The sequence below is a fragment of the Pollachius pollachius genome (assembly GCF_949987615.1).
Source record: "Pollachius pollachius genome assembly, chromosome: 1".
Taxonomy (NCBI): Eukaryota; Metazoa; Chordata; class Actinopteri; order Gadiformes; family Gadidae; genus Pollachius; species Pollachius pollachius.
In genome coordinates, this window is record NC_136934.1 from 18680864 (window position 1) to 18824296 (window position 143433).

The 143433-nt window shown below is 47.4% G+C and overlaps 6 protein-coding genes and 1 long non-coding RNA gene across 10 annotated transcripts in view; 3 read left to right on the top strand and 4 right to left on the bottom strand.

Moving 5' to 3' along the window:
• acsl2 (acyl-CoA synthetase long chain family member 2) overlaps window positions 1-4865 on the bottom strand; it is a 14161-nt gene extending 9296 nt beyond the window's left edge. The window contains exon 1 of the mRNA XM_079743729.1: window positions 4790-4865. The gene's annotated coding sequence lies outside the window, so the exon portion shown is untranslated. The remainder of the gene's footprint in view (window positions 1-4789) is intronic.
• Window positions 4866-11392: 6527 nt separating this feature from the next.
• On the top strand, window positions 11393-13452 carry ubl4a (ubiquitin like 4A). Its single transcript, XM_079745269.1, has 4 exons — window positions 11393-11564; window positions 12016-12121; window positions 12239-12450; window positions 12857-13452. The coding sequence occupies exons 1-4, from the start codon at window positions 11517-11519 to the stop codon at window positions 12962-12964; spliced, it is 474 nt and encodes a 157-aa protein (XP_079601395.1). The 5' UTR covers window positions 11393-11516; the 3' UTR covers window positions 12965-13452.
• Window positions 13453-13771: 319 nt separating this feature from the next.
• LOC307089806 (dynamin-1-like protein) lies at window positions 13772-26574 on the top strand. The gene is made up of 17 exons (XM_079756236.1): window positions 13772-13894; window positions 14372-14482; window positions 14773-14914; window positions 15681-15727; window positions 15808-15879; window positions 16432-16518; window positions 17275-17437; window positions 17725-17845; window positions 19481-19819; window positions 21213-21333; window positions 22586-22741; window positions 24006-24095; window positions 24237-24335; window positions 24762-24878; window positions 24978-25087; window positions 26189-26348; window positions 26490-26574. Exons 2-17 carry the CDS (start codon window positions 14381-14383, stop codon window positions 26544-26546), a joined length of 1983 nt encoding a protein of 660 aa, XP_079612362.1. The 5' UTR covers window positions 13772-13894; window positions 14372-14380; the 3' UTR covers window positions 26547-26574.
• Window positions 26575-35256: 8682 nt separating this feature from the next.
• On the top strand, window positions 35257-49908 carry disp3 (dispatched RND transporter family member 3; the record flags this gene model as incomplete). The annotated part of the gene is made up of 20 exons (XM_079754156.1): window positions 35257-36319; window positions 37004-37223; window positions 38004-38140; window positions 38681-38815; window positions 39006-39166; window positions 39382-39521; window positions 39818-39909; window positions 40001-40165; window positions 40622-40783; window positions 41255-41392; window positions 45506-45642; window positions 46012-46181; window positions 46839-46969; window positions 47075-47262; window positions 47363-47489; window positions 47798-47943; window positions 48395-48554; window positions 48658-48771; window positions 49188-49360; window positions 49552-49908. The coding sequence occupies 20 exons, from the start codon at window positions 35257-35259 to the stop codon at window positions 49906-49908; spliced, it is 4116 nt and encodes a 1371-aa protein (XP_079610282.1).
• Window positions 49909-53447: 3539 nt separating this feature from the next.
• bmp1a (bone morphogenetic protein 1a) lies at window positions 53448-82517 on the bottom strand. Its single transcript, XM_079728729.1, has 20 exons — window positions 82349-82517; window positions 74493-74600; window positions 73701-73820; window positions 73381-73498; window positions 71590-71768; window positions 70945-71050; window positions 65575-65699; window positions 63322-63437; window positions 62976-63078; window positions 62168-62284; window positions 61599-61744; window positions 60870-61065; window positions 60461-60586; window positions 58839-58999; window positions 58172-58352; window positions 57811-57936; window positions 57483-57610; window positions 56656-56869; window positions 55893-56143; window positions 53448-53848 (listed from the first exon to the last, which is right to left on the bottom strand). Exons 1-20 carry the CDS (start codon window positions 82491-82493, stop codon window positions 53714-53716), a joined length of 2901 nt encoding a protein of 966 aa, XP_079584855.1. The 5' UTR covers window positions 82494-82517; the 3' UTR covers window positions 53448-53713.
• Window positions 82518-85444: 2927 nt separating this feature from the next.
• kansl3 (KAT8 regulatory NSL complex subunit 3) lies at window positions 85445-95784 on the bottom strand. 3 transcript variants are annotated; one of them, XM_079734515.1, is made up of 20 exons: window positions 95626-95784; window positions 94882-95157; window positions 94572-94742; window positions 94369-94459; window positions 94035-94220; window positions 93766-93897; window positions 92244-92360; window positions 92061-92159; window positions 91738-91809; window positions 91562-91636; window positions 91306-91463; window positions 90994-91057; window positions 90703-90891; window positions 89051-89207; window positions 88524-88601; window positions 87852-88031; window positions 87370-87457; window positions 87017-87144; window positions 86588-86694; window positions 85445-86330 (listed from the first exon to the last, which is right to left on the bottom strand). In XM_079734515.1, exons 2-20 carry the CDS (start codon window positions 95094-95096, stop codon window positions 86097-86099), a joined length of 2541 nt encoding a protein of 846 aa, XP_079590641.1. In that variant the 5' UTR covers window positions 95097-95157; window positions 95626-95784; the 3' UTR covers window positions 85445-86096. The 3 variants fall into 3 exon arrangements, with proteins under 3 accessions (XP_079590641.1, XP_079590643.1, XP_079590642.1); XM_079734517.1 differs by lacking the exon at window positions 87017-87144 and having other exon boundaries at window positions 86194-86330; window positions 87894-88031; XM_079734516.1 differs by lacking the exon at window positions 87017-87144 and having other exon boundaries at window positions 86194-86330.
• Window positions 95785-117938: 22154 nt separating this feature from the next.
• On the bottom strand, window positions 117939-120233 carry LOC307075703. 2 transcript variants are annotated; one of them, XR_013811864.1, is made up of 4 exons: window positions 119592-120233; window positions 118901-119013; window positions 118674-118795; window positions 117939-118033 (listed from the first exon to the last, which is right to left on the bottom strand). It is a non-coding gene; the product is annotated as an uncharacterized lncRNA (long non-coding RNA). The 2 variants fall into 2 exon arrangements; XR_013811865.1 differs by having other exon boundaries at window positions 118674-118798.
• Between the last annotated feature and the right edge of the window lie 23200 nt (window positions 120234-143433).

Here is a 143433-nt window from a genome sequence, read left to right on the forward strand (position 1 = left end):
ATAATTGCCGAAATTGAGTGATAGGTTATGCAGTTAAGAAAAAACAACGGTGGGCCTCTTCATCACTAATTTATATATTTTTTTAATTCAATAATGTAATAATTACTTTTATTTTATTTATTTTTTTTACAAACCATAATTTTTGGTGCCCCCCCCAGGTACTGTGCCCTACGCACTCTGCGTACTCTGCGTATAGGGAGCGGCGGGCCTGGTGCCAAGCACACGTGTTTGCAGCTTTTACCATCTCCGGCACCGAATCTGTTGGAGTGTTGGCCTTTGGTCAAGTTGTGGTCACTGCACTTTATTGAAATGGTCTGAACCTATGGGTTGCCATTTGAAAGTTGTTTATCATGATAAATGGTGCATTTTTAAGTTTCATGCATATTGCACCTTTGTAGTGGTAATGGCAGCCTGATGAAATGCTGAACTTCCAGGCCTTGTTATAGCAACACCTATGTGTTATTCTAGCCCATATTTTGATTCCCTTACTCATTTTACGAGTTCTACAAGCCAATTTTTATAACTTTTGAGCCAAAAAGTCAGGTTAAAAATAATAATAACGAATACAATAGGGTTCCTACATTTTTCGTAGGACCCCTAATAATAATAACGAATGCAATAGGGATCCTATGTTTTTCGTAGGAACCCTTGTAACAATAATAAAAGGAATATATTACAAAAGAATAATTTTAAACAATGATGAATGAATGAAGTACGGATATATGGATGGATGAAGGGAAACAGACAACAGCCTGCTGGGATGCCATGCAGTGGGAGTCGTCTACATTGTACACTTCACAGACCGTCCAAAGTTGCAGAAGATTACAACACAAAGTCTCTTTTGTGCTGCAGGGGGAATGTGCCTCACAGGCCAGGACCGACGGGGAGCACTGATACCGAATCCGATCAGCGCTTCTGACAACAGGCCTTCATGAACTCATCCTCACCAAGAATCATGTGCAGTGCCACTACACATGTCCCATTATATCTGACTTAATGTCACTGGAACAACATTTCATGCTACAACACATTCCCCAAAAGAAGCGGTTTGCCCCTGAACCAAACGGCAGGGGCCCTTGGAGTTTGTTTCCACACGAAACAGCACAGTGCAGTGAAACCAGTTAGTTTACCCGTAAACCACCCCGATTAGTCCAGCACACATCGCTAAAGAGCAAAGGAACCCCAACCAGCAACCCAGTGTTTCCTTCTGCTAAAGCCCCTGTACATAATGTGGGTCTACAGGCGGCAGGGAACGGAGGGAGACAGACACCAGGAAGTCATCAGAACAAACAACGCAGTGTGTGTGTGTGTGTGTGTGTGTGTGTGTGTGTGTGTGTGTGTGTGTGTGTGTGTGTGTGTGTGTGTGTGTGTGTGTGTGTGTGTGTGTGTGTGTGAGTCTCTCTCTCTCTGGTCCCTAATTGTGTTACTGTCCGTCAGGATGGTAATTGTTTTTTAATTGTGGCGACTGTGTGATCGAAAACAGTGGGTTCTTACAAAGAAAATGCACATTCATCACAAAGCTAAACAAATCTAAATTAAAAAAAGGGCTTAATGTGTATTTATTATTCTTACCATATGCCCCAAAGCTGGCACATAAATTATATCAACCCCCCCCCCCCCCCAAAGTCCTCGAACCCTCACCTACTTTTTCTGCAACCCCCCCCCCCCACACACACACACACAAACAGGAGCAGGGAATAAAGAGTGATGTCACCCTCCCCCAGGTTCCACCTCCTCCTCCTCCTGCTGCTGCTGCTACTCCTGGTACTTCTCCACCTCCTGTGCCACTATATTCCTGCTCCACCTTCTCTCTTCCCTTCCTTCACCCAGTGTTCTTGAACACAATCATCTTTAACCGCCTGCTTACGTCACAACCACACCACAGCTGTGGGGTTTCTACTTTACAGATCACACTTTCTTATTTACAGATCCAACACTTTCTACTTTACACCTGCTGGAATCACAAAGTTTTGGTTTTTACTTTACACCTCGTGAAAACTCAGTGGTTGGCTTTCTACTATCACTGGATGAAATCACCTCACTTTCTATTTAACACCTGCTGAAATCCCCTCACTTTCTACTTGACACCTGCTGAAATCATATAATTACTTTTTCTACTTTACATCTGCAAAATCACAACACTTTCTACTTTACACCAGCAGAATCACAACAATTTCTACTTTACATCTGCAGAATCACAACACTTTATACTTTACACCAACAAAATCACAACACATTCTACTTTACAACTGCAGAATCACAACACATTCTACTTTACAACTGCAGAATCACAACACTTTATACTTTACACCTGCAGAATCACAACACTTTCTACTTTACATCTGCAGAATCACAACACTTTCTACTTTACACCTGCAGAATCACAACACTTTCTACTTTACACCTGCAGAATCACAACACTTTCTACTTTATACCTGCAGAATCACAACACTTTCTACTTTACACCTGCAGAATCACAACACTTTCTACTGGACACCTGCTGAAATCACTTAATTTGGTTTTCTACTTTAGATCTGCAGAATCACAACAATTTATACTTGTTCTGCAGAATCACAACACTTTATACTTTACACCTGCAGAATCCCAACAATTTCTACACCTACTGGAGTCTCAGAGCTTTAGTTTCTACCAACATCCCAGCATGCTAGAATCCTGTTGATGATGGCGATGTCAGGACTGTTTCTCGGGGTAAATAAACAGATGCCAATGTGGGGCTCAGAGAGACGACCGCAGGATGATGAAGATGGTTCACACGGTGACAAGACCGCCCCACACCGTCCTCCCTGGTTCACATCCATTATGTCTATTGTCGAAGGCTGGACAAGGATCATTGTGTTGCTGCACATCCCTCACTCCGACAGAGACGAGACACAACAGGAGCACTCAGTCATCGGAGAATTAATGGCTTGAAACCAAGGAAGAAAAAAACACGAACTTTTATAGAACGAGTTGCCAAAGCAGCTTGAGGAAGCAACCCAAACACAAGCAGCAAAATACTCGTGATAGGAAGTGATTGCAGAACAAGTTACTGGCGGTGTGAGAGATTTGTTTTTACAACCTACTTGACCACCTCCGTTGGTCCGAGAATCGACCAAACAATAACACTGCTCAGACTGGTTCCGGGTGTAAATTTAGGTCGCAGGATGTAAAGGATTGTAAAGAACAAAAGGGGGACTGTTGTCCCGTCAGCTTGGGCCTTGATACCAAAGGAGTGTGGGGAACTAGATGAGATGACAGACAGTTATGAAACGACCTGGGGGCGGTTTGCACGTCCTGCTCATCCAGCCCCCGCTTCTCCTGACAAAACACTTCCAGAAGAATGAAACTATGACTTTCCGCCAGGACGGTGTCTGAGCACTAAAAACAACCTTAACTTTTAGCAAAAAAGCTCAAATCGAATCAACGACAGAAGGACATGGAATGTGTCAATATGGGACAACAAGGCAACGTGTCGCTGACAGATTCTCTCTGCCAGGACAAGCTAGAGCAAGGCAGCGCAAGATATGTGGATCAGAGCCTGGTAGATCCTGTTTGAACACAGAACTCAAACACTGCAGGCTTTCCTTCAGCAGCAGAACTGAATGGACTGGTGGTGGTGGCGGTGGGAGGTGAAGGGGAGGGAGGGTGCGTGAGAGGAACACAGAGGGACACGTGAGGTTGCTGAGGGAGCGGGCTATGAATGAGCAAAGGAGGGAGACAATGAAGGCACATGAAAAGTGTTCTCTGGTAGAGCGCTGTGTCCTGAATGCAAGGCTAAACCACGCGAACGTGCCTCTCAGAACAGTCTCTTTTAAAGTCATATGGCAGGCAATCTTCTGAACGAAAAAAAACGTTTGACATGCAGCCTACTTGCACCAAAAACAAGTTGGGGTCCAAGTGGGGTTCTGCATTCTGTTGACACCACTTGTGAATCAGAGAGTGATTTGTGAACCCAAACACTGGATTCTCCAAACGCGGGCCTGGCATACAGAGGCTCCAGGCTTCAGAGACCTTGGAGCGACTCGGGAGGCTTCCAACTGCGCTGCTAGTCGAGTCTCCGTTCCGAAGAACCACATTCCATCTACTGTCTGTGACTACCTGGTTTTAACACGCCTGCATCTATGCACCACCCATCCGCCCAAACCCCATCCAGCCTAAGACACAAGCAGGAGCAACGATAACGGCATTTTTAAATGGATGCAGGCCTATTCGTTTCATGTCTTGACAGGGTCTGGGTCACTTCATTCTTAACTTTGCATACTTGTGCTAGACTGGCGCAAATCCATGGTTTCCGAACGCAGCAATCATCTATGGTACGCCTGGCGCACAGAGGGACAGGAAATAAGTACAGTAACTTAACTCCCTCACCACTGAAGTTCATGGGCATGCATCCACAATAACATGCATCTAACTAACGATGTGCATTATTATCCTTTTGCATAAACCGATTGTCATCTTGAAATCCTTTTAAGTAGAATTGTTGTATCACTATAAAAACAACACTGGTGACGTGAATACAGTGCAGACAAATGCACAAAGTCTACTCAACAGGATGCATTCAAATAAGCACTCGGCTTCTTTCTCCCCAAACCTAAACGCAGCTTGGAGTCTCCCGAGACTGCTACAGTAGCAAAGTAGAGCTCATTTTCCAAACCACTGGTTTGAGTGATTTGCTGTCTAAAGTTTGTTTGTGGACTTTCCGTTGCAGCCTCAGTCCAACACTTACTTCTGAACCTCATCCGAATCTTTAAATGAAAGCCTTACATTGTATGAAAACAGCGGAACTTACCTGAATGGGATCTAGGTCAAATTCTTTTTTTTCTTCGACCGCGCTCCTAAATTGAAAGCTCCATCGAACCTCCGCCCGACACCACGTGACAAGGCTCCGCTCTGCAGAACAGACGGCTCCACTTCGGCCTGACGTCACTTGTGCTGAGGAGCCGGGGGAGGAGTGTTCAGCACATTGATTAAAAAAATGTGTTTTTAGAAAGTATGTAGTTAGGCTACATTGCCAATTCACAATTGTTGTTCCCAGAAATGTGCATATCAGATGAGACATTCGAATGTTTTCGTTGTGGATTAGGTAGGCCTATGGGCATATTGTATATGGTTACTTTGTATAGGGGCAGAGGGAATGAGCCGCCTATGTTGTACGTGGTCTATCAAGGCCCCCCGCCCGTCTGATCAGTGAATGATGTCCGGATAGGTGCTGAGCGCTCTACTTGCCGGAGAGGCCAAACAATGTGAGCTGCGATGCATTCTCTGTCCGCCTCTTAACTGTCTGGGACAGTGTCTTTATAACTTTTGGTGCTAGAAATGGTTTCAGAGAAGAGGGCTAGCTCGATGCCAGACAGCCGTGGTGATGATTGTTTCCACGGGTCAGGCCAGATAAATTGGAGACTGAAGCAACAAACAAAACAATAAAACAGAATTGCATCCTATTCTGGGAAGGTATGTGTGGGAACTTCAGATCACCGCTGTGGAAAAAGCCGCCCTAAAAACCCTCAGGTACATCCATCAAGAAACCTGCTAATATTATCCTGCTGAAGATATCACCGCAGATTATAGCATAAATAGTGAAATATTCGCCTTGCCTGAATGGCCATCAACATGGTAATAGATAAATTAAGCTCTGTCTCTGTTTAATAACCTTAAAAGCCCCCTGATAAAATTATATATAGGCTATATATATTTATCTTTAACTAACTGTGAATGGAAAATTTAAATGTCATTTTCTGTGGAAGGAGTAATCTGTTAGTTTCTAATCGTTTAGTTTGAAATTGTTTCGGAGCTTCTAACAAGAGCAGCTACTTACAAGGTTTTCATAACCAGAATCCTAAAATTGGCGTAGGAGAAAAAAATAAATGGTTTTCATGAAAAGGAGGATTCATGAAAAAACACTTGAGATTGGCCCTGAGTATACAACATTATCCTTCTGTGGGTTCCAGAGGGAAGAGAGGTGAGCATGACATACAGTAGGATCAGGCTGCAGCAGGGCCTCATTGGCCAGGGATAACAATTCACACCTGAATTACAAGCTGTTCTCACTGGCCTCCCTCCCTGTTCCGCACTGATAGCATTATGGCTCAGCCCACACAGCATGGGGTCCAAGGAGGTCGTCCCCTTGAACATCATTTTGTTTTTATTGTTCGTAAAAGCAAAACTGTAATCATTTCTAAATGGCCCACTGCTAGGGTCCTCCTAAAGACCATCGCTAGGGTCTCCTAAAGATGGCCCATTACTAGGGACCTCCTAAAGACCGTCGCTAGGGTCCTCCTAAAGACCATCGCTAGGGTCTCCTAAAGATGGCCCATTACTAGGGTCCTCCTAAAGACCGTCTCTAGGGTCCTCCTAAAGACCGTCGCTAGGGTCCTCCTAAAAATGGCCCATTACTAGGGTCCTCCTAAAGACCGTCGCTAGGGTCCTCCTAAAGACCGTCGCTAGGGTCCTCCTAAAGACCGTCGCTATGGTCCTCCTAAAGATGGCCCATTACTAGGGTCCTCCTAAAGACCGTCGCTAGGGTCCTCCTAAAGACCGTCGCTAGGGTCCTCCTAAAGACCGTCGCTATGGTCCTCCTAAAGATGGCCCATTACTAGGGTCCTCCTAAAGACCGTCGCTAGGGTCCTCCTAAATACCGTCGCTAGGGTCCTCCTAAAGACCGTCGCTATGGTCCTCCTAAAGATGGCCCATTAGGGACCTCCTAAAGACTGTCGCTAGGGTCCAAGACCGTCGCTAGAGACCTCCTAAAGACCTTCGCTAGGGTCCAAGACCATCGCTAGGGTCCTCCTAAAGATGGAGGGATGGAGATGATTTGCCCTGAGAACGTTGGCCCAGGGTACCATCCCTGTTTGTGCGCAGTCCAAGGGCGATGTGATAAAATTATCCCTATTTATGAGTTTTTTTAAATACATTTATTCTATGGAATAATCCGGTGGTTTCTAATCGTTTCGTTGGAAATCGTGTGCCCAGTCCAAGGGGCCATGACCCTGGTATTGTTTTTTTTATTTACTTTATGAATTCAAGGTTGCTTCCTGGAAAGTAAATGACACCAACATCACCTATGTGTAACATACAGTGGGGCAAAAAAGTATTTAGTCAGCCACCAATTGTGTAAGTTCTCCCACTTAAAAAGACGAGAGAGGCCTGTAATTTACATCATAGGTAAACCTCAGCTATGAAAGACAAAATGAAAAAGAAATCCAGAAAATCACATTGTCTGATTTTTTAAGAATTTATTTGCAAATTATGGTGGAAAATAAGTATTTGGTCACCTACAAACCAGCAAGATTTCTGGCTGTCACAGACCTGTAACTTCTTCTTCTTTAAGAGGCTGTTTACCTGTATTAATGGCACATGTTTGAACTCCTTATCAGTATAAAAGACACCTGTCCACAACCTCAAACAGTCACACTCCAAACTCCACTATAGCCAAGAACAAAGAGCTGTCAAAGGACACCAGAAACACAATTGTAGACCTGCACCAGGCTGGGAAGTCTGAATCTGCAATAGGTAAGCAGCTTGGTGTGAAGAAATCAACTGTGGGAGCAATTATTAGGAAATGGAATACATACAAGACCACTGATAATCTCCCTCGATCTGGGGCTCCACGCAAGATCTCATCCTGTGGGGTCAAAATGATCACAAGAACGGTGAACAAAAATCCCAGAACCACACAGGGGAACCTAGTGAATGACCTCCAGAGAGCTGGGACCAAAGTAACAAAGGCTACCATCACTAACACACTACGCCGCCAGGGACTCAAATCCTGCAGTGCCAGACGTGTCCCCCTGCTAAAGCCAGTGCATGTCCGGGCCCATTTGAAGTTTGCTAGAGAGCATTTGGATGATCCAGAACAGGATTGGGAGAATGTCATATGGTCAGATGAAACCAAAATAGAACTTTTTGGTAAAAACTCAACTCATCGTGTTTGGAGGAGAAAGAATGCTGAGTTGCATCCAAAGAACACCATACCTACAGTGAAGCATGGGGGTGGAAACATCATGCTTTGGGGCTGTTTTTCTGCCAAGGGACCAGGACGTCTGATCCGTGTGACGCAAAGAATGAATTGGGCCATGTATCGTGAGATTTTGAGTGAAAACCTCCTTCCATCAGCAAGGGCACTGAAGATGAAACGTGACTGGGTCTTTCAGCATGACAATGACCCCAAACACACCGCCCGGGCAGCGAAGGAGTGGCTTCGTAAGAAGCATTTCAAGGTCGTGGAGTGGCCTAGCCAGTCTCCAGATCTCAACCCCATAGAAAATCTTTGGAGGGAGTTGAGTCTGTGTTGCCCAGCGAAGGCCCAAAAACATCACTGCTCTAGAGGAGATCTGCATGGAGGAATGGGCCAAAATACCAGCAGCAGTGTGTGAGAACCTTGTAAAGACTTACAGAAAACTTTTGACCGCTGTCATTGCCAACAAAGGGCATGTAACAAAGTATTGAGATGACCTTTTGTTATTGACCAAATACTTATTTTCCACCATAATTTGCAAATAAATTCTTTAAAAATCAGACAATGTGATTTTCTAGATTTTTTATTTCATTTTGTCTCTCATAGCTGAGGTATACCTATGATGAAAATTACAGGCCTCTCTCATCTTTTCAAGTGGGAGAACTTGCACAATTGGTGGCTGACTAAATACTTTTTTGCCCCACTGTATTTCTAAGCAGCAAAATCTTTTGTCCAGCCATAGTCCCTGAATACCAGCAGCATAATGAGTCATAGCTGTAATATCTGGAACTAGTGTTATAAATATATAATGTTGGAACAACTAAACCGCTAAAACGTTTGTATTATTAATGCCCTGATTTGCTCCCACCCTTGTATTTCCAAAGTGCCAAACGAAGAGAAAGTACACACCCTTAAATACACACACCCCGAGGAAACCATAAAAAAAAGCAATAGATTTGAATAAGAGCGAACTTAATTTTCTTAACCATGTCTTTTTTTTTTACTATATTCAAAGGATTCATCTTGGCACACTGTCCCCTGGGGGGGAGGGGCATTCTAGCCTGAACGCTGCTATTGAATGCTCTTGCGTACATGAGCGAAAACCTCCACATTAACGACCTAGCTTACTTCTCCAAAAAAGCCTTTAAAAGCTGAACACAAAGACAGAAAGACAGGAAGACAAGAAGACGGGAAGACAGGCAGAAAGAGACAAAGGAGGAAAAGGAGAGCAAGTCTTGGTTGCATAATGTTGAATGTTGAACTCCTAATTGATGCAGGATCAATGGAACCACCATCCAATCACGTTGTGTTGTGCTGGTTGATACTTCCTACCAATGGATGAATGCAGGCTGCCTTTGAATTCACACCAATATACACAAAGAAATATGAAACAATGACTTCAAAGGAAGTGTTTATTGTTACACTGTGGGAAATGTGCCCTGTTCTATTTTATAAGTGCACAGGTGACTGAACACATATAGGAGGAGACTCTGTATTCACACCATTTACATTGTTGCTGTTGAAAATGGGACAGCAATTTTAAAAGGATGTGACAAAACAAATGTAAATATAGTATGCTGTGACTCAAAAAAAGAAGACAAAGACACGTTTGGGTGCAAGCCCAGGAATATTTAGCAGGTCCGATATCAGAGGAAAAGGGAACTCATCTGGATTTCACTCCTAAGGAACTCCATGGAGCTTCAGCAGACTTCTGTGAAGAATCATGTGGTAAAGAGAACAAACAAACAGAATTGTGAAGAAGCCCTCGCAAAAACATAGCATTATATTTGAACACTGATAGAATAAGAGACAGCAGTTCCAATGTTTCTATCAGATCAAACACACCAGACAGGTGTCCAAAAGCTAGAAGAAGAGATATCCATTACACCAGCGCACTAGACACCACTATGGTTGTAGTTGACAGATTTTGCCATGTTAACCGAAAGTACCTTCTGCCATTTGTTCAAAGCTAAAGTCAGTGTTGACGGTGTCGTGATGTTTCACAACCTTCTATAAAGTCACTCAAGGACTTAAACCTTTCAAAATAATAATAGATAATTTACATTCACTCTTAATCAGTGACCAGATGCTTCTATCAGAAGCGACAGTAAAATAATACAATCACAATTGTAATCACATAAAAAAAACATTGGCAATATAATCAGAACACAAGGCTAGATTGTATTGTGCAAAATAAGAAAAAAACTAAATCAGGAAACGATTTTGCCGAACTTGTCCTTATTCTTAAAAATCAAAAGATCTCAAGAGAGAAAAACCTGAGCATAAAATAACCTTTTGTGTGGCAGCCGATTAATGGCTGGGACAGTCATGACTGGCAGAGAGGAACGAGGGGCTGAGGGGGGAGATAACATCGCTGGAGGTAATGGATGAAGAGGTTCAACGACAGAAAAGGCCTAGGAGGATACACTATACTGGGCTATCAACAGAGGAGAGACAGAGAGACAGAGAGACAGAGAGAGAGAGAGAGAGAGAGAGAGAGAGAGAGGGAGAGAGCAAAAGAATGACAGAGAGAGACTGAGGGCATGCAAGAGACAAGCCTTCAGAGATGTACGGCAGCAGGGTTTTGGCTAATCTGTAGGGTTTAAAAAAAAAATAAGAAGGAAATTCAGATGTACTCAGAGATCATTTAACTCCAACACGGAGGAGGAATAATATTGAGAATTCTAACCTCATTTGGGGCAAAGGCTCAAATATATTTACTTGGAATGAGAACTTGGAGCAAGGCTGGGTGCTTTTTGAGCTTGGGTTTCACTGGTCAGTCGAGTTGTGTATATATTAGAGAGCTTGTACCTTAATCCATTGCCTTTGATGTGGATCTGGGTGTTTCTATCCAAAAAAAGGTATCTGTTTTAAACAAACGCACACACACACACACACACACACACACACACACACACACACATATATATATGTATGTGTGTATCTATATATATATGTATGTGTGTATCTATATATATATATGTGTGTGTGTGTGTGTGTGTGTGTGTGTGTGTGTGTGTGTGTGTGTGTGTGTGTGTGTGTGTGTGTGTGCGTGTGCGTGTGTGTGTGTGTGTGTGTTCAAAACAGATACCTTGTTTTGGTTACATCCACTTAATATAGAACACCCAACGCTGCAGAAGTTAAGAGATTTTGCCTGAATTTACTGAAGGTTGACATTGAGTAGGCCTTACATTTAAAGTCCTACAATCCAAGACACTGTGAAGCAAGGAGATTCTACCATTTCAATTCCAATATAAATGTTCTGATACATTATTTAAAATAAATTATTGAAAATATATCTACAATTTTTTATTAACGATTCTGTTCGGGTTGACAATAGCATGCGAGGTGGCTGCGAGTGACTGCAGTACCATGCAGTTACATACTCCGATGTTTAGGGGGCGCACAGCGTCCTCTCACAGGTATCGGTCACCCTGGGCTGCGGTAGAAGAAGATGGCTCTTTGCCTTGTAGTTGTTCTGTTGTAATAAAGAAGTACGGTGTTCTGGTCAACCTGATCACTTATCGTTATTGATCGTCTGTTTATTTAGAAATAGGGGAAAATGATCCTAACAGTAAAACCGCTTCAAGGGAAAGAATGCAACGTACAGGTACGTTAAGGTCTTAAGTCATGCTATAGGAAGCTAAGCTAAGAGCAGCCAGCCTCCCTGCTGGAGGCCAGCTGGCGTTCACACGTCAACCAGTGTATAAGGTTTACCTTGTGGTCACATCATACTATAGGGTCTGAATCTACAATCTACACTGTCAACAGTTTAAACATGCTCTTACACAACTATTAATCCTTTATGATGGGATGAGGTATGGACGGTTATACTTCTACATTGTTCGATTTCTGGACCCACTCCATCTTTATGTGCTACCACAAGTATTAGTATAGCAAACAGAAATGCCGCACAGCCGTTAATACTCGGACTCTGGTCATGGATGACCGTTATAAAGGCGTTATTAAGTAAATGAATGTTCACTGTAAAGAGAAGACAGTATAAACAATGTTGAGCTTAATGTCAATGCTTAACATGCTTGTTCATAACATCTTGCCAGGTGACTGAAGACGACAAGGTCTCCACAGTGAAGGAACTGGTTTCAGAACGGCTCAACATTCCTGCTAACCAGCAGAGGTTGCTCTACAAAGGGAAAGCTCTCGCAGGTAAATGTTGCTTATCGTCCACACTCACATTAAGTGTTGAATGTGTCTATCCTTTATTATAGGCATAAATGTGATGCGTGCTACCTGTAGACTGATGCAAAGCACTGTTCTCTGCAGACGAACATAGTCTGAGTGACTACGCCATTGGCCCGGACGCTAAGCTGAACCTGGTGGTGCGTCCGGTGGGGGAGCGGACCTCCACTGCGGGGATGGCCGGCAGCAGCGGCAGCAGCAGTCCACAGGGCGGAGTGTGGCAGACGCTGTCCACCGTCCTGGCGAAGCACTTTAGCCCTGCGGACGCAGCCAAGGTCCACGAGCAGCTCATCAAGGTGAGGCAGTAGAACACAGAGCCACCACTTGAGCCGTTCTTCAGACCCTGAAAGGGAAACGCCACCAAAACCCTTTTCCAGCCCTGATATCTAGAAAAGGTTTGAACGCGCGTTCCTATGATGGGACTAAATTCCATAAATGTGTAGCAATCCTGGATCCAATCAAGCTCATCAGCTTTACCAGTTTTAATCAAGGCTTTGAGGGTAGCAGTCAATAATTAAGTAGTTATCATTAAGGTGTGGCGTATACAAATTAGAATTTTCTCTCTGCCCACCCAAAGTCACCATCTATGATGAATAAGGTACTTATCTTAGTGCCTAATGACTCTCTTTGTATTTTACATATGTTGCATGCGAAATAAACAGAAAATCAGTGACTGGATGACTGGATCTTGGCTTTCTCTAGGATTATGAGCGTTCAGTGCGACAACTCAGCCTTGACGACATCGAGCGCCTGGCTGGCCGACTGCTCCACCCGGACAGCGAAGGCATGGACACCTCCTACCTGGACTGAGAGGAGAACAGCGCTCCTGTCCTATGTCAGTGGGGAGGTGCTCGGTGATGGGGTGGGGTTGCAGGGGAACAGCCGTCAGACAGGCATGCAGATGCTGTGGCTGCAGAGAGACTGCAGAAAGTGTGGCACAATCGACTTGATTAGATCGTTCATCACATCACAGACAGAGCGTTTATGTTCAAGTCTAAATTACTTTAGAAAACATGCCATCCTTATGTGATCTGTTGTATTTCTTTGATCTGCTTTGAGGATTCAATGAAGAAAACCAAAAACATGCAACGTGTTTCTCTTCAACCTTTTCCCTTTAGTTCAGAGGGGACAGCCTCGTGTTGTAGGATATTTATTTGTTTTTTCTGTGTTGGATTATTTTACGTGAACACTGTTTGAGAGGGTGATGGTCTGCTTCTATTTGTTTATTAACTGGTGACATTGTATTAATTGTAAATATCATGTTTATACGCAAACATTAAAACAATAGAATAATCGCTGATATGTTACCTGCTTTACTGTTGAACCACATTTTAAAACCAATTAAGAGGACATTAAACTGGTGCAATGTTGCATTATTCATTAAATGTTTTCCGTACATTGATTACCGTCTTTGAGGTAAACCTCTGCTTCCAGTAATGTGCATTATGCTTAAGGATTTATTTTTCCTACAGCCAGGATGTGTGAAGCAGGGCGCCAAAAAGCAATAAATAACTTTAGTCGCAACCAATCAGTACAACCCAAGAGAATCTTCAAATAGCACAGCCAATCACAGTTCAGGGACCACCTCCTCCAATGACGCCCACAGCTGCTGGTGGTCTTCCTTGTTTATGAATCAGACATTGTCTTGCGATAATACAATCTGTTCGGCACTAGTTTCCTTTTGGAAATATGATATCACAGGTGGCTGAATAAGGAGGAACTCGTCAACCCCATTGACCGGTAAGAGGAAGATGGGACACCATTATACACTAGCTTAAGCTTGTAGCATCCATTATTTTTACTTAAGCTAAGCTAGAGATCGTTAGCTGACGATACACCCAGATTGTGATTCTTATCGGATATGAAGACATTGCACCGAGCTGATGCATGGACTAACGTTGACAGGGTTTGACTCTACCTGCTTTAGTATTCAGTCGGCCGCGGTAAGGATACAGTATTTCCTAACGGTGCTGTGCTGGTTAAACTGGGCGTTACTCTCATCAGGACCACTCGTCCCATTGAAAATCTTAGCTTGTCGCCAAGGAGTGCTTCAAGATGCATTTCTTGCTGTCCGATTGCTTTATGGATTATAAAAACAGGATCAAATGCGTAATCATCTAACAAGTGTTAATGTTTCTGTTGCATATTTATCACGTCTTACTGTTCACAACAGCCTGTATAATTGCTATTTTTATCATTTTCAAACAAAACCTATAGAGTGAAACTATGGAGACCCTTATCCCCATCATCAACCGGCTGCAAGAGGTCTTCCTGACAGTCGGCGCTGATGTCATTCAGCTCCCTCAGATAGTGGTGGTGGGATCACAGGTCAATTCTCTACAATGCTTCACTTTCTCTCCATTATCAGTGTTCATGTAAACCTAACCTCTATATATCACACATCGTGTGACATCATCACGTAAACAGCAGAGTAAACCATAAGAACTATTGTGATTGTAGAATGACAAGGATACAAAAATAGTAGTAAAACCGTTAACTGGAACGTTAATCTAGAGTGTCCATTAGGGTCAGGTCACTGAACCACGACTGAGTGCATTACTTCTGCATCCTAACGCTCTCTGTACTGTACTGCTGTGTTTGTACGTCTGTGAGAACAGAGCAGTGGAAAGAGCTCTGTGTTGGAGAGCCTGGTCGGTAGGGACTTCCTGCCCCGGGGGTCCGGGATCGTGACGAGGCGGCCCCTGGTGCTGCAGCTGATTAACGTGGCCCCGCTGGAGCAGAGGAGGCAGGCTGAGCACGGTATGATGGGAGAGGAGATCATTAGAGATGGATGCTAGTTTCTAATTTGTGTATAATCCAGTTTTATAAAATCATATTCATAATATCAATATTATAATATTTTCTGTAGGAAGAATCATGTGTTCTTCTGATGACTCATCCATGGTCAAGTCAATTATTATATAAAGAAAAAGCAAACAACTTAAAGAGAATGTTTCTTTGACTTTCTAAAATGGCCTCCGTCCTCCCTCCCCTCCTTGCGCCCTTTCAGAAAATGGGATTAAACAAAGTTCTCAGGACAGCTATCCAGGTCTCTTGTTCTTCAATATGCATGTGTTGTCGTCCTGCACATTATTTATTTTTTTCCCTATTGGCATAGACTTTTTTAATTGTATTTTATTGTCTGCTCCTTTTTAAAAACATCACACTGGTTTTATTTGACTGCATTCGAACATAGATTCTCCCTGTGAATGTAACATGGATGTCCTCATCGAGCCATTCTTTTGTTCCTCAGAGAATCTTCTCACACATTTTTAACCCTAACGTTGGTTTGTGTTGCTCACAAAGGGGATATCGGACTGTGAAAACATGCACCCCTAATGGCACTGTGCAAATGCTTTTTTAAGACAGATATTCATAATTGTATTAACATAGAAGCAGACTGGTCCTTAAAATCTGTTACTCCCACTCGTTTCTATCTGGCAATTCGGTTATATTTTATCTGTGATTCATAATACCTCATTTTAATGTTAACCAATTACTGACACGCAGTCTCTTGGTTGTGTAGGTGTCAAGGCTGAGGAATGGGGAACATTCCTGCACTGCAAGGGCCAGGTGTGTTTATGTCAGGAATACAAAACAAACTCTATCCACTGTTGTGCTCCAATATAATGATTTGTTGTCGTCTTTTAAAGGTCTTTGCAGATTTCGCCGAAATTCGTAGCGAAATTGAAAAGGAGACTGAACGAAGCTCAGGTGACAATAAGGTAACGTTCAGATGTGCAAGTAAGTATTTCTCAAATTTTGGTTCAAAATGGCAATCACTTTTTTTTTGTATTAATTCACATTGTGTGCTAATGGCAAGAAAATCAAAAAGGATTGTTTTCGTTGTGTAGGGCCGGCAAGTGCTAAAAACAGAGAACTTATGCAGTCATACGGGCCGTGCATAACGCGTTTGGATCCTAAGGGGTAAACCTAAGCAGGCACCATGACACAAAGCAGCAGGGGGCTGACCCGGCCTTGTCTGAGAAGATGTCACTCTGCGAGAGGTCATCAATCAGCATGCTTCAAGAAGCGCTGGCGTGTCACGTGTTGTATGCCCCTTGTGATGCGTTAGTGTCAAATTCAGTATGTTGGTGTGCGTGCACGTTGTGTTTCTAAAATGAGTCTAGCTGGGATATCTGAGCTTCAACATGAAATCTTCCCATCGATTTGCCTCATACGTTCCCCGTGTTAATTAATCAGGATTCCAACCTGCCAGATGCTTTAATCATTTAACAATCGCAATGTAACAGATGTTCTCCTTGTTTGTCCTTCAGGGAATCAGTCCTGAACCCATCCATTTGAAAATCTTCTCGCCCAAAGTCCTGAATCTAACGTTGGTGGATTTACCCGGTATAACTAAGGTACACTTATCCTACCTGCATTCATATTACAGCCCAAAGCATCCAATATGTGTTGTACATATATGTCCATTGGGTATCCTCTTTCGGCAAGAAATATAGACTTAAGGGCTCCTCCTGACCAAACAGACATTGCGGTGAGTCTGCTGCGGACATGTAGGAGTGTCCCTTAATGACCCGTCTCTCTGAAGTCCTGTTGAGCACTTAAACCAGGGCTGTACAGCTGTAGAGAGGAGGCACGGGGTGACCAGTCTCTCTCCCAGCTCCACAGTTGCTCGCTAAACAGCCGTATGCTACAGTGCTAAAACGCTGCATGATAAACACTGTTCTACTTCATGTGGTCGTCGGCCACCCATTCCGGTCTGACCACCGGCTAATGTGATTGGCCATCGCAGCGTGACGTCAGGTAGCGTTTCTCCAAAAGTTTTTAACTTTTTGCCTGACTTGGACTGAATGAGCCCAGAGACATTATTTACATAAACTCCTTGAGATTTCCACTGTAACAACCAAACCTGAAACCAGTTGACCATGCAGCTTGAAAGTCCTTACTGTATGACCGTAGAAACACAACTCTTTACTGTATGACCACAGACACACAACTCTTTACTGTATGAACACAGACACAACTCTTTACTGTGTGATGGACAACAGACACACGACTCTGTGCTGTGTCGTGGACCGCAGAGCACCTTGATCAAACCAGACCGCAGTCTGCTAGGTGATGTAACAGACATTAAAAGGTTCCCCCCTCCTCCCTAGGTCCCTGTAGGAGACCAGCCAGAGGACATTGAAGCTCAGGTGTACGAGATGATCCAGTCCTTCATCTCCAACCCCAACTCCCTCATCCTGGCCGTGTCGCCCGCCAACTCTGACCTGGCCACGTCGGAGGCCCTGAAGCTGGCCCGCGACGTGGACCCAGAAGGTAGGCGTGGCTCTACGCTGACCGGCTGACTGGCCTCTCTCTGATTGGCGCTCGTTGACACACCATCTTAACGGGTCTGTAATGGAGAGCTAACGCTGAAGGATGATGGGCTTAATGGCTACGCCTGCCAGTCTCGATGGGTCCATCGGCACGGTTATTATGCCCTGATGGGGCAGTTTAATTTGTAAAGAAAAGTGTTGCATCTGGCAGTGATTATGCAGACTATTAGCTAAGGGACCCCTGGGGGTCCCGTGTACTGATCACGCCGCTGCGTCCCTGTGTCTCAGGCCGCCGGACGCTGCTGGTGGTCAGCAAGCTGGACCTGATGGACGCCGGGACGGACGCCCTGGAGGTCCTGCTGGGGCGGGTCATCCCCGTCAGGCTGGGCATCATCGGGGTCGTAAACAGGTCGGTCGCCGGGGGAAACCGTTAGCGCAGCAGCCGCTGTGGTAAATCTAGATGTGATTACACTGATGGCTGTGTCGGGGTGTCAGGGCTAATGGGGTGGAAGTCATTCACGCCGCTGTATGTTGTCTCGTTTATTTCATTAGATGGGGTGATAAGTCTGATGTTTCATACATCAAACATGTCATTATAGACCAGGCTCTCCTCAGTCCACCCCAGAGCTCAGTTCATCAGTAGAATCAGACTCTCTCAGCAGCATAGTTTCTGTGATCTATGGAGTCGGGGTCGCCAGTCGCTAGAAAACTGCAATTGCAATTATTGACAGGTTGCTCCAAAGGCTGTTTCCCGCTCCAGTGCCCCATGTTGCAGTGCGCCTTCTCGACAAATGTTGATTAATCCATCCAATACTATTCAATCTGCTTGCAGAAGCTGCTGCAAATAATATGCTGCACGTAAGATTTCAAAAACTTTCCATCTGAGAATGCTATGGCCGACACCAAAGTCACCTTACATCAACCCCTTCGTACCCTACATATTGGTGCATTCTCGCTTCTCATTAAGAACTTTACTGCAAGGTAGACAAAACAACATTCTGGTCGAAACGTCAAGTATATGTCAAATGGAAAATGAGATGCTGTCAAGATTAAACTATACAACTTGAAGCAAGTAAACAAATATAGGCCTACGCACAATATATTTGATATTTAAAAAGTCAACTTTCATCAGCTCGCCTTGCGTCAGAAGTTCCCGCTCGCCACTGAAGTGCAGAATTCATTTTTTCATTGCGTGGTGCTATAAATCATAGAGTATATACTGTATATCCAAATGGTAACAGCTTCTCTTGAATGCTGATAGGATATTTAGTATGATTATGTAGATATTGCAGTTCTGTGATTATGCGATACGGTATTACGATTCGTTTTGCGCGATTTTTAGTCTTTTGTGTGTTTAACGTTTGGGTTTAACGTTGGGGTTTGGGTTCTACAGGAATGTCATTGTTTTTAAATTAAGACCAGAATGTGATTGATACACCTTAGTGTATAGTACTGCCCTCTGAAGGAGGATGTCATACACCTTAGTGTATAGTCCCGCCCTCTGAAGGAGGATGTCATACACCTGAGTGTATAGTACCGCCCTCTGAAGGAGGATGTCATACACCTGAGTGTATAGTCCCGCCCTCTGAAGGAGGATGTCATACACCTTAGTGTATAGTACAGCCCTCTGAAGGAGGATGTCATACACCTTAGTGTATAGTCCCGCCCTCTGAAGGAGGATGTCATACACCTTAGTGTATGGTTCCGCCCTCTGAAGGAGGATGTCATACACCTTAATGTATAGTACCGCCCTCTGAAGGAGGATGTCATACACATTAGTGTATAGTACCGCCCTCTGAAGGAGGATGTCATACACCTTAGAGTATAGTCCCACCCTCTGAAGGAGGATGTCATACACCTTAGTGTATAGTACCGCCCTCTGAAGGAGGATGTCATACACCTTAGAGTATAGTTCTGCCAGTAAGATTTCCACTAAGGTATAAACGTTTGATTCGACCTGACGATATGAGAATCGGAGAAGAAAAGTATCCAGATAATCGACTATCCTCTCTAACCTCCATCCCTCTCACACCCCCCCTGCCAGGAGCCAACATGACATCAACACCCAGAAGAGCCTGGAGGACTCCCTGCGGGGCGAGCAGGCCTTCCTGCAGCGCCACTACCCCTCGCTGGCCGCCCGCTGCGGCTCGCGCTACCTGGCCCGCACGCTGAGCCGGCTGCTGATGCACCACATCCGCGATTGCCTGCCGGAGCTGAAGGGCCGCGTGACGGCGCTGAGCGGGCAGTACCAGGCGCGGCTCAGCGGCTACGGCCAGCCGGTGGAGGACCACAGCGCCACCCTGCTGCAGATCGTCACCAAGTTCGCCAGTGACTACTGCAACACCATCGAGGGCACGCCGCGCTACATCCAGACCACCGAGCTGTGAGTTCACGGGCTCGAGCCCCAATTTAAAATGTTTTGCCTGTGCGTGTCTATGTATGTCAATTATGGCACCCATTGCTCTCCTGATCATCCCTGGAAGGCGGGATCCCCCACTCTGCGTTCCATCTCAAGATTTCTTCCTTGCTAATCAAGGGAGTTGTTCTTGCTAGGGTCAGGGGGTTTAATAAATATATGGCCTGTTAAGCCCTTTGAGACTGTACCTGTGATCAAGGGCTATACAAATACAATTTTATTGAATTGAGGGACTAGAGATGTTCCGATACCATTTTTCCCTTCCCGATACCGATTCCTGAACTTGAGTATCCAGAATATACCGATACAGCATCTAGCATTGTTACTACTAATAGCACTTGTTCTTATTGAAGGGTTCTCTTATGATGACAGCAATGTATAGTCACTTACTGTCAACAATCTTTTAGAATTATAATAATACATTTGCCTAAGTATCCATGTTTTATCCCGACCTGGTAGCTCGAAGGTTGGAGATGAAGCACTTCCCATTTTCCATACTTTCCGCTTCCAACCGTTAGCGAAAGCGGCATAACACTGCCCGTGTTTGTGATGTTCTCTGCCTGTGTAGTGAATGAGCTAGTCACGTGATGGTATCGGATCGGCGCATAGACTTCCGTACTCGCCGATACCGCCTAGATACTGCCTTTTAAGCAGTATCAGAGAAATTAACGATGCTGGTATCGGTATCAAAACAACTCTACTCAGGACGCAGTGCAGTGGTGACGTGAACCTCAGAGAGTGGAACACATCCTGTAGTAATAATTAGCTGCAGATATCATAATAGCCCTCATCAATCTGATCCGCTCCCTCTGATGGAATTGGATCGTCTGGGACCCTGAACTTAAATGTTTAATGATGTTGTTGTGGTTACATGTGGAAGGTACGGTGCATGGCTAATAGAAGCTTCCCTTCCTGACTCATTTGTTCCCACAGTTAGTGTAACAGCAGGCCATTGATCCTGATCGGTAAACCCATGGAATGCTTCATATATATATTATTTATATGAATATAGAATATGATATCCAGGGCGTTTGCTATCCGTGGCTATTGGTCGATCGAGCTGCCCGTTCTTACATTAACATTTAGGGCATTTAGCAGATGCTTTTATCCAAAGCAACTTACAACCATTCACACACAGACAGCGGAGTCAACATTGCAAGGCGCTGCCAGCTCGTCGGGAGCAGTTAGGGTGAGGTGCTCTTGCTCAGAGACACCTCAACACTCCGGTGATCGAACTACCAACCTTCGGGTGAAAACTAACCCGCTCCACCTCCTTAGCTAAGCCGACCCGTTCCTTCCTTTGCCCTTCAACTGTTCGACCGCCCACAACTCGAATGATGCTCTCCTCCTCTCCTCACAGCTGTGGGGGGGCTCGCATCTGCTACATCTTCCATGAGACCTTCGGCCGGACGCTGCAGTCAATCGACCCCCTTGGGGGCTTGACTGAGCTGGATATCCTCACCGCCATCCGCAACGCCACCGTAAGCTCCGCCCCCTCCCTGCACCCCTCACCTAACTTCTAACGCGATGTAGGGTTGGCTGATTATTTTTATTTATTAAATTGTTTATGTCTCATTATAAGCGCTTGTTTAATTCTTTACACACACATTTCTCTAATTGCCGCTTATCTGGGGTCTGCTCACTGAACACTGCTGTCATCTGAGGCCAGAGAATTTGATCTGACATAAGCCAATCAGTGGGCGGCACTTGAGCACGAGGCATGAGCCTATGATGGTGAAGGTGACTAAATATCACCGCCATGGAGCTAGCCAAACACAAAATGCCACAGCCCCTGTCTGGGAACAATCAAAGTCAGATTGCAGGCATTCAGAGTAGATAAAGATGAAGGTGAAACACACGGAACAAGATGGATGCATCCTGCATGTGTCTAATGTGTTTAATATGTTCATTCGGAATCATCAATTGAATGCAAGATCCCCTTGCAAGTAGTTTCCTACTTTTTAATCAGTGCTACCTTTATGTCTTTGAGTCGAACCGGCATAAAGTTATGCTCCATAAATCTTGATGAAAGCGAGGTATAAAGTGCTGCAATTTCTTTCTTATTCAACGACCTTAAAAGCTGTTAAGATGAGTGTGACAGTAAAACGATGTCTCAAACTTTATCGCCATACATACAGATAATGAAAAACAAAACATGAAAAATGTAGTTATTACTGTTCTGAAGCTGGAGCTCCAATCCATCTCCCGGGCAAACCGTGACAATCCACCGTTTGAGGCAGCGCTGGTGTAATGCTGATTTGATGATTCCTCTCGGCTCACAGGCCCAGCATGCTAACACAACGTTATGAATGGCTTACGAAGGTCACACTGGTAATTCATCGCTAGTCGATCCCTCAAACATGCCTAGTAGCCGCATACTGGGTCTGGAAATGTCTTTATTATATATGAAACACGAAGGAGGAACGTGGTGCCGTCACCCTGTGATGGAGAGCGAGTGGAGGAGCGCATTGGAAATAGACCTTGAGCAGATGCGCTGTGGCTTAATTTTACACGTCGGGTTTCTTTAGGGTACTGTATGGGGAGAGGTTTTATCGGTTTTTAAAAATGAATATTGCCCAGCCATCACCATGAATGTTCCTGGATTCTGTGTGTGTGTGTGTGTGTGTGTGTGTGTGTGTGTGTGTGTGTGTGTGTGTGTGTGTGTGTGTGTGTGTGTGTGTGTGTGTGTGTGTGTGTGTGTGTGTGTGTGTGTGTGTGTGTGGTCACTCACAGGGTCCGCGGCCAGCACTCTTCGTGCCTGAGATCTCCTTTGAGCTGCTGGTGAAGCGACAGATCAAGAGGCTGGAGGAGCCCAGCCTGCGCTGCGTGGAGCTGGTCCACGAGGAGCTGCAGAGGATCATCCAGCACTGCTCCTCATACAGCACACAGGTCAGAGGTCACCTCCACCTGCAGCACACAGGTCAGAGGTCACCCTGCTCCTCCTACAGCACACAGGTCAGAGGTCACCTCCACCTGCAGCACACAGGTCAGAGGTCACCTCCACCTGCAGCAAACAGGTCAGAGGTCACACTGCTCCTCCTACAGCACACTGGTCAGAGGTCACCTCAACCTGCAGCACACAGGTCAGAGGTCACCCTGCTCCTCCTACAGCACCAGGTCAGAGGTCACCTCCACCTGCAGCACACAGGTCAGAGGTCACACTGCTCCTCCTACAGCACACAGGTCAGAGGTCACCCTGCTCCTTCTACAGCACACAGGTCAGAGGTCACCCTGCTCCTCCTACAGCACACAGGTCAGAGGTCACCTCCACCTGCAGCACACAGGTCAGAGGTCACACTGCTCCTCCTACAGCACACAGGTCAGAGGTCACCTCCACCTGCAGCACACAGGTCAGAGGTCACACTGCTCCTCCTACAGCACACAGGTTAGAGGTCACCCTGCTCCAACTGCAGCACACAGGTCAGAGGTCATACGGCTCCTCCTATAGCACAAAGGTCATAGGTCATACAGCTACTCCCACAGCACACAGGTGTGAAGACTGCCAGTGTCCTCTCACTCGTAGTTTAACAGAAGCGTCGTGCCATTTTTGTTCTCCTCGATCCGACCGAGCTAGCCTAAGTGAGCCAAAATCAATGAACGCAGATGAGAGCGATTAGCTCCCTCAATGACGTGAGGATGAATACTTCATTGCCAGCTCCTCCAAAGTAAGGTCAATCTTAAAACTACAAAAAGTCCTCTAGCTTGTTTTGGAGTTGCTGGTCAACAAGAGATGAGTGAGGAGAATCTAGAAAGGTGTATCTTACCTTTACTGATGGAGCTAATCGGCCTCATCTACCTCTATTGATTTTGGCTAACTCTTGTAAAGGCTAACCCAGTTTTATCGAGCTGTTGGCAAACAGAGAAAAGAAAATGGGTATTTCCTCTCATCTGAATTTGGGTAATTGGAAAATAATCAAGTGGATCCTTTGAAAATGTGGCAATTATAATAATGATGACGATGTGCTACTTACAGCTAATATCTGGTTTATTTTCTATTTCACATCACAATAAAATAAACTTATTATTTTCAAATTAAATCATTGCCCTTGGCTCTGGTAACGTGTTATGGGTATTAATTCCCCGTTATGCGTGACATTCTGTGCTCTGATCCTGGGTCTGACTGTTAGTTGAGATGTTGTCTTCTGGTCATCAGGAGCTGCTGCGTTTCCCCAAGCTGCACGACTCCATCGTGGAGGTGGTGACGGCGCTGCTGAGGAAGCGCCTGCCCGTCACTAATGAAATGGTAATGGACGGCCGCTGGGGCGCCGACTGTCTGCCTCTCGTCTCGCACCGCTAGCATCTGCTGCACCACCACGCTCGTGTTTGTGTCCTCTGCCCCGCTGACGGTGCTGACAGAAACCCTGTTGTTGTTGTTGTTTTCCAGGTCCATCACTTGGTTGCCATAGAGCTTGCGTACATCAACACCAAGCACCCGGACTTCAGCGACGCCGCGCAGGTCTCCGCCTCCGTCAACAGTCAGCAGGTGGTCCTCCCCTCTGTTCACCTTCAGATCTCTCTGGCCTGCACAGTGCAGCTCTCTGGTGTTCTATACTTTTATGCAGTTCTGGCCGTCAACTGACTTTTGTTCAAAACGTTGTTTCGGAAGCAGCCCATGATTCTGTTGACCTTCTCAACATCCTCCTCAAGTTAAAGTGCGAGTCCAAGTTCCACTTTATTCTCCCCGTAGGGCAAATAATAGACAACAACGCAAGAAGAACAACAATATGAGTCACACCTGGCAGCACATGTAAAAAGTAAAACTCGGCTGAACAAGGAACATCATAAACAAGGCTCGATAACACAATCCATCAGCACAGTCCATGCGACAAATGTAATTGATGGAGCACTATTGGCTATCTTTCTCAAATTAATTAGTTTCATGGCTCTCCTCCTCCTCCTCCTTCACCAGGCGGAGGGTCTTGACGGAGGCAAGCGCTGGAAGAACGACCGGGCGGTGGAGGAGAGAGCCCCCTCCTCCGGGTTTGGCAGCCCAAGTAAGGGCCAAGCTATTAACCTCCTAGACACGGTGAGCACGCATCCCCCCGGCAGAGCTCTGCTACCTGGCCCATAATCTATCACCGCTGCCCAAACACTTACCCTGTCCCCCCCCCCACCAACCCAACAGGCCCTGCCTCCCTCCCGCAGGCTGACCACCAGGGAGCAGAGGGACTGTGAGGTCATCCAGCGATTGATCAAGTCCTACTTCCTCATCGTGCGCAAAAGCATCCAAGACAGGTCGGCCGCAACCGCACTCACACCCTGAATCCACCTCCCCTGTAACTGCTTCCACATTGGAGCCAACATGACAGTGGAAACACAAATGTGACTCGAAGAGGAATAAAGATGTATCTCGTTATGTCACTCACATTTTCAGTATTTGAGTATTGAAAACCCCTTCTGATATTATGTGTCCAAAGGCATATATACATAACTTTTGGTGGATGCCTCGAAAGCATCTTATAACATCACAAGCACATGAACGTAGCCCAGTGATACCATCAGAGATTCACTTTGCGTTTAATAATGAATTTCAGTCTGGCCTTGGCTGGGTAGCAATTGATTTCCAAATATTCCTTTTCGTTGCACAAAAACCCCCAGCAAATCAGAATGCCTCCCTTGAGTTTGCAGAATTGGGTTGGAAGTAAAGCAAAAACATATTGTCATCCAAGGAAAGGCTTCCGTGCAGTTTTCTGTTCATCTTTCAAAACGGTTTCAGGATAAAAGCGGTTGTGATTGCTCCGTAGATTGCTCCACTTTCTGCGGCTACGGCCGCTGGTTCTTAATGTGGCCAACTGCGGCGCTGCCCCCCCCCCCAGCCTGCCATTGGTCCGGAAGATTTGTCTTCATGGATAAGGCTTTCAGGGGGAGGCCATTCACTAGCATTAACCCCCACGGCCTCACAAAGCTAACCTTCTCTAGGATCATCCCCCCATAGCCTCACGAGGCTAGCCTTCGCTAGCATCAACCCCCCCCATGGCCTCACGAGACTAGCCTTCACTAGCATTAACCCCCATGGCCTCACAAGGCTAGCCTTCACTAGCATTAACCCCCATGGCCTCACAAGGCTAGCCTTCACTAGCATTAACCCCCATGGCCTCACGAGGCTAGCCTTCACTAGCATTAACCCCCATGGCCTCACGAGGCTAGCCTTCACTAGCATTAACCCCCATGGCCTCACAAGGCTAGCCTTCACTAGCATTAACCCCCATGGCCTCACGAGGCTAGCCTTCACTAGCATTAACCCCCATGGCCTCACGAGGCTAGCCTTCACTAGCATTAACCCCCCGCCCCAGGAGGGACCACAGGGCCAGTCTGACCCTGTGTTCCCCCCTGCAGCGTGCCCAAGGCGGTGATGCACTTTCTGGTGAACTTTGTGAAGGAGCGTCTGCAGAGCGAGCTGGTGGGACAGCTCTACAAGCAGACCCTGCTGCACCAGCTGCTGGTGGAGTCCGCCGACACGGCCCAGCAACGGGACGAGGTGGCCCACATGCTGGAGGTAGGGCCCCCCTAGACCCCCGCCCAGGACTCAGCCCCTCCGTGCCGCTCCGCGCTCCCATCCTGCTTTCTGACTTTGTTGTCTGTGTCCTCTTTCTGACTTGTTGTTTTTCTCTTCCTTTTGTTTTGTTTTTTACCTCAGGCGCTTCAAAAAGCCAACAACATCATCTCTGAAATCCGGGAGACACATCTGTGGTAGCCCTCAGGAGGAGTGTGTGTGTGTGTGTGTGTGTGTGTGTGTGTGTGTGTGTGTGTGTGTGTGTGTGTGTGTGTGTGTGTGTGTGTGTGTGTGTGTGTGTGTGTGTGTGTGTGTGTGTGTGTGTGTGTGTATCTGTATGTTCTGTCATGGACTAATGACCGATGTGCGCACAGAGTTTATGTTTCCCTCCTGCCAGCTGTTGCCGGGTCCTCTTGTCACACGGTGGATTCCTTGTTGTCATGGAGACCATCAGTAGTGAGGCCCTGCCGCGTGACGCTGCTCTTGTTCTGAGGAGTCTTTCATTGTGCTGCCAAATTTGTGCGTTCCGAGGATGACCCTCTGAGGACGTCGCTAACGATGTTGCGTTAATTACGGAGTGGAGGAATCATCCCTCTGTCGGGTCGGAGGAGATCAGTGTCAGAAAGAGTGTGCGGCTAAATGTTTCTTTATTTGAGGTGCTTGGGATCATGATCTATTCTGGACGGTGACTTGGGGAGAAGGCCCCCGAGAGAGAGCAGCGAACGCTCAGCCACCGCTCCAGAGAGAGCAGCGGGCTACAAGCCACTCCACGGGGCACTGGAAGGAAGACCGCCGCAATCGATTTTTGTCATCGGTTTTCCGCCAAGGAGCGACCCAGCGAGAGACTCTCTGAGCCCTGTCATTACAACCCAAATCAGGTTTCTTCTTCCACACGTGTCTGAATATCCTCCGTCTCTGGTCCGCCAGTGTCGCATTGTCCTCGCAGATTAGTGCACAGCCTAATATTTGAACGAGGTGATTAAACTCGCCCACAGGGGTAACTCATCTGTGTGTGTGTGTGTGTGTGTGTGTGTGTGTGTGCGTGTGTGTATGTGTGTCTGTGTGTGCCTGCCATTCTGCTCACAAGCAGGAATTAAAAGTGGTATGATGATATTGGGTAACTTGCATATAAAATGCAATTCTATTACAGGAGTGATACTCGGGTGTGTGTGTGCGTGTGCGTGTGTGTGTGTGTGTGTGCTCTCAGCCAACGTCCCGGACTTCAGTGAACACATTATTTTCCGGTTCCATTACCCGACCTTTCCTCCCTCGCCCCTTGCCTGCTCTCTCACCGTGTCCTGCCTGGACCCCGGGGGGGCTGGGGGATACGCTCCTGTGATTGACTGTTCCAGCGGCCCTGACCGGCAGAGAGACTCTGTCCCCGATCCACCTCCTGCACGTCTCCACCTCCACTCCCCTCTCATGGCGGTCCTAACCTTTAATTCAAATGCAATTGCAGCTGGCTCGGGCGCTAGTTTCTGTGGCCCGGTGTATCGTAGCGCGAGGGGTCTGCTCTTGATGACTCTGCCTCTCCATCCCTCGGGCTGTCAGGTAGCACCAAGGGGGGGGGGTCTCTGGGATGGCAGCAAGCATTCGGGGGTCTTCAGTCATTTTGTTCTAATAAGCGAAAGCAGCGTTTGAGAACCCATCCCTTGTCAAGGAGAGACTGGCCTTAACCGGATCGCCGCAACGTCGCTGGCTGGTCTGGGATCGCCCCCCCCCCCCCCCGGCACAACACCATCCAGCTGGCCTGTGGTTCAGCCCAACGTGTGTGTGTGTGAGTGCATGTGATGTGTTTGTGCATGTGAGGACGTGTGTGTGTAGACCGTGTACCTGTTATGTTATTTAAATGACGTCTGTCACTTTGTCAACTGCCTGAAAAGTTCTTGCCTGCCAATATTTGTGAAATGTGTTTGAGGACGGAGGGCCCTCTGGGGAGGAGGAGGACCTCAATAAATAGTGAAAACATCAGCCTGAGCCTCCACTTTCCCTTCATCCACACCTCACCACCCTTGTCAAACACCACCACGTCAGCCCCCACAACCCGGGGTCCAATCACCACGACGATGGGACACGCTGCGTCCCTCCGTCCCCACACTGCGTCCCTGACATCACACCGAGGACACCGTCACGCATGGCTCCTGAAGGCCTCCGCTTGGCCTTCATTGATCGCCGAGAGAAAAATAGACCTAGGAATGGTCGCACACACACACACAAGAAGACTCCTCTAGGTTTCGAGGGGGAGGGCGATCTGTTCTCTCCTTGCACTGCGTCTAGGATGGAGGGTCAGTCAGGATGGATACCTCTATGAAAGGGGGATTGTGTAGAGGGGGGTATATAACCAGGGGAGCTACACTGAGCACGTGGCTTACACTGCTGTCCCTGAACCATAAGTGAATGAGATACACATGGCAGAAGGTCACTGAGATGCACCACATCACCTTTTCATTGAGTGATATCTATATTTAGTGGTTTACTGCGTTTAATACCAGCGGGCAGCCCACCGAGGGAACGTATGAATGTATTCATATTGCAGCAGGTGAATAAATTGCCTTCACTTGGCCTGTAACTGTGGGCAGTTACTGCTGTAACAATCCCCCTCCCTCTCTACCTCTTACTACTGGGACTACACGGTAATACCAACATCGATATGAGATGGGGGGGAGGGGGGGGGGGGGGGGGGGGGTTGCAGGAAGTCTTCAGTCGTATTGGTTTATCTGCCCCCCTTCCCCACCTGCTTTCCCCCCCCCCCCCATCACAATTTATTTTTAATCATACAAACGAAGAACAAATCCATCCAGCGCCGCGCGAGTTCATCAGTCAGCGTGATTAGCGGACGTCTCGCCGTCCGTGTTTTGAAGACTTTCAGCCACGGATTTGTAATCAAAACCCCCCCTCCCACACACACAGACATACACACACACACACATACACACGCACACACACACACGCACACACACACACACACACACACACCCCTTTTCTATTTGGCGAGTCCGTCGAGAGAGAGAGAGAGAGGGAGGGAGGGAGGGAGGGAGGGAGAGAGAAAGAGAGAGGGAGGCTGAACAAAGCCGAGAGAAAGGAGCTGCTGGAGAAGTAGCAGGCGCTGTATCCAACTGTCTCCCGGACAACGAGCTGGAGAACGGAGGGCGCAGAGAGACCAGGAGGAGAGACCAGCTGGAGAGAAGGGAAAGCCACGCGTGATTGCCACCGCTCCGATAAGAAGGGCTCCCCGCAGAGTCCGTGTGTGCAGATCTTTACGAGTTATTGTGTTCCTACTGCGTGGTCCATGTGTCTTGAGCGCTGTAGTTAGTCCTCATCTAAAGCCAGGATAACATGCGTTCATCAACCCCTCGGGACGTGGAGCGGAGGGTCCCCACATGACCACCAGGAGAGGACCCACAGGGTCTGACTAGTCCACCTGTGACAAGAACCGCAGCGAACAGGTAAGACCCCCCCCCTTCCCCCTTTTTAAAGTAGAAAGGAACAATACAATCCATAAATAATGACTGCTTTATGCAAATCAAATTAAGCCTGCACTTGAGGATGTGAGGATCCTTTTTAAATATATATTCAATGTTCGCAAATAATGTTTTTTTTATAATCAGTTAAAGATTGACATTTTCTCATTTGTACTGAAAGCCTGCGGAGTTACAATATGAAGCATAAAATATCAAATTAAACTAAAACAAATTGGATTTTAAAAAAGACGAGTGCGTGCGCGCGGTCGCGTGTGTGTGCCCGGTGCGTGCGTGTCTTGGTGTGTGTATGTGTGTGTGTGTGTGTGTGTGTGTGTGTGTGTGTGTGTGTGTGTGTGTGTGTGTGTGTGAGTCATGTGAGTGTCATTTGTACGTGCGTGCGTGTGGGAGTGCGCGTGTCCGGGTGCCTGTATGCGTTTTATGTAAAGGTAATAACGAGCACGTGGCAGACAGCGGTAAACATCACAGGTGCATGCAGGGATCAATATCAATTATATCATCACCATTATGTACCAAAAGAACGACACCGTTGGGGTAAAGAGAAGACACCCACCACAGTGTGTGTAATACGGAGGAGAAGAGCTTCACAGGGTCCCTACGGACCCCCCACACCCCCACCACCACCACTTCTATTTTAATGTCCCAGCAAAGCAGGTGATAGCCAGAGTTTACACACCAGGCAGCTCACTGTGTGAGCAGCACAGGAAGGTGTGACATCCATATTGGATGAGCTGCTGGGGAGAAGATGGCGAGGAGGAGAGAGGCAGTATTCTTAGAGGAGGAAGGTTACAAAAGCACACCGCATTAGTTTCCTGAAGAGATACACTTAAACACCAACATGCACGCGCGCGCGCACACACACACACACACACACACACACACACACAAAGAAAGCAGCACAGGTGAGTGTGAGGAGAGGGGGATGGGACAGCAGGTCCTGGAGGTCCAGAGAGAGCAGACCAGGCTCATCACGTACAGGTTCAGCATGAGACCAGCAGGCTGGATGAGGTCCAGGGGACAGATCTCAGGGTGAACGCACATGTTACGGAGCTGAAGACCAGAGCTTTGCCTCCTCTTTCTAGTCTGACACACTCACGCATACATCTCATCTCATTTTGACAAACCGGTGCAGAGTCTCACGCGGTGCTCCCTGCGTGGCTTGGGCCCTGACTAGAGCCTGGGGCATCTCCTGGAGGAGATGTTAAGTGAGGGCCCACCTGTCCAATCCCACGCTCCGAGACCTCACAAGGCTCAGAGATGGAGAGGAGAGAGATAAACACAAAGTACATTATGTCTTCTCAAAATGGTCTTGCTTTTTCAATCTCAACGTCAGTGGAAGGACTGCACGTCGTGGTAGGGAGGGGGGGGGGGGTTGTGCGCTTGAGTTAATTCGAGATGTTTCTGCACAGAATCCAGCCACAGCTTTCCTTTTCCACACTCCAGAGCGGGGAACCGGCAACTCTGTTAAAATGCGACAGCATCACGCCGCCTCTCTCAGACGGGGTGCAGCTGTCACCATAATCTACCTCGTTTCTACCTGAAGAGGATGTCGTGCGTTTGTGAGTGAGAACACGATGACACACAGGGGGAGGTGTTGGGGACTTCACGTCCGCGTGCCGCTGATGGCATCACCCCACGCAGCGTCTCCTGACTCTTAATAAAACATACATTATGGCGCCTTGTAAAAGAGGGCTGATTCATCACCACGCACACGCATGTATGTACATACACACACACATATAAAGACACACACACACACACACAGATCAAGACACACACATACATATGAAGACAGACACACACCCACACATATAAAGACACACACCCACACACACATATAAAGACACACGCACACATGCATATAAAGACCCACACGAACGTACGCACACACATACACAAAGGACGTCTCTTCTTGGGCTTTGGAGAGTGAGAGCAGTTAGTAGTCCACTCTCCTTACCTCCATATCAGATAGGCTATCAATGTACCCTGGATCACACACAAACACACACACACACACACACACACACACACACACACACCGGGCCTCCCTCTCCATCCGTAATAGATGGATGTTGAAGGGGGGTTGGGGGTACTCAAGTGGGCAGACCTCCCCCCTCCCTGATTCACCATTACAGCTGATAAGTTGAGTCTGAAGCGGGAAGCGACAGCAGGACAGGAGTGATGTCCCCCCCCCCCCCCCCATTGGGATGTGTTGTGAATATTAATCAGCATCTTCATCACGCCGCCCGACGTTCGTTTGTTTGAGAGAGACTGCCGAGGTGCTCTTGTTTTCTTTCTCTTCTCTGGCCCCCCCCCACTGTCCCCCTCCCCCGTCCCGTAGTCCCCCTCTCCCCCCACTGCACCTGATGGGGACGAGGTGCAGAAACACGGTCTGCAGATGGAGGTTTCTCATTCGAAGTGTGGCTGTCATTCCATAGTCGTGTCTCTGTAGTGAGACACGGCAGCAGTCCATCACCCTGGACACCTGAGCTTCTCCGGGCCTGATCCTGGTCCTGGTCCCAGTCCTCTAGAACTCTAGTCCTGGTCCCGGGCCTGGTCCCAGCCCTGTTCCGGGTCCTGGTCCCGGTCCTGGTCCTGGCCCTGGTCTTGGTCCTGGTCCCTGCACTGGTCCGTGTCCTGGTCCCGGTCCCGGTCCTAGTCTTCTAGTCCTGGTCCTTTTCCCGGTCCTCTGGTCCTGGTAATGGTCCTAGACCTTGTCCTGGTCCTGGTTCTAGTCCGGGTTCTTGTCGAGTTTTGGGTACCTGTCTGGGTCCTGTTCCTGGTCCTGATCCCGGTCCAGGTCATGGTCCTGGTCCCGGTCCCGGTCCCGGTCCAGGTCCAGGTCCCAGTCCCGGTCCCGGTCCTGGTCCTGGTCCTGGTCCCGGTCCAGGTCCCGGTGCAGGTCCAGGTCCTGGTCCAGGTCCTGGTCCTGGTCCTGGTGCTGGTCCTGGTCCTGGTCCCAGTCCTGGTCCTGGTCCTGGTCACGGTCCAGGTCCGGGTGCAGGTCCAGGTCCTTGTCCAGGTCCTGGTCCTGGTCCTGGTCCTGGTCCTGGTCCTGGTCCTGGTCCTGGTCCTGGTGCTGGTCCCAGTCCAGGTCCCGGTCCAGGTCCCGGTCCTGGTCCTGGTCCTGGTCCTGGTCCTGGTCCTGGTCCTGGTCCTGGTGCTGGTCCCAGTCCAGGTCCCGGTCCAGGTCCCGGTCCTGGTTCTGGTCCAGGTTCTGGTCCCGGTCCAGGTCCTGGTCCTGGTCCTGGTCCAGGTCCTGGTCCTGGTCCTGGTCCTGTTCCTGGTCCTGGTCCTGGTCCTGGTCCTGGTCCAGGTCCCGGTCCTGGTCCTGGTCCTGGTCCTGGTCCTGGTCCTAGTTTCAGTCCTGTTTAGCCCCATACAGCTGAGGACTAGAGGCCTGCAGTGGATACAGGTGTGTGTTGTGCGGAAGGTACAGCTGTCTGTATAATGAGGACGATGAGAACAAAGGAATATAAACCGAGGGGCTGAATGGAGTGAGTGAGAGGTGAACTGCGTCTGTCTGACTCTCTATCTGTCTTTGTCTCTGTCTCTCTCTGTTTGTTTCTCTATCTCTCTCTTTTTCTCTCTCGCTATCATTTTATAAGTCATTCTTCTCTCTCAGCCACCCTTAACAAAATTGTTAGTTTGAGTTCTGTGTCTAAGTGTGTGTGCTTGTATGTGATAATGCATGCACATGTGTGTGTGTGTGTGTGTGTGTGTGTGTTTGTGATGTTCATTATGTACTGAAATGGACTAGAATCCCACTCGCACTCCCCATCCAAATGCAGCCCATGTGACCCCGTAAGAGGCCGCAGGTCGACTTACTGATGACCGCTCCCCTCGCTGGGCGGATGGTTCGGTCCACAACGGAGGAGTCAGTGCTCTGCTCCTGTGGTCCAGGAGGCTCCCCGCCTCACTACAGATGCTCTGGAGACAGGCAGACAGCCTGCACTGGCACCCGCTCCCCACCCACGGAGACGGACTCCCCCCCGGCCCTGCAAACACGTGTGTGAGGAGCATGTTGAAGGAGTATGTGGCGGGAAAGGAGACGTCTTTGAGCAGTGTCACACCATCATCATGTCACAACATCTGTATACGCGTACACACGTACGCACGAACGCACGCACACACCGTCGCACGCTCGCACACACAGTCCTGCGATGTGCTTGACGTTCCTGTGATGTGATTTACACGTAGTGGGGGAGCTATAAATCTGTCTGATAGGTGTTACATTAACAATGGCGGCGTTTATAAGGAACAAGTGGCGTTCATGGCGGCTAAGTGTTCTGTTGAGGCGTCATGAGAGCCATGCAGATCCTAGCCCGTGAAAATCCAATCCCAGTTGTAAAACTATAACGCATAACTGGGGAGCGATGAATCCACGTGAAAGTACAGCGCTGTGATAAATCAACAGGATAACTGAAGCGGTGTCACTGCGGCGTTTCCAACGTTAAATGAACGCTATAGAGGGGGTACAGTTCCACCGCTGGTGGCTGTTTGAGGGCGGCCGCTAGCGCTAGCCACCGGTATCGATCCGTCAACACGAGCGCTGGATCTGCCTGGTGATGGATCCTCATCTTCAACATGGATCTGATTTAACGGCCCGCCCTCTCTCACCTCGGAGCTCGTCCCGGAGGAGGAGGAGGAGGAGGTGATGGACACCGGAGGCACAGCCCCCCCAGATTCAGACGGGCTGTGGTGCGGCGCTGAAGAAACAGCCCGATAATCAGAGCAGATGCTATTAGTCAAAGTGCTGCCACATAGCAGAGAATAATGCTCTCTTATGCCACAACTCAATCCCCCCCAACCCCCTTTCCCCTCCCTTTCCCCTTCATCCCTTGCCAGTAATTGCAAAATTAAGATGATTTAATTTGCGGCAGCTCAAACAAACTCTGGTTGACAGCTAATATGCGGGGAAGCTCCAGCAGCCTGCCTCGTTCGTTCTGCCAATGCTGACAGCAAGGGGGGAAAAAAAGAAAGCTACATGCCTTTTCCCTCCTAGCATTCCCGGGTGAACACGGTGCTCAGCCAAGCATCCTCAGTTCTCTCGATCCCTCCTCCCTCTCTCCGATCATCCCTCTTTCACTCTCTCTCTCTCCCGGTGGCTGCATTCCATTTCCCCCCTGCCTGCACTCCTTAATTCGGAGGTGACACGGCCTTTGTCCCCAGCCTGGCTATGCCGTCTCGGCAGCCTTGCCCTTGGCTATGGACTCGCAATGTCCCTGCCTGCTATAGAGGCTGTCAAGGCAGTGTCAGCGTCTCTATAGTGGGATCGTGCTCACAGGGAGAGCAAGGTTACCGCCGCAGATAACTTAATGCAGTTCTGTGTGTGTCTGCTTGTTTGTGTGGGTATCTCTGTGGGTTTTGGTGTGTCTGTGTGTGAGTGTGTTTGCGTGTGTGCATGTGCGTGTGGCTGCACAGGCCCCACCATGGACCTGGAGGACGACCCTCTGTTATTCCAGACCAGCTGGCGCGTCCGGGAGGAAGGCGATGAAGAGGAGCCGGAGCGGGGTGAGGAAGAGCCAGCGGTGCACATGGCCCTTGGGGGCCCCGGCTGCTCCGGGGGGCCCCGGGGCTGCGGCGTGTGGAGCGTGGTGGGCTGCGTGTACACCCGGCCCTGGGCCAGCGGGCTGGTCCTGGGGCTGGGCTTCCTGCTGCCCTGCGCCCTGTCGGCCTACATGTTCCTCTACTGCCCCCCGCTGGACATCGACCTGTCCTACGGCGCCTTCGAGGTCCACAGCCACTTCTCGGCCCAGCGCTTCGACGCCCTCACCGCCGCCGTGAAGACGCAGCTTGGCTCCTGGGACCGGCGCCGGCGCCGCGACGAGGGGGGGGACGCTGGGGAGGACCTCCGAGACCTGCTGCTGCAGACGCTGGGGAGACGGGGCGGGGGGGCCCGGCCCCGCCCGGAGGCCCGCGACGGGGGGCTGCTCCCCACCGCGACCCGGGGGGCGGGGTGGGCGGCCCAGGGAGAGGGGAACCAGACGGGCTGGAGGCAGGAGGAGAGACGGGATGGAGGGAAGACGAGCAGACCCCCGGAGGAGGAGGAGGAGGAGGAGGAGGAGGAGGAGGAGGAGAGAGACACAACAAGGAGGGAGCAGGGACAGAGAGCGGCCGTGGACCACGACAGGACGTCGGCTGACGGAGGAGGCGTGTCCCCATCCCGGAGGCGGCGATTGGCCCCGGGGTACTCGTACCTGCAGAGCCAGGCCCTGTGGAGGGTGGAGCTGGTCTTCGTGGCCCAGGGGAGCGGCCAGCGCAACATCTTCACGCCCGAGCGGCTGGCCACTGTGCACCGCGTGGAGCGCCTGCTCATGACGCAGCCCCGCTTCACGGCGTTCTGCTGGAAGCCCCTGGAGGCGCTGAGGGACCTGCCACTGGGGCCCTCCTACTGCTCCCCGCCCAGCTCCCTGCTGTCCTACCTGTTCCCCAGCGAGCGCGCCGGCAAGATCTTCTACGACGGCATGGGCCCCGACCTGGCCGACATCCAAGGTGAGTCTGGCCGGGGATAGATCCAGACTTAAAGGGCAGCAGGAGGATTTAGGGGCCTTCATCGGAGGCTCGTTTGGTAGAAATGCCACAGCCATCCGTCAGCGATTAGTGAGGGAACTGCTCTGGGAGAGGATCTGTTTGCAGTTAAACGCAAGGTGCCTCAGTGTGAGACGACTTCGACTTGGACCACGGCCGGCTCATTTATGACCAATCAAGTCGTCTCCTGCGTGATTGGTTCAGGGAATCCATCTTGCGTGTCAATCACATGCACACTGCGCTATCAAGGCTCCACCCGCCACGCTGGTCGCAACATTTCTCATTGGTGGATAAACATAGCAAATCTTAACTACTGCACCGTTAAGGTAAAAAACTCGAACTAAAAACTCGACTAAAAGAAATCCATGTTTGAATAATTATTTGGATTTCAGAGCTAAATAAACACCATTGTTATGTCAGTACAAATAACACTCCATGTAGGAACATTTTGTTCTTACACAGAAGAAACTCAGTGAGGTTAGAATAACAACCAGTCTCTGTATTGCTGCTGTTACCGCGGAGACCCGCCCAGCGAGAGCCTGGTCGGCAGAGTGCTCCCTGCTGCCCCGGGATGATTACGGTCCTCCACTCCCCCCCTCCTCTGCCCTCTCTCTTCCCCCCCCCCCCCCCCCCCCCCCCCCCCCCCAGGCGCCCTAAGGCTGGCCATCACACACCCACAGTTCTACTGGTACGTGGACGACAGCCTGAGCCCCGAGCGGCTGTCCTCCAGCCTCCTCCGCAGCGAGGTCCACTTTGGGGCGCCCCTCCCCTCCTTCTCCTCTACCCAGGACCGGGCCGAGGAGCAGAGGAGACGCTTCAAGGAGTTTGTTGTCCAGTATGCCTCAATGCTGGCCAAGCAGTCCACCAGGTAACACCTGATGTGTGTGTATGTATGTGTGTACAGAGCCTTCTACCTGGGAGCAGGATGGTGGGGTCTGTCGTGATGAAGGTGTTCCACTCCCACACTGGATAAACTGGGTTTGATTCCCAATGTTGAGCTCCTTAATGGCATGGATGAGAATTCCCTGAGTCACTTTGGACAAGTCAGTCTGCTGAGTAAGTCATCAAGCTACCAAATTGGTACTTGAGTTGTGCAGATTGATGGGTGGAGATTGATGTGTGTAGATTGATGTGTGCAGATGTGTGTAGATCTTGGTGTGTAGATTGACTCTATGCCAAGTGTTCTGACCTCCACTTGGCATAGAGTGTAACTTTAGCAGCAGCTCCTTCTACGTGCACAGCATCACTAATAAGCCTGGGTTAAGAGGGCAGACACACATACACACACACACACATACACACACACACACACACACACACACACACGCAGGCTTGCACACACGCACTCACAAACGCTGAACAAACACACAAATACACAAACACACGCACACACACACACACACACACACTGCACACACCCACATGCACACAGGCGCACCCACATACACACGTACACTGCACACACACACTGCACACATGCGCACACACTGCCTACACACACACAAAAACACTAACACACACACAGAGACAGACACACACACACACACACACACACACACACACACACACACACACACACACACACACACACACACACACAGGCACGCACCCAGAGGTTTGCTGTGCTAAGCGGTTGTCTCCATGGCAGTGAGGTGAAGGTGCTGTTCGGGGGGACGGAGCTGTTTGACGACGAGGTGCGGACCACCTTCCACAACGACATGAGGCTGGCACTCATCAGCGGGGTCTGCATCGCCGCCCTGGTCTTCGTGCTCACCTCCTTTTCAGGTATGGTTCCCAGAGCCCAGTCACACGCCACTGCACCGTGAGATCACACACACCGTGAGCACACACACACACACACACACCGTGAGCACAGGCACACCGTGAGCACACACACCTTCAGCACTCACACACCACATGGTCACATGTTGTTTGAAGCAAGAAAAGAATCTAGCGTTTTCTGAACTACCAGGGTTGGATGGCTGTGTTTCCCTTTAGAGAAGAACAGTTAAATTACTTCTACTTTCTTCTTTACTTTATCCAGGGATAATAGAAAGGTTGCATGTGTAACAGAATATCCAAATCCAAAATCCATATTTTTCAAATTAACAAGACGGCGTCCTACACCCCTTGGATAATAAAGAAAGGAACATTATGCAGTGCGCCGATAGCAAGCTTTTAATGTGCTTGCACTAATGGTCTGCTCAGTAAAACAGTAATGGAAGGGGACCTGTATCTGCTCGACACATTCAGGCACCTCTATGCTTAATTTACATCAGTACCGTTAAAGAAGCAGCAGTCTCTTTGTTGTGTTTGTCTCTCCAGTGTTCCTCACGTTCTTCGGGCTGATAAGCATCGGGCTGAGCTGCCTGGTGGCTCTATTCCTGTACCACGTGGTCTTTGGTGTGCGTTACCTCGGCATTCTCAACGGAGTGGCCGCCTTCGTCATTATCGGCATTGGTGAGTTACGGCCCTACACTGACTCTTTCAAAGAACGAAATGTCACATCAAGTCCAGTTTTTTGAACGTTCCCAATGTTTAAAATCATATCGGATTTGTTCGAAGCCGCAGAAACGTCACATCAAGTCCGGTTTTTCGGACGATTTGATTTCTAAGGACCTCCCCTATTCCCCCCCCCCCCCCCCCCCAGGAGTGGACGACGTGTTTGTGTTCATCAGCACCTTCCGCCAGGCGTCCCACCTGGAGGACCACGTGGAGCGAGCCATCTACACGGTGAAGACGGCGGGCCGGGCCACCTTCCTCACCTCCTTCACCACGGCCGCGGCGTACGCGGCCAACACTTTCTCCCAGGTGATCGCCGCCAATATATTCAGCGCCTCGTATAATAGAGACACAGAAAAACAAGTGATTCCTCCTTCGGTGGTTGAATATAAAAAAAAGAAAGGAAACAATAAGCTCTCTCAGCAGAGTGTACCATTTTCAGGCGATAAGCACAAATTGAATGTTTCAAGGTCCCCCGCTCTCTCTCTCTCCCTCGCTCTCTCTCTTTTTCTAATCCAAACCAGATCCCAGCCGTGCATGACTTTGGCCTGTTCATGGCCCTCATCGTCAGCTGCTGCTGGCTGTGGGTCTCCATCCTGGTGCCTGCTGCTCTGTGCATCTGGAGCCAGGGGGTCGCCGTCCGGGAGGAGGCCTGGCTGAGATGGTGAGCGGGTGCCTCACAAGTTGTACTGCCGTGGGGGTGTTGGTCGAAGCTGCGTGGGACACTGCAGCGCACCTCATCCAACTGTCAATCTCTCTGTCTTTCACTGTCTCACTCTCTCTCTTCCTTCCCTCTCTCTCTCTCTCTCTCTCTCTCTATCCCCCTCTCTCTCTCTCTCTCTCTCTCTATCCCACTCTCTCTCTCTCTCTCTCTCTCTCTCTCTCTCTATCCCCCTCTCTCTCTCTCTCTCTCTCTATCCCTCTCTCTCTCTCTCTCTCCCTGTCATTCTCATGCTGCAGGTGGAAGTCGTTTGCCTCCCTGTCAGCGAGCCACAGCCCTTTATCCGACGAAGATGACGACGTGGCGCTCCTGTCGGTGGAGATGGAGCCAGGTGAGCAGCTCTTTAGACCCCCCTAACGAGGGGGGGGGAGGCCAGGGGGCACCCAGGGGGAAGTGACAGGAAGCCTCTGCTTGTGCCGCAGGGTCCTGTGATCCGGACAGCGATGCTGCCATCCTGCTGGTGTCGGCTGAGACGTGCCCCCCTCCCGCGGGGGGGCACTGCGCGGGCGTGGTCAGCACGCGGCTCCTGGGGGCCCTGAAGCACCTGGTGGCGGAGCCGGTGGTGAAGAGACACAGAGCCGTCGTGGGTAGGAGAGGAACCGGGAGGGGAACAGGAGAGGTCCTCATCCCTCCTCACTGCTGTCGTTCCTCATGAGGATCAGGAATAATGAGGGATTCAGGATGCTTGTTACTCCGTGTCTCTGGGACAGCCACAGCTGCATCCCAAAGATGAGGAGATACTCCAACTCAATTTTTGGATCCAGATTCATTTTTGGTTGAACAAAACTTTCTCATTTGGTCTCTGACAACCAATAATTACTTGAATCAATAATAATTGTATTTTTCAGGATTGACAGAAAATAATCGTTTTATTGGCTCAGTTAAAGAACAACATTCATTTGACAAGCAAAAAGAACGTAGAACAGTTTATGTAATCTGCCTCCACAAGCTGACACACACAGCGAGTGCGGCGTGAAGTATTCATGAAGCGTCTGTAGACCGTCTCCTCCAGCTAGCTCCTCTTTGTCTCCTCAAACCCCCAGGGGCCTACTTCCTGGTTCTCCTCCTATCGGCGGGCTGTTGCTGCCTGATGCGACCGGCCACACACGCCCCCCTGCTATTCAGACCAGACACCAACCTGCAGACACTCCTGGCTCTCAGGAGCAACCTCAGCGGACAGGGCATCTCCTGCCCCACCTGCTCCGGTGAGCCTCCAGAACCCACACACAACACGTGTTCAGAAAACAGGAGGCACCAGAGCTCCTGACCGGTCCAGACCGGACACTGAGGGCCTCAGCATGAGATAGGGTTAGGGTAGCAGAGAAGAATGAACATTTACCTTTACATTTACATTTAGTGCATTTAGCAGATGCATTTCTCCAAAGTGACTTACAATAAGTCCATTTGTCAGAAGTAAGAGAAACAATAAATTGCTTTCAGTACATTAAGGATGTTCGTAGAAACAAGTGCCAAGCACTAACAATTGTTAGGTTAACCCATTCCCAACAAAGATAGCTGGGATCAGAAGCTACACAATGCTTAGTACTATTATTAAGTGCAAGGACGTACAACATACAATAACTGCATAAGAGGGGTGTGTGGGGTTGAGGGTGGAGGCTATGCAGAGTTTAGATGAGCTCTGATAGGCCCTGACAGACAAGATGTTGGTCCACCAGGTGTGTTCATAGAGAAGCCCCACCTCCTCTCCTCTCACGCCAGCTCCTCCTCGCTGAGGGCCAGAGCCCGGGCGCAGACCCGGCCCGACGCCCGCCTCACGTCTCCGGAGACCCTCGCCAAGACCACCAACACCTCAGGTACCGTACCCCCCCCCCCCCGCGGCCCTCTGACTGGAGGTATCTGTGGAGAGAAGGTGTAGCGGCTCCCAGGCTGAAAGGTCCTGGGTTCGATCCCTTTGTTCGCAGCCGACCTGCTCTTTAATGTTTAACCTCTGTTCACTGGAAGAGTCCTTGGATAAAGGCTCTAAATCAGGGGTCGGCAACCCTAGGCACGCGTTCCACCACTAGCACGGGGCAGAATAATCATTGGCACACCTAAAAAAAAAAAAAAAAGAAGTTATTTTTATTTTATTATCATTATTAAAAAAAATCACAGCACAATGCGGCAGCATAATCATTACTACCAATTTTTTTGGCACTTTATTCTGTTTTGGGAATTTCCTCCCAGTGCAAATATGTTTAAATTAGTTACAGAAACCAGTGTTCTGAAATGGGATCAATTAATAGTTTTTAAACCTGTGTTGTGAGTAATAGAGAAGAAAATATTTTAAATATTGTTGCAAGTGGCCTTTATGCATCGCCTTCACATGGTTTTGCAAAGCTGTACATGCCTTAAAGATATTGATGTGGATGGTTCCAACATTCTCATATATTCTTGTTTTTTACATTTCTCACAGTGCAAATATGTTTTTGAATGAGTTTCTGAAAATGGTGTTTTAAGATAGGAGATATGTAATTATAATTTGTAAGCCCATGTTGCAAATATAACAACCAAAAAAACATTTAAAATGTTGATGCATGATTGTGGACTATATGGAAATAGTACAATTCCAGCTCTTCTGGAAATGTTTTTGGTCGCTGTGCCATAATTCAGCTTAATTTTTAATATATTGTTGCTTAAGGCGCACTCATTAACGAGAAAATGTAAAACTGGCACTGCAAGTTGAAAAGGTTGCTGACCCCTGCTCTAAATGCTTAACGACTAAATCATCTTAAGGAATAAAAAGAATGGGCAGCACTGGTAATCATTAATAAATAGTAGGTTCCTAGTTCATTAATAATTGACTAAGCATTGTTCCTATCATGAATGCTCATCAGTAAGCAGTTCTACATGATAAAAAAGATAATAACATTACATTAGGCCAATATATTTTAATAATGCTTCATTGAATTATTAGTTCACTTCGCTGTAAAGCATTAGTTAAGTTTTGGCGTCAGCTCATCTGAAGTCAGGACTATCTATTCCTTAGTGCATTTAGAAGATAGATTCTGATGTGTAAACGGTGGATAAACGGTTGTGATTGGCCCGTCCTGGTCCAAGTCGGCTGGGAGGGGGCCAGACCTTTATGCCAGAGAACTGAAACACAGGCTTGCAGATTGGTATTTTCCCTGGCTCCTTAATCACTGGATTTGTTGGATGTATTAAAGGAGTGAGGCACTCCTTTACTGGCTCATGAATTTAATTTGGTTGACTGTTTATCTGTGTTAAGACTTCACAAGTCTATCACAAGTTTGAGGCTGTTTTATCGTCTCTTGAGGCCAGGGTTCTTGTCCTGCCCAGAGCGTAGTCCATGGAAATGTAATGATGCTGTTTCTGAAAGTCAATTCATCATTTGAATTGGAATGTGAATTAAATCCTGACGAGATCCTGTCTCTCTGGCGCAGTGGAGAGCCCGTCGGCTATCATTCCTGGAGACCTGCAGTTCAAGTCCCACCCAGGATGTCATTTGAATGCTAATTTCCATTAGACCCTCCAGACCGTTAGCAGCTGGTGTCCTGTGGCGCGGGGGAGAGAGAGCTGCTGAGGACCAGTTCTGTTCCAGACCATGTGGTGTGTGAGGATGGATGTAGACGAGGATGAATGAATGATGCTGAGTTCCTGTGTGAAGGTGTTTTGTAATGTTTACAGTTACACTAGGATGCGTATGGTTTATCAGAATAAAATATATTAAACACAATTATTTAGAGTATACTATTTTATCCTTATTTGTTAATGCATGTAGCTATAAAATCCAAAATGATGTATGGGAAAAAAATATATTTTTACTTTAGAACAAAGAGTCTACTGTTACTGTTGCTGGTATTTTCTGCCAGGCTCAGCTCATCTTTACATCCTGGCCTCATCCACTGAGATGACATCTGGTTTTCCTGAATCCATTGAGGAATGTTACAGTTGTTATATATTCACTGAGTCCGGCCACTCTGAACCATCCATCCATCCTCATTCAAAATGCAGGAGTGATCACCAACAGCTGACTCTACTGCACCACTGAGACGCTGGCTATAGCCAGAGCAGAATTTATCATTTAATTCACAATAAACATGACATTGTTTCCAAAAGGCTAATTGGTTTCCAAGGAAGTGTTCTTGGTGGGACTTGAACCCAGGTCTGCAGTGCTTTTAAACAAGGTTTACGTTATGACATATGACATCATACGGAGTGACAAAGAGGGAAGTCCCTCGAGCTGATAACCAACAGACTGAGAGGCCTGGTATGATGTACTGTGAGGTTTGAGTGGGCATTACAATATACATGACAGCACAAGTTTCAAAATAACATTATTAACAATTACAAATTATAACCATCAACTCTTACTGCTGTGCAAGCAAAAGGCCAACTGTGATCTGCCTTGATGCTATAATTCAACTGACAATAATTTCCCAAAAATACATTGTTACTTTTCCAAAAATAAATCACTATGTAGGTTTCCATGGAGCACACCGTCAACCGGGACTTGAACCCAGGTCTCCATAGACAATAAACAACGGCTCTCCCTGCTTCCCCACCGCTTAGACTTTCAATTACGATGCACATGACCTTTGCTGAGTTATATTAGGTTTCCATGGATACTGCAGCCAGCAGCAGTTGTGCTCAACGTCCCCCGAAATTATTACCAACCGCTTTTCTCCTGCACCAACGAGACGCCTGCTATCTTCTGGTCAGAGGTTAGAATCACATTTCACATGACACATTATTCCGCAAACTAAAATCGGTTTTCCATGGAGACAGTGGGAGTCAAACCCAGGTCTCCAGAAACGATTATCTGAATCTGTGGCCGCTGTGCTACCAAGGCAACAGCTATGAGCTCACCTGTGTTAATAGTTTACATTTGAAATTCACGTGACATTGTTTAGTTTCTATAATCTCCACAAAGCATCAGGCTTGGAGGCAGACCATCTCTGATAGCCAACAGCTTTCTTTGATGCACCATGAAAAAACTTGTGATAACCTTGTGAAAGCATGAACACAGAACAGTTGAACAAGGAATTAGTGCCTTGTTCGTTTAATATCGATCCATGGATCCATCCATTTAGATCAGGATGAGGCAGGAACATTGTGTAGAACCGGTCTCTGAGGCGTCTGATGTTCAGGATCATTATTGTTTATGCTTAACCTCACTTACTATATATCAGCTACAGAGAATATTTGTTTAGGATCTATATCTAAAGGATATCTATAGGAAATTATAGATGATCCATTCAGATAGTTATGAAGTATTAGGTCAGACTTTTGTGTCAGAATTAGTGTAGCAAGGTCCATGCTACCTCCACCAAGGTGGCATTAGTGGGCTCCTCCAGACAGGGACGCAGAGTGGTGGTGTTGAAACGGTGTAATTATAAGGTTTGCAGACAATGATCCATGTCACTGGTGCTCTATCTCTATGTGAATAGTGGTCCTGCCGCAATGGTACTCAAGGCATTTCCAGCCTTTTAAATCAAATAGATGAATGCACCTCACTTTAGATGAAGTCACACAAAAATCTGAAGTAATGCTTTCTCCCGAATGGAACTTCTCATGAGTTGCAGCCTCAAGTGTTTCTAAACAAATTTTGACCAAACATTGTAAATCATTAGTTTGTCTCTTGCAGCCTTCCCTTAGCTGAGTGTAATCTCATAATGAAAGGTACGAAGATGTACTCTGAGGCAGCATGTGGCTCACGAGGTAGAGTGGTTGGCTGGTAGCCGGAAGGTTGCTAGTCCGAGTGTCGAGGTGTCCCTGAGAAAGCCTCGTCCTAACTGCTCCTGACAAGCTGGCTGTAGCCTTGCATGGCTGACACTGACGTCGGTGTCTGAATGTGTGTACGAATGGGTGAATTTTAGGCAATAATTGTAAGGCGCTCTGAGTGGCCACTGTTTAGAAAAGCGCTGAATAAATGCAGCCCATTTACCATTTACTGTGTTCCTCGACAGGTCCTTTGCTGACGGTGTTTGTCTCCAGGCTGGAGGTACGAGCCTCCACCCCCCTCTACCGCTTCTCCCTGAACGCCAGCGCCCCCGCCCCCTGGACGGTCCCCCGCCCGGACAATGGGGAGGTCTCGTCGTTCCAGGTGAGGGGGTCTCCTCCGGGGAGAATACAACATAAACCGTGTTTAATACCACTATATCTCGCCTCCTAACCACACCGAGCGCATTACGTTTAATGTCTCCTGCCTTCACACACGCATCCACACGCCCGCGGGCCGGTCCATCATGCAAGGCAACGACCGGCCCAGCGGAACTGATGTTAATGATTTAGTGGTCTTGCTCAAGGGCACCTCAACATAAGACATTAGAGGAACTCAGCGAACCCATCCAGTTGAGCTACAACAACACAATGTCACACTAACTCACTGTTCGGTGTGATGTTTGTTAGCTCTCTGCATCATATCACTAAACCCACCCGACCTCTTCACGGCGCTGTGTGTTTTTACGGACAGGCGTATCCTCAAGCCCACAGGAAGTTCAGCAGCCGGATGACTGTGTGCGTTTCCCGCGTGTACCAGCCCCACACCAGCTGGATGCTGACGGCCGGCGCGTGCGAGCCGCGCCATGGCTGGACGCCCGAGTTCTCCTTCTTCGCCTCGCTTGCCCGACAGGAGCACAGCAGGTGAGAGAGAGAGAGAGAGGATCCTGTAGGCCGTACTAGTACTGCTGCTGGGTCCGTCCAGACCTCCCGTTCTGCAGACCGGGAAGAGTCACGTGACCTCAGAAATCCAGAGGGAGTCGTTTAATTGGCTAGGATTCTGAGAAAAGTTCTGTTGAAGTGAGCGCTCCGTTCTCCCTAGGGTGCTAAGTTCTCCCTACTCCCTCCTATAGCTTAGTTATGGCGGGGAGGGTTAGACAGTGTGTGTCTGCCCTTTCCACATCCAGTATTTTGCACTCAGATTTCCCAAGACTCTATCGAGTTTCCTGTGCCCACAGTCTAGACAAATAGCTGTATCCCCTCTCGCTGTTTATTGATGCTCTCTGCTGCTACACTGCTATTATGACCTGATCTGAGAGGAAGCAAAGTGTCAATTCAAACTACAAGTCAGGAGGACCAAACTCACCCTCAACAAAGAGAAGAGAATCTCCTCTTCCTTCACCTCCTCCCCTATCCTCTAAGGAGGCTGTTCTTCACCTCCTCCCCTCCCCTCTTAGGAGCCTGTTCCTCTCCCTGCACCTCCTCTCCACTCCTCTCAGGAGGCTGTTCTTCACCTCCTCCCCTCTCCTCTCAGGAGGCTGTTCCTCTCCGTTCACCTCTTCCCCTCCTCTCTCTTCCAAGGAGACTGTTCTTCGCTCAGCACCGGCTCCGGCCCCACTGCAGCCGGGTGTGCAGCGACCCCCCTGGCTGTGGGATCAGCTCAGTGCCTAAGGGACCCACCCAGGGCACTTTCTACTCCCCGCTCCCCAGCGGTAAGTCTGGACCAGCGGCCCCGCCTGCAGCCACCATAAGGAAGTCTTATTTTTAGTTTTTGGATTTATTTGCGTTTTGACCGCTTCTATTCTGGTCCATGAAAGATCCAGAGTTGGTCGGCGCAACAAAGCCATTGTCCAAGACCTTGGGTTTCAACCCATGCAGTGGCGGGGTGTGCGGGCCTCCGGCCGTGAGGCCCCTGGTCGACACAGGAGCCATGGTGTTCGTGGTGTTCGGCATCCTGGGGGTGAACCGGACCCAGCGGACGGACAACCACGTCATCGGGGACACGGTGAGATTGGCTGCTCAGCCTCTACAGCCACAAAACCAGATCCATGAACACATCATCCTAGCCAGACGCCTTATATCACCTTCTGCACTTCTCTCTGCAGGGCCGGGTGATATTGGATCCCGACTTTGATGTTTTCCAGGAGATGGGACATCTTTGCAAAATCTGCAAAGCCATTAGTGCCAATAAGCAGCTGGTGAAGCCAGGAGGAGCCCAGTGCCTTCCCTCAGGTACCTGACTCAAGCACAACCTCAAAGACCACCTTTAACCTGGTTAACCTGTCCAGGTAGTGTTTATGTTGAAGTTCTTGGGCCAAACCAGCTGTACACCAGCTTTACAACTACTGTGTAGCAAAGAGGAACATCGGAAAAAAAGTTTTCAGAAACAGTCTCAGTTTCATGCACGGCCACAATCTACTACTAGCAAGATAAATAACACCTCATAATCTGCTGCTCACTTTAAAAAAGAAAACAAGGCTCTCTGGATAAAAGGAGGCTGTCACGATGATGAATGACCTCTCATGACCTCTCTCTTCCAGGTAACAAGCTGTCCTCCATCCTGCCGCTCCTGCACCCTGAGTGCCAGGCCCTCCCGGAGCCCAACCTGCTGCCCGGCCAGCTGTCCCACGGCGCCGTGGGCATGCGCCACGGCAAGGTGCTCTGGCTCTCCATGGCCTTCGAGTCGGTCAGTACACTGTTTAGTACACAATACACAATACACACACAATACACAAACCACTACGCACAATACGGATTTGGTCACTATTTAAAGTTCGTAGTTCACCTACGAGGGCAAATTCTCTCTCTCTCTCTCTCTCTCTCTCTCTCTCTCTCTCTCTCTCTTTCTCTAGATATAGATATCTATATCTATATCTAGATATAGATATCCTATAGATATCCTTTAGATTTAGATCCTGAACAAATCTGTGTAGTTGATATATAGTGAGGTTAACCGTAAACAATAATGATCCTGACGCCTCAGAGACTGCTTCTTCAAGTTGTTCCTGCCTATCCTGATATCTAAATATCCCTGTTATTACCTAAATGTAAGAATGAATACAAGTAGTGGTCTGAATTCGCCCAGCGCTGAACCTTCAGGCCGGCCGCTAATCCTCCGCTCCTCCTCTGTTCCCAAGACAACTTACAAGGGCAAGTCGTCCTTCCAGACCCACGCAGACTTCCTGCAGTGGGAGACCTTCGTGAGGGACCTGCTGGCCACCCTGCCAGCCACCTCCGCTCTGCGCCGCGGCTTCCAGACCTGCGAGCACTGGAAGCAGATCTTCATGGAGATCATCGGTGAATATATCACAATGCAATGAGTGTCCAGGCGAAGGGGTTTCATGCGGTGAGGACAGAGGGGGAAGGAGTGAGATGAACGGCGGTCTCTGTTGTTCTACAGGGGTGGAGAGCGCCCTCTGGAGTCTCCTGCTGTCGCTGGCCATCTGCGTGGCGGCCGTGTCCGTGTTCACAGCTCACCTCCTCCTCCTGCTGCCCATCCTCCTCACTATCCTGGGTAGGCCTCCGCACATCAAGGCTGCTCACATCAATGGACTCGAGGGACTGAGTACGAGATAAGCTGTAGTTTGCCATTGAATAATCGCGAGGGCCGGTTGGCTGGTAGGCGGAAGGTTGCTAGTTCAATCCCCAGCTAGCTGCGTGTCGAGGTGTCCTGAGCAGGACACCTTGCCCTGACTGCTCCTGACAAGCTGGCTGTCGCCTTGTGTGGTTGACGCCGCTGTGAGTTTGTGAATGGTTGAATGTTAGGCATTATTGTGAAGCGCTTTGAGTGGCCACACAAATATGTAAATGTATAGAAATATATTATATATACAGTCCACAGTTATAGATCTAGGAGTCAGATCTAGGATCGTGTGGCACTCGGTTCACCGCCTCCCATGCTTCTCTGTGACCCCTTGATCCTGGCCGTAGGGGTGGTGTGTGTGGTGGTGGCCATCATGTACTGGCTGGGCTGGGAGCTGGGCGCGGTGGAAGCCATCTCCCTGTCCATCCTGGTGGGCTCGTCGGTGGACTACTGTCTGCACCTGGTGGAAGGGTTCCTGCTGGCTGGGGAGAGCATGGCCTCCTTGCCCGACAACAGCCTGGTACGTCGCTGTCTCCTTTACTACGCCGGGTGTATTTTAGGAATACTCGAGCCGTTTGTAAAACATAATCATCACTTAACCCAGATCTGCCAGAGACTCATTTCTGGTTTCAAGTGAGAACAAATTGGTCCCTGAAGGCAACTTCACATCAAAGGGGCCCTCGGCTGATCTGGGGTCGCTTGTGTTCACAGGACGCTCCCGCCAAGAGGCAGAGGGGGGCCTTGGAGGCAGTCAACCATGTGGGCGTGGCCATCGTGTCCAGCGCCGTCACCACGGTGATCTCCACGGTTCCGCTCTTCTTCTGCGTCATTGTGCCTTTCGCGAAGTTCGGCCAGATCGTGGCCATCAACACGGCGGTGTCCATCGCCTTCACGCTGACTGTCACCGTGGCCCTGCTGGCATGGGTGGGCCCCGCCGGGTTCTCCCGGCCCCGGGGGGCCGTGCTGAAGGCCAGCCTGGCCGTGTCGACGGCAGTGGCCCTCGGGGCCGGGCTCTGCTGGGCAGGGGGCCGGCTGGGGTCCCTGGCCTGGCCCCCCGTCACCCTGTGAACCCTGACTGTCCGCCACTCAGCCGTTGATGTCAAGCCACCGTTTTACCTCTGGAGGCCTGTGATGAAGAGGACTGTCAGTCCTCAGCAGCCCGGTCCTCTCCTCTCTCTGGCTGAACTCAGATTAGTGCTCTGGTTCTGGACTGAACACAGATCAGTGCTCTGGTTCTGGACTGAACTCAGATCAGTGCTCTGGTTCTGGGCTGAACTCAGATCAGTGCTCTGGTTCTGGGATGAATTCAGATAAGTGCTTTGGTTCTGGACTAAACCCAGATCAGTGCTCTGGTTCTTCTTCACTACAGTACAGTGATGTCACGTCCTTTAGGAAAAGAGTCAAGTTAACTTATTTTAAAGAATCTCTGAATAGGTGTCATACTTTTTGTTAATATTGTTTCTCAGGCAGAGAGGAACAGACTGGTCTGTGAGACGTTGCAGAGAGGAATAGGATTCCATTTCATCACGATGATGCATCACAGTCAGTCTCTGGAGTGTTTTGGCCGAATGATTTGATTGATCTTTTGTTCTCATGGGTATGGAACAGAAATAACAAGTTATACTTTTCATATTTATATCTGACATTCTCTTTGTTCAGTGTGATGTGTGTATCTATGTGCTGCTCCGTATTGTTCTGTATTGTGTATTTCAGGTTCTGCTTCCAACTCACAACTGCGTTTCCCAAGCGCTCTCCCCTTTTGCCTGAACTCCTCTTCACTCCCCCATCAGCCTACACTCAGAACCTGAGAGCCTTTTAAACCCACCGTCATGAGTAGCAGCATCTAAAGGAGCGGTCTTTGTTTGTCCCTGCAGCGTCGGTGGACCCATTATCGGTTGTCGGCCTTTGTTTCAGATGGGAGCAACTAAATGGCCGTTGATGCCCCCATGGCTCTCTCCCTCCCTCTCTCTCGTCTGATGACAGACAGAGAGGGGGGGGGGGGGGGGGGGGGGGGGTTGTTGCAATTCACACTCAGCGACCAGGTCCTGTGTGGTGCCAGAGATAAGGTGGAAGCCATTTGTCAGCACGCCTCACAAAGACGCTCCTACGGGAGCGCTGCGTCTGGGAGCGGTCCTGCTTTTTCTGTTCTGTATTCTTGTCAATGTTGAATAAAGCAGCTGCAGAGAAGTAGTGTGTTCTTAAGAGAAAAGTAAGAACAAAATGCACAGTTCAGCTGTTTACAGTCAGTTTATATTTAAATGACTCAAAACTAACATCTATATATATATTTAATGTGAATGCCTGTATTATACTACAATTGTAGTTAATTGCCTCTAGAATATGAATTATCGTATTCCATCTGGGATCAGTAGATGTGTGCAGAAACATTGCTGTCAAGCAATGTTTGGAACAGTCATTCAATTTAAAAGTTACATAATAAATTGAACTTTAAGTTCAATTTTTTTATTTATATTTAAGAACTTTAAGTACAGAGATAACTATTTCAAGATGCCTGCCCTGGCATTTTCAGTGTAATTTGAATAATTTTGTATTTTTTATATGATTTATATCGTATCCGTACCAACTAACACCTTCATGTAAAGGATGCATGATAACACATTCACTCAACATGAATTCACCCACAGATCTATTGGTTAAGAGATTACTACAATTAATAGTTAATAACTGATATAATACAAACCTACCAACTGTATTTCCTGCCCTTGGCAGTAATTATTAGAAAAATGACTAGTCGGCTTGAAAATCAATAAAATAAATGCAGTTTCTTATAAACTTCCATTTGTTCAAAATATATGAATAGCAAACGTCTCTCTGAAGTTGTTTGGATACAGATCGTTTGAGTCATCTGCCCTCAGTCTTCATTAACAGTCTGAGGAGCTGCAGCATCAAGATGTCTGACAGGGAAATCCAATCATAACCAAGCGAGAAATAGGTGACACCCCATCCACACACATCCATCTTCATTCACCGCTCAGAATAGAGATAAACAACCATACATAGTAAACTAGAATTATGAATGGTAAAACTAAAATCTAACAAAAAAAATACATATTTACTACTGATTAGTCATGTAGCTGTAACTTCCTTTGTGATTTCCATCTACCGTGTCGTTATTGCGTAAGTAGGGCATTGGCATCTTGGTCAAGGATGCTGCAGGTAGATTGAGGACAATGGGGTTTGAACCCGACACCTTTCAGCTCGGATCAAACCTCGGTTATCCCCCTTGAAGCAGGGTGGTTTGGATTGTTTCTGCATATTCCACCAATATGCCACAGCCTGTTAAGAAGACTTGTTATTTAGACCAATTGACAATGGTCTCACCCAAGCACCCACTAAAATAGATAAATGAAGGACATACAAGTCATGGAAATAATGATGAAACATCCCAGTAGGAGAACCAACAACAGGCTGATCTTACAGAAATGAACAGAGCAGCGAGGAGAGAGAGTAACGTAGTATATTGAACACAGGGCCATTGGCCATCCATACACATGAAGAGGCAGATGCAGAGCGTCTTCCTACAGTGGCATTCCATGTTGACACGATGACTACTGAGGCTAAACAATAAATACAGGCTCAGCTTAGTTAAACACTTCATTGTACACCGTGTGTAAATAAACACTGAAACAAACGTCATATCTTTATTACCCCGCGTCACAGGGCACACACTCACACATGTTCAAGTATGCCTGAGGAACTAAACGGAGCAATTAGAAAAATAAAAAATTAGGGAATAAAAGGAGATAAAATGCATTTAAAAAATAAGTGAACTGGCATTGCATTTCACAAAAATTCATATGCTTATGATTTTGGAGCAATTCACTGTAAAGTGCTAACTGGATTGATCTGAGGAAGAAAAGAAAAAAACATGTTCCTCATGTGAACTGATCACACATCACATCACCTTACACATGGAGGTACAGCAATAGCCAGTTGTCGGGCAAGCGTTTACCAACCAGAAGACATGGACCACATTTCATGTATTAGTCCTTTAATAAGATAACTGCTTCCTTAAATTTTCCTTGTTAATTTAACAATGAGAATCTGGCCGACTGGCTTTCAGGACAATTCCGGTTACAAATGCTGGTGTTGTCGCTGTACAGCTCTCCTCTCTCCTCTGACCTACAGGCAACGGACCAACCTCCAGCATATCAAACCTCAGGTCCAGCACGTCCCGTCCTGGCATGGATAGGGGGTCTTTGAACAAAGGGGGGGGGGGGGGGGGGGGTCTCCTCTCCTCCTCGTCCCCAGGGGGGGGGGGGTGTGGTGAGCCGGCCTGACAGATGCCCGGAGCAGGGCCCTGTCAGACCGATGCCTGCCTGCCTACAGGTCCTGAGTTTCGCTGAGGCCCCCGGGCTGCTGAGGCCCGTTACTGGGGAGGCAATGAGTGTTCTTCTCTCGTTTAGCTTTTTCTTATATTTAAAAAATAAAATAGAAAATAAACAAATGAACAAAAAAAACGAGCGGACGGGATGACGTCGTTCATCTCCTACCTGCTCCCCCCCCCCCCTCCCAGCCCCCTCCCCACACTTAAAAAAAAAAAATCCACCTTTAAAGGGAATCCCCCCCCCCTGTCCCACCCGAATTATAAAACACAAATAACCCCTAAGGAAAGTGAGCTGCAGAATGGCTTTACTCCTCACAGTCTGCGGGGGGCGCTTTGGCCCCTGGGAGCTGAGGTGTGATCGCTGGTCTTTTGGCCGTTCCGTCGTGTCTGCTGATTGGTCCTGCTGGCGGCGGCCGGGGGCGTTCTCTGGGCGGTGGGGGGCGCCGGGGGCCGGCGCCGTCCCCGGGGGCCCTTCGACTTGGCCCGCGCAGACGCCGCCGCGCGACCCCTTCCGCCCCCCGCTGGTCACTTGCGGGAGTGCAGGGTGTCCTGGAACTTGGTGCTAGTGTAGCGCACGTGGAAGCCCTTCTTGTTGATGGTGTCATCCGAGCGGAACTTGATGACGATGGAGTCGCCTGCAGAGTAGATCTCCTCCGGGGGCTGGACACACACACACGGGAGAGGAGGTGTGAACGGGCTGTGTGTCGTGTGTGTGTGTGTGTGTCGATGTGTGCGGCGATGCGTGCGTGTGTGTTCGGTGCTTTCCACCTCCCCCAAAACAACCTCTTTAATCCAAAACTAATGACTTCTTACAGCGAGCCGCACCGAGAGCACATTTACTGCTGTGCTCCATGATTCCCCTCGACTGCAGGAGAATTGAGGATTCAAAGTATTTTGGAATGCGCCCGCGGCAGAGTCTGGGCCCCTCTGCCGGTGCAGGGCCCCCGGCCCCGGAGCCGCTCTCAGAAGCCGCTTCGCTGGGGCTGGAAGGCTGAACAACGAGTGACAAAGGAGCTGTGTTCACAAACGGTTAACAGCACGCCCGTTCAGCAACACGTTTCAACACGCTTGTTTGTTGTTGTTTGTTTGCGCGAGGATCCCATCTGCGCTAAACGTTTTTTATAAACTCCAGCGCGTGAAAGAGGTTTTCCTCGTGGTTTACGAGCACTGAATTCAAATTGAGATGCTGGATTGAAAGGAATCTAAAAAACCTTTTTTGAATGACACTTTATTTCACTCTTTTTCTACATTAAAGCGCTATAATTGTTCCATTTAGAAACCTCAACAAAGAGGTCTTGATAATTGGCTTTTTGTAGCCTACATCAAACTGAAATGGTGTCAGGTTATTCCGATCCGTCTTTAAAAAGACTTCATGCGGAGCCAGCTCCCTGGGGCGGCGGGAAAACACGTCGCCGGGGGCAACGCAGCACGGAGACGACATTTCAGCGGAGTCCCGCACTTATTATTAAGTGTATCAATTAAATCAAGCTGTTCTGTGACCTGTTAGGAGGATAAAGCCTGGCCGATCTAGCTGGTTCTTCTCTGGCTGCGCCGCTCAGGCCTGATTCAACCTCTGCTGCAGCCTGAGGCCCCTCTGCACTGACCACTGACAGGCTGCCAGAACGCAGGGAGCGCTGGCCGTTTGATGGAGCCGTCCTCCGCCTGCACTATTACCTCTGCCCGCACTACGACCTCAGCCTGCACCCCCCTCACTGGCCAGCGAACTCAGCCTGCACCCCCCTCACCGGCCAAAGACCTCCGCCTGTACCGCTGTCATTGGCAAGTGACCTCAGAGGAAAAACACCCAGCCTTAACTCATCCAGCTTCAACTCATCCAGCTTCAACTCATCCATCTTTAACTCACCCAGCTTTAACTCATCCAGCTTTAACTCACCCAAGCTTTAACTCATCCAGCTTCAACTCATCCAGCTTCAACTCATCCAGCTTCAACTCATCCAGCTTCAACTCATCCAGCTTCAACTCATCCAGCTTTAACTCACCCAGCTTTAACTCACCCAGCTTTAACTCACCCAGCTTTAACTCACCCAGCTTCAACTCACCCAGCTTCAACTCACCCAGCTTCAACTCACCCAGCTTCAACTCATCCAGCTTCAACTCATCCAGCTTCAACTCATCCAGCTTCAACTCACCCAGGTTTAACATGATGATTAAATACAGAGAGCCCAGTGGAGGGAATATAAATACTAACCCCCCTGGAAGTTTAGGAAGGTCCTTTTAACGCCATAACGGATCATGGCTGAGGCTCAGCGAGGATCAGCTCCTGTTTTTTACTGGTGTACGATACGGAGAAACCTCCCATCAGACAACCAGGGATTTATCACAGCGGCTATCCCTTATCTGAGGTAAAAGAACGGATGCACGTCAGATAAGCACTTTTGACATTCATGCGTCCCGGCGATCAATATCACACCGAGTGTAGTGTACGCACCCATGAAGAAATGTTATATCTAGAGTCCTAAACATTAGATCTGGCGTTACTAAATAAGGCACTTACTCCTGACACTTAAGTCTGCCAGACGTCCTGGACGTTGAAAAATAAGCATAGTCGGGATCATCAGTCCAGACTCGATCGATATCTTTTGGGAACATTTCCGAACGGGCTTCCAGCAGAGAGGGGGCGGTGGTGTGTGTGTGTGTGTGTGCGTTGTGGTGTGTTTCCATGGCGACCAGGCCGACGGCTTACCCCTGAGCCGCAGTAGCGCCCGAGCCGAGGGGACTTGGTGTCCCCGCCATCAAACAGCTCCATGTAGTCGTAGCCGCAATCCGCCTCCTCCTCGATCTCGAAGGTCTGGAAGATGAGCTCAACGCCGTAGCCCTTCTCCGCCGCCAGCACCCACTGGCAGTCCGACGCGCCAGGGTAGTTGTTGTCCCCGAACTGGGCGTGCGAGAAGAGGTCCTTGGTCTTCACCTCCGCCTTCAGACGCCCGCCGCACTCTGAGGAGCAGGAGGAGGGAAACAGAGCTCACATCCAGGAACACGCTCGCCTGGTGAACGACCGGCTTCAGAGAGGTGACCGCGATCACTGCTCTCTGTCATGACGGCTCACGTTATTTTGTCTGGCTAACGTCGAGACATGCTCCGACTTAACGTCCCCTCGATGGGATAAACTGCCACTTAATGTACGCGCTTATGTACGTTGTACGTCCTTGCACTTAAAATAGTACATTGTGTAGCATCTTATCCTTAGCGTCTTTGTTGTGTACGGGGAATGGGTGAACCTAGTGATTATTAGTGCTTGGCACTTGGTTCTATGAACATCATTACTTTACAGACAGCGATAGTGTTTCTCTTTCTTCAGACAAATGGACTTATTGTAAGTCGCTTTGGATAAAAGCATCAGTTAATGCCCGAAATGTTAATGTAAAAGAAAGCTAAAACTAAATAGAATCGGTTCCTAAGGGGCTGAGCGTTGCGCCTCAGCGTCTTCCGCCTCCCGCGCCTCGTACCTGCGGAGTGGGACGCCTCGAAGCCCTTCTTCTGCACAGAGTTGTCCGAGAAGAAGCGGATGAACAGCTTGTTGGCGCTGGAGGTGATGGGCAAGGGCTTCTTGGTGCCGCAGAAGCGGCCCAGGCTGGGGGCCTTCCCGTCCCGGCCGTCGTACACCTCGATGTGGTCATAGGCGCACTCCAGGTGGGCCTCCATGTCCATCTCGTTAAAGGCCTGACCAATCCCAGCCCAGAGAAAACCGCTTATTAAAGGCCTGACCAATCCCAGCCCAGAGAAAACCGCTTGTTAAAGGCCTGACCAATCCCAGCCCAGAGAAAAACGCTTGTTAAAGGCCTGACCAATCCCAGCCCAGAGACAAACGCTTGTTACGGCCTGAATATTCCCAGCCCAGAAAAAAGCTTGTTAAATGCCTCACCAATGCCATCCCAGAGAAACAGCTCGTTAAAGGCCTAACCAATCCCAGCCCAGAGAATACATCATTCAGAAAAGACTTGGAGAGATCCATCATATTGTAGGACGATGGACCTTGCTTACTGCACAGAAACGTTACCTCCGCTGGTGGCAAGATCTACTCATTAAACTAGCTGTTTTGTCAGGATTTGTTTTGTACAGAATATGATGACAGAAGCACATTATTACCCAATTAGAATTTGGCAGCAACCACCAAAAAAGCAAGAAAAGACAAGTAGGCACTACCAGAAGACATCAGATCATTAGAGCAGTAATTAGTTGAGGTTCCACCTCCTGCAGTGATACACAAAACGAGACACGTTGGAGGAAGACGAACAAACAAAGGAGGAAAAGGAGAAGGATTCGTCGGCCGTACGATTTTGATGCGGTGTCCCGGCGTGGCGGACAATGCCCAGGTGCAGGCCTTCTTGCTGGGGTATTTATCGGGCCAGTTGGGGCTGGTGATGGTGCCACTGGCGCTGTTCAGAACATGATCACATCCGGCTGCAAGACAACACACAGAGAGGTGGAGATTCAGAACATGGCAGGGAGACGATGGGGCTTTCTGTTTTTTACCACACCTGAGTTGGGAGTTCTCTAGCTCAACAGGCAAGGAGATGTTGTGATAAGATCCTCAGAGGCTGATCCTTAGTGTCCACACACAGTTAAACCATCCAATAGGGTGGTCCCAGCCTTGAACCCACCTTCTTTACAGTCGTGTTTGTTCTCGTGCAGCACAAAGCCGCTCCTGCACTGACAGCTGTAGCTGCCGAAAGTGTTGACACACTCGTGCTGACAGCCTCCGTTCTCCTTGGAGCACTCGTCCTTATCTGAGGAGCGAGAGAGAGGCACACACACACACACACACACACACACACACACACACACACAAAGAGAATGACAGAGAGAGAGACAAACACAGAGACACACACCAGCTTAGCAGGATACTTCTCATCTCACTGGAGACTCATCACACTGGAGCTCTGCAAGCGAGTGCTTGCAGAGCGCTGTGATTGACTGTCATTGTACTGTGGTCGTGTGGTGAGTGAGAGAGAGGAAGGCCACCTGAGAAGAACTGCGCCTTGAAGCCCTTCTTGGACACGGTGTTGTCCGACTTGAACTCGATGCGCATGTTGTTGTACTGCGAGGTGATGGCCTCGGGCTTCTCCGCCCCGCAGAACTTCCCGTGCAGCCGGGAGTCAGCGGACAGGCCACTCCGCACCTCCACGTAGTCGTACTTGCAGACCTGCGGGCGGATGGAGGTCGGGGGATGTTAAAGTACGGCACCGCACCGCCCTGAGGCGTTTCCCCTGGATCTACACCCTCTGTGGATTAGCATGTACACGGTGGCAAACCGGGGCCAGTATGCACCCCAATATCCTTGAAAAGAGAGCCCAAGTCTACCGAAGAGGATTAGGGCCACATGTGAAAAAAAATTTTAGTCCTGTGTTTTAAGTCAGAATTCTCAGAATAAAGACAGAATTCTGAGAATAAAGTCAGAAGTCAATTTATTGGGAATTTAAAGTCACAATTCTGAGATTAAGTCAGAAGTCATTTTATTGTGAATTTAAAGTCAGAATTCTGAGATTAAAGTGAGAAAAATAAATCACATGTGGCCCTGATCCTCTTCCGTAAAGGACTTACCAATAATCAATGAAAATAGAAATATGAACAGCAATACGCCTGTGTGAGAACACAGAAAGAGCCTATTCCTAATAAGACCAGCACTCACATCATTGCCCTCCGTCTCGAAGACGTCAAAGAGCAGCGTGATTCGGTACTGCGTGGGCGCCACCAGCTGCCAGATGCAGTTCTTGTTGGGGGGGTACTCTCTGGGCCAGCCCGGGCTGGTGATGGAGCCGTTCAGCTTGGTGATGAAGCCGCCGCAGGCCGCTGGGGAGAGAGGAGGGGAGACGGGAGAGAGGGGAGAGAGGAGAAGACAGGAGAGAGGAGGAGAGAGGAGAAGGCAGGAGAGAGGATGGAGGAGAGATAGGACAGGAGAGAGGAGACGGGAGGGAGGAGAGAGGAGAGAGAGGGGAGAGGATGAGAGAGGTGAAAGAGAGGAGGGAGGAGAGAGAGGAGAGAGGAGAGAGAGGAGACGGGAGGGAGGAGAGAGGAGACAGGAGGGAGGGGAGAGGAGAGAGAGGAGGGAGAGGAGGGAGAAGTAGAGGGATTACTTTGGTTGGGTTAAATGGTCTAGGTCAAAACCATCTCTCTTAACAGTTTACTAGTGGTATTGTATAATAGAACTGGAGCAAAATACAATACATATGGTCCTATTGCTTTCGTTATGCTCACAATGGTAAAGCTTTTGGTAGTTTGTCATTCGTTTATCTTCCCTTTGATTCTCTGGGTGAGGTTGTTAGACCAACTCTATGCAGCAGTGCCCATATTTGGTCACCGGACCTTCCCAAAATAATTCTTAGGATTGAAAGACCCTGGAGATCCTTATTTTGTAACTGTTTCAGGTCAAGCTGGCCACATTGACCCCAGGCAATATGTTAATCATATACTGTACTAGACCACCACCTGTTTTAATTTAGCAGCCCCATCCTCACCGTCGCCCCTGTCTAGACTAACACACACACACACACACACACACACACACACACACACACACACACACACACACACACACACACACACACACACACACACACACACACCCTTCTCTGGATTGATTGCATTCTCACATTAATTTGTTAAAATGTTTGTATTTTGTATTTTTTTTTTATCAAATTAATGTGATACAACTTAAAATGCTGTGTGTAGTGTAGGGAAGTGTAGTGTAGTGAAGTCTGTGTTCATCTAGGGGCAGACTTTTTATGATGTAACCAAACACACAAACAAAGGAGGGAACACATATACATTCCTTAGGTTTAAGTATATATACACACAAAATAAATAGGGTGCTTACTCTAAGTATTTTAGGCTCAGTTTTAAAGGGTGTTTTGTGAGCTGTATCCAACGATACCTCAACTGAAAACCTAATAAAATTACATTTGCAGGTGTGAAGGTAAATACTTAAAATTGTTCCTCAGAATAGTGCAACAGTGCAACAGTGCAGTAAAGCTTTAAAGTCCCCTCACATGACACAAGTACAAAGGAAACCTGTAGCTAATCACAGCCCTCCAGTAAAAGGCATTCACCACGTAGCACAGCAGTTATAGAGCAGCGACTGTAAAAAGGCGAGAGCAACCATTTGGTCGTAGTAAAGACACACAGGAATCTGCCCCAGTCTCCTCTCTGGGGGTCTTCAGCAGCAGCAGCAGCAGCAGCAGGGCTGTGCTGTGTAAACGAGCCAGCCAGGAGGAGAAAGGAGGCGCAGGCCCTCCTTTCTTTCTCTGCACTCACCCTCACAGCTGCGCTTGTCTGCGGCCAGCTCGTAGCCGGGGTCGCAGGCGCACTTGTAGCTGCCCAGCGTGTTGACACAACGTTGCTCACAGCGACCGTTGTCAGGCTTGGAACACTCGTCCATCTCTGGAACGGAGAGCAGGGCAGGTTAGGACCGTACACTGTGTGTGTGTGTGTGTGTGTGTGTGTGTGTGTGTGTGTGTGTGTGTGTGTGTGTGTGTGTCAGAGAGTGAGTGGGTGTGCGTGCGCGCGTGCGTGTTAGACAGAGTGTGCACCTGTGTGAGTGTGTTTTTGCACGCTCGCAGAAGTAAAGGTCGGGAACATGTCACTGACCTAAACAAATATTTATGTCCGTAAGTCCGTCCCCCGCCCCCTCCCCTAAAAAGGTTCACCACCTGTGACCTCTGACCTTTGAAAAAGTTGGCGGCAAAGCCGGCCTTGTTGACGGAGCCGTCGGACACAAACTTCATCCACAGCTGGTTGGAGCTGGTCTTGATGTCGTCGGGTTTATCGTAGCCACAGAAGCGTCCCAGCAGGGGGCTGCTCTCCGAGAGCCCGTCACGCACCTCCAGGTAGTCGTAGGCGCAGCTGTCGTGGCGTTCGATCTATCAGGCGAAAAGGAGCAAGCGGATTCATGGTGTCCGTATTGATCTCTCAACAACGGGCCGGCAGAGGTAACGGGCTTCAGTGGTGGCATTGAGCAGAGCAGGATTTAGTCAGCAGGATTTCGGTGGCTGCATCTGTCTTTGTATCGAGTTCAACTCTGCAGGTTAACCGAGCAATACATTCGGTGCTTCTAAAGCGATTGAGTACAGACTGTACCCGAAAAAATAAAATTAAAAATAGCCCTATTGTGTTTAATGGCACTCTTAACTAACTGAATATTTCAGTGGCTATTCACGGACAAATGTATGTCTTCTATGAGTAGAGCATCTGTCTCCTACGCTCATGAGTTTCAAGATGGCCGAGCCCGTTCCCTCTCAGGGGATCCATAACCCTCTTCTCCCCGGGGAGCTCACTGGCGTGCAGCAGAGTTTCCACACGAGGGCGAGCGTGAACGCGCAGGACGTCGACTCACGGTGACTCTTACAACCACCGATGTTAGAACGTGGGGGAGTCGCACTACTTGCCGCTTTACCTCGAAGGACTGGAAGGTGAGGCCCACGTGGAAGCCCGCGGCCACAGAGATCTTCCACACGCACACTTTGTTGGGCCGGTAGTCGTCAGGGTAGTTGGGGGACTGGATCTGCCCGTTGTCCTTCCTCACCTCTCCGCCACAGATCGCTACGCGTCAGGGACGAGGGAGGAGGAGTTAAACGCTGGTGGGATACGGGCAGCACACGCCCCGTGTCCTTACTGGCGGCATGTGGTCGACGTGGCCGTGCTTACGCAACACAGATTATCTACGTTGACCTCAACACACCAGATGATGCAGTTCACATAATCAAACACACATGCACGCATGCATTTTCTCTCTCTCCTCTCTCTCTACCTCCCCCCCCCCCCATTGAGGCCCCTCTCCTTAGCGCTCTGGTCTGGAGACAGTAGGGGGCCGTGAGCAGGCAGTGATTAATACAGAGGACAAGACGCATCAGCAGTCAAGGAGCCTCATGTGCTGATCATCTCTCTAGAGAAGCTCTTCTGGGGGGGGGGGGGGGGGAGGGGAGATGGGAGATGGGTCTAGGGGTTGGGGGGTCTACTGCTCACCTTCGTACACGGCGGAGAAGCCCTTCCCCACCCAGTTGCTGCTGGTGCGGAACTCGATCCACAGCCGGCTGTCGGTGGAGATGATGGTGTCAGGCAGCTTGTCTCCACAGAAACGACCTGGTGGGGGGGGGGGGGGGGGCACACACGCACACACACACACACACACACACACACACACACACACACACACACACACACACACACACACACACACACACACACACACACACACACACACACACACACACACACACACACCAGGTATGGCTCCAGTAATTCGCAGCGTATTCGTGGCATTCTCATAAGGGTTCACGATGAGTCAGATGGGAATCATAGAGCACTGCAACATCTTGAACTCCTTAAGACTTTCTGCTGCACAACAAGGCCGTCGGTGGACAATAGTGCCGTGTTCAACTTGGAAAAACGTTGGGTCGACAGACACACACACACACACTCACACACACAACCTTCTTTCAATTTGCCTGCTCCAATTCATTAAGCTTTAACAATACACACATCAGTCCTGTATCAGGCTGTATTGCGACGGCTGAATGTTGGGCAGCAGCGACTACAGAGGACCCCAGAAACAATGGAGGCGTCTCACAGCTCTGAAATACTTGGCAGTAAAACTCTAGAGTTGGAGCCCCCAGATGCTAGACATATGTTCCACATGAGAACGACTTGAGGATCTGTTCTACTTATCCTACAGGCTGCAGAGCCTTGTTAACCCACATCTATGGAGTCACTCTCTGCCCTGTAAAGCAATCAGCCAGGGTAAAGAAGACGTCCTACACATCTACATGCTGACCTTTGAGCGGGGCCTTCCTCCAGTAGCCATCCCTGATCTCCACGTGGTCGTACCAACACAGGTGGCTCCTGTACAGATCCATGGAGGTGAAGTTCAAAATGATCTTCAAAACCAAGAGAACATGATTATACACACACACACACACGACCATGTCAATACTACTGCTTATATACTAATACCACTACCACTACTACATTTTAAAATACCAAACCCTCAGTCATTATCAGCATTATATGTTTGGAAGCAGTGCTGAACGAGCAGCTGAGAGCGGGCTCCAGGCAGGTGGCTCTGTGAGTGGGCTCTAGGAGGGGGGCCCCTGGCTCTGTGAGGGGCCACACAGACGTACCTTCTCCCCCGGCGTGACCGAGATCCTCCAGACGCAGTGCATGTAGGCTGAGTAGCCGTTGGGATAGCCAGGAGACGAGAAGTTCCCATTGCTCTCCTGGAGGCTGTCCCCGCATCCTGACACACACACACACACACACACACACACACACACACACACACACACACACACACACACAGTGTTAGAATAACATCATGGGTAGGCAAACTAATTGATTACTTTCCCCTTAAACAACACCTGAGCCGCCAGGGCCAGCTGCGCAGACAAACAATCAGTGTAGTGAATCCCTCTCCTACCCAGGGCTACAGGCCAGATACACTCGGATATGAAGGGTAGCAGCAGAAACGTGTTCTAAAGAAGGCCCACGTGCCGCCTGCTACCCCCTCCATCACCACCGGCACCCCAACCCCCCTTCACCAGCACCCCCGCCACCAGCAGTACAACCCGGTCCTCCCCCACTACCCCCCAGTGCTCCACCACCTGCTGCACCAGTCCTCTCCTCCAGATGATCACCCCACTGAGGGAAGGGACACTGTGTGGCATTCTGCCGTCGAGCGTCTTCTAAATTAAGCCCCTGGACGTCTATTAATACCCAGACCTGTGGGGGAGCAGATACATTATGTACATGATGCGGCGTGAGAGAACATGCTGCACCGAGCCTCTCCCTCCTCACACCGCCTCAAGGACGGGGGATCGATGGTCAGGGGTAAGAATAAAATAGGAAGATTGATGGAGAAACCGTAGACATTTTCCGGCTGGTACTGTACCATTTTGGTCTCCAGGATTTCCTTCGAGTTCCGGGATCTGGACTAGTTTAAATGTGTGTGAGGATGTTGAGCGCTTGGAGCTCCATTCAGACTCCTTTCATAGAGTGGAAATCAGTAAAGATCAGTGTCTGGAGACTGGGTAAGCCCTTCAGTGGGCATAGAAGGTGGTTACCTACACGTCTACCACTGGAGTTCACAGCTCTGTGACATTAACAGTTTAGAGCCGTTCTGTTTGGGTCTACCTCGCTTTAGTCTAAAACGTATGAAGCTGTGGGGAAACTGTCTGAAAGCGCTCTTCCAGTCGTTTTCTGTCTGGCTCGTTCCAGCCAGTCTGCGTGGGTTGTGGCGACGCCCCTCACACTTGCTCCTCTGGAACCACTGTGCATGCGTTTTCTAAGCCCTTGACTTCTATTTGGTTGCCTCCTATAAATATTTTTCTCATCTCATGGGCGGAAATTCCAATGCTAAAACGGGCAGGCTTTACCTACCCGTTAAATGGTAATTGTTACTGAAGGGTATCGTTGGTTTACCGATCCCCTTACTTTATACACCCCACGGGGAGGGCATGAAAAGGACTGGGAGACATCCATGCATTACCTTCCACTGCCCAACCACAGACACATGTGGAGACTCAACGTAGCCATCACAAAACTGGCACATGCATACACACGCACAAAATATTTGCAACATCATCTACTCTGCGTCTTCCCACACTGTGCTGGACTCGGTGCTCTGTATCACACGGGCATATATTTATAGCGTCCCATTGATGACATCCCAATTATGGTTCAAACCGACCACTTCTTTACAGAAGTACTGAAATAGGCCGATGACCGGCCTCTTCTCTTCGCTGCGAAGCTCCCGTGACGTAGAGCCGAAAGCTGAGCTCTCCTCACCGAAACCCTACATTTAACTTTCCTAAACATCTGATTCATCCGACAGAAGCGACTGACTGGAGGTTTGTGAACCTTAGGTCTTCCACACTTGCATGCTGCAGAGGCTACAAACTTCCTCCCTGGCCCCTTCTCCAGCACATAGCAGGACGGAGACGGGGAACCTGAGGCTGGGACGTTTACACTGAGGAAAGTAGGGGTTTGCTTCCCATAAACCTTTCTTGAGTCACTTGTTCTCGTTGAGCAGCTGTTGGTTCGCTGTTCTCCCAGTGATCACCAACTTCCTGTCCCTGGGTGCTGTTTACACTCCTCTGGGTTTCGGACGCCTAGGAAACCGTAGCCAAGGGGCCAGGCCACTGTGGATGCGTGGCTATTTCTACACAATGTAAACTAAATCTTGGAACTGCCAGGATGTATTCTCCCTCTCTCTTTCTCTCCCCCCCCCCTATGTTTATGACACTGTCGCCATCTGTCTATGTATCGACTACCGCTCTATTTGTCTCTCTGTCCTCTTGACAAAAGGGACGTGCACATTGCGGCGACAGGAAGACGCAACAAACACAGACATGTTTACAGACATGACAGAGTCTTACGGGAGCACTTGTAGAGTTTGCGCGCTTGTGTAATGTCCCCTTTGCTCAGCCGTGTCCTCTGGCCAATGGGGGGGCGCACGCCGTTGACGTCATAGCGGGGGAGGATGGTGTCCAGGAAGATCCCCCTGAGAGTGGACGGACGAGTTGCGTCAATGAGAAAAATAAAGGATCATCAATAAGGACACTCAAATATAAACACATTACTTGGACATAATTCACACGTCATGACAAGAAATGGCAAGAAACAAGCCCATGGACAATAGGGTCAATAATGGAGAAGGTATATATATGTATATATATATATATATATATAAGCCGTCAGCAGATTCAGCCATGAATAGACATGAGAGTATTGGAGCGTGAAGATGCGGACTGCTATGGACATCTGGCTGTCTGCCATTGAAACATTGACCCGACAGGGCTTCCCCATGGACCCCTGCTGTTATTAAGACTGGATCATCGTTTCAGAACTCGCACTGCGATGAAGAGTTGTGCGTTTGGAACAATAACTATTGCATCACATTGAAGCGCGGACGCAGCTGCCACGACGCACGTTCTTTCAGCGTTAGCCAAAGGATGTCTGCCGCAACACAAACAACTTCAATCCGATCAGAATCAGGTTCAGGGGGTTACTGGATTAAATCAGACACGCCATGTTCTTCTTCAAGATAAACACCACCAGGCTCCTTCAGACCCTAAGGGTTGTTATGTTGCATAATTTCCCTCAGAGCCAGCAGCTTTACTGACTGTTATGTTTGTGTGACCCTTAACGTGCTATTGGGTAACCCGGCATGTCCCTAAACTCTGTGATAGTCAATTAATATCAATCAATAAATGCTAAATAATTGTTCTTTAAAACTATTTTCCTTTTACCCACATGGGTAAAATGAAATAATTGGCCAACAAGTCCTTGATAACTGATACAACATCATGGGTCCTTTTATGAGCAAAGGTCATGTCTGCGAGCCGCCCTATATGGTGAAAGTAATGAATACGTTGGTTAGCACTAGTTTAATTACCGGGCCAATTCAACAGCTAGCCAATGCATCTATTTATGTGAAGACGTTACTGAATGTGGACTATGATAAGGACAGCTGGGAGTCCTACAATCAATTGGAAGCAATCTCAGAACAGACCCAAAACGAGGGGCGGGAGAGAGCGCTTGAGACAAGTACACTTGACACTGTGTAGCTGGATGATCATCTCCTCTCTCCTTCTCCAGCATTGGTCCAGTCCACTGGGTGTTCCCATGGCGACACGGCCATCAACACCAGATATGTTCAAACATTTCATCTATAGAAAACGGTTTATAACGTGTCTGTGTTTTTCCGGCCAACTGCCCGGCTGTCTGCCTGACAGCCTGTCGGTCAGCTGGTCTTCTGTCCGTCTGTCTAGCAGTCAGTCTGTCTTTTGGTCGGGCCGTATGTCTCAAGTTGGTCCTACAGTGTGCAGTCCATCCATGGGTCCGTCTGTCTAGCAGTCAGTCCGACTGTCTAGAGTCAGTCAATTAGGTGGCCTACTGTGTGCAGTCCGTCTGTGGGTCTGTCTGTTGGTCAGTCTGTCTAGAGTGGGTCCGTCTGTTTGCCTGCAGCAGTTAGAGGAATAGAGCCACTCCAGCCGGTGTCAGGGCTGACAAAGGGGAACTAGCAGGTCTTATTTGAGTTGGCTCCGCTCCATGATGTGGCCATGAAAAACGTCTCCGGAGCAGCGAGGAGGGAGGCGGGGGTAGGGAGTGAATCTCCAGGTCGAGGCAACACACCCCAGACAAAAAAACAAGAGGGTTGAGCCTTTCACCCAGGGAGACACCTCGGAGCATGAGGACACGCCGTGAAATCCTCCCAACAACGGCCCCCGAGCGAGGGCCCTCGGTTCCCACGGTGATTTACAGTACAAACCCTGAACAAACACGCCTCTCATTACAGGCTGGACAAAGGGAGGAGATGAGCACAGGTAGATCAGCCAATCAGCTTCTCAGGAAAAGAAAACGCCAGCGTTTCTTTCCTTGGAATGACCTGAGAAAAGCTAACAGGACCCTCCTTGTCTGGGTGATGCAGGGCCGCTTCATAGTAACGCCCACAGCCCTCTTATGTCTAAGGGGTATTTTGATCAGGGGGTGGATGTCTGTTTTGGGTGGGAGCGGGGTTGCAAGCTAAATTCCTGCAAGTCGGATGGCAACAGCAAGCAATAGATAACCCACTATAAACTACTGGGCCTTCCATGGCATGCAAAGCTTTGAGGCTAAAGGACAGTCAACTGTCTTGTAAAAAAGTCAGTTTTGGCCCAGCTATGGCAATATACTGAATGTCACAGGGTAGATAAACAACTGGAAACACCACTGTTCGTGGAGTGCAGCTCATCTACATCTGCTGGACACCTACTGCTGCCCAGGCTCCTCCGTACTCCGCAAAAAAAGGTGAATAATAAAGAATTTCATAATTTACTTCCATACTGCGTGAGGCACATTCTTGGCGGGCGATGTAGATGCACAGGGCCAGACAGGCATCTCGGCCTGCTGGCCTTAACCCAAACACAGGCGCCTCCAACTCATAGATGCTTCTCCTTCCCTCTCCAATATCTTTCTTTTCTTCCTCCCTCCGGTTCCCATAATCAGGCTTCCACGAGCGCAAGGCGGGTGAGCGTTGGGAGGAGGCCCATACGTTGAGAGAGTAAGAGAGAACAGGAGAGAGAGAGAGCAGGAGAGAGCGAACATGAGGGCGAGAGACAGAGAGCGAGAGACAAGAGAATACAAAGTTGAGGGCCAACATAGTGCGTGAAAATCCAAAGGAAGAGTACGCAGCTGTTTCTCATATAAGGATGATATAGGAACCATTAAGCTCTAAGTTTACTGCCACTTAGAACATTACACTCTAGCATACTTCAGAGGGTCTGTCACAAAGGTTTACCGGGGAAGGGAGATGAGCCGTCGGGCCAGAAGGGCTGCATTAACGTTGTTTTGAGGAGAAAATGCTTTACAGTGGAGGCCTCCCTCGAACCAACCTTCAGGACACATTGTTGTCAGTAAGACGACTCCTTCTTTGACATCCTTTGTCCAAATACCTCTCTACTTTATAGTAGACCTCCTGGCGAAGTTATGGAGCCACGCTGCTGTGATCTGGACGCTTAATGCAATTACAATGAGAGTCAACTCCCTGCAAGCGCCCCATGCTGGCTCTGCCTGGAACCAGCTGTAAGCAGACACTTCTAATGTGCCGAGAAGAGCACTTGCAAAGAAGGGAGTGACAGGCCCTCAGATCCGTCATGTTGGTGCACACGGCCCAGGTCTTCAGCCTGGCACAGAGATGTCAAGGATGAATTCGATGATGAAAGCAGGTCATCTGGAACACCAAGGCGTGTTTTCGTTCTCGTTTTTTTCTCACAGATTTGTCTTTTTTCTTCAACTTTAATTTGGCATGACAACCACTTCAGCAATTCACAAGAATCCGTGCCTGGTAGATATTGCCAAATCATTGCCTTGGGATTTATTTTTCTGTACAAAAAAAGCAAAAGGCACAAGGAATCAATGGACTGGGTTCTGTCTGGCCACAAAAAAGTTATTGACAGACTGAACAAAGTCTAAAGAACAACCTCTGACACACATTCGGCTGTGTTGCTGTGCAGGCTGTAAAGGTTAAAGCAGGGAAAGAGCTTTGAAGTCAAATGTGAGGGGAACAACATGACATCTTTCATGTCATCTTGATGCCAAGCTAATTACTGGCTAACCTACTTTGTCCTTGTCACTAGATGAGACGTTCTGAAAGATCAGGAATATTAAAGCCCCAGCAGAATTATAAGAGCTTGCAGAAAAAGTATTAGAGAAAAAAGAAATACTGAAAATAGTTTTAACACGTCTTGAAAAGGAGTCCCGAGAATCAAAGCGGTTCTGCGCGGGTCCACAGGCTCGCTAACGAGGCAGCTCACCACAGGAGGCCTCCAGGTTTACAAGGAGCTCCAGCACGCTGAGTGAACGGCGGAGAGTGAAGGCTTCTGGGGGAATCGGGCGAAAGCCCCCCGCTGCTGGGGGAGCCAGACCGCAGCGACCACGGCGCTAGGTAACCAGGGCGACGGCGGCGTGATGCTAATGCTGCTGATGCTACAGTTCAGGAACAGCGGGACTGAGGGGGTCCTAATGGAGACAAGCCGCTGGTGGAGCCAAGCGTGTTTTAGAGCGTTCACACACTTTAAAGTGTTTCAACACGGCCCCTCTGGCTGCAGCTTGGCCCAACAACACACACCTCTTTCTCTTTTCTTTTTCGAGTACATTATCCTCAGTCATTGATAGACAATCACCTTTTGTGTTTCTTCATTCTGCCACGTTCATCGTCGGAGCCTTTCATCATCATTAGTTTTGCCTTGAAGCCACAGTAACTACTATTAGAAGGGATTTGTTATCTATATTTAAAAAACTATGAATAGGTAATAGTTTGATGTGTTATGTTTTACACCAAGTAGCAAAGGTTGAAAAACATCCATCAGAAAGAGAGAAAAGCCAAAATAAAGAAAACTGATGTTTTCATGGAAACGCTCTGAGGAGAATGTTGATGCAGAGGAGATGCAGGCAGTAATCTAGTGCAGAGTCAGCAGAAGAACATAAACACCTCAGCCAAAATGCTAAATTAACAGAAATGTGATTTTTTTTTTTTTAAAAAGGTCCCTAAATGCACAATCCAAACATTCTAAAAAGGAATAGGGAAACTTCATATTTCCCCCACATGTTTCTTCAAGCCCCCTAGGGCATCAGGTTCAGCTTTTCTGTGATTCTGCTTGAGGGAGCAGCAATAAAATCCCGTCCAAGATATCAGACACGTATCGTGAGCTGCTGTCATACCTCCAAAAGCATTCTAGCGTTATTCTCGTTTCTTTCAAGAAGTTAAGAGAACCGTAACCAAAATAAATGAGAGAAACGCAGGATGGAGAGAACAAAACATTAACAGACATCAGATCCAAGGCAGCTGTTTCTAAAATAAAACATCTTCAAGCCATTGGTGTCAGACCGATCCAGAAGCTTGCGGTGTTTAGATGAACCAAATGAATTGCGGTGCACCTCTAAATGCCATCAATGACAACCGAAACCGTGACAGATGCGAAGATATTCCTGTAGGCCAAGGCGCTGGCACAAACAATGAAAGCAATGGAGGTCACCGCCGCTGTGATTTACAACTCAGGCGAGATTCTACGCAACGACAAAGCCTACGACACCTGGCCTGGATATAGACATAGAAAGGCCTGATGAAACAATGGGTCCGAGCCTAGAAAGAGGACAGACCAGGCTGAGGGGAAAGTAACGGCAGGTCCACACCAGGCTAAAGGGACCGGGCAGGAGCAGAGGAAGAGAAACCACGGCTGTGGGAGAAGTGCCTTGCACTGCTTTACCTGGAGAAGGTGTTCCTGGCGTAGTGCATGATGCTGTCGAAGTCGTACACCTCACCCAGCGAGTCCACCTCGCCTGGCTCCATCTTCAGGAAGTTGTACTCTTGTCCTGCAGCGCGCAAGGAGAAACATGTGGAACTATGAATGTAAGCTAGGGATGACGAAATAGCCGTGTTAGGCTAAGGGTGTTAAACATATAGCAACATGCTTGCCATGCCCATAGAGATTAATTGTATTAATTAAAAATAAATATACATGTGTAGCATGTACCACTAACCCGTTTTTAATTTATTTATATCTATCTATCTATCTATCTATCTATCTATCTATCTATCTATCTATCTATCTATCTATCTATCTATCTATCTATCTATCTATCTAGCTCTATGAAAAACGGGTTAGTGGTACATGCTATACATGTATATTTGTTAGCTTAGTCCTGTGTCTTTGTCTTATAGGCAGGTTGGTAGGTAGGTAGGGAGCTAGGTAAGTAGGTAGGTAGGTAGGTAGGTAGGTAGGTAGGTAGGTAGGTAGGTAGGTAGGTAGGTAGGTAGGTAGGTAGGTAGGTAGGTAGGTAGGCAGGTAGGTAGGCAGGTAGGTAGGTAGGCAGGTAGGTAGGCAGGCAGGTAGCCAGGCCACGGGTCTTACCTGGCTGAATGTTGTCCCTGATGATGCTGACATGTTCGTCCCGGTCCGGTCTGGTGTGCTCGTGCCAGAAGCCGATCACATGGCCCAACTCGTGCACCACAATACCGAACTTGTCACAGTTTTTGCCAATAGAAATGGCCTGGGGTCCCCCACCCCTGCGGCCCACGTAGGAGCAGCATCTACACAAACACACACACACACAGTTTGTTTTCCAACACCGAGCCGAACAGTGGAATAGTAAGCAAGAGGAAATCCACACAGGACTGACAAACATGGGAATTGGGAACAGGGCGGACAGACATGGGAATTCCAAGCTTGCCAATTTGATATAATTCCTAAAGCAAACTCAAGGTTCACGTTAAGAGGGATCGTTATGGAAAAAGGTTGCTTGCTCCTGACAGCCTCTGTAGTGTTCCGGCAGCGACAGCCTCTCCAGCCAGACGTACAGGAGAGAGACTCATTCACGTGTGTGCCAGCCCAGAGGCAACAGAGCACAGCGGTGGAGGCTGACTGGCCTGGACCCAGGCTGACATGAAAGGTTTAGCGCGCACACACACACACACACACACACACACACACACACACACACACAAATTACGGTGGGCCCAGCCAGCCTCTCCTGAGACACGCCTTGAACTTTGCACAGGACAGATGGGGCTGCTGCTGAGCACGCAGGCCAGCCAGCCATCCCACCGCTAACCACTGCTGCCCGTACGGAGAATGTCATCCCTGTTCCTCCCCAGGCCCGTCACCGGAGCTAAATGCGGCCGCTGACAAATTCGGCTGGAGTAAAGTTGCATCCGCTTGCCGGTTGTGCATGGGTCATGATATCAAGATTTAAGTTCATGGTTTTTCTTAGGTATTCAAAGAATACAGTACATCTGGATTTGTCAATGGGAATAACGTGGCTGGAAAAACGTTCATGCGCCGCATACGCTGCTTGCTGGGGCACAGTTTGGGATAAAATAAAACGATGTATATCAACTGTATATAACTATGGATAACAAAAATAACTGATTTTGCCAAAAGCTTTTCAGATTATTTTGTCATGTTATCCCAAACATGATATAAATTATCGCATGCTCAGCACTCCTGCTGCGGGGCAGAGGAAGTGAGGAATATTTCACCTCACTGAAAAGGGATTTTGGAATTTAAACCTCACAATAGTCGCTTAGCAACAAGAACCCCGAAAGACCAGCGCCTTTCCCGAGGGGGGGCCGTCAGGCCCCACGAGGCCCAGAAAGGCGTCGTCTAATTAATGGACCGACTTGTCAAGCAGAAAACTACTGCTGCGGTGCACCCTGTGGAAAGGCTTAGTGTGCACTCCTCTGGGTGCCATTATGTTCCACTAAGTATTACACAAACTGTTTGCCTGAGACACGCTGCCACGGCAGAGCAGGAAGCACACTCTGCCCGTGAATGGGCTTCTGTCTCTGCGCCCGGTAGGGGGTCCCGGAACAACCACGGACACACGGACCGCCTCGCGGACACAAAGTAGCGGATGAGGCTGCCAGGCACTTGGTGGGAGATGGGGTGGGGAGGGGGTGATGTCCAACCGGGCCGCGGGGGAGGGGGGGGGGGGGGGGGGGGGGGGGGGCTGTTCAGGTGGTTGATCAGCACGAGGTGGGTGAGGTGGGGGGGGGGTGATGGCTAGCAGGGCATGGGGATGGGGTCAGGGAGGGAGGCTGTGGGAGGTGGGAGAGTTGGGGGGGGGGGTGATATCCAGCAGGGCCAGGGGAGGGAGGCGGTTCAGGTGGGGGATCAACACAATGAGGTCTGGTGGTCACTCACCCGCACGGCCGGTAGGTGAACACGATGTAGCTCTCCTCCTGCGTCCGCTCAATGAAGGTCACGCAGGTGTGCTTCTCCCAGTGGCGCATGGCCTGGCGGAAGATGGCCCGCTGGCTGCCTGGAAGGGACGACACGCACCACCGCGCGTCAACAACACACAGACACACGCAGAAGGACCACCACATTGCCAATTACATGTTGGACTGACTGCTCATGGGATAACATGTTGTATCATTACTTCCCACAATTGTGTTACTCTGAGTGCGTGTGACTCTGCCGTTGCTCAGTGAGTGTGTTGCGGCGTGCAGAGCACTGCTCACCACTGAAGTTTCCACTGATGACGTAGGGGATCACGCCTTCCGGCCACACCCGCTCCGGGCGGGACGTGGCCGCCCGCTTCGTCCGGTGAGCCCCTTGTCTGCTCCGGTTAGTCAGAGAGTCTGGAATCCACAGTAGACAGGAAAACGTGTTCATGTTCAATTAAGATGCTGAAAGGATGTCAGAACTACCAAAGTTTGTCAGCACGTATGTTCCATTTTTATCCCCCCCCCTTTTCACAACTGTGAATCAGATCACACACACACACACACACACACACACACACTTCCGAGCACTGAACAGATGTAATGCGATTCAAGTCCTCATCAGCTCAAAGTTATTTGCCAGCTGTTGCCAGCAATGAAGACTCTTATCTCCCTCTGTTCCAATCCTTCAGCATTCATTTATTGGCATTCCTAGTGAGGGATTTTATATTTTGATGCAATTAGTGGCCCATCAGTGACATGACACTGGCTAGAGTATGAAACGTACGCGTTCATTCTCTTATCTAGAGACCTTCCACCAAAAGTGAAACATAATGTTGCTTATTTTTAAAAGAAGAAGATTAAACACGGCATGCTAGATAACCATCGAGGAGCATTCACTATACAAACATAGTCAATGTTGTTGTGATATTAATCTGCCTCTTACAAGTGTACCGCAAACGACTCCCCCTTCCTGAGTCATATCTTACTGGAAAACAGTGAAGATTCACAGGCAATGGCTTCCAAGTATTTACAACTGAGGGGAACATACATCTATATCTACCTTGGCCCAACCCAGAGGCTGGTTACCTGTGTTGTTGAAGGTCTGGACGGTTCTCTGGGCCACGTCTATGATGCGGTCCACCTTGAACATCCGCATGTCCTCCTCGTCCAGGGCGATGTCCCCCCAGAAGGCCACTGGAGGAGACAGGGAGGCGGCACGCGTCAGCTTAATGGCGGCGGCACGCGGCGCGGCCGGCCTGCAGCCAGCTGCGCCGTCTACTGGGCTGCAGGCCTTTCCTTTCTCCCAGAATGAGAGGGCTATCCTAAACGCTGCTCAAAGCACTTGTTAGGGGCCTTGAAGTTTGTACACACACACATACACACACAGACACATACACACAGTTTTCGAAAGAGAGTCTATATTGAATTCAAGAATATATTACATAAAAAATGTGCATCAATCCACCAAAATAAATCCATATGTTCGTGCAGTAATGGGCCCATTAGGTCTTTCAGATGGAGGCACGCCTTCTCAAAAGTGCATACAAGGCATGCTAAACAACTAACAGCTTTTTAATAAGGCAAAGAAAAGAGAAATAAGCAAATATGGCTTCATGAGGAATGTGCTTTATGGGATTCCTCGATAAATGCCCCGGTGCTGTGGTGGCTGAGATTCCTCTCTGGAGAGACAAGGCCCGCTGTTTTACAAGCCTTTAACACCAACAAGCTTCCCGAATTTATTGCGGCTTTATATGCAGGAGTGGGTAGGGTGGGGTGCTTTTGATGGGTGGGATGAGTAAACAGAGAGAGGGGTCAACAGGAGATGAAGGCCTCCTGCCCTCAGGGGGTGTCATGCTGGAAGGCACAATGCTTCCCAGTGATGAAGCCCTCAGGAAATGCAGTCTCACCACTGGAAGGAAGGGTTTACCCGGCCCAGGGTCAAGGCTCTGTTTGTTTTAAGGCCTGCACCCGGGCCTGATAGGGCGGATCTTGTAGTGCAATTCCGGGAAAGGCAGAAGTTTATACTTGATCGAGGATAAATATAAAGAAAGCAATCTCAAGCTTAATCAGATCTTAAATCACTTGATAGCTTGAATGTTACGGCATGTTTCCTCACGTAGGATATCATCTGAATCAGTGGACCAGGCCCCCCCCCGCGGCCCCCTGCCACCTGCAGGGCTCTCCTTGAAGAATGGCGGTGTGGATTTATTAGCTAACGATAGCAATAAGAAGAGGTGTAGATCACCGCCTGCAAGACCAGACATGCACCGACTACGGGTTTCAAATTCCACAGAGGTCAAGGATCCTTTCATTTGCACTCCTGAAAGAAACCCAGTAATTCACTCCCACCAAACCAGGATAATGCATGAACGATGTCAGCTCCTTAACTTAAAAATCACCGCAGGAAGAAAACCTCCCTAAATCAGCACAGAGCCAGATGTCTTCATCGATAAGCAGTGGATGGGCCTCGTTGTTGTTGTTGTTTATCCTCAGCTCACCATCTTCATGGATCCCAATAACTGCCTGTGTATAGGTGGCGACTGGAGACGTTGCAAAATGTAACTTTCTTATCATAAACCACAGAGCTCTGCTCCCCTCGTCAAGTCATAAACCCTCCGCTGCTGGAAAGCGTTGAGACTATTAAAGCTAACCCATTATTACTGCATGGCATCATCCATGATTTGGCTCAGACCCAGGCCAAAAACCAACATGGCGGTCTCCTCCACCTCCACCCCCACCCCCGTCCCACCAAGTGTGCTGGAGAGGGCTTGTTAATCCGCAGCGTCATTGTTCCCCGACAACGTGGTGGTGGTGAGGATTTGAAGTGAGCGAATGCCTGAACCCGGTGGGTCTAGCGTCTCTCACCGGGGGCCCGCTGGTCGCCGTGGAGACCACACTGCTGCTGCTGCTGCTGCTGCCGGCGCAGGTTTACGGGGAAAGGATTAGGAATTAATCCCCTTGTCTTCGGGCTTTAATTATTCACAGACACAGAATTTTGGGAATCTTTTGTGTACACAGCATTGGGCCTGCCGAGGTGCTGGAGTGGGCGGAGGTGAGAGGTGATCAACTCATCCAGAAAGCAGAGTTGTAGTGATAAAATGAAGTACAGTACACACGCAGCACAGAGGGGAACGTGGGAAGAATTAGTTAAATACAGCAGATCTGAGCCCAGCTGGTGGATCAAAGATCATAAGCCAGTACAGTACGATCCGAGCAGAATTAATCAGCTAAATTAAAACACTGCAGCTGTGGAATGTTTAATATGAAGAAACTAAAACGGATCATTATTATCATCCCCACTGAGCGGTACGGTGCGCTACATACCATGGACCTCTGGACGCAAGCCAATGCAAACAAACTCCAGAGAAACACCGATCTCAGTGGCCAGGGAAACAGAGTACAGGCTGTGTGAAGCGAAACCCTACTCCAGAGCACCGTCCCACCAGCCTACACCATCAGATCAGATTACACCATCAGACTACACCATCCATCAGACAACTTCCCCCGTCTACACCATCCATCAGACTACACCGTCACTAGACTACACCACCCACCTACACCCCCAAACTACACCACCAGAGTACACCATCAGACTACACCCCCAGCCTGAAACGCAACGCTTTGGGGTCACAATCTGGGACCCCCAACCCCCAATTACTGGGATGGACCCCATTTCTTTGGACATAGTCTCTCCACCATTATAATCCTTTGGATCAGAGACTGGCCACGCCCCCCCCCCCCCCCCCCCCCCCATCACCCGTCCCCCCTCCCTTAACCAATGATCATCCCATCCAGTCAGATTACACTTGAGATCTCCATTAAATTAAAGTCCATTGACTCAAGTAATGCCCTGTCCTCTGCCGCATCCACCCTGCAAGAACAGACCCTTGGCTTTGTTCCTCCTCCTCCTCCTCCTCGTCCCTAAGTCTCCCCTCTGTAAGTAGCACACCGGGGCATCTGCCACTGAAGCCCTGCACAAACATCAGGCCTGAGATTACACAGAAGGCAGCACTGCAGCCTATATTTAGAGGTCCAGCTGTGGCCTCCCAGCCCCTGGTCCTGATATGTGTGTGTGGAGGAGTAAGACGCTCTCTTCCCCCCGTGCAACACACTGTGTCAACGCGGGAGTCTGGAATGCATCTCAATGCGGTGGCGACACCTTTCAGTGTTTGGTAACAAACGCTGCGTTTGAATTCCAATGGGAGCCTATAGTGTATTGCGTTAAGGTGATGATCGTTTGATGACGGGATAAGTGTCGCATTTTTAAAAAGGGGGTTGATTCAGAGAAACCTGTTTCAACCAAAATACAATTAGATTACTCAAATAAAAAAAGGGAAATATAACAAACAAATGATATAGAGGGAATTTAGAACAAAGTCACGGCTGTCTCTGAAAGTGGGACCCTTGCACAAAGCGGACCGGTTTCCTTGTTATTCAGCAGCGCTTCTCCTTCTTCTGGGTAAAAACAACAACAGCTGTTATGCTCCTGCAAATGCTTACCTTCACTGTGGACATTTTCTATCAGTGCAATCCGAACCCAAGGTGGGAGGGACGTCAGCTTATCTGCTCTGTTTCTAAAGGCATAATTAAAAGAAGGATTCCGCCGCAGCTCGCAGCTAAAGCCCCCAGACACCGGATTACTATCCAATAAAAGCCTGCGCTCATCAGCAGCCGCCCGGCTAAAGATCAAGACGGCCGCCGCCACACCGGGGACCCACTCTTATTGACAACGCCAAGGGGCCAGTGGAGGGAAAGGTCACACAGCAAGGAACCCTAACATTTCACACTCAATCAAGGCCATTAGCGGATGTGGCTTCAACACATCTCTGCCACTGATTACAGCTAAACCTCCTGGAAACGCCACCATAGCCTGCCCAGGATGGAAATCTCTTTGTTGACTTCTTGAGTGTTAACTCTGTTCATCTAAGCATCTAAGACATATGTGCTGCTCCAGCCAGGTTTAGATATGAGAGGCCATGAAGAGGACGTTTCTAACAGTCTTATAAATAAAAACCTGCTGGAGCTAAAAATGTCCCTCAGTGGGTGACTTCAATGCATTCATATTTGTTCAGTGTTGATTGGAAGACAAAAACAGAAACAAAGAAACTGCACCTTTCAAGGTGAGCTGTAATGTGTCAGGGTGAAATGGACCAGAAGAAAACGAGTGAATAATAAAGAGGTGCTTGGTAAGCTGGTCATTATTAGAGCCTAATTAGGCGTCAGTGGAGCTATGTAAATGTCTCCCCCAAAGCATTTGTCTTACTCGCGGGCTCTGTCCCAAGACTAGCAGCGCAAGATTAGTTATAACTTAGCACGGAAAACAAACATATTGTTCAAGCTAATGCTCCGAGATCATGCCAATAGATTGGCCCGCTAATCACTGGCCCCCTGCGGGGAGAGGATCCGCGGGGGGGGGGGCTGTGATGTCAAACACACACAGTGTGGGCTGGGCCATATAGGCAGGGTTCCATGATAAAGGAATGGGTCTATTTAAATGGCGCTTAAAGGCCCATTCAGCGTTAGCCCCATCACAGTTTTCAAAAAGGGAGAACTTGGCAGATAGACCTATAAAAAACGATTGCCTTGATCCGTCTCTTGAATTGCAGTTGTTTTGTTTTGTTTTGTTTTTGTGCTTTCAGAAAGGGGTGTTCAGACCCAACCCACAGCCCCTCCGTGTTGGAGTTCTGCACAAAAAGGGCATTCAGTGGTTCAGAAGTAGTAGAAGCGCCCCGTGCACTGAATCTTTTTGACCTGGCGCAATTATGGAATGATGACATACTTTGGCAGCAATCTTTTTCTCTTCTTTATCGTCTCATTAGAATATAAACCGTAGAAAATATGGTTTGTTTATATTGTTGAATGAGAATTAAGTGCAACAGAAGTCAGTGTTCACAAATCGACTTTCATAGGTCACTATCTATTTCAGTTTTTGGATGTGTCACATGAATCCAAAGAAACCAAACCAGATTGCCACAATGTGTTCTTTGTTAGATTCCTAATTTGCCATGTTCATATTAATCTTCATAGACGTCAAAACCAGTCGGTCGAATACATTAGCAAAGATCTGTAAAAATTAGGATTCTCTCATCCTAAAAATATTGGTGCACTGTTGATTGAAAGCAATTGACATAAATGGGGAGTCTCCACTTTCTCAGCCAGAAACATTGTCTGCAGGTTCTTGTTTTGGCCACAACTACCACGCTTTTGGGAGAGGATGTTGGAAAGGGAGCAAAGAAACGTCTGGTAAATTCCAGCCCCCCACATGAATGGTCAACACTCAGCCCACCTGAGCTGCTGCTGGCCTGGCCTGGCTGACCCCGCCGCACCCCTCCTCCCACCAGCCTTCTCCCCTTGGCAATCAGTGAATGACCCACAGTCTCGCTGAGTGTCAGAGCGGCTCGGTAAAGGGAGCCGCTTGCATAAGAAAGAATCTGAAGTGAGTGCCACAGCGTGTGTGTGTGTGTGTGTGTGTGTGTGTGTGTGTGTGTGTGTGTGTGTGTGTGTGTGTGTGTGTGTGTGTGTGTGTGTGTGTGTGTGTGTGTGTGTGTGTGGGGGGGGGGGGGGTCCTACTAGCTGCACCTTCTTTACCTCACTAAGAGCAATGCAAATACAAACAGCTTGCACACTTGCATGCCAAACTAAAAACTACATGTACATTAGTTGTAGTTTTCCCCCGTTCCGTATCTAGAGCCCATGGATGGTACCAGTAGTTAGGATTGTGGCATCCACATAAATAATTCCAGAAGTTCATGTCAATGTCAAGAGCGATTTTGTTCTCTGGAAAACAGAGCATTTAACAGAGCAGACAATGAGCATGACTGGATCTCATACATTTTTTATCTGGAAAATAATCTCTGTGGGTTAAATGACTTTATTGGGACACTGCCAAGATTGGAGTTCTGCAAACTCATTGGTTTTTCCACGACTTACGTTTCAACACAGTTTCAAAGTTACTGCTGCACAATGCACACTTCATCTCCATCAATAGACGGTTGTAACTCAAATCCGCGTCCACGCGCTGCACTGACATGTCTACATGACAACGGCCTGATAATCCTTTGAAACGCAGCCCTCAAACCTTCAGCTGAGGTGAGCTTCCAGTTGACACTCACTCGATAGAACCAAGATGCCACACAAAACTTTCCTTGAGGGAGGAAGGCATAGCCAAAAAGCAATGAATGAAATAATGAATTGAAAAACCGAAAGGAAAAGAAAAAGCCTAACTCGATAAGATGCTGCTGGTGATGATTAATCTGGGTATTTTCTCTCCATTGTAGCAGTCTTTGTGGTGTGAGTTGTATGTTGTGTCAGCATAGGGATTTTGCCACGGAGTAGGAGAAGGGAAGAAAATGGGTGGGTGGTTAATTGTGGGAGGGTGGGAAAGGAACTCTTGTGGAGAGACAAGCGCCCCCCCCCCACCAGGAGGAAGCAATAAACTAAATGTGTGTTTTATACAAAATAATATGCAAACAATTGTTATAGAGCTGCTTTCATCACCAACACATTCAGCCAGCACACTGATTGGAAGTGCAGAGTTGATTAGCGGACACACACACACACACACACACACACACACACACACACACACACACACACTCTTGCGACAGGACTCGTGTTCCTCTGGCGTCAAACATCCATTTGCTACATGTTTGAGCAGAAAACTAATAGTTTGTGTTTCAACGATCTGTGATTCATACAGAGTCACCGCTTGTGAACACTTCATCACAGAATACAAGCAATAAGGAGAGAGCAGGGAGCACCAGTAAGGAGAGCATGAAGCACCAGTAAAAAGAGCAGCCTCATCATCGCCATACGTTGGTCCACCATAACTGCACCACCCAGTGTTTACATGAAGCCTCAACGGTCAGACCCCTTACAGCCCGTGAAGGAGTCTGCGTGACTCACTCCTCTGACATCCCTCTAGAGGCGAGGGGACATCCAGGAGACAGCTGAGAGTTTGGGAGAATAAGTGTTTTTGTGATAAATCGTCCCATCATAAAACTTGCAGATGCTAGATCGGTAAAGACTTTGAGGACATTAGAGGTCAGCCTGAATCCAACGGTTCTTCTGAAACCTGAATACGCTCACCAGATGGAAAACACAATCTGTTCGAATTCCCTCAAAGGGATTTGGCAAGACATTGAGTTCACATTGGAAGCGAGGGAATCGTCTGATTGCAATGACAACTGAGATAGGCTTTGGCTAATTCTATAAAAAATATAGCCTAAGGCTATATAATTTCAAACATAATCAAATTGATATGTAAGCCGACACTTCACGCAAAGGCAGCTTCAAATGTTTGGGTATAACTGCATTTTCACGGAATACAGAACAATAAATAAAAACAATGGAGTAAATTGTACACATCATCTCTTCTCAACTTCACTGCTCCACCTCCTCCAATCTGAGTGGCTGTCTGACCAGCCGGTGGACGGCAGCAGACTGAGACTGGGAAAAAACCTTCTCATATAATAAAAAGCTGAATCTCGTTGTTTTTTCCAGACAGTCGCGGTAATGTGTTCAACCAGCCACCAAACGTCTCCGTTAGAGCGGTTGTTGTTGTTATTGTTGTTCTTTATGAGAAGCAGGCCTGACGGTACATCTGGTCAAACATTAAGCGGAAACTTTTCGGACTCCTAACATCACAAAGAACAAAAAAGTAGGCCAATCGCATGTAAACTCCTCAGATTTTTGATTACGTTTTCTCCTATTTGCATCTACAACATTATACTTTTTTGTCATCGTACATTTTAATATCCAAACAAATGTGTCACTTTGTGAAATAAAACGCAGAGCGCGTCCTAAAGCTTCTTAAAACCACATCCCGGCTGTCATCCTTGGAGCCTCCAGGGCCACTGAGCAGCTCCGAACTAATAGGGATCCGTGGCAGGCTTCACCTCCACAGTAAGAGAGGTACATTCCGCTGCAAAGAAAGAGCTTACCAGCTTTACAGGGATCCTTGTAGTCGATCACCTCTGAGCTGGCAGACGGCTCCACATAGTAGCTCGGCTCTATCGCCTCAAGATCCACCGCCGATAGCAGGCGAAGACAGCCCAGCAGGAACGCACACCTCGCCGCGAGATCCATGGTTCTGGTGGGGACTCGGCGGAGAGCCGAGGAATAAAGGGGAGGAAAGAGGGACGAGAGAGAGGGACAGACGCGCCGCGAGAGAGAGAGAGAGAGAGGGAGGGAGAGAGACAGAGAGAGAGAGGGAGAGAGGAAAATGGGAGGTTTGGGGAAATGAGATCCCTCCGGAGGGCGGGTTTAACGGAGTCCTGATTCCGGGGCAGCGATGCGCCCCTAGCCGAGCTCGGGGCGCGTAGCACGTTAGCTGCAAACTTTGGTTTTTATAACTGCACTAAAACACACCTTTACGGTATAAAACACACCTTTGAGGTCTGCGCTGTGAACACATGGGACCTATCAAACGGGCACGGCCTGGGAATCCATCGTTTGAAAATCAATATAGTACGGTTGGAGAGATACATATGTGGACATATTGATATTAATAGTTCACAAAGTATCTCTCTACGTCTCCCTTCCTCATCCGCTAATCAATGCGCGCGAGATGCGCGTGAAGGGAAAGAGCCAAAACAAAAGCGCTCGCTCACGCACGCGGAAATATTCGCACGTGTGCTCTTGAATCCACCCAACACAAACACCCCCCCACACACACACGCACGCACACGCGCGCACACGCATAAACACACACACACATCTCTAAACCTTTTTAGAGAAGCGCCATCTATTGACCAAATATATAACTGTTTTATTTAGTTAGGGTTAGAGTAGGTGACTAGTTGGGGGGGGGGGGGGGGGGGGGGTTAGGTGACTAGCAGTTCAAGCTCTGACAGATATTAAGCTTTCCCAACATACAATGAAAGTCTAAGTGTTGCAAGAGCTGAGTTCAGGCACGCACACACTGAACAAACAGACAAAAAATACTGAGAAATACAAGCGTATTGAAAACACAGCGCTTTATTAGAGGGGGATTTACTTGTAGTTGTTTAGCCTGAATTTCAAAGAGTTAATTATGGAGTTGAGATTTTTCAATGACAAAACAATTATGGGACAGACGTTTTTAACGGTTCCGTTTTAGATGGTTCATGCAATCATTTTAGCAATCAATATATAATGAATAATACAATGATAAAACAACAAAGAAATCATTCTGCAAAGAAAACAAAAGACTTGAAATTAGCTTTTGCTGTTCACTGTAAACAAATATTAATAAAGGAATAGAGGTTATAAGTGATAGGGGATTATAGATAGATCATTATAAAACACACAACAGTAAGAAATGAACATAAACTAAAACATGGTTGGTTCCCTATGAACACAATAATCCACAATGTCAGACAATAAACAATTCTCTTGCAAAGAGCATAATCCATGATCTCTACAGCTTCTTCTTCTGAAACGAGGGGAGCACATAGCGACATATTGTAATCAAGCCTTCAGCTTTTTGGAGCATAGCAGCAGCTTATAGCAGTGCCCAGTGTTGTGGCCTCTTCAGTCTTTCTTCCAGATCAGGCCTTGATGCCCGGTCAGATGAGAGGGTGGGTCAGGGCCCTGGTCAAGGAGGGCTGGGTGGCTCTGCCTCCTAAAGGCCCATCTGTAGGTCACAGCCCCTGGGCAGGTATCTGAGAGTTGAGCTGGTTCTAGCAGCCAGCCAATCGTGGCGAGAAACCCTCGTGCATCACTGCTGCGAAGGACGACATTGAAACACGGTGTGATTTACGAACCCTGGAGCACACAAAGTAATTGTCTGTGAGAAAACCCTTGTGGAATCCATTGGGATATGGTCCTTAATTCCAATTAAAATGTGACCTATGGCAATGCTACGGATAGAATATTTGTATGCATAATTTGGTCATAATAGCCTACATACAGCAACCTGACACAAATTTACAATATATAGAGCTGATATGGCGTTAAAGTATGACAAAAAAAAGCAACCACTTTGAAAGTATTGGGCTTGTATAATTAAAACCAGACAGAACCATTTAATTTCTAAAGAGATACACCCCCCCCCCCCACACACACACACACACACATTCCTCCTCCCCCTCCCCCTCTCATGAAAGTGCAGTTGCCATGGCAGTAAACACGTGTAATGGCACCAAGAATCCCTTTTGGTGGTGCAGATAATGATGTGGGCAGTGTGAAGCACAATGTAAAGAACGGACGTTAATGGCAGCAACAAGACAGCAGAAAGAAAAACATAATCACAAATGATCTGGGCTGATATTCAATAATGGCTGAGCTAATTCAACGATGTACCCCATCATAAAAAACGTTAGAAATAAATAGAAGACTCCTCAAAGATGTACTTCATGAAGTACCAACACCAAACACACCTTTGGGTCTGGAGTCTTCGCCAGCGTCAGAGCGGCAGGCTGGTTTAATGATCCCACTCTGGGCTGAGATCCTCGCAGGGTCACCATGATAGACGTCGGGGCTTTCTGCCCTACCGACGAGACACAAAGAACAGGCCTCAACACAACCTGGAGAAGATGGACATGCAGCAACAAGGAGTACAATATAAAGACACAGCAGTCCTCAACATAACCTGGAGAAGATGAACATGCAGTAAGAAGGAGTACAATGTGAAGACACAGCAGTCCTAAACACAACCTGGAGAAGATGGACATGCAGTAACAAGGTTTACAATATAAAGACGCATAGTGCAGTTCTCAACATAACCTGGAGAAGATGGACATACAGTAACAAGGAGTACAATATAAAGAAAGCAGTCCTCAACACAACCTGGAGAAGATGGACATGCAGTCCTGGAGAAGCTTGTAACAAGGACATGCAGCAACAAGGAGTACAAAAAATAAAATATTATAATTTTGCATTTCATATTTCTCAAGACGGCTGTCATAATGAAGCTCTTATTTTAGTTCTAAGCAAATTAAATGGTTAAGGCGTTAATGGTCGTGATGGAACACATGACACTGTTCAATAAACAAGCACAGCATGAAAATGGAGGAACGATTTTAACACACTCAAATGAAGAAAACATGGATTGGATTTAACTTTTTATTGCAATGATTGGAACTGAAAGGCTTTGCACCCCACTAGTATCTTAGAGTGAAGCCCTCTCATAATGAGAATGTGTGCTTGTTGAACGTGATTTAATGAACAGGTTTCCAAATGTTACATGAAGAGGCACACAGAATGAACACATTAAACATAAAATGGTGAATCTCTCAAGATGGAGAAATCTTGGAATACATAAACAATGTCATTTGGCCCCAATCATTTTGATACTCGTTTTTTGTTACCATCAATATCCCTCTGTTTTCTTTTGTCACTATGGTTACAGTTCTCCTAAATCAAATTGGGCTTCCGCTGCACCAACATGTAAGCATTCCACATCCAGTCCACTTCCACTTCACATGATGAGTAAGGAGCTGTCAAACTAAGGTTTGGACATCACATCATATAAGATGTTATGGCTCTTTCCAAACAGAAATATTGAGGAGAAAAGAACAACAACAACAACACAAAATATGTCCTGCGTAGCGGGGCTGTGCATCTGTGCAACTGTAAGACGGGAGCATTGGTTACGCTCTCGCAGGGTCGCTATGTGCTCCGATAGCCGACAGCCCCGTCCTGTAGCGGAGCAGACAGGACCACCCTGACCTAGTGTCCCCACCACATGGAGGAAGGAACCCTGGGCGCTCAGCGCGGGCGTCTGGGCTTGGCGGTCCGAGACGTACCGGCGCTCTGGCTGTGGCTGATGTGGGCCAGACCGGGCAGACTGCTGGCCAGTTTGGCCAGGCCGCCGTTGGTGAGGAGCTGGTGGATGGCGGTGGTCTTGGACACGCCGCCGGCGGAGGTCACCGGCACCGCCCGCAGCAGGGTGCTGCTGCAGATGGAGCTCAGCACCTGGCCCTGGGTCCTCCCAGACATCACCTGTGGAGCACAGACACCAGATGAGCTGCAGTTGATCACAACGCACCTCTGACCACAGACACAACCAACCAGTCAGGGAGTCAACTTTATTGACATGGACCTTTATCACGACTCAATTCAGATGAAATAGACGGCAACCCCACTCAACTCCAAGCCCTCAACGAGCAAGCGACATGAGAAGGAGAAGGACGAGTAGGAGTCTAATTGGTGCTAGTTCGCCATGTCGGTAACACACGAGGTGGATGCGTGCGTTGTACCTGGGTGCTGCCTGTGCTTGCGGATGTGGCGGGAGAGCTAGGAGCTTTGGTGACGATCTCCTGTAGACTGAAGCTTAGGCCTTGGAGCAGACTGCTGGCGGACGGCGCTGCACACACAAACAGCATCGGTGACTCCAGTGGCACACATGCACACACACCCGCACAGGAGAGGCAGTACACACACTGTAAAAGTCATGTTCAAAGGGCAAGGTCGGGGACAGACTAGGACAGATGGCGCAACAGGAACAAATCAATGGCAATGTTTACTAGGCAATGTCGCTGCCATCACACGGTGTGTTCCATGGCTGTTTTCAACCTCAGAGGAGACATCAAAAGCTCTGGGTAAACAGCGAGGTGGTCCGTGCCGTGTGTAGTGATATCGATGGGCGAGCTGAGAGTGATGCACAGGCAGGACGGGACAGCAGATACCTTGGGAGGTAGCAGGAGCCGGCCCCTGGGCTGGTGCGGAGGACAACGACACCATGCAAGACTGCACGCTGCCGAGAGAGCTGGGGCCTGCAGACAGGCCACTAGACACCTCTGAGACACTAGCAGACCTGCAGTGACACACAACCAACCAGTCTCCTCAGGAGCTAGCCCACAGAGCGGCGTCTGGCTACCAGCCGGCTCCCCCACCCCCGAGCCCGCAGCCCACACCTCGTCAACGCCGTCGGCGAGCACAGGTCGGCCCACCATGAGGGGCATGGTAAGCGTGTAGGGGTGTCAGCGAAGGTAAGGGGTCTAGTGGGGTTGGAGGGGGGTGGCAGGGCGGTCGGACCTACCGTTGAGCTGTCAGGAGGCCGGAGAGTTCCTTGGCCCCAGCCACGGTCTGGCTCACCGTCATGGTCACTGGCCTCCCCGAGGCCCCGGCTGTACGTGCAGAGCCGGAAACGGCCATTAAATCGGGAGGTAAACAAGCTGCCCGTAATGGCTTCTAAAGAAGCGCCTCCAGTCAAGCTTCCCTCGGGCCAACATTCTTTTTTGCCATAAACCCAAATTTAGCTTTTGACTGGAAGGGCAATTAGATTGAATGGGTCTAGGGGGAGGGGTTGGCACAAAGAAATTAAATTTAATTTAAAATTAAATTTAAAAATTTGGGATTTCAATACAACAATAATAAATATATTAACAAATTAAAATGTATCCAGTCTAGGGCAGCGAGGAGCATTGAAGGAAAAACCAAAGCGTCAGTCATGCCCTTTGAAAGTACACAGTGCCCGTGTGCAGCCCTACTGGAGTGCTACAGTGAAGAGCAAGTGTCTACCTTCCTGCGTGGAAGAAGCGAGGGCGCCCCCTGCTGACTCGCCTTGGGATACGATGGTGACCTTGATCTTGGCCTTCTTGGAGCCGCGGCCGGGCGTGGGGCTGGGGGTCTGCCTCCTCTTGCCGTGGGGTCGGAACTCATCCCGGTCCATGCCCTCCGCCTGGTCGCTGGACACCGGCACTGTGGAAGGAGCGGAACTTAATGTACGCACTTATTGTATGTTGTACGTCCTTGCACTTAAGCGGGGAATGGGTTAACCTAACATTTGTAAGTACTGGACACTTGGTTCTATGAAGATCCTAACTGTACAGACAGCGATATATTGTTTCTCTTTCTTCTGACAAATATACTTATTGTAAGTCACTTTGGATAAAAGCGTCTGCTAAATGCCCTAAATGTAAATGTAAATATGCTGCTGTTTGCCCCTTCTCAGTCCTAATCATAATGTAACTCAAGCGGGTGAAAAGGTTTCCTAAACTTTACAGTGCTGAACAAACAATCATAAACATTGCATAATAATAATAATAATAACAACATTGTACAAAATAGCTGCCAGTAGGTATGCTGCGTCAAACGAAACGGAGGAAGAGAAATACAGCCATTAAGGTATGTCAGTAATGCAGGAAGAAGAAAATGAAGAGAAAAGAAAAGAGAGAGGGGACAGATACTTACCAAAGACACAGGGAGGGGTGCCCGGAGGAAGGTTTTTCCTCACAAGCATGTTTTGTTTCATAAAAGCTGCAAACTGAGCTGGAATGAATTGGAAACAGAGGACGGAAAGAGAGGAGCAGCAGGCAGAAGAGGGATGAGGGAGAGTATTTACAGTTATATTCCAGCCTGACCCTGCTGATGTCATGACTCGGTTATCTCTAAACATTGGTCATCTTATAAACAGACAGGAGATAAAGAATGTATGATTCCTAGAAACACTTCGTGGCAGTTGGGTGTGTGTTACTCACAATTGACAGATTCACACCAGACTGTGTGCATGTGCATGCGTGAGTGTCTGTGTGAGTGTGCATGTGTGTGCGCGTGTGTGTATTTGTGTGCATGTGTGTTTGCGTGTTGGGGGCGAGGGGGGGGCAACAGTGAGATGGGGCACGTCTGGGCAGAAGGCCCATTGCACGAATGCCGGTAGTACACAAGGGCACTTTGCGGCCCCTGTGGTGTCCCAGCCTGTGGAAGCCGGCCAGACGTACCTTGAGCTTGCTTGTGTGTGAGCGTGGTGCCGGAGCGCTGCATGTGTGTCTTGAGGAGCTGTGTGGCTGTGATCAGGCTAGACTTCTGAGCTGGAGAGAGGCCGGAGGTTTTGGGCTTGGGGCTGGAGGTGGGACTGCTGCAGATGCTGGAAAGATCCTGAAGGCACAGCAGCACATTGGTGATCTTTACACAACATTTGACCAGCTAGGACAGTATGTTCTTCCATTAACAACCTCAATACACAATGTTGTTGCTGATTCTGCCAATAGCAGATAGCTTGACGACGCTGAGGATGATTATGATCATCCATCAGTCCATCCATCGGTTCAATATTACATCTAGTTTCATGTAGTGATCATTTTTAAAAATGTCCTTCTCAATTTAAACTAGGGCTGCAACAACGAATCGATATAATCGATAAAAATCGATTACTAAAAGCGTTGGGAACGAAGTTGGTCATCGTTTCGTTGAGTCACGTGATTAATACGTCACTCGTAGGCGCCGGCAGGTTGGTTCATGGTTCATGCAAGCCCACAGCGAGCTTTAGTGTGAGCGACCACAGCTTGTATTTTGGTCATATCTTAACACTGGACTGTAGGCCTATATAAAAGTGTTGTACCTTCACTGTCTTTGGGTTTAAAAAAACCCTTCAACTCAGTATCCGTCCAGTCCAACCAAAAACTCTGTCAGCTGCTGCTGCTGCAGACGGTGTGCAGACGGGCTCGGAGTCGGCACCACGTGCATCAACAGTCATTCAAAGCAGCGGTCGTAATCACACAACCGGACGGTGTAGAAAGTCCCGTCAGTTAAAAATAGTAATCCCGTTTTTAAATCCATGTTAAAATCGGCAGGATAGAGAGCTAGTTAGCTTAAAAAAAAGTAGCAAACAGTGTCAAATGTGACGTGTTCAGGTCGGCTCAGTAATATGATTGATGCGTTCAAATGCAACACAAAAGAATTAAATTTGAGATTTCGGCGAAAACTTGTTTTCCCAGCAATATTAAATAGATAGTAAAGACGGAATTATGACCTGTTTAACGTCCTATCTTGAGCTATGATCATCTTATCAGCAATTAAAGCAATAATACAAGTTCTATTTCAACAAAATAATAGAAAAGTATCAATAGTGGTATCAATAAAGACTTAGATCGTTAAGGAGTCTCGAAAATGGTATCAATATCAATAAAAATTAACGATCTCCTGTCATGAGAGAAATTAAGATGATTTAATTTATTTTTAACCGTTAGTATTTACCGGTTAAAGATCTTATCGGTTAACCATGGACATCCCTTATATACTGTAGATTTATAAATTATCATTCATTGTATGTTTTTCTTGTGTTATCCCAGTAATGTTTTTTTATTTTTTTATCATTTAATATTACTTTTAATAGTTCCGGGACGTTGGAGCAATAACCTGGTGTTTTTACACTTCAGTCTGCACTGTGAATTTGAAGTAATGTTCAGTTTTTGAATAAAGATGCGGCAATTACTAATGTTTATTTTTTTTATCCGATTCATCGATTAATCTAAAGAATAATCGACAGATTAATCGATTATCAAAATAATCTGTTAGTTGCAGCCCTAATTTAAACCAATCAAAGACTGAGCTGAACACTTTCTCCAGGTCACGCAGCACACTGAGGACTGACCTCCGAGCCTGAGGGGGAGATGGGGAGCCTCATGGCCGGCGACGAGGGCCGGCCCCGCTCCAGGTCGAAGGGCAGCTCTCTCCGGGGCCTCCTCTTCTTCTCCGTGTCCAGGTCCCTCAGCTCCCCTGAGCCGTGGCTGTGGCTCTCTGCCCGGGTCAGCACCACGGACAGGAAGTCCGCTATCTCGTCCTACACACCGCCAACAGTACAACGTGGCGTCAGCAAGGCTGTGTCTATTGAACATGAAAGAAAAAGGTCTGCGGCCGCTGAATAGGGACATGTCTGTGTTACCTGCAGGCAGCGATCCACCATGGTCTGAGTGAGTCCCTCCGTTTTCATTTTGGTTGAGTTGATCCTTGAAGGGGAAAACACAACATCAATACTATTGCTATTTTGTTTTACTAACAGCACCGATACTACTGCTACTATCAATACCGCCACCACCCGAATGACCTGACTGTAGGGAACAGTACAGTAGATAGAGATCCACCAGCATCCACCATGAAATCATCACACCATGACTTTGTCAAACGTCACACCATGACACCATGATGTGGTAAAGTAGGCGGTGAAGCGGTGGCGTGCACGGCGCTGAAGACACACCTGAGGTAGTCGTCAGCCCCTCCCACCACCACCATGCTGTTGTCTGCCCTCAGCCTCTCCCTGAACTCCTCCATGGCCTCCGTGCTGCACTGCAGGGCGTTCTGCCCCACCACAAACAGCACCGGCGTATTCATGTCCAGCAGCGTGTCGTCCACATCCTGCCCACCCAGGGACACAGCAAACAGCAAAAAAAACGCTTAGGAGAGGCCGCCATACACGACAGTGTGTTGACCTGACTTCATCGGTGAGAGCTTACCCCTCTTGGTCCATTGACAGTTAGAAGGGGAAAGCCCAGACACACCACAGCTGTCAGATACTCCATCAGCGAGACCTGCCGTTGGAAAGGGAAAAGTCAAACACTGCATCACAGCCAGGAATACAAAAGTCTGAATGTAAACATTGTGGATAAACAGTGGATAAAAGAGCACTCACATGACAGGCGATAAGTGCTCCCACATTCCACCCCACCAGGACAATGGGTTTGTGAGGGAAATGGCTGTGAACCTGCATTGAAAACAGTATAAACACTTTGTTCGCGTGTAGTGTTGTGGGATTTATGATTGAAAAAAATAAATAAACATATTCAAAAGCATCAAATGAGGGTAAGCTTTGCTGTTCATTAAGAAAACAAATTATTGAAAGCTTGGACTAAGACAAAAGTTGATATCCTAAACCACGAAAAGAGACAGTTGCGCCACACACCAAAATCGGTTGTGAACTATAAACAAGCCAAGAAAAGAGAAAAAACGGCATACCTCCATGACTTTTGCCCTCACGGTCCCCAACATGTGCTCCAGACATTGATTAATCCCAACATTTGATCCACTGTTTACATGGGTGTTCACTGGAATGACCTAAAAAAATTAAATAAAAGTGAAGCACACCATGAGAAAACAAAAACAATAGGGTGGCTGAAGTATGCAGACTTTTCCACTGACCTTTCCGAGACAAGAGAGCTGAGATTGCCAGAACCTCATTCTCCGAGAGGTGGAAAGGGCAGGGTTGGTGGGGCCTGAGGGGGCGATCAGGATGAGGGGGGAGCCAGGGAGCTTGCTCTGAAACAGACACAAAAACAGACCTCTGTGCTTTACAAACTTTTCTTGTTTTTGTGCAACAGAGTAGGGCTTGGCAATATAACGGTAGTAAGGTTTATACCGGTATATTTTTGAAAGAGATATGTAGTGGAGACAATATCGCCATACCGGTATATTATGTATTATTTTGATGTTGCCTTGCGAGCGCTATTTTATAAGGCCGACCCCTGCTCTGTGAGCCTACAAGCCATGTTCAGCTGCTCAATATCGCCCCTTACATGTACGTAGTGTTCTCCCACCCATGTTACGCATCACAACAAACTTTGAACAAAAACATGGCGGACACGGTGGTAGAGACTACGGAACCCGTAAAAGGGACATGGGGTAAAAAAAAAGTTTTTAACGTTTCTCGTGAGCACGAGAAAGTATCTGGTGCGCACGAGAAAGTATCTGGTGAGCACGAGAAAGTATCTTGTGTGCACCAGAAAGTATCTGGTGCGCATATTACTAGCAGTGTGTGTGTGTGTGTGTGTGTGTGTGTGTGTGTGTGTGTGTGTGTGTGTGTGTGTGTGTGTGTGTGTGTGTGTGTGTGTGTGTGTGTGACGTCAGCGTGTGAGTGGACGAGCAAGGGGAGCGAGCAGTAGCGTGCATGTCAGTTTAGTGAAGTAATGATCGAGTCTGGTTGTGTGTAAGATTATTGTATCCAGCAAGAATGGGTGGCCACTTCATTCCGACCTATAAGCAGACCCACTGCCGGTCAAAGTGAAGGGTGTTGCCCCCGAGAGATCATCGGCTCTGGAGGGAACGTGCTCCTCGGTCTGGGAGCCGACAGGAGGAAAGGTGCAACACTAACCATCTCGTAGTTGGAGGCGGAGCGCAAGAGAGTATACGTGCTCCAATAGTGCGAGATTGAAATAAAGCACATTAATTAGAATGATTTAAGCTTGTGTGTGATTTATCGTGGGCACAAGCTAAAATCATTCAAATTAAAGAAGAGGCTGTCAAGGAAAACAATAGGATTTTTTGCCTCTAATGACGTCTTTGGTATCACTCCGCAAATAGTCCGGTAACTTGTCAATCCCAGCGTCTTCGGTTGCTAAGCAACGTCAACGTCTTTGGCGGACTGTTTCTCTGCTGATCAACACTATGAATGCTGGTTACAAATACAGTTTAAAAAGACACACCATGAAGTTATTTTTTAGTTTATTTTTTCCTAAACCTAAATAAATGGTTGATGGTGAATACGTGTGGCGTGGAGGTAAAACTACACACCTTACCCGTTTTGTTCAAAATATCGTTATAGTATCGTATATCGCCATTCGAACAAAAAACATCGAGCTATGAGTTTTGGTCCATATCGCCCAGCCCTACAACAGGGTAAACACAGACTGAAGTGCCATAAAGGAAAGGGAAGAAGGAAACAAACCGGTTTGTTATGGGCCAGGACCCCCACTGCCGGGTCCCAGGGACGTTTCAGTAACAGCGAGAGGGCCTCTGCACCGGCCGCTCCGCTCTTGGCAGAGGACGTCTGCAGCATCCTGTCGATCAGGGATGGCAGCTGGCCAGAGCGGGAGGGAATGATGAAAGCAATAAGACTTTGCCCAAACACTACACATGAAGCTTTCTCATCCGAGTAATAGAAACTGTTAATAAGTCATTAATACGGTGCAGTGGATATAGATCAAGTAAAACCACCTTGCTTTTGAGGGTCTGGAGGACATCCAGATAGGCAGCGAGCATGGCGAGGCTCAAGGACTCGATCAAGGTAGTGTGCAACCACTGAGTCAGCTTCGTGTCCCAGTTGACACTAGCTAGCGCATGACGCACTTTCCTGGCACACTTATCCACAGCAATCCTACGCAAGACTGGTTCATTGCAGGCCTGCAGCCAAGGCAAGAAGATTAGTGATAAGAAGACTCTTATTATGGATACAATGTCACATTGGAAAAAGGACGACCTTAAACCAACTATGGCCTTTTGTACAAAGTGATGAGGCAATAGTGGCAGGTGTCTTTACTAATTAACTCACATTTTCGTTGGCGAGCCGGGCCAGTCGTTCGGTCTGCAGCGCTTTAAGCAGTTTATTGAACAACTTGTTCTGCACCAAGGACCACCCAGTTCTGAAACGGAAAGAAGATGGATCACTAAAACACCAGGTCAAAAGGGAAGGACTAGATAGTAAATAGTGTTTTAATAGATTGGGGTAAATGGGGTATTGCATGTGCTTCCTACTTGTTGACGTGGTCCTCCCAGTCGTCGGGGGGCGGGGGATTATCAGCAATGGTTCGAGCAAATAAGACGTGTCTCTCGCATTCCTTCATCACACTCCGGGCTTTCTGGTTATCATACAGGGGGATGGGTGTGGGTGTGACCGTCTCAATATCCAGCACCGCATCCGACTCTCTAAGGAGAAAGATTCAATTACAAATCGCTGACGGCAAGAGGATCATTCAATGATGAAACGGAGAGAGGGATACAGGACAGCTGTGGCCCATGTATCGGTTTAAATAACCAGGAGGAAAAAGTTAACCGTTTTACTCACGATGGGCCATCGGACTGCCGACGACGATCGGTGACGAACAGCGCTCTGGTGGGCCGGGCGCTGCTGGCGTCTGGATGTGCGTTCCAGGGTTTGGCGTAGCTGTGGTCCAGGAACACCAGGTCCAGCTCTCGTTCATGACCTGACAGCTGGAAGAGCAACGATGTGCCCATTTTTCTGGTCGATGTCTGGAAGTCTTTGTCCCCACAGCGGTGCATTCTCTCTGGGGTCACTGAGGACCCTAGCAAGGATGATCAGTCTGTTAGGATCCACGCCGTGCTGGAGAAGGGACATAGAAAGAGCCAGTGCATTTCCAGTCTTACACCCCAGGCTGTGACACACCTCCAACCCTCTCCCATTTAAAAAGGGGACTAGATTACACATGAAGATTAATGCACAGCTTCCCTCCTACAAGATAAAACCAAATAACAGTTCTGAATACAGTAAACCGCATGTACTGTATCAGTTTGGTAAACAGAGAGGAGTGACTGTTGTCTACCTAGCCATGTGTGTGCAGAGGCTTGGAGGCTCGTAGGTGAACTACGTTGACTTCACGGACGTGTATAACGTAACGTTACTGACTGTGTAACGCTTGAGACCACTTGGTACATGTTACACGGTACATGGACGCTGTGACACACGTGACGTTATTGTTAAACAGGATCCTCTCGCCTAGCATTAGCAACAAGCTAGCTAACGTCACTTAGCGTACAGAGCACTGCACTTGACAGGGCAACCCGAGCTCACCGTTTAACTTTGTTCGGCCATGCTTTATCAGTCGTGGAGGATAAGACCGTAGTCAGACAAACGGAAGTATACAACTACACTACGTTGCGTAAATAATAAAAACAAGGCAAAAATAAACGCGCGTAATGATTACGCTAGTTTTCCTTTGTTGTATGCCGAGTTGCCAGATTCTTCAGCAAACCGTTCTAAGGGCAAATACCTAAATACAGCCTTCACGGAAATCTTTGTAAGCAAACCTGGCAACCAGTTTGAAGGCGCGGCTGCGTCACATGGTGTTGTTCTGCGTTGCGTCAGATCTTTAAGTTAGTATTCTAACCCTAGTATTTGTATTTCTTTTTCATATTTAATTACACTGAAACTTCAACTTTAACTCAAATTGTTATAAAATCTGCGAGGGTTTACATTTCATGTCACCTCAATTACATTGTGCTCAGGGTATAAAACACGCACATACACAACGCCGCAATTTAATCAATGACATTTTTAGTATCTTACATCATAATTATATGTGTATAATTACGAATACACAAATAACAATGATGTGCTATATGGATGAAAGACTTTTTTTTTTATCACTACCACGCAGTCATCGGGACTCGAGTTTGCAAATTTGATGGTAAGACAAGAATTAAGTGAGCGTCATTTTACTGAACCATGTAATATTATCATGTTAAGCCTCTTGTTTTCATCAACTTGTTTCTGCATCAGGACACCCGATTTAAGCTTAGATCGGCTCCTGTCTACTCTGCATAGGCTGGGCCTGGGACTCGGACTGGGACTGAGACTCGGACACGGACTGGGACGGGACTGGGTTTTGTATTGGCTGTTTTGTTAACGTTATTTGATTAAAGAAAATGGCGATATGCTATCCATTAAAGAGGGTTCTAACTTTAGAAATTTTAAAATACTAAATATATAAAATGAATGCATGTTTAATACATTGACGATGGTATGCTCAATGCTTTGGGAGAAATGTGCTTTCAAAGTGTTCAGTGACATGCAGCTGTTCAGCTTAAGGAAAATTGTGTCAACCACTTAGGTCAATACCTAACGTTATGTTTTCCATGAGGAACATTAACGCTAAATTATGGTGCACAATTACGATTTATGTCTTCTAATTTTGCCTTCCTTATGAAAGCAGTATGAGTACTAGATTAGGTCGATTTATTTAAGTAATTATCTTAACCACCGTTCATTCCCCATGTTTCACTATCATTATCACAGTGAGTGATAGTAACAATATAGTTTCTCTTCCCTCTTAGATCCTTTCAGTCTGTGAACTAGTTGTATTCAAAGTTTACTAATCTTAAACTAAAAGTGCACTTTTATAAACGTAAAGTTGGGCCAATTTAATCCAAATAAGTATTGAAATAGAACACAAGCAGGGGTGTAGCCCAAACTCTGGGCCCTATACAAAAGCAGTCTATGTGGGCCCCCTTCCTCTCTTGATCCACAAAATAAAAAATAATTGGGCAAACAATTGTAGACATAAATCTGTAGTGGTTATTATTATTGTAGTCACTAATGAACTGTTCATACCACATTTAAACAATTATAATAATCTGTGATATAATAAACTGTTTGAAATCTCCCCACATTTAAACCCTCCTTTCCTCAACATACTGTAGCTTTGCCATGGTCAAAGAGGTTTGCTCATGTTTATTTTTGTATTTATCATTACTACGCTATAAGACAAAGCTTAAAAATAGTTAAGTATTAGCTTATTTTCTAACCCATACTTTGAGAAAATGCACTTTACTAAAATACAACTGAACAAGATTTCACTAGATGATTTACTTTACTTTACTTTGCAGAATCCAGATTCATCTTTCCAAGCCAATAACCTTGAGTCTCCACTATATGAGCTCATCTTGTCTCCCTCCTCAGTAACATCAGGAGTTGATGAGTGACATGCCACTACTCCACTCTTTATGGCTCTGTATTTTACTTAATTGATAGACATAATGTAATATGACATTGTAGATGTCATATAATGCTTATTCATGTGTTATATTGTTTAATTCATGTTTTACAATGCAATTATGCTCCAAGCTAGATCACTGACTGCCTTCAATCTAAACAACTGCTGATATTAGCTTAAACCCTTCTTAGGCCATGTTTCTTAAACCACTCTTAAACCGTTGTGTTCACCTTCCTTTTGAAATAAATCAATTAGGAGCTATTTTCCATCAGCTTTTTTTCTATTTTCTTTCTCAGATTTCCCTTAATTTGTCTTGAAGGCGTGACTATCGTGGTGCAAATTAGCTCTTCAGCATGAGTACTCCACTAGAGATCAGCTGTGCTACTGTTTTAGGGAATCCTTGTGCAGCAGTGGACTAAACCATTTGGGGTGACAGTGAGCCTCCACTTTGTTTTGTACAGAAAGTTCAGTCATTAAAATGTTTATTCAGCCAAGCTACTAACAAATGAATAACTTAGAAAAAGAATGAGAAATTACAAACAAAATTTTACTTTGGATCCCCCCCATTGGGGCCCTTGGTACCCAGTCCCACAAAATAAAAGTGCATCTTTAAGAAAAAAAATTAACAAAAGACCTTTGAGCTGCCCACCCCCTTTTTTTTTACACGTCTTAACTACATTTCAAATAAAATACCACGGGGACCTTAGGCTAAAGCCTACATTTGTAGTAAAATAAAACGGCAGAATGAATAAAAGAAAAGTGCAGGGCTTTGAGCAGCTCCCTTTCTCCTCTCTCCTTTCCTCCTCACGTTCCTCCCTTTCCAATTTCCTTTCCTAGCGAGAGAAATGGGCATGTAACTGTCCTGCCAGTAGTTTGAATCTTGGCTTAAATGGGGTAAGTGCCATTCTCATGCTCATGTGGAGAAGCTCATTGGTGAGCCTGGAACGGTACTTTGTTTTAATAATGTTCATCGTAGAGAAAGCTGTCTCACAGCTGTAAGTTGATCCAAAAATGGTTAAGGTGTTAAGTGCTATTTTGGTTGGCCCAGGGAACATCGTTTCAGGCACAATCTGTAACCAGAAAGTAGCAGAGTCAGTTGCTTCAAAATGCTCTCAGAGTAATATCTGCTTGCAGATCAGTGAGCTCTAACTGTAAAGATCCAGGATGTGCCCACTTGAAGGTCTGTTGAACCTCCTTTGAAAATCCTCTGATTTCTCTGATAAGGAATGGATTCTCGATTAGCAGGAGGAGCTGGTGTCCAAGTTTGAAGCTGTCAAATCGTTGACAAAAGTTTCCAATCAGCTTTGAAAATGTCCAGCTTCATCTGGAAGGAGCGAACATTTATCATGGCTATTGATGACACTCCTGTCGTATTAACTAGATTAGCTGCGCATGCACTTTGTTTTATTGAATATTAGAATTTTACCTGGTCCGGGCAGAACCGTCACTGGGTCCGGACCCCGGTCCGCCATTTGGTGATGCCTGCTATAGACCCTAGAGTATCTGTGGTATAAAGGCTGAGACGAATTTCGAGTTATAAATAAGTACAATCCATAACGTTAGCTCTCTGGCTCATAGCTCAGCGGACTAGAATACCTCCTAGAATCATTGCTTGTTGGCAAGAAAAGGAGAGGGGGGCTGTTTACGTTTGGTTGTAGTCCTTTCGCCCGGTTCTCCGTCTCAACAGTAGGGCTAGAACCGAGCGAAAAGACTACAACCAAACGTGAACACCCCCCCTTTCCGTTTCCGGCCAACGAGCAATGAGTCTTCCAACAGAAATCAATGGGAGTTACAAAATGTGCAAAATGTGCAATAAAACACGATAGAACCCCCCCCCCCCCCCCCCCCCCCACCTCCCCTTGGCACCAGAGAGCCAAGGGGAGGCGGGAAGCCTCTGACGGCTAGAGGCAAATTGACGTCCGAGCAGTGCCGCCATTTCAGAATGTACCAAATGCAGTGCGCCCGTGCCTGACTTTATAACAGCTCATCCAAGCTTGAAATAACTATTTTAGATCTCATGGGCCCCGCGATTGAAAATAGACCTGTCGCTAAGTCACGCCCCCCGTTGTTATGACGAATTCGGACAAACAAACCAGACTCGATAACAAAAACATATGGAAAAATGCAAAGGCAGCTGACAGTATATCAAAGCAGGTTTTGGAGAGGTTTTGGGCGAAAAAGGATTTAATTTCTTCCAGCATCAATCGAAAGGGACTACATTACGCTATGGAGGGGTATACTCAAAACTTTTAAACAAACGCGATTAACTATTTACATTTGCAAAAACGCCAACATATTCTTTATTTTTCTGACCACTTGTTTTTTTATCCCGACCAAAGCCCCCCCCCCCCCAAGGGTAAATTGGGGTGCTAGCTCAAGCAACTTCATCGCAAACCTAAGTCAGGCTACTTTTTAGCGTGATGCTGTTGCGGCTCTCAGCTGTGCTAGAGCGTTCATAGTTGCTAGGGAACCCAACTGACGTCGCCGCCCGGTGCAGCAGTGTGAACTGCCCAGCTTTTAGAACGTCGCAGCCCGTCTTGTTGCAACGTATCATCAGAAGTGAATTAGGGGGGGCCTGGAGAAAAAAGGTTGGGAACCACTGCTCTATCCCAAACATTTGTCATAATCGCGGTCTCCTATTAATCAAGTTGAGCGTTTGCGAATTTGCGCACACTTGTGGACCAACTCAATTCCAACAGATTGGCGAGGGGGAGTGATAGTGGTCATCTTTGTTAGGCTTTCAGTAGAAAATGATCCAATTGCAGACAGAAGGCTTGGTTTCAAAAACTTTCTGAGTTTATTTCCAGCAAGGCACAGGTAACATACTGGCACGATCCGACAGAGACTGATGGGCACACTGAGCTTAAAGATGAACTGAAATGAAATAATCAACATCGATAACGTGTTAGTTATGACCATTCTAAAAAAAATGACACTAACATTTTTTTAAAAAAATCTATATATAGCTTTTTTTTAGCAACAAAAGAAAATGCGTCTTTTAGTAATAGAGCGCCGATGAAGTCACTGGCATGGTAGGACTAGGTCGTTGCTGCAGACACGCAAACATCTACACTCCACGGCGGAAAATAGGGATTTTAATATGGCTGGTTACGCGTTTGAGCCTGTGAGGGACATGCCTGTAGTGTCCAACTGCCACCCAGTGGAGAGGGATCAATTTCAGGCTCCAGCTCCACCTTCGGATCGTGTGGGTGTGACTGGTGTGCGTGTGGGTGCTGCCGGAGCATGGACACTGCCATTGAATCGGTCTGCTGCTGAGAGGTCCCGGTCAACCATGACCATCTAATGGTGGAACTTCTGTTTACAGACGGTGGTTTAATTAGCAGCTTGGAAACATAGATCTGTGATATCGTCTGAGTAATAGTTTATACACTTTATGGTCGGAGTCAGGGCCGCTGACAGGTTTGGCTGGGCCCGGGACAAAATTCTCTCAATGGCCCCCCCCCCCCCCCCCCAAAAAAAAAAAACACACACACCTCTACTTTCTCAGTCCCTACCCTACCCTTAAATGACGGAAATTCAAAAAAATACTCATTACTCAACAAACAATTTATTTGAACATTTTAACATTAACTTTGTGTGCAACTATTTAGGTGCGAAATGCCATGCGCCGGACTTTTGTGGTGGCAAAGTCATCAATGAGGTCATTGAAGTCCAGCTTCTTTGCAAGCTTGTGCTCTATGGGGGTCCAGTTATGGGCCCCCCCCCATTCCAGGGCCAGTCCAGGGCCCGGGACAACGTACCCGTTTGTCCCCCCCTGTCGGCGGGCCTGGTCGGAGTGCTAACTTGTGGAGATTGACGTGACAGGGGCTACCGGCGGGTTAGTCAGTTTTAAGGCTGCCAGCCATGTATTAAGGGCTAGTTTCCTATTCAAAAGGTAGCCTGCGGAAATGTATGATTACCCCAGCTGCCTTGGCCCTATATAATTCATTACTGCAGCCAGGGGCAATGCAATAAGATGATCCTCCTGTAGACCTGGTTGTTTGCTTTTCCATAGCCATTTCAGCGAGCCTCAGAGCCTGACTCATTACCTGCTATGGCTGCTAACAGAGTAGGAGTAGGTTACCATGCCAGTGACGTAGCTGATTGTTGAAATCCAACATGGCGGCACCCTGTAACACTTTCACCGTACAATTTAATCCCTTTTAGCAAGTTCAGCCATTTTTTGTTATTGTACCAATGAGAAGGCAGACAATGCATCTGTTATATCAACTAAACTTCAAATTTCAGTTCAGTTCATCTTTAAATACCCACAAACCAATCAACACACATTAGCAACAGGTTTGTTCACAAAGAGGCAGCAATTCAAATCAAGACAGGAGTAGTAGGGTGGAGTCAAAAGTACATGGTAATCCAAAAAAAACAGAAAAGCACATGACACCACCAACTGACCTACAAAATGTAAATAAAAGCACATGTTGCCGAAAAAACAGGAACTTAAATATCAGGATCCCTTACAGTACCCCCCCTCCTACGGACGCCTCCTGGCGTCTTAACTGGGGGAACTGGATGTTTCTCCAGAAAGTCTTTAATGAGCGAACTGTCAAAAATGTCACAAGCTGGAACCCAGCACCTTTCTTCTGGACCGTAACCCTCCCAGTCCACTAGGAACTGGAGGCCGCAGCCCCGGCGACGGACCTCTAAGAGCTTGGGTAATGGAACAAGATGTACTGATTTGGAAAATCGATCAACAACTGTGAGAATAATGGTGTTACCATCAGATGGTGGAAGACCAGTAATGAAATCCAGAGCAATGTGGGACGAGGGTCTCTTGGGAATGGGTAGGGGCTGCAACAGGCCGGAAGGGGGTTATGTGGAGTTCTTACTCTGTGCACAGACAGAGCAGGCAGAGACAAAGGCATGAACATCACCTCCAATGGTAGGCCACCAAAATCTCCAGCGGATGAAGGCTTGGGTGCGCCTAGCTCCAGGATGGCAGGAGAGCCGGGATGAATGACCCCACTGCAAGACCTGGGAACGGAGGGACAAACAGGCGGTTGACAGGGCACTGACTGGGTGCAGCTTTGTTCGGTTGGGCGGAGCGCACAAGAGACTCTATGTCCTACTGGACTGACCCAACAATACAGTGGCCAGGAAGGATATTCCTTGGTTCATCTGGGCTACTTGAGGCAGGGAAGATGCGGGAGGGCATCTGGTTTGCCATTCTTTGATCCAGGACGGAAAGACAGGGTAAAGTTGAATCTGGAAAATAAGAGGCACCAGCGGGCATGGCGGGAATTCAGAAGTTTAGCAGTGCGAATGTATTCAAGGTTCTTATGATCAGTCCAAACCAGGAATGGAACATTAGACCCCTCTAGCCAATGGCGCCACTCCTCTAGAGCCAACTTACATACATTAATGAGAATAACACTAATGTCTAACTCATTTTCCAAAGCTTAGTAACCAGAGGTAACCTAGAGCAGTGCTCCCCCACCTTTTGTCTTGTACCCCTTGAGCCGTGTGGCCGTGCCAGAAGTAACCCGATTCATGCGTATTGATGATTCTTCTCAATTTGTTCTAGTGAACTCATATTCAACTTTAAGCATTCAACACTGCTGATTACACTTATTTTGAGTGAACATATTATTTTCAGACTCAGTTTCAGTTTCAACTCCTTTAATCAGTATCTTGAGTTAATGAGACACTTGAGCTGGTTTGTCTTCACTAAGCTTTGATCATTCTGGAGGCGGTGTGGCTCAATCTCTCACCAGTCTTTTCTCCACATTCAGTACGCTCTGCTTGGTCTTGATGAGAGTCAAAGCTGCGAAGGTCAATTCACACATAAGTAGATCCGAAAGGCCAAAGTCATGCAGTGCACGTTTTCCCAGCTCAATGACCGTTCAGTATGTGCCATCTTTAGCCCATGGTCAGAGGACAAATCCATCAGATTTGCCTGCAATTTAGCAGGAAGCGTTCTGCTTTCATTCCCACTGAATGGGTTCCTTACCCGATCCAGACTTTGCCTCAATATAAGGGAAGTACTGGTTGAAATCATTGTCAAATTTGGACCGATGTGCCTTCATCAGTGGTAGCAAGATAGGCATCAAGCGTGGGAAACATCCTCACATATCCTCTCCCATAGTTTGACTTTCCTAATGCAAGTTATATAACTAAAGCAATGTAATGTTTATCTCTCCTAAATTAAAATAAAATATGTTTGTCCTTAATTTCTCAAATACTGACAGCAGCACCCGGGTACGTCGAGCTGATCCATGCTGTAATAATTCAGTTTAATACCGGGTTACAGTACCCAGCCCTAGAAGAAGGGCAGGGCGGGGGAATGAAAAAAAACAAACAGGCACAGTGCGGGGCCAGAGGGGCCGATGGGCATACGGATTTCAGAAGGGCATCAAGGCCAGACAGAGGCCATGACGGCCAGGCCGAGTGTGAAATACATGCTCTGATCACAACCATTAGAGACTTGAAGCTCTACTTGGACTCGCAGAAAATGACTTGTGAGCCTCTCTGCAATCACAGCATGTATATACAGTGGGGCAAAAAAGTATTTAGTCAGCCACCAATTGTGCAAGTTCTCCCACTTAAAAAGATGAGAGAGGCCTGTAATTTTCATCATAGGTATATCACAGCTATGTGAGACAAAATGAAAAAAAAAAATCTAGAAAATCACATTGTCTGATTTTTAAAGAATTTATTTGCAAATTATGGTGGAAAATAAGTATTTGGTCAATAACAAAAGGTCATCTCAATACTTTGTTACATGGCCTTTGTTGGCAATGACAGAGGTCAAACGTTTTCTGTAAGTCTTTACAAGGTTTTCACACACTGCTGCTGGTATTTTGGCCCATTCCTCCATGCAGATCTCCTCTAGAGCAGTGATGTTTTTGGGCCTTCGCTGGGCAACACAGACTTTCAACTCCCTCCAAAGATTTTCAATGGGGTTGAGATCTGGAGACTGGCTAGGCCACTCCAGGACCTTGAAATGCTTCTTACGAAGCCACTCCTTCGTTGCCTGGGCGGTGTGTTTGGGGTCATTGTCATGCTGAAAGACCCAGCCACGTTTCATCTTCAGTGCCCTTGCTGATGAAAGGAGGTTTTCACTCAAAATCTCACGATACATGGCCCCATTCATTCTTTCCGTCACACGGATCAGACGTCCTGGTCCCTTGGCAGAAAAACAGCCCCAAAGCATGATGTTTCCACCCCCATGCTTCACTGTAGGTAGGGTGTTCTTTGGATGCAACTCAGCATTCTTTCTCCTCCAAACACAACGAGTTGAGTTTTTACCAAAAAGTTCTATTTTGGTTTCATCTGACCATATGACATTCTCCCAATCCTGTTCTGGATCATCCAAATGCTCTCTAGCAAACTTCAAACGGGCCCGGAGATGCACTGGCTTTAGCAGGGGGACACGTCTGGCACTGCAGGATTTGAGTCCCTGGCGGCGTAGTGTGTTAGCGATGGTAGCCTTTGTTACTTTGGTCCCAGCTCTCTGGAGGTCATTCACTAGGTCCCCCAATGTGGTTCTGGGATTTTTGTTCACCGTTCTTGTGATCATTTTGACCCTACAGGGTGAGATCTTGCGTGGAGCCCCAGATCGAGGGAGATTATCAGTGGTCTTGTATGTATTCCATTTCCTAATAATTGCTCCCACAGTTGATTTATTCACACCAAGCTGCTTACCTGTTGCAGATTCAGACTTCCCAGCCTGGTGCAGGTCTACAATTGTGCTTCTGGTGTCCTTTGACAGCTCTTTGGTCTTGGCCATAGTGGAGTTTGGAGTGTGACTGTTTGAGGTTGTGGACAGGTGTCTTTTATACTGATAAGGAGTTCAAACAGGTGCCATTAATACAGGTAACAAGTGGAGGACAGAGGAGCCTCTTAAAGAAGAAGTTACAGGTCTGTGACAGCCAGAAATCTTGCTGGTTTGTAGGTGACCAAATACTTATTTTCCACCATAATTTGCAAATAAATTCTTAAAAAATCAGACAATGTGATTTTCTCGATTTTTTTTTTCATTTTGTCTCTCATAGCTGAGGTTTACCTATGATGAAAATTACAGGCCTCTCTCGTCTTTTTAAGTGGGAGAACTTGCACAATTGGTGGCTGACTAAATACTTTTTTGCCCCACTGTATTTGGGAAGAAAAAAGACAGATTGTGTCTTAACCACCATTGAACTACTGTATGACTTGGTGTTGAGTACCGATCGACGAGATTGGTACTCTGTTTCCCGGGGGAATAAAACAAACAAAGTGAATTTAAAGTTAATATGCAAACAAGCTATTGCCAACCTCACATGCTGTTCTGATGTTGATTGTCATGTAGATGTCCTGCTTCTCCCTCTCTTGTAGAATTGTTCCCCTGAATTGTCTTCACCTGTTTAAATTACTTCATTGTGTTCACCTGTGTTTTCCCTTTTCGATTTAAGTTGGCCCTTTCATGTTTTATTTCTCAGATGGTCTGTAGGTAGGAGCCTGTGGAAGCGCCTGTCCTGTTACCTCGCCTGACATTTCTGGTTCTCGGGTCTGTTTATTTTCTCCCAGTTTCCTGGTCTAGTTTTTATCCCTTTTTTTTATCAGTTGTTCCAGTTTCTCTGCAAGTTCAGTGAACTGTTGTTTGAGTAACTGGCGAACAGAGTGGCATTTGGGTCCTGCTCCAGAACTCTTGCAACATGAACACTCAATGTTCCTGGCAAAGAACCTTAACATGTTTGTTTCCATGTTGGATTTGATGATTTAGTCAGAGACCCGAAACTTCATTGTCCTCAGTCGCCGATGCTCTGCCTACATTATAGACATAGACATCATTATATTAGTAGTAATTAAAACCAGAATCATGTCTGAAATATCATATAAAAAAAACAGAACCAGCAGCTACCACAAGTGGCTGTCAGTGGGTTCCTCACCGCATCTGAATAGTGGCCTTGAATCTAAAGGGTGCAAAAACAACTTCTACCTCCAAGCATGAACTGATGGATGCTCTCATGACCTCACATTCTGTTTCACTGCACGGAGTGATCTTGACATCCAGCCACCCACATTGGCTCCAGAAATTGAAATATCATCTTGGCCAATCAAGGATAGTGTCATAGCTGAGGTTGCGTTACAGGCTGCAACTGGATTGTAACAATGACTCCTTAAGCAGCAAGCGGTATCTTTAACAACCGAGTCAACACAGCCATAGGTGCAGTAATCCCAGAAATAGACCCAATAACAACTAAACAAGAACAAGAGCAGTACTGGCAGAGTTTCTCGTGGAAAATGTGCAGCAAAACAGAATGTGATCAGGATGGTATCCAGGATAGCGATGGGCTACCCATGTTGAGTAATCTAGTGGTTAGTCAGCAAGTTAATGCTATGATACTTGTGGCCATTTCATTATAATGAAATGACACAACTTCTATAAACTTTATGTGAAAAAATCTTTAATACATTAACTTCAGTGAACATGAGTTCATGACTTCTGTAGACAAGGAACCCATCCACATACAAAGGTCTCCCTGTGCAATGAAGTACACAAACAACGTGTTGTAGTGCTCTGCCAAAACAAGGATGGATTAATCCACACTGCTCTGAAATCATACCTTTGAGCAAATCTTCTCCTGGACAGATGGAGAATGGTCTCCTCTGTTGCCTTCCATCTGTCATTACCTCCCAATCCTCTTGGTTTCATGGCGAACCCATTCAGAACGCATCTTCTCATCTGAAGCTGAACACCAACAACATGGCCCATGGTCATGTTGAGGTCATGAGGACAAATCCATCAGATTTGCCTGCGATTTAGCAGGAAGGGTGCTGCTTTCATTCCCACTGAATGGGTTCCTTACCCGATCCAGACTTTGCCTCAATATAAGGGAAGTACTGGTTGAAATCATTGTCAAATTTGGACCAATGTGCCTTCATCAGTGGTAGCAAGATAGGCATCAAGCGTGGGAAACATCCTCACATATCCTCTCCCATTGTTTGACTTTCCTAATGCAAGTTATATAACTAAAGCCATGTAATGTTTATCTCTCCTAAATTAAAATAAAATATGTTTGTCCTTAATTTCTCAAATACTGACAGCAGCACTCGGGTACGTCGAGCTGATCCATGCTGTAATAATTCAGTTTAATACCGGGTAACAGTACGCAGCCCTAGAAGAAGGGCAGGGCGGGGGAATGAAAAAAAACAAACAGGCACAGTGCGGGGCCAGAGGGGCCGATGGGCATACGGATTTCAGAAGGGCATCAAGGCCAGACAGAGAGGCCATGACGGCCAGGCCGAGTGTGAAATACATGGATTCCGTACTTCCCCTTAAACAACACTTTGGCAGGTTTCAGCAGTGTTTCTGCTTCTTTGGCAGCTGTTAGTAAATTTTCTATCAAGTTCTTTAACAAAGATTCAACTACCTTGTGGTTGAAGTTAACCTTGTCTGCCCAATGTGAAATGGAACGTGAGTGAGGGTTTGGTTTCCTTTTTGCTTCTCTGGGACAGTAAATGCCCAACATCTCTCATCTGCACCATTCTGTTCCACAGAAGCCCCTCTGGTGTATGTTCTTGGAGTTGATAAAGCAGTACAGAACATTGATGGTAAAAACGCTGATGCAGCTATTTGGTCAAGTTCACATTTTCTTTCTTATATTTAGTATTCCATCTTTTCTATCTGACATCACAACCTTCATAAATCCTGAACACACCCTGAAAAATATATACTCATGAAAAACAACAGGGCATGTTCTGAGAAAGGCCCACTGAGCAGCATGTGACTCCTGCTGTTTGCACTGTGACATATTGATACTTATACTGACATACTGACACTTGGAACTGTACGGAGGCCCCGAAGGGCCGTGGTGAGGGTGTACTTGTCATGGTGGGTATTTGCTTTTGTGATACTTTTGCGTTACCTTGCCAAACTTTTGTGTAACCTTGCAAAAAGTTTTGCGTTGCCTCACGATCAATAACTCATAAGCGAAACACTGTTCAAACAACTACTCTTAACTACTCTTAACAACAACCTCTGAGCTGGGGATCTGTTGCTGGACCGTAAGACATAAGAAGGGCCATTTGATGCCAATACCAACCCCTCAGCTGCTCCACTGATCAACTCCTTTACGGACAGTAGGGTGTTAGAGACCCAGGTTTGGCAGGGACGAGGAGGAGAACAGGACAAAGGTGAATCCACGTACACTGTTCAATCAACTCCAAGAATAATGTATGGTACAATAGTGCGGGTCAGAGACAGGGATTTGGTAGGAACGGGTGTGAGGGCAGGGCAAAGGTGTCATCAGCTTACAGTTGGGCTCAGAGACCAGGCTCTGGCAGGGAGGGGGATGGAAACAGAAGGAGGCAAAACCATATCTAACTGTTTAAGAGATTAATACATTCCTCTTCACGCCATACTACCTCAAAACATTTTCTGGACGTTGCAGTGAGAATGGTCTCCCCTTGTTATGTCACATTGTGAGAAGTTTTTTTAAACAATCATTCTGTAGTTGGTTCCCTTAGCAACGGACCCAATCCTCCTCAGAATGTGGCAGTTAAAACTTAAAAAAAAAAAAGAATGATAACCAAGAACATTATTTGAAATTATGGACCTCCTTAAAATGTTCATTGAACATAAGATTAAAACGTATTTTTTTTAAACATAAAAACTGGGGTTATGAGGTTATGTTTGCCAGTATCGTGGGACATTTTCCTTCTAGCTGGGATAGCAGCATGTCTCATAGATTTGAGAGAAGGTAACAATTACATTTTGATGCAGGCCTATTTAATCTTGAATGGATATCCACATGGATATAGGGGAGATCTATTGTCCTCAATGTGCAGACCCATATTAAGGCCGTACTTCAGATTAAAGATGGTCGTAATTAGAACCAGTGCATTGCCTGTTCAAAACTTGCTTGTTTGAGCCCATCCTTGGCCTCCAGTATTGCTGTTTGCAGCCATTTCAAGAACCGCTCATCCACATTACTTCACACTCGATGCTACACTGCCTTGCTTTCCTCAGCACACACACACACACTTTGATGATGATTCATGTAAAGTTATATTTTGTTTATTTCCATTGGACATGCATTCAATAAAACATTTTGGGCATGATGATATTTACGTAAATATTGCTCTGCTTATTTCCACAATAATCAGATCGTATGAATCCAAGTACTTTTAACTAGATATTTACTACTCTTACGCTACAGTTTAGCTACTTTACACACCTCTTGTATTGTATTAATGTGTAGTGTGTCTATGTTCTGGTCAAATGTGCAGCACATTGTCTGAGAAGAAAATACAGATAAATTACTATCTAATCATTGTTTTGTGATTCTACGTACTCTAATCAAGTATCTCTACGTACCTTACATTTCACCATTTATGCTAATATTGGAAACATATCCTCAACTTCACAGTTGATGCTGACAATATATTCAAAAGTATAGTTCTTAAATTGACTTCCTTAAGGCTACAGAAGTTAGCTCACTAGTACACTTGAATTAAAAAAGGAAATATAGGCACCTACCACCAGGACCCTTGTTGCTAAAGGTATAATTTGTTGTGAGGGATCAAAAAAGCTGGGCTAACAGCTGGACCCTCTTCTTCGAATGAAAACCTCTTTGTATTCTACTTTTTGGGTGTGCTATATTGGGCTGACTCAATTCCAGGGCTACTGCCACAAATCCTCTTTCAGAAATAAATATTTTTAATGCATTTAAATACATCACAGTTTTTTGTAAACAATGATTGCTAGGATTACGTCAGATTCCCACCCCAAGGGAATCAAGCCATTGGGGTTTTGCTTTTCTTATTTACAGTAACTCCCCGATGTTTGAGTCCAAAGGTCTCAGTGAGGTTCAATATTTAAAGCCAGCCCCAGAACACACAGACCGCACTGTAAGACTCCATTCTCTGACCAGCATTCAATCCTGTTCTCCAGCCATCATGGTAGGCTGTTTTCTCATTACCTACATATATAGGTCATCAATAATATTCATATGAGTACGTTTGTGTGTTTGTTGGCACATAATTTAATTCTGCGTATATTGAGATAGGATAATGACAATATAGTAAACAAGTCTGTAACTATCATGTTCTTCTCTTCCCCTTAGAGGTTTCTGGTTTTAGCTTCAGTGGTGTGCGCCCTTGCAGCCGTGCTAGATGCCCATTGCACCCATAATGTTTTGGAACCAGGTAAACGTGTGGCGACAGATAAACAAGCACACTTTAAAATGTGTACACGCTAGATACTATCTTGTTATCATTTGAGTTGATGTCTTGTTCACCCTGTAGGAGCAACTGGATGTAGGGATACCGTGGACAACACGTGGCATGCCGTAGGATCCAGCTGGAGAAACAGTGCATGCATGGACTGCAGTTGTGGTGGATGCTGCGCAAGGTAAGTTTCACTTTCACCATCAATTCCATGCTCCTTTGTGAAACACTACCTCCTAATTTCTAATGAGTCATTTGTCATTGCAGTTACATGACGCCTAGAAGCTTTCCCAGTGACTGCGTGTCCGAGTTCGATTCGAAGGCTTGTGAATTTAAAGTACACAAGAAGAATGACCCTTCAGTAGCATGCCCCATCTTCGTCGCTACAGGATAGTAATCAGGCAGAAGATTGGTTGGTTGCAGTACGGTCTGGTTATTTATAGTGCGCTTTAAAAAGTTTGAACTGGGCTCGAACAGTTCTACTTGAGTCATGCACAAGTCAAAAAAATAAATAATTAGTAAATACATTTAAAGTCTGTTCATGGGACTTTTATCATGCAAAATAAAAACCAGTTTATTTGAATGTGCTGTTTGTTGTTTTCTCTTCAAAATGATGTGACGTTATGAAGGTGTGATTGTGGTCACATCTTTGCTTTCATTATTGACCACTGCATCATGAAAGGCCTTTTTTCTAGACCAAGAAAATCAATTAAACATAGCATGTACCATACATTGCCTGGAACGGCATCCAGACTCCAGGCCGTTTGTTCAAGCTAATGCTTAAGAGTCTTGCAGAACTTGGACCGTCCTCACTGTTGGTTTAACATGTTAGTTGAGGGGGGTAAGAACGACCGGTGGGGAAGGGGGACTGCTTTGAATGCATAAGCCATCTTGGTGTGAACATGGTCCAAAGTCTTGTCTCCTCTCATAGGGAAGGAGACATGTTGATGCCATTTGGAGAGTACAATGTTCAAATGGAGTGGTTGTGGCCACCCACAACAATAAAGGCTGTCTTTGGCAGTAAAGTCTGTTTGCTAATGGCAGCAAGCAGTTCTTCATTGTAAGCTTAGCATTAGTATCTGGGGGGATTTAAGCTGCAGGCATGTAGGTAGATGTAAACTATCTGGGCAGATAGAAAGGTCTAACCTTAACCACAGGAGATAGTGTAGGTGAGCAGAGCAGCGGCTCAATAATATTATTGACCGTGCACCAAGCGTTATTTACATAGAGCCACAGTCCTCCACCTCTGTTCTTACCAGAATCATCAGTCGTTCTGTCCACAAGGAGGACACAGCGGTCCCTAAGCATGATGGCACAATCGGTAACGCTGCTGTTCAGACACATTTACGTGAACATCATGATGTTGTTGTGGTCCATAATCCTTTTGTGAGTAGCGCTCCCCAACCGCTGCTCATTCATTTGGTTTGCCATAGACCAAACTGTGGGAGTGTGTGTGGAGGATGGTTGGTTTAAGCAGCCTCACCTGACCGAGTCTGATTGGACTCTGGGGCTGGTTGAGGCTGCACATCTGTTGTACATTGAGTAATCACAGGTTAAATCAGCCATCACAACACTAAGGATTCATTTATACTGGAGTTTTAAATTATTATGCTATTATTATCCATTATTTGCTCTGACATACTGCATTGTCCCTTGCACTATATAGGCCTATGTTCCTAGAGTAATTAATAAAACCTGTAAACTAATAATGTTAATTTGATGCGTCATGCCTACTCCACAACACTATCAACACATTACCAATCAATCAGACACACTGGGTAATGTTAAACAGTTAATTTGTTAAGGGTAACAAACATCATTGCCGGTGTTCCCACAGCATATTGGCATATAACATGTTCTTTGGGGTTTACTCTATGGCAGCTGCAGAGGGACAAAGCAATGGAGAGTAGCCTAAAGCTTGACAAATTCAAAGGACTCATATGACCTTTCGAACATGACTGTTCCCTCCCTTATGCAGTCTAAGTGTATTGACAAAGTCTATGGACCAAATTGCTTTTTAATGATGCTATGTAGCCAGACAAATCTTTTTCTTTTCAAGGATTTATGATTTTCACACTGTTACGACTGCGTCGTAAATAGAAGAATGACAAATGCAAATCAGGTTTGACAAACCAAGGTTATTTTATTTTATGTCCGCCTCAAAACTCAAAGAAAAAAAACAACCACCCGGAGTCCTTCCGTTCCGTCTATTCAGCTTGGCCATCTAGAGAGAGAACAAAAATACCTTATGAAAACGTGTTCACAGCTCATTTCAAATACCTTAAAATGTACTGAAAATATGCATCACCTTGTTTTTCTGGGAGAATTATGGAAATTTGTTGCTGCCCAAACTTCTCCTCCTCAAGGGCAAGCTGACGTGCAGCAATCTCCAATTTTGCCCTCTTCAGAATGATCACCACCTCTTGAAATTTTGAGCCTCGTTCGGCGGCTTCACTTAGAGGACCACAGACGTCCTTCAGAAGACACACTTTCTTCCTCTCCAACTCCAACTCCACCAGGTCTTGGCTGCATTGGCATCTGTTAAATGCACTGATTGAGGCAGTGGCAGTTGAGGCGGTGGAAGGAGTTGATTAGGTGGTAGCAGCAGAGGCGGAAGGTGCGGTGATCAGTCAATGGAGTGACGACGGGTAAGGAGGTGGCAGCAGTGGATGTGGAAGGTGCGGTGAACCGTGGAATGATTGTGGGTAAGGAGGTGGCAGCAGTGGAGGTGAAAGGTGCGGTGAACCGTGGAGTGACGACGGGTAAGGAGGTGGCAGCAGCGGAGGTGGAAGATGTGGTGATCAGTTGCGTCATGACGGGTAGGGAGGTGGGAGAAGCCGAGGTAGACTGGTGGGGGATCCTGGGTTCCTCATCCTCCTGCCATTGCTCCCTTGAAGGATCTCCCTCTTCCGTGATACCCGCATGGATATCCACTTCCCCGGGGATGCCTTGGGAGGCTGAGAAGCCTATGATGGCCTTTGCTCGCTCTTCCTCATCGTTGAAGGACTGCGCCGTGTTCACCCCTGCACCAGTCAAATTTGTTTGATGTCAAAGTTCCAAAGTTTTTTTTTTTGGTCAGACCGACAAAGTCCTGACATTTTTTTCTGACCTTAACATCAGACCTACTAGTACCAATAACCGAGACATTCTCTCTCTCTCTCTGACATTCTGTTATTTCCCCCCACTTCATAGATTTTAGCTTGTTCGTGTGGGCACCTTTGAACCGGTCGAATAACAGGCCTTTGTTGGCCTCTACCTCCTCAAGGAGAATGTGAAGTTCTTCTCCTTTAAAAGTTTCTCTACTCTTTAGAGCCTTGTCTGCCATTTTGCAAAAGACCATCCCTGTTTCCGGAGGGTGTTATAGGTGTGTCATTTCACGTTAGCAATTAATCAATTTAACGATTAGGCCGTAGGCTGTTTAGCAATATAGCAGATGTCGGCCTAGGCCTAATCAATTGTGTTATAATATTTTTAGCATTCATATTATTGTAGTTTATTCTTTTCGTAGGCTTCTCTGCTGATGGCCTTGATGAGGAGATCTTTTTTTGCTGCCACAAAATTTAGTTTCATCTAACAACATTCCTGCGTCTCCCCCTCCTACAGAGCCAATTTCAGCACCGTGTCAGTGGACAATTACAAGCCTATGACGTCGTTAGAGTAGTGCATACGTGTTCTTGTTTTATTTCATGTAGGCTACGCGGTCTAGGCTTCGTTATGGGCTTGTCCCGTGCGTACTGAAAATCAGCTATGCACCAATCAACGTGGGCACCGCCCACATTCCCCACGGCACCGTGTATATAACGCGGCGCAGAGCAGCGTTTGTCCTCCCTTTTCTTTCATCAATTGTTGAAACCAGTCAACTACTTCGACTATCTACGATGAAGAAACGCAGTGGCGGCGTGACGAAGCCCACAGACGTAAGGCCTCTCTGCTCCTCCTGCCCGATGGCGCTTCCAGCAGCACGCCAGCGAAGCCACTCCGTTCGCTTTGACAGTGCCAGTGAAGTCGGCATCATAGAAGAAGACTTAGGAAAACCCCTAAAAGCGTTCTACTGTCTAGACGCCTGATGACGTCCGAACGTAGAGCCGCTGCCTCCCACCATCCCTAAACAGCTCGCCGCTCTGTGGGATAGACATGTGTCTGTGCCTCACTGAGCTGCGGACGTTACGAACATAACCTCTGCCTGTCGACCATGACAGTCTCCAGCCAGACGACGTGGAAAACACCGTTGCATCGCCATGTCGAGGGGGACCAGACTGCGGAAGGACCGACCTGTTTTATCTTTCTTTCCTCACATAATATGATATATATGTTGTATATATAATTTATGGAAAGTTATAAAGTCACACTTGGCACAACCATGTGTAGAATTGTCGCCCTTCCTTCAGCCCAGTTGTTGTAGTGTGGCGTAGTATAGCCCGTGTTCTTCCGCCTTCATGCGGTGACCCCGTGTGTTTCATGAGCTGACTTGTCGCACGTTGCCGCATGTGCAGCCTCGTGTACCAGTCCCCTAGACCCCGACATTTCCCCCTCTTCTCCCTAGTCGGTTCACTGTAAGGAGAAGACGGAGTTGCTCGTGGTACATTCCTCTGTCGCTTCAGCCTGCCCTGCAGCGGTATTATCCGCTTGCAGACAAGCCAGACATCCCACGCGATGTGAAGGTGGGAGGGGCCAGACAGCTTTAATCAGCTGTCTGATCGCCCTTGGCTTGCAGACAAGCAACTCCATCACACACACAGTGTGAAGACGCCCTCACTTGCGGTTGTAGGGTGGTGTAGTATAGCCAGGGTTCTCCCGCCTCCATGCGGCGTTCCCGTGTGCTTCATGAGCGGGATGGGACTCGTTAAGGCCCATTCACACCCTACAGTAACTACGGATAGGAACCCTTTCGTCCGGTCCCGGAGGTCGTTTTCTTCCGTCAGTGGGTCCGTCGCCTCTGAGCTTACGAATCCGGAGTTCTCCGGGAGAAACAGAGCAATACCAACGGAAATCGAGGCAGCAGTATAGAGTCAGAAGTCCAACCATTCACGAAAATAGATAGAGAGTAGTATAATATCTGATATGTATGTATATTGTATTTAACGTTTTATACTTATATTATACTATATACCTGACCTTTTAACCAGTGCCCCAATCGTTCCAAGTTTATAGCGTTTTGATAGAATCGGCTAAAAACAGCCAACTGAAGAAGGCGTCTATATGCGGATTTTGTGCTCCAAAACAAACGTTTCAACTCGTCATCATACAAAAAATATCCCAAATCCATTTTACACCGGAATTACCCTTTAGGTACACTAAAATCTGTATTTATAAAACATGCGCAGGCCTATCGTACGCACATCAGTAAGTCATCAATCTTGATAAATCCCACCTGTTCTTAAGTACCGTGCTCGTTCACGCTCAGAATATTTGCATTCAGAAACGCCTCCAATTAACCAAATATGGTCGCAACCAAGGGCGTCAGTTTGTTTTTAGAAGTGGTGGGGACAATAACCATAAGCTTGAGTGTGGTTTGAAAAGTGGTGGGTACCCTTATGTAAGCTATTCATCCATTCAACGCTGCATTAAAATATGCTCTGCAGTGTATTGTCAGGTGTTGAAAAAACAGTTTGTGTTTTGGCTTGTTTTGCAAAACGACGTTGGAAACACCAGGGTATTGGCGCTCGGGATTTCGGATATGTAATACTAATACACACAGGACAAAGAAAAGTGTTGGCAATTTAACACTTATCTTGACATCAACAAAGTTTACCAGACAATCAATTGCAGACTGTAAAGGGGGTAGGCTAAGAAATGAAACGAGGTACTACTGAGCATCAGCCTTTTGAAGAAGAGCAAGGGTTGCTGGTCGCATAATGTTATGCTGCATTAAAAAATTTAAAAAACAAGCACCCAGAGGAGAATTGCATGATCTGCCAAATCCTGACCACCAGTAAACACTCGCGAAGGACCAATTCACACTTCACTCGTTACATCATGAGCAAATTGCCCGCAAATAAAATCCCCTAGAGTTTAGATAATCACAGCAGGTTATACGATATTTATGTCAGGATAGGCCTGAGCCTACCACTGGCTCCAAGTCCAACGTCAAATATTTCAATCAGACAAAACAACTCTAACCACATTGGCAAAGCAATCGAACCGTGTGTAGCTGCTACTAGCTGCAATCTATATCTTGAGCACCAACCAGAATCAGATGATTACAATCGCTTAGGACCGTGGCGTGGGTAACCTAGCCAGGTCATCACGCGCAAACAAAACCAGCAGCAAAGTTTACGTAAACCAATTTCTTACCTTATGTGGCCCTCCACATGCAGGCTAGTTGATGTATCCATATTCCACGTTATCCAGTGTCACAAACATGCTTTTTACAGGAAGCAAAAGGACCGCCTATTTTCTGAATAAAAATTTCAATTTTGGCTGGCTGTCTTGAAACTTCTTTATTATAACGCTGTGTGTACAGACAGCCCACGTAGCCGCCTGCCCCCTCCCCCTCGCGATGATATAAAAACAACAAACATTCGCTATTATAAGGCTATTCAAGTGGATCCATAATGTCTAAGAGAAAAGCGGGAAGCGATATAAGATCCTTTTTCAGCAAGCAAAAATGCGCTGTAAGTTTAGAGAAATCTACAAATCAACTTGTTTTACGATGTTTGATATTAACTCGGTTAACTGCTAGTTCTCATCTAATGCTAACGTTAACGGTCAGCTAGCAGTTACACTGCAGTTAGCTACATACCGGCTTTAGCTAGTCTATGCTTTGCCTACTACAAATTTGTCTTCCACTTTTATTGGTTGAGTCACGTGGAATACCTTTTGTACAGTAGCGATTGTTTCTAGTGTTCCTGTTAAATATATATCTCAAGTTAATTCCATGATATTGCGTTAGCCTTCGCAAGTACTAGAAGTCATAAAAGCTAGCCTTCCAAGTTCACGTTCTCTCATTTCACAATGTTCGATCTGTATGCGCCACCATGGGAATGCAGACTCATGTCATTTTACAACGCCATGTTTCTACAGTGGCTGACAGTCGACAAATCAAACGACTAGATACCAAATTGCGTTTTTCACACGTTTGAAATCTGCGGATTTACCACTAGATGTCCCTATATGATTATCCATACTATTCATAAGAAAAAACAGAATATACCCTAAAACTATGCAAAAAACAAGTACGATTTACCCCAAATCTATGCTAAAACGTTAAATAAAAACCAAACACAAGTGCCAATAAATGTTTGTTTTATTTATGAACCATCTGTCATCAGGAAAAGGAACCAAGTGCAACAGAACAAAACAAAGAAGTGCAGGGACCGGGAGCTGTGGAGGTGAGGGTCACATAAGGAAAACTTGAACATTCAGAAACTATAACATGAAACATTACTAACAAAGTTTAACATTTTCATAAGGAACCGGAACTGAGTGGAACAGAACTAAACAAAGAAGCTCAGGAACAGGGGGTTGAGAATGTAGAGGTGCAGCAGGTGAGGTTTCTAAAAAAAAATATATGCTATTGCACAATTTAAAACATACACTACAGACAATTATAGTGAAGTGGGCAGGGCTAAAACTACAACAAATATTAAGTGCAATTATGAACAAAAAACATAAATAAAACATTTCAGGGAACTATTTAAAGAAATACTACCAAATTATCATCCATGTCACTGACTACATTACAGGAGGAGGTGCCTCAGCAGGAGGGACAACAGGATAACCCTTCCCAAACAGAGTAAGAGCTCAATACCCCTGAGGATATTTTAGTTTCCCCATACCAACCAGATGCACAGCTAATTGAGCCACAAACTCTGCCCAACCGCACTCTCCGATTCCAGGAGAGCTGGTTCAAAGACTACCCCTGGCTACATTACAGTTCTGAAATTAAAGGAGTTTTGTGTTTCTACTGTGTAAAGGCCTTTAAACATAATATTCCAACAATGGCCAGAAATACAGAACAAACCTTCATTTCCTTGGGGTTCAGGAACTGGAAGAAGGGTAGGGGGGCGTTCGTACATGGCGACCACCCAGCTTCATGAGCGTTTTGATCAGGTGAGCCTGGGAAATCTGGTCAAGCTGGAGGAGCTGCTGATTACCGGAAACAAAAATATGGTGGTGAGCTTGTACCCAGAACTGGACCTACAGGCACTACAAATTCAATTGGCCATGTTTAAAGCAAATAACACCTACACTTCATGCAAAGAAGCTGTCCAAATTCTCAGAGGCATGCCACCAGAGGTCAGAGGGCTCTTCTCACAGGTGGAGACTCTGGTGAGACTGCTACTCGTGGTCCCAGTTTCATCCTGTGAGGCAGAAAGGAGCTTCAGTGCTCTGCGACGGCTGAAGAATTGGCTGAGGACAACAATGACCCAGTTGAGGCTCAACAGCACTGCAGTCTGCCATATCCACAGGGATACACTGAAGGCCTTGGACAAAAGGGAAATAGCGACAGCTTTCATTGGCACATCTGAGAGGCGGGTGCATGTTTTTGGCCAATTTTAACTCTCCAACCTACACACACACACACACACACACACACACACACACACACACACACACACACACACACACACACACACACACGGCCCAAGTTCAGTGCTGCCACATTCTTAATTTTGGATTACAATACTCTTGGTAATGTTGTAATAATGTAGTAGGCTAATCAAACAGTTCAGTGTGGTTCAGAATAATTAATAAATAATCCATAATCCATTTCAAATACTTGTTTTCCTGATTCTTTACAATTCATAAAATAGTTAACCCGTCTTTGGTCATCAGTCGACACACAACTAAGCTAAGGTTAGCATTTCGCTAAGCATTACTTTTCCTCCCGAGATCCCGCTAATGTTGTGTTATAAAGTAAAGGGAAACAACAAGATACCTATTCTTCCTCCACCTCTCTCGCTTCTCTGCTTGGTGTCGGGTATAGTTTGCCTCCCTCGCTCTGGTAACGTCACGTAGGCCTACCTCACGTGGAAAAAAAATAAACAAAGCTCCGAATACTGATTCAAGCTTCGAATACTATTTTTCCGAACGAGTATTCGAATAATTCGGGCCAGCCCTAAAACTGATAGCAGCTAATATTATTCACTTTCGCTCACTCCAAATTAGTTAACACTGTAACCGCAAACAATTAGCTACAACGTGGTCTTGCCTAGCTAGCATATGCTCGGAGGAAACATTATAAACGAACTGTTAGGAATAGTTACCTTGTACATTTTTGAGGAGTCGACTTTCTTGACGCTTGTCGTCTTCAATGCTGCTGCGAAGTGTGTGGAAAGCGTCTGTAAAACAACTATTAGGCTGCCTTCCAACTGCCAAGTGTAGTTGTAGGCCTGCTGGAATGACTAACCACAGGAGCTCGCGCGGCGCGGCACTGAATGAGAGATACTGATGATCAGAATCCCGCCCCCTCATTTGCTCCACTCACAGCCAGCTGTTGTGCATGCTGTGACTTGTGAGGATGTCTTCGTGCGCGCCTATCGCATGATTTAGACTCGACGATTTCGGTTGAGTATGTGGGGAGATTTTTTATTATTTTTTTTCGGTCGCAAAAGTGGGGGGGACAAAATTCGTATTTTAGAAAGTGGGGGGGACATGTCCCCCCCGTAATCGACGCCTATGGTCGCAACGCATCCCTTTATTAACCATGTGAATGTGTTTTACCACTCCCCGCTACAATGGCAAAGAAAAGAAACTTCTCCAACACAGAAATGGAAACCCTTGTAAACGAGGTTGAATCAAATCAAAAAATACTTTTTAGCTCACTTAGTGCAGGAGGCATAGCGAACAAAAGAAAGATTGCTGCATGGGAAAATGTGACTGATGCAGTTAATTCAGTTGGGTCAGAAGTGAGAACACTATCTGAAGTAAAGAAATAATGGTTTGACATTAAACTCAATGCCAAAAAAGAGTCACAGCCCTCAGACGTGAGACATCAGCAACTGGAGGGGGACAGACCACCACGGAACTTTCCCCTTTGGACAACCCAATTACCAGCATCATTGGCGACACAGCTGTCCGGCATAATTGAGGACGGTGACACCGACGCTCAAGCCGGGCCGTCTAACATTCAAATTGAAGGTACAAGAAACAAACTCTGTGTTTGCAAACATTTTATTTAAATGTTGACATTTAGAAGAAAAAAAACATTTCGATACTAAACTCGGTGAAATTAATGTGAATTTCTTTCACAGCGAGTCCCATGGTGCTGGTGCTGGAGGAGTCGGAGGAACCGGGACCGTCCATTGTCCCTTCCGTGCACCGTGCGCCAAGAGTGCTGGCGGAGGCGGTGCTGCAAAACCAAGAGGAAACGACAAAATCCATTAATGACCTGAAGGAGCAACTGACCAACGTGACCAATGTATGAATTCAAATCAATCAGTCTCTTCAACAGATTGCCTCTTGCGCGAATAAAATGGCAAATAAACCATAAACCGTTGACCAATGTCTCCTTATTTCCCCCTCCATTGCTGCAAAACACAAAATGAAAAATGTTATGTTTCTGTGCTAGATTTACCTAAAATCTCTGTATGATCCTCTGTCTCGTCTGAAGGCCAGCGGCATTAGGAGGTGGTAGGGGCACTGCGTCAGGCATAGGGCCGTCTGGTCTGGGGAGTTCCTGCAGAGGGACCCCGTCTGATGGCTAAATTGTGTAGCACACAGCAAGCTATGATGATCCTGCAAACTTTTCAGGCCGATACTGCAGTGTCCCCCCCGTGCTGGAAAGGCACAGCCATCGCCCTTTCAGCAGGCCTATCCTCGTGCACGCATGGGCCCCGTTATACGCCTGTTCCTGCTGGGTCCTCGGGTTGGTTAAGGGGGTCATTAGCTTGCATGGCTTCAGCGGGTAACCTTGATCACCTTATGATATATTTTTTAACAACTCTACATAACCCAGCAATAGTATTTTAAACATGTTGTAGCCTAATACTCACCAATGAGCCAGCCATCTTCCACAGCGCCTTCTTGGAGACGCACACCAACAGAGCTGTTCCGCATGATGAATGAGTCGTATGTTCCTCCAGGCTACCGCGCAACAACGTTTAACAAGGACAGATTTGGATCACAAACGATTTGCACGTTGACAGAATGAAACCCCTTTCTGTTAACATACTTAAATTCGTTAGTTGACGGTGCTTTTATGGCTATGTGGGTGCAATCTATGGCTCAAATTTTTTTTGGGAATCCGGCGATGGCGTGAAAGCCCTGTTTGATTTCGGCTTGTTGGGGATCTCTGTAAGGGAACTGGATGTAGTTTGGGGCCAGGGAAATAATTGCGTCCAACACCGCCGGCATGGTCCTACTCATCGATGGCTGGGAAATACCGGATATGTCTCCAACCTCACGCTGAAATGTGACGGTAGCTAAAAATCCCAGGGTGGAAAGGAGTTGGATATGCACAGGAATTGCGTTTCTGCGTCTCGTGCCTCAAGCCAACATTGGCCCTAAATCGCGACACAAATCCAGCAGTACATTCTTTGGGAAGCGGTACCTACTAAGAAGCCACTCTGTGCTCTCCCCAAGCAGATCAGCACGATCTTTGAAAACGCTCTCCCTGCGGAGCAAATGGTTTGCCAATTTTTCCAATAACTTATTACTTAATTAAATTTACAAGCATTCCTAAGTATAAGTACATTTTGGTAAATTCCATACTTTGCGTGGCAATGATCTTACGCCCTCCTTACGCACAAATCTGTGCGTAAGTACGGTTGATAAATGAGGCCCCAGGCTTTGATACCAGGCTTTAAGAGGCTACCTGTTAAAGTGCAACACAAGCTACCTGTAAAAGTGCAAAAAGAGCAGTGAGTCTTCTCGTTCCCGTCCTTACGTCATTTTTTATTCAGGACATGGTTCTCAGCAGCTGGTTGAGGTCCCTGCCGACGCTCGGGGGCTGGGAGGCGGCGCTCTGCGGTAGGCCGGGCCCCATCTGATGGTGGAGGGCTCGGCACAGGCTGGTGGTCGCCCGGTGCACGCTGCCGCTGGACGGGCCCAGCAGGCACCACAGCAGGGGCAGCGCCTTCTGCTTCACCAGCTGGGGCCGGCGGGGGTACAGCTCCGTCACCAGCTCTGGGGGGGGGGAGGAGACAGAGGAAGAGAAGGAGGAGGAAACCAAGGAAGAGACAAAAGAATGGGAGACAGGAGGAGACAGAGGAGATCGAGGCAGAGGAAGAGACGGAGGAGATGGAGGCGGCAGAGCAGAGTGGATCAGATGCCTCTTGATTGGCCACACAATGGTATACGTATGTTTGGTGCTGATTATTGCAAAAAACAAAACAAACAAACATTTGAGCCGTTAACAAACCTGCAACCTTCTCGATCACATCCACCTTTGCTTGGCCGCTAAGAGCCTGTGCCTTGAAGCAGAACGGCTCAAGGAGGAGGCTGCTGTCTGGAGAGGGCCAAGGGAAGAACACATGAGTAACAAGGACAACGCTGCGGTCAGACCGGACCATGTTCCGGACAGCTCCCCACCGGGCCCTCACCGAGGTTCAGCACCAGCTCGCAGAGGGCCCCTGTGGCGGCCGAGTACACGGCGCGGTTCTTGGAGTTCAGGTGGTTATCCACGATGGCGGGCACCAGGTGGTTGAGCACCCCGGACAGGTCGTCTTTCAGCAGGCGCACTATCTCCTGCAGGGCCTCCAAGGCGTACAGGCTCACCTTACGGTTGGACTCCTGCAGGCGGTCTCTGAAGGCGTCAAACACCTGGGGGAGCGGGGAGAAACGGGGAACAGATGAACAAAAAGGGGACAGGAGGGAGTCTCACCCGGAAAGGGGATGAGGGCGAGTGTGAAGTAGTGGGCGTTTACGAGCGGTGGGGGTGTTTTACGGACCGGGAACAGGCTGCGGATGACCATGCTGGGGTTGTCCTGGCAGTCGGCCACCAGCTGGTCGATGCCTTTGATGCGCTCCCTGAAGTCCTTGGACTCCAGCAGAGCGGTGAGCTGCCTGATGTACTCAGCCTTGTCTTCCATAATGTGACCCTGAGGTTTGGAGCTGTACTTGCTGTTGGGCTCCCTGTAGGGTACCACAAAATATAATGTCATGAAATTGCATACATACTTACTACATATATGTATATGATCTTGGAAATAAGATAAAAGATATTCTTGAAGTTTTTATTCTTGAAGACATTGCAAACAAAAGCCATCATGTGTGTTCTGGAACACGACCCCGAGAGAGGAGCTGACCTCACAGCATAAGTAAGGGTTTTACCTTCACCAACATATTTCAAAGGTGGCTGTCATGTGTATGGGAGGAGTCACCTGGGGGTGGTGGTGGTGGTGTTTGTCAGGGTGGCGGTGGTGGTGGGGCTAGGGGCTATGGTCGGTTTGGGGAGCTTCCTTTTGAGCGTCGAGGCCCTGACAGTGCCACTGCCGGGAAGCGAGGGTGGGGTCTGGGGCGTCTCACCCAGACCCTGACCCTGACCCTGACACAACAAACACAACAACAACAACGTTCACAAGACCCGTCACCAAGCGGTAGGGTGGGGCGAGAGGGCGGGGCCTCCGTACCTTTGCCTTGAGTCCGCTGACTGTCTTGCGGGCGGCGGAAAGGTCCTTGGTGGGGATGTTCTTCTCCAGCATGCTATCAAAGTCTCGGTGGGAGGACAGGAACAGCAACATCCGGCGGCCAAAGGACCTGAAGGGAGAGGAGCGAGAACGGCACGTCACCGAGCCGTTGGACACACGCCAAAGCCTTCACCCAACACGGGAAGTCACCGGGGGCTCTACGTGCCTGGGTTCCTGGGAGGAGTCCAGGGCCAGCTTGACCACGGCCGGGAGGATTCTGTTCGTCACGTCCTTCCCTCCGGACAGCAGGCGGGCCACGCCCACCCTCTCCAGCAGGTCGGCCAGGTGCTGGGCGGCGCACTTCCTCACCACCGCGCTCAGGTGGCTGCAGACATACACAGGCTCAACATGAAGGACACACACAAAGAGACACAAACCACAGAAATACACAACGGATGGAAATAAGGAAACATAGGCTAGACCTCTGTAGTATCCTACCTACCAGTCCAAAGCAGATTAAGGATTTTAGAAATGTTTCCTTCGACATTCAAGTCCTGTTTAAATGTCTATTTTTTCTGTTGTGCATCTTCCGCTGATTCTTCATACTTTTTATAAATCACAGATTTAATCTTGCAATACCGATACTGTGGTAGATATACTAGAAAACATAACAAGGCGCAATATAGTGTGTTTATGTCTGCATTTTGTGTGTGCGTGTCTGTGCATGTGTGCGTGCAGCCCCCTGACCTCAAACCCCCGTCCAGGAAGGCGTTGATGCAGCGTGCCGGCGTGCAGTTCCGCACCATGTGGTCCAGCGCCGCGTCCACCTCCTGCCGGATGAAGGCGTTGCTCTCGGCCGCCTTGTGCAGCAGCGCCCTGGCCGTGGTGTCCACCTCCTGGTCCATGGACCGCTGCAGGTGGCAGTACAGGACGCCAAGCGTGCACACGGCTACGCGGGACACGCCCGAACGCAGGTTCTTCACCTGAGAACCAGACACACACAGAGACAGACACACACGTGGTAGACACCACTCTCACTCTGTAAAGGTTCTTTGAGTGTCTTGGAAAGCGCTATATGAATGAAATGCATGCGTTACATTATAGTACGTTTCACACTCCTTGCTTCATTCAAGTCTGTATTTTGCTAACTTTGTTCATATCGAATCAACCACTTGTTCTATGGTGTAGAATTGATGGGGAAGGTTTTACACACAGCGAGGTATATAGACTAAGCTGTAGACAGTAGCGCTGGGCGATATATCGATATTTAAAATATATAGATATTTTTTCAAGCACGATATGGAACGAGACCATATCGTCAACATCGATATAATTGAATTTGCGTTGAAATTACAGCACATTTGTTCCAAATAACAGCAGTTTCGAACCACGCCTGCCGCCTGCTATTTTGTAACTCTGCTTGTCTCTCTCGCTCTGCCTCCGGCTCACACACACACAGTCTCTGCCCCAGTATTCTGCTTGAAGATATCGAGGTATGACTTTTGGTCCATATCGCCCAGCCCTAGTAGACAGGATTGAGTTTGTTTTACACTTGCAGACAGTGACGGACTGTCCACACCCAGCCGCCCGCCCACTCACACGCCCACCCACAGTGACAGATGCTCGTCTCCATGTTACGCGGTAGAGAGAGAGAGAGCACCAGGCAGCAGGCTCAGAGAGGGGGAGCTACCTCTTGCACGAGGGCGAGGCAGACGTCGCGGAGCCTGGGGTGCAGCGTGTCCTTGTGGTTCTGGGCCAGACTGCGCAGCACCATGAGCCCTTCCATCTTCTCCTCCCTGCGTTCAGAACCACAGCAGGTCAGTCAAATGAAACACAAGTTTGTATTGCTTCGACAAATTCTGTGTGTGTGTGTGTGGTGTGTGTGTGTGAGTGTGAGTGTGTGAGTGTCGCACCAGTCCTCTGAGCTGATGAGAGTGAGGCTCTGCGTCATGGCCAGCTCAGGTTTGGGAAAGGGGCGGGGCCCGGGGGGCTCTGCTGGGTCTCGCTGGGGGCCGCTGAGGGAGCCCTGGTCCGGCTCATCTGCACACACACACGTTTTGAAAAATAAACGCTGGTCTCAATTAGACGCCGGCGCCTTGCCAGGGTCGTATGACAACATCAAACAGACGTATTTCCGAGCATTACCAACTTTCGCTAATAAATGGCATCAGTTCACCAAAAGGAAAATCGAAAGGAATTAAAAGGCCTGTTCCATATAGACGCCTGTCTGAGATACAAGCCGCTTGAGTACAGGGATTGAAACAACTAAAAGCCCGGGCTGATATTTAAAGTTTTGCGGTATGCAGGCTCAATCCTATAAAAAAAGAAGAGCTAAATTGAATTGATTTATTTTCTGAAGAGATGTCATTCTTACCTCTGCTATCCAACAGCTTCTCCTCCAGCTTGGGCTCAGCGGTCAGGCTCTGGTTGGGGAAACAGCGGCCCCCTTTTTTCTGCCGCTTCCCAGCGGGCCCGGCCTCTTCCCCTGCCTGGTGGGGGGGCTTCTCCCGGTGGATCCTGCCGTTCCTCAGACGCTGCTGCACAGGGGGAAACGGGCTGAACAAGTACTTACCTCTGCCCACCACGCCTTTAGGAACGTCAGAGGCCGGCGGGCTGCCTGGGGCCTGGGACCTCTGGCCGTTACCGGACTGGGAGCGCTCCGTCCCAAGGAGGTCCGCCTCGGCGCCTCCGAGCAACTGTTGGCGGGAGGAGGAAGCGGCGTTCCAGGACGGGGGGGAGGAGCTCAGCAGGGCGGCCCGCAGAGGACCTATTGGATCAACTGTGAAGGACACTGTTTAAAAGAGCACGTTGAGCATATTTTAAAGCAACAAATATACTTGTAATTACTTTTGTATACTTCTATTATATTTGCAATACACTAAACTATACGACTTCTTCACCTGGGGGGGTTTGGCGTGGGGAAGTCTCCTGGCTCGAGGCGGTCCCCAGAGCCAGTGCACGGGGGGACACGGTGTCAGAGTGAGCCGCCGTGATCCAGGCTTCCTGGCCGTCAGCCTCCTCAGCCACAGCCAACCGGGGCAGCCTAGCCCCACGAGGGTAGCGGGGGTTATGGCCCGGGGGCTTGGCCTCAGTAGGGGGGCGGAGGACGATCCTCTCGTTGCTGCCACCAGCTGGGGCAGCCAACCGGGGCAGCCTAGACCCACGAGGGTAGGGGGGGTTATGGCCCGGTGGCTTGGCCTCAGTAGGGGGGCGGACGACGATCCTGTTGTTTGCGCCAGCGGCTGGGGCAGCCAACCGGGGCAGCCTAGACCCACGAGGGTAGCGGGGATTAAGGCCCGGTGGCTTGGCCTCAGTAGGGGGGCGGAGGACGATCCTGTTGTTTGCGACAGCGGCTGGGGCAGCCAACCGGGACAGGCGAGACCCACGATGGTGGTCAGGGTCAGCCACTTCTAATGAGGAGAAATTGAAGTACAATTTAATAAAACATTTTAATAGTGTATTACACAGGACTTGAAAATAAGTGTACTTTACATAAGTACACTAAATGACAACGTATTAGCAATTTTTCTAAGGCACTGTAATACAACTTGAGATTAACTTTCTGCAAGTATACTTAAATACACTTCTACTTTGCTATTTAGTATACTTTTTCTAAGTACACATACGTACAATTCACGATACACTTACAATGAAGTACACTTTTTATAAGTACAATGCAATACCACTATTTCCAAGTATTTCAGAATTAGTGTACTTATTTTGCAGTACATTAAAGTGGAACTTTGACATTTATTGTGAAGTACACTTTTGAAAAGTACATACGTTAAACATACTTTAAATTAAGCACAAAAACTAAAAGAATACTTGTAATAACTTTTGTATACTTCAATTAAATTTGCAATACACTAAAGTATACGACTTCTTCACCTGGGGGGGTTTGGCCTGGGGAAGTCTCCTGGCTTGAGGCGGTCCCCAGAGCCAGTGCACGTGGGGACACGGTGTCGGAGTGAGCCGCCGTGATCCAGGCTTCCTGGCCGTCAGCCTCCTCAGCCACAGCCAACCGGGGCAGCCTAGCCCCACGAGGGTAGCGGGGGTTATGGCCCGGTGGCTTGGCCTCAGTAGGGGGGCGGAGGACGATCCTCTCGTTGGCGACAGCGGCTGGGGCAGCCAACCAGGGCAGCCTAGCCCCACGAGGGTAGCGGGGGTTAAGGCCCGGTGGCTTGGCCTCAGTAGGGGGGGCGGGGACGAGCCTGTAGGACTCCCTGTCCGCCATCATGATGGAAGCAGGGGTCAGTTGAGTCCGCAAAGAAAACAATGTCTTCCTGTCCATCGTCGCTGTTCGATAATCTCTATGAGTCTCTGTAATAAAACATTCAATTTATTATTTAATTAATGGAGTCTTTACCACATACATAGATTGGATCACTGCTTGGGTCTGAAGCTTACTCATGCAGGTTTGATTTCTGGTACAAGAAATTGAGTGTGTGAGTGATGACGCGTTGAGAAAAATTTGTGAAGAGAATAAAACGGCATGAGTTGTACGCTCCTATCACGGTGTCTCATTAAGTTTACAACATTACTTGCATTGGAAGTCTATAAAGACACAGAATAATTCGGTAAAATCACGGTTTAACACTGAAAAGTTGAACCAACCACGAGTGTGAGTACAGTGCATACCGAACCGTGTACTAACATAAACGTCAGTAGCCACTAGCTAGTAAGAGGGTGAGCTAATGCAGTCGTTAAAACACCTCCAGCAGCAGAAATGCTTCAGATATCACCCTCATTAAGTGCGATGGCGTGAGTACATGCAGCACAAACGTTCCACAAATGTACCGATCTGTATATTCATGCGGTATTACGGTTATGGTTTTCGACTTTACGGTTATGGTGACAGAAGGGTACGACGATAACCGATAAATCGATCGATGTTTTCACCGTGAAAAACGATTTACAATAACATACATAATTGTTAGCGTTATCGATCAGTTAGAAGACTTTCTAAAATGACATTGAACTTTTCGAAGAGGGGGCAAGGGCCCTTTGGTGTTCGGAGAGTGAGGTGAGAGAGGCCGTGGCGGGCCTGAGGTCCACGACGCCCCGAGCACGGCTTAACCTTATTTCAATCGAGCAAAATGTGGTAATTTATCTTTTACACTTCGATAAATATAAAATTGACATGTTATAATTTGCCATGGACGGATTTATAATAGCATTGACATAAAATGGGACTACTTTATAACTTAGAGCTATAGTTCATGACTTACCTCTACTTGGCGTCGAAGGGCGAATGAAAACTTTAGAACCTGAGAAGATACTTGATTGACACGAGACATTATGACGAGCCAAGCTTCCCGAACCTATCATTGAGCGCATTATGACCTCACAGTAATTTGTGTGTGTTTTAATACAAAGCCTGGCTACAGGATACCCTCTTCAAACAAAAATATCACAAAACACTGATGCTTTGCATCATTGCGTATGTTACTGATACTGAAAATTGCACCAGGTGTGATGTGACCGTGTGAGGATTAAACCAACCTGAGTTGGACATTAGCGAACCACACATATGAATGCATGCGTTCATATGCATGTGCATATGAACATTGCACAGTATAATATTCAACGTTTCCACATTCAATCGTAAAATATCTGATTTCCTAAACTACTACGCTACTACGCATTACAAGGTTATGGTTTGGCAACAGGTGGCAGTATAGGACCTGAAACCAAACCTTTCAAACCCGTAAGAAAGACACCCTCACACCAATTTTGGGACCCGATTTGAAATCTTTAGTGCCACTCACAGGCCAAAGCTGGGCTTACTTTAGTGCTCAAAAGCTAGCTTTTTCCTTTCGGCTCTGTGTTCCTTTTCCATGCTGAGAACAACACAATATTCAGTTATGCAATTTATTATTGCATAGACGCTTATGTCCAATGGCCTATTGTTGGCTAGGTCTGTTGGTTTACGGCCTGATAACAGATTCTCATTGAATCAGGGACAATGACAAAATATCATATTCAAACACCACATCCTTCAAATGAATTATCTACTTTTGACATTCTATAATTGTAGGTTGTACTTGGTGATCATGCATTAGCCCTACAACAGTGGCGTTTTCTCCCGGAGGACAATGGAACCCAGGCTTCCCTGTTTTTAAGACATCCAATAAAAACATTTATATTAACAGTTTCGGTTATTCTTTGGTGCCGTGTTGCTGTCATTTCTTCCACATTTTCTCGTCTTATTGAGCATTTCAAAATGCGCGAAACAGCGCCCCTCTAAATTTAAAATACTGAGTACGCGGTAAAACATGGCACACTGTATGTCCGCGAGGAAGCCAGCCCAAAATGGCATCCCTTGGTGAAAAAAAAGAGAAGGATTAACCAATCAGGTGAGGCTACCGTTATGACACTGCCCTCCTGTGATTAGTCAGCAGGGTGCCGAGGGAAGCCATCGGGCCCTTGGCTTCACACCAATCAAGTCAAAGCATCAACGTCAACGTAAACAAATAGCGGGAGATTAGCGCGTTAGCATTTTTATCATATTATTGTATAAGCAAGTGGAGTTATGGAGGGTCGAGATTTAGAGTATTTAGTAAATTTTAAACAAACTGCCACATGGGCAGCAACTAAAAATTCAATCTGACGGCAGGCCAATGCCGAAGCTTCATCTGCGTGTGGAGAAAAAGAAGAGTGGTTAACCCACTTTCAATGAGGAGAACTATGTCGCACCGAGTGGCTAGCTGGTAGCGCTAAACTTCAGCTACTATTTTGCTGGCCATGTCTTCTTTTTGACAAAGATTCATGCTCCCTGAACAATCCCTGGGTCTCTTATTGCCATCATGAAAGACAGGAGAATGGCCTTCCTCTACAAATAGGGTGAGTAAAATACACACCTCCCGGTGCGGCATTACTGTTTCCTGAGTTGTCTGTTTATTATTTGTTGTGTTATTATATTTCTAATTGTGCCTTGATTGACTGGAATAAGTTGCTTTGGTCAATGAAATGAAGTGGTTGTTTTATCGCGGTTATAACGCTGAGAATCCGCACCAGGGACAGCAGGGTTCACCTGAACAGATGCGGCTGTGGTTGTTTATAGCCGCTTGTTCTGGGTTGTCTTGTGTTGTCTTTCAAGTAGTGTTGTATAAGGAACATTGTTTAGGAGGACTGTGTGTGGGTGTGTGTCTGTCAGATTACAGGCGTGTGTAAATCCTGGTAAAATCACCAGGCGTTCAAATAGCTCTTCTAGTTACATTAATACATACAAGCTGCGACATACTCTTTTCTGTCCCCCATCTTCAAAAAAGCATGTAGATTAAAGGTGTTGTCTCATTTGGCTTCCTCAAAAAAAGTCCCCACGCCACTGCTATAGACTGTAGAAATCGATAAAAGAAGAGAAGAGACGATTTCTCACCTCGACAAGCAACGGCAGGTCGTTCATTTTGTCATAAGAAAACCGTCGGCATATCAACACACGTGATCTCAGAGACAGTGTCCCTATAACACAACGAAAACATGCCAATAACAAAGTATGGTGCATTATGTCTATAGAGTCCACCACAAGACTACACTTTGTTGCTTAAATGTAATATTCCTCTCCTCCTTGAGCCTCCCCGAAATGTCTTTACACTTTGTTGCTCAAAGGTATTCTTGATCACTTCCAATCAGGTGATCAAATCCTGGCCGATAAAGTTTTTTTGATTCAAGACATTGTGCCTCCAGGTGTTACAGTAAATATACCCCGTTCCTTCACCATGGCAGGTTCACACCTAGTGAAGTGCAAGCTACGAAGACGTCACCCAGAACCGAATTCATGTAGAACGTGCTAATTCGAGACTCAAACAGTTCAAGATACTAAACATGATTCCGAGCCAACTCCGAAGCTTTGCAAATGATATAGTTCAGGGCCCCGTTTTCCGAAAGCATCTTTAGCCTAAGTGGTTTGTGAAGTGCGTCATGCGAACATCGTACAGTTTTCACTCCGTTTCCCAAAAACATCGTTGGTATCGTATCTTACGAGGGCTCCAGGGGTACTCGTAGGGTGCTAAGGGCATCGTTACTATAGCTTTAGCGGAGTCGACAGATGGTCCTTGGTATTGGATCAAATAAAAAATCATCGGTCCAAGGACTGATCGGTGCTTCAAGATATACGACTAATGTAGCCCTTTATTATACCGAAATTTACTGTTGGTGTATTTGTAACGGGTCCCAGGTGGGAGCGCCCGTGGACAGATTATAGATAACCTGAAAACACAAGGAAAGAATGCTGACACGGGAGACGTGGCTTGTCTTTCCAAATCCTCATTAGTTATATTTATTCATTTAACATGTTGATTTACTGAAGGCTACTGTTTATCTTCACATTGTCTATACATTTTAAACTCTGTATCATATAACTGCATATGTTGTCTAATTAGACATATTTTATGTTCTTAAAACAAACCAAAATACACAAAAAAATACTTTTAATTCAAAACACACCTTTTCTCACAGTGTTGTTCTTTCATCTCTCTCGTCTCTGATACAATACACAGTTTGTAAAAAGTGCATCTTTAATGCTCTTAAAACCCCTTAAGTTTTCCTGGACTAGTATTTTTAACAGTACCTTGTAAACTATATCAAACATTTACCTTTATATTTAACACACATTTTCTTATTAATGAACTTCAAATAACTTTTCTTAACCCGTTTTTAACAGTATCTTTAAAGTACTTTACAACAATCAATAAACGTTTTAACACTTTACAAAACATCAAGAAGTGACCCACGTGTGGTGTAAATACAATAAAACAAAATGGTGGACATAAGCGTGGTCTGTACTAGCTTAAAGCTACTAGCTTAACAGTAAGACTTCAAACGGCGCCGCCATTACAAATCTCTCGGTGAGCGTCGGACCTTACTAGCTACACATGTACTCATTTTCACACTCATACTTTACGAAAACATTACACTACACATTCTCCAATCACTAACATCGACTTGTTTTACATTTTTAACACATAACCCACCTGAAAACACAAGGAAAGAATGCTGACACGGGAGACGTGGCTTGTCTTTCCAAATCCTCATTAGTTATGAGGAACTCACGGGGATTCAGGCAAACCACAATATTACTGTGCCTCCTACTGGCAGGATAGTGCAATTGCTTTGTAAAAATGTAAAACAATAAAAGATATTGCTCACACAAAATAAGATCAATTTAGTAGGAAATAAAGTGTCTTAATAATATAAAATGGTGCAGTATATAAAAACTTAATATACACAAATGTGGGCACACATGAGTGGGCATCACATATTAGCCTAGGACAACACCCTTGCCAGATTATTTATCTAAATAGCCCTATGTTGTTAGTATTTACTTACTTTATGCAAAGTCTACGTTCGTGCGGTACTCTGCGTTGACTCAGTCCTAAAAATACAATATTATTGTAAATTATATTACATGAAAAAAGTGGTAGCTAACGTTAGTTGAATCAAGTAAACAAATAGCTGTTGTTTTTGCTCCAAAAAGCTTGACTTACCTCAAATTTAACAAAAGATAGTTCCTTCAAATTAGGGCTGTACGGTATGGACTAAAATGTATATCACGGTATGATTTGAGGCATAGACGGTAACGGTATTATATCACGGTATGTTCATTTTATCTTCTAATTTCGATATAAATGCATCTGAAGGGGTAAAATACTGGTAAGGCAGCAAAACTGCATTAAAAAAAAATTAAAATCTTTTCTCAAGTTACTTCCATCTCTAAAAAACACTAATGTTTAATAGTATGGATTTGTTTCTCCACTTGCTTGCGGACCTTGCCGTAGTTTTGGCATCTCAATTTGGCTGAAGTGTGTGCGGGCAGGTAACGCGTACCTGGGATCAAGTGTTTTGACCATCTCTTTAAAGCCCTTTCTATCGACATTTTGAAAGGGAACCATGTCCTTACACAGGTAAACAGTGACGGCGTTTGTTATCTCGTTCCACCGCTGGCATTTTGTCGCAAGGACTGGCTTTGGAAAATGCCTGCGGAAGCAATGTCTGATATGCAGAGAGAAGGCAGTATCGCTGTTAAATCTGTTCCTGGGAAAAGTAACGTTGCGCCGAATTGAAAAAGGAACTATGTTTCGCTACCATATTTTCAGTAGTTGCGCGTTGCTTTACTTTTTACATGAAAAAGTAGTTAGGTTACTGTATTAACGCGTTACTTACTTTGTTACGCGTTACACACAACTGTTTACCAGTCACACCGCTCTCACGCTAATGTCAAAATCCATACCGTAGCGCAAATTCACACTGGTGTACTTTCTATACCGTTTATTCCGTACACCACTACTTCAAATTGAAGTTAAGAGTTTCCATCAGACTTGCGCGGTAGCCAGGCGTCTCATCCAATGGCGAGCTCAGTTGGCGCTGTGTTCTTCAAGATTCTGCAGCAAGTGCTGAGATTCCGATTGGCCCAGAGAAATGTCAATTATAAGAATTATCCAATAATGTTTCGCAATTCTGGCCTGCATGGCATGCATATGAAGGACAGCCTCCCCCCCCTAAAAAAACTCTCCGGTTCTACGCGATTCACGTGAATGACCCAATTGACCAAGAAAACGGTGATTGTCGTCGAAAATCGACAAGTTTGCAGGAATGCAGAACATGTTAAAGTCAAAAACAACATAATTTATTGCAGCAATTTAGAATTATCACAAGGCATATAATAAAATAAAATGATTTCATTGCTCGCCTGGGAGGTCGCTTTCGAGCTGCACTTGCTGTCTCCCTCTGATTTTAATTCACCCGTCGTATTTAAAATGTCCTCATATTGATCAATGACAGAAGACATGAATCATGCTGAGATCAGCGGGTGTCTGAGAATTTCTGCAGGCGTTTTTTGTTGCGATTGTTTGCATTAAGCACTGTAGACGCTTCGGTGAGGCTGTGATGAAGTTCACTATTTATTAGACCGTGTCTATACAGTTACGAACGTCCCTGACCATAGTTTATCGCGTTTGTAGCCTACACTCTGACGTGAACTCATTATTGCATGCGGGTGTCTTCATTCATAAAAAAATATAAACATTCGGAAACTTGAGATAAGACGGTGAAATCGCCGGGCGTGCCAAGCTGCGACCCAACCGGCTTGGCAGTGTAAAAAGGCCTATAACGATGGATCCACGCTCGTAAGATCATTCTCACGATGGATCTTGCGAACCATCGTAAATTTCTTTGGAGTTAAAATCAACAAGTGCGTGCATGCTGTAATAATTAGCCTAAATATTTTCTTTAATCTGCGTTGATACAGAAACTGGAAACCAAACATGACCAGAGATTAATTAATTTATTGCTCCATCAACTTAGGCAAAAGGATGGATTTATAGAACCCCTCCAGAACCAAGACCGGACAATATCCACTTCAAAGACCAAAAAAAAGAGTGCCCTTGGTGGTCCAGGTGACAAAAGCGCACCGCCCTGTCCCAGTGATGCGTAAAACTACACCAAAAAACCTTTTTCAGAGAATAAAGCCCATCTACTTTTCTAAGAAGAAGTCTTTATTTTCCAAAGCCTCATTGTCAGGTCTCGGGCACTGTAAGGACACTTGACCTCGATGATGGATGATTCTCCCACCAAACCATCTGTTGAAGCGCCCAGCATTCCTGAGGGTGCAAGCCACAAGCCTGACTCTTTGACCTGAAACTTGGTGGCCTGCTCATAGGCCTTGACTCCCTCCTTCTCATTCATACGCCCCAAATGGATCGCTTGCACATGGTCAAGGGATCTGTGGCTTAGCAACCTGCCGATGACCGATGGAGCAAAACTCCTTCTCCTCAGCAGAGCTGGCAACACGGCGCCAAAATTGCTGGCCGTCAGTCTGCCCTCCCAAAGAGTGTGCCAAAGGCTGCTGGTGCTCTGACTGACAGTGGCAGCCTGCACAGCATCCCGCTGTTGGTCAGTGACCATCATTGCAGCCACAATGCCCTGAGGATCCTGCTTCTGGTGCCGGGCAATTATGGACCGCACAGCTAAAGATGTGAGGTCCACCGGCTCAGCAATGGATCTTCCTGGCTCAGGTTCCAGGAACCATGCCACTGCCCAGGAGGACCCCTGAAATGCCTCTCTCAATGAGGGGAAGTCCTCTTCTGTGGGCTCCTGATCAAGAGGGTTGAATTCGGCCCGAGGAAACAGCTCCTTGACCGTATGCTGCTCTTTGTTGGCCTTCTTCAGCTTTCCAGGTGCGCACACCTCGGGGACACTCACAGGTGGTGCTTGAAATAGCCCCATCCTCCCCTAGATTGACCTGATAAAAGACAGTTTTAATAACAATTTTATAATATTTTAAACACACAGACATTGTTAAAGTGGTATGAATTGGTTTCATTCAAACATGTGTATTGTATTGTGCATTGTATATGTGTTATGTGAGCAGCTGAAATTGTCCATGTTGTGCTGATAATAACAGTAAACATATTCTAGCAATGTTGAAATAGCATTTTGTCCATAATTTATATTCAGAAATGCAAGTTGTTAAGCAAACTGCATTTATGTAAGTGGAAATACAGCCTTGAGTAATACAAACTATATAGACAAAGTCGATGGGATGCCTTCTACCTCAGTAAGAATTAATAAGGAATTGTACTTATTAAATAAGAATAAGAAGAATGAGTAATAGAATAAATGAGAATGAGAAGAGAAGAAGCTTTTACTTCTTCGCCACCTACAGATTTTGTTATGTACAATCATTCGTAAACGCCATGTTATTTCCCATAGACTTTTGACCGAGGGAACCGGGAGGCGAAATTACGAATCCTATTATGTCCACGCCAATATCCCGAAAAGACAAGGCCGCCTCTATTTCTCATTGGTCCGTCACACACGTCACCCACGTCACCCCTATCTTTGATTCTACTGTCTATGGATTAGACTACCGCAGTTTTACTGGCTTGATGTTAGCTGCCATAGTTAGGGTTAGGGGATAGGGTTTAGGGTTAGGGTTATTTTGTGACGCTCTCGAATGCTCTCAGCGAGGGAACCGTAGAGTTCTATATCGTCCAGTTGAGTTGCATGCAACCTGGCCAATCACAGACAGAGTAGGGCGGGTCTTGGCATGGCCATAGTAGGATTCGTAAATAAACAACCGGGAGCCTCGCAGGCGGGACTTATTCTACAGAGGTCTATTTCTGCCTTACATTCTGCAACGGTATATTGTGATTGGTCTACAGTACGATCCTAGGATCACATCGTTAAAATCCAGGGGCCTCATTTATCACCCGTGCGTAGAAAAGGATCTAAATTCTCTTACGAAGGAAATGTGCTCAAGTACAAAAAAATCGGTATTTATCAAACGTGCACAGGCCTATCGTACAACATCAGTAAGTCGTCAATCTTAATAAATCCCACCTGTTCTTAAGTTCCGTGCTCGTTCACGCTCAGAATATTTGAATTCAGAAACGCCTCCAATTAACCAAATATGGTCGCAACGCATCCCTTTATTAACCATGTGAATGTGTTTTACCACTCACCGCTACAATGGCAAAGAGGGCAAAGAAAAGAAACTTCTCCAACACAGAAATGGAAACCCTTGTAAACGAGGTTGAATCAAATGAAAAAAAAACTTTGTAGCTCACTTAGTGCAGGAGGCATAACGAACAAAAGAAAGAGTGCTGCATGGGAAAATGTGACTGATGCAGTTAATTCAGTTGGGTCAGAAGTGAGAACACTATCTGAAGTAAGGAAATAATGGTTTGACATTAAACTCAATACCAAAAAGAGAGTCACAGCCTTCAGACGTGAGACATCAGCAACTGGAGGGGGACAGACCACCACGGAACTTTCCCCTTTGGACAACCAAATTGCCAGCATCATCGGCAACACAGCTCTGTCCGGCATAATTGAGGACGGTCAAGCCGGGCCGTCTAACATTGAAATTGAAGGTACAAGAAACAAACTCTGTGTTTGCAAACATTTAATTTAAATGTTGACATTTAGAAGAAAAAAAACATTTCTATACTAAACTCGGGGAAATTAATGTGAATTTGTTTCTTTCACAGCGAGTCCCATGGTGCTGGTGCTGGAGGAGTCGGAGGAACCGGGACCGTCCATTGTCCCTTCCATGCACCGTGTGCCAAGAGTGCTGGCGGAGGCAGTGCTGCAAAACCAAGAGGAAACGACAAAATCCATTAATGACCTGAAGGAGCAACTGACCAACGTGACCAATGTATGAATTCAAATCAATCAGTCTCTTCAACAGATTGCCTCTTGCGCAAATAAAATGGCAAATAAACCATAAACCGTTGACCAATGTCTCCTTATTTCCCCCTCCATTGCTGCAAAACACAAAATGAAAAATGTTATGTTTCTGTGCTAGATTTACCTAAAATCTCTGTATGATCCTCTGTCTCGTCTGAAGGCCAGCAGCATTAGGAGGTGGTAGGGGCACTGCGTCAGGCATAGGGCCGTCTGGTCTGGGGAGTTCCTGCAGAGGGACCCCGTCTGATGGCTAAATTGTGTAGCACACAGCAAGCTATGATGATCCTGCAAACTTTTCAGGCCGATACTGCAGTGTCCCCCCCGTGCTGGAAAGGCACAGCCATCGCCCTTTCAGCAGGCCTATCCTCGTGCACGCATGGGCCCCGTTATACGCCTGTTCCTGCTGGGTCCTCGGGTTGGTTAAGGGGGTCATTAGCTTGCATGGCTTCAGCGGGTAACCTTGATCACCTTATGATATATTTTTTAACAACTCTACATAACCCAGCAATAGTATTTTAAACATGTTGTAGCCTAATACTCACCAATGAGCCAGCCATCTTCCACAGCGCCTTCTTGGAGACGCACACCAACAGAGCTGTTCCGCATGATGAATGAGTCGTATGTTCCTCCAGGCTACCGCGCAACAACGTTTAACAAGGACAGATTTGGATCACAAACGATTTGCACGTTGACAGAATGAAACCCCTTTCTGTTAACATACTTAAATTCGTTAGTTGACGGTGCTTTTATGGCTATGTGGGTGCAATCTATGGCTCAAATTTTTTTTGGGAATCCGGCGATGGCGTGAAAGCCCTGTTTGATTTCGGCTTGTTGGGGATCTCTGTAAGGGAACTGGATGTAGTTTGGGGCCAGGGAAATAATTGCGTCCAACACCGCCGGCATGGTCCTACTCATCGATGGCTGGGAAATACCGGATATGTCTCCAACCTCACGCTGAAATGTGACGGTAGCTAAAAATCCCAGGGTGGAAAGGAGTTGGATATGCACAGGAATTGCGTCTCGTGCCTCAAGCCAACATTGGCCCTAAATCGCGACACAAATCCAGCAGTACATTCTTTGGGAAGCGGTACCTACTAAGAAGCCACTCTGTGCTCTCCCCAAGCAGATCAGCACGATCTTTGAAAACGCTCTCCCTGCGGAGCAAATGGTTTGCCAATTTTTCCAATAACTTATTACTTAATTAAATTTACAAGCATTCCTAAGTATAAGTACATTTTGGTAAATTCCATACTTTGCGTGGCAATGATCTTACGCCCTCCTTACGCACAAATCTGTGCGTAAGTACGGTTGATAAATGAGGCCCCAGGCTTTGATACCAGGCTTTGAGAGGCTACCTGTTAAAGTGCAACACAAGCTACCTGTAAAAGTGCAAAGAGAGCAGTGAGTCTTCTCGTTCCCGTCCTTACGTCATTTTTTATTCAGGACATGGTTCTCAGCAGCTGGTTGAGGTCCCTGCCGACGCTCGGGGGCTGGGAGGCGGCGCTCTGCGGTAGGCCGGGCCCCATCTGATGGTGGAGGGCTCGGCACAGGCTGGTGGTCGCCCGGTGCACGCTGCCCCTGGACGGGCCCAGCAGGCACCACAGCAGGGGCAGCGCCTTCTGCTTCACCAGCTGGGGCCGGCGGGGGTACAGCTCCGTCACCAGCTCTGGGGGGGGGGAGGAGACAGAGGAAGAGAAGGAGGAGGAAACCAAGGAAGAGACAAAAGAATGGGAGACAGGAGGAGACAGAGGAGATCGAGGCAGAGGAAGAGACGGAGGAGATGGAGGCGGCAGAGCAGAGTGGATCAGATGCCTCTTGATTGGCCACACAATGGTATACGTATGTTTGGTGCTGATTATTGCAAAAAACAAAACAAACAAACATTTGAGCCGTTAACAAACCTGCAACCTTCTCGATCAGATCCACCTTTGCTTGGCCGCTAAGAGCCCGTGCCTTGAAGCAGAACGGCTCAAGGAGGAGGCTGCTGTCTGGAGAGGGCCAAGGGAAGAACACATGAGTAACAAGGACAACGCTGCGGTCAGACCGGACCATGTTCCGGACAGCTCCCCACCGGGCCCTCACCGAGGTTCAGCACCAGCTCGCAGAGGGCCCCTGTGGCGGCCGAGTACACGGCGCGGTTCTTGGAGTTCAGGTGGTTATCCACGATGGCGGGCACCAGGTGGTTGAGCACCCCGGACAGGTCGTCTTTCAGCAGGCGCACTATCTCCTGCAGGGCCTCCAAGGCGTACAGGTTCACCTTACGGTTGGACTCCTGCAGGCGGTCTCTGAAGGCGTCAAACACCTGGGGGAGCGGGGAGAAACGGGGAACAGATGAACAAAAAGGGGACAGGAGGGAGTCTCACCCGGAAAGGGGATGAGGGCGAGTGTGAAGTAGTGGGCGTTTACGAGCGGTGGGGGTGTTTTACGGACCGGGAACAGGCTGCGGATGACCATGCTGGGGTTGTCCTGGCAGTCGGCCACCAGCTGGTCGATGCCTTTGATGCGCTCCCTGAAGTCCTTGGACTCCAGCAGAGCGGTGAGCTGCCTGATGTACTCAGCCTTGTCTTCCATAATGTGACCCTGAGGTTTGGAGCTGTACTTGCTGTTGGGCTCCCTGTAGGGTACCACAAAATATAATGTCATGAAATTGCATACATACTTACTACATATATGTATATGATCTTGGAAATAAGATAAAAGATATTCTTGAAGTTTTTATTCTTGAAGACATTGCAAACAAAAGCCATCATGTGTGTTCTGGAACACGACCCCGAGAGAGGAGCTGACCTCACAGCATAAGTAAGGGTTTTACTTTCACCAACATATTTCAAAGGTGGCTGTCATGTGTATGGGAGGAGTCACCTGGGGGTGGTGGTGGTGGTGTTTGTCAGGGTGGCGGTGGTGGTGGGGCTAGGGGCTATGGTCGGTTTGGGGAGCTTCCTTTTGAGCGTCGAGGCCCTGACAGTGCCACTGCCGGGAAGCGAGGGTGGAGTCTGGGGCGTCTCACCCAGACCCTGACCCTGACCCTGACACAACAAACACAACAACAACAACGTTCACAAGACCCGTCACCAAGCGGTAGGGTGGGGCGAGTGGGCAAGGCCTCCGTACCTTTGCCTTGAGTCCGCTGACTGTCTTGCGGGCGGCGGAAAGGTCCTTGGTGGGGATGTTCTTCTCCAGCATGCTATCAAAGTCTCGGTGGGAGGACAGGAACAGCAACATCCGGCGGCCAAAGGACCTGAAGGGAGAGGAGCGAGAACGGCACGTCACCGAGCCGTTGGACACACGCCAAAGCCTTCACCCAACACGGGAAGTCACCGGGGGCTCTACGTGCCTGGGTTCCTGGGAGGAGTCCAGGGCCAGCTTGACCACGGCCGGGAGGATTCTGTCCGTCACGTCCTTCCCTCCGGACAGCAGGCGGGCCACGCCCACCCTCTCCAGCAGGTCGGCCAGGTGCTGGGCGGCGCACTTCCTCACCACCGCGCTCAGGTGGCTGCAGACATACACAGGCTCAACATGAAGGACACACACAAAGAGACACAAACCACAGAAATACACAACGGATGGAAATAAGGAAACATAGGCTAGACCTCTGTAGTATCCTACCTACCAGTCCAAAGCAGATTAAGGATTTTAGAAACGTTTCCTTCGACACTCAAGTCCTGTCTATTTTTTCTGTTGTGCATCTGCAGCTGATTCTTTGTACTTTTTATAAATCACAGATTTAATCTTGCAATACCGATACTGTGGTAGATATACTACAAAACATAACAGGGCGCAATATAGTGTGTTTATGTCTGCATTTTGTGTGTGCGTGTCTGTGCATGTGTGCGTGCAGCCCCCTGACCTCAAACCCCCGTCCAGGAAGGCGTTGATGCAGCGTGCCGGCGTGCAGTTCCGCACCATGTGGTCCAGCGCCGCGTCCACCTCCTGCCGGATGAAGGCGTTGCTCTCGGCCGCCTTGTGCAGCAGCGCCCTGGCTGTGGTGTCCACCTCCTGGTCCATGGACCGCTGCAGGTGGCAGTACAGGACGCCAAGCGTGCACACGGCTACGCGGGACACGCCCGAACGCAGGTTCTTCACCTGAGAACCAGACACACACAGAGACAGACACACACGTGGTAGACACCACTCTCACTCTGTAAAGGTTCTTTGAGTGTCTTGGAAAGCGCTATATGAATGAAATGCATGCGTTACATTATAGTACGTTTCACACTCCTTGCTTCATTCAAGTCTGTATTTTGCTAACTTTGTTCATATCGAATCAACCACTTGTTCTATGGTGTAGAATTGATGGGGAAGGTTTTACACACAGCGAGGTATATAGACTAAGCTGTAGACAGTAGCGCTGGGCGATATATCGATATTTAAAATATATAGATATTTTTTCAAGCACGATATGGAACGAGACCATATCGTCAACATCGATATAATTGAATTTGCGTTGAAATTACAGCACATTTGTTCCAAATAACAGCAGTTTCGAACCACGCCTGCCGCCTGCTATTTTGTAACTCTGCTTGTCTCTCTCGCTCTGCCTCCGGCTCACACACACACAGTCTCTGCCCCAGTATTCTGCTTGAAGATATCGAGGTATGACTTTTGGTCCATATCGCCCAGCCCTAGTAGACAGGATTGAGTTTGTTTTACACTTGCAGACAGTGACGGACTGTCCACACCCAGCCGCCCGCCCACTCACACGCCCACCCACAGTGACAGATGCTCGTCTCCATGTTACGCGGTAGAGAGAGAGAGAGCACCAGGCAGCAGGCTCAGAGAGGGGGAGCTACCTCTTGCACGAGGGCGAGGCAGACGTCGCGGAGCCTGGGGCGCAGCGTGTCCTTGTGGTTCTGGGCCAGACTGCGCAGCACAATGAGCCCTTCCATCTTCTCCTCCCTGCGTTCAGAACCACAGCAGGTCAGTCAAATGAAACACAAGTTTGTATTGCTTCGACAAATTCTGTGTGTGTGTGTGTGTGTGGTGTGTGTGTGTGAGTGTGAGTGTCGCACCAGTCCTCTGAGCTGA

Bases quoted from the DNA above. Each gene is read 5' to 3' on its own strand.
- ubl4a (XM_079745269.1), top strand. From the start codon at position 11,517: ATGATCCTAACAGTAAAACCGCTTCAAGGGAAAGAATGCAACGTACAG. The intron at 12,122-12,238 runs GTAAATGTTGCT...TGTTCTCTGCAG, and splicing joins CAAAGGGAAAGCTCTCGCAG to ACGAACATAGTCTGAGTGAC. The intron at 12,451-12,856 runs GTGAGGCAGTAG...GGCTTTCTCTAG, and splicing joins TCCACGAGCAGCTCATCAAG to GATTATGAGCGTTCAGTGCG.
- bmp1a (XM_079728729.1), bottom strand. From the start codon at position 82,493: ATGGATCTCGCGGCGAGGTGTGCGTTCCTGCTGGGCTGTCTTCGCCTG. The intron at 74,601-82,348 runs GTAAGCTCTTTC...TGTCTCCTCCAG, and splicing joins CAAGGATCCCTGTAAAGCTG to TGGCCTTCTGGGGGGACATC. The intron at 53,849-55,892 runs GTAAGCCGTCGG...GTGTGTGTCCAG, and splicing joins GGCGCTACTGCGGCTCAGGG to CCCCCGGAGGAGATCTACTC.
- kansl3 (XM_079734515.1), bottom strand. From the start codon at position 95,096: ATGCACCGCTGTGGGGACAAAGACTTCCAGACATCGACCAGAAAAATG. The intron at 87,458-87,851 runs GTAGACACTTGC...CTGCACGTACAG, and splicing joins CGCTTCTTCCACGCAGGAAG to CCGGGGCCTCGGGGAGGCCA. The intron at 86,331-86,587 runs GTACAACGCACG...TGTGCTCCACAG, and splicing joins CAAGCACAGGCAGCACCCAG to GTGATGTCTGGGAGGACCCA.
- LOC307089806 (XM_079756236.1), top strand. From the start codon at position 14,381: ATGGAGACCCTTATCCCCATCATCAACCGGCTGCAAGAGGTCTTCCTG. The intron at 14,483-14,772 runs GTCAATTCTCTA...CTGTGAGAACAG, and splicing joins TAGTGGTGGTGGGATCACAG to AGCAGTGGAAAGAGCTCTGT. The intron at 26,349-26,489 runs GTAGGGCCCCCC...TTTTTACCTCAG, and splicing joins AGGTGGCCCACATGCTGGAG to GCGCTTCAAAAAGCCAACAA.